At 41.7% G+C, this 102,480-nt stretch overlaps 6 protein-coding genes across 6 annotated transcripts; 2 read left to right on the top strand and 4 right to left on the bottom strand.

Moving 5' to 3' along the window:
* Positions 1-6,996: 6,996 nt before the first annotated feature.
* LOC138591721 (peptidase M20 domain-containing protein 2-like) lies at positions 6,997-10,064 on the top strand. Its single transcript, XM_069662391.1, has 7 exons — positions 6,997-7,386; positions 7,748-7,882; positions 7,970-8,126; positions 8,904-9,058; positions 9,392-9,518; positions 9,666-9,773; positions 9,919-10,064. The coding sequence occupies exons 1-7, from the start codon at positions 7,006-7,008 to the stop codon at positions 10,056-10,058; spliced, it is 1,203 nt and encodes a 400-aa protein (XP_069518492.1). The 5' UTR covers positions 6,997-7,005; the 3' UTR covers positions 10,059-10,064.
* Positions 10,065-12,111: 2,047 nt separating this feature from the next.
* On the bottom strand, positions 12,112-28,856 carry LOC138591354 (gamma-aminobutyric acid receptor subunit rho-1-like). Its single transcript, XM_069661925.1, has 10 exons — positions 28,663-28,856; positions 21,398-21,448; positions 21,184-21,290; positions 20,219-20,286; positions 19,509-19,732; positions 18,969-19,051; positions 17,559-17,699; positions 16,941-17,093; positions 15,276-15,472; positions 12,112-14,097 (listed from the first exon to the last, which is right to left on the bottom strand). The coding sequence occupies exons 1-10, from the start codon at positions 28,767-28,769 to the stop codon at positions 13,792-13,794; spliced, it is 1,437 nt and encodes a 478-aa protein (XP_069518026.1). The 5' UTR covers positions 28,770-28,856; the 3' UTR covers positions 12,112-13,791.
* A 3,740-nt stretch (positions 28,857-32,596) lies between these two features.
* Positions 32,597-46,519, top strand: tonsl (tonsoku-like, DNA repair protein). Its single transcript, XM_069662217.1, has 28 exons — positions 32,597-32,621; positions 32,736-32,831; positions 33,313-33,455; positions 33,640-33,823; positions 33,939-34,068; positions 34,243-34,414; positions 34,523-34,637; positions 34,736-34,887; positions 35,002-35,154; positions 35,330-35,455; positions 35,556-35,754; positions 35,847-35,902; positions 35,997-36,086; positions 36,426-36,498; positions 36,589-36,752; positions 38,449-38,572; positions 38,662-38,903; positions 39,034-39,520; positions 39,596-39,798; positions 41,578-41,684; positions 41,819-41,975; positions 42,058-42,136; positions 42,226-42,533; positions 43,738-43,909; positions 44,233-44,408; positions 44,538-44,611; positions 44,704-44,837; positions 46,010-46,519. Exons 1-28 carry the CDS (start codon positions 32,597-32,599, stop codon positions 46,210-46,212), a joined length of 4,344 nt encoding a protein of 1,447 aa, XP_069518318.1. The 3' UTR covers positions 46,213-46,519.
* A 9,131-nt stretch (positions 46,520-55,650) lies between these two features.
* On the bottom strand, positions 55,651-56,492 carry LOC138590747 (antimicrobial peptide NK-lysin). Its single transcript, XM_069661103.1, has 4 exons — positions 56,434-56,492; positions 56,264-56,361; positions 56,035-56,118; positions 55,651-55,915 (listed from the first exon to the last, which is right to left on the bottom strand). Exons 1-4 carry the CDS (start codon positions 56,474-56,476, stop codon positions 55,754-55,756), a joined length of 387 nt encoding a protein of 128 aa, XP_069517204.1. The 5' UTR covers positions 56,477-56,492; the 3' UTR covers positions 55,651-55,753.
* Positions 56,493-60,050: 3,558 nt separating this feature from the next.
* Positions 60,051-60,997, bottom strand: LOC138591780 (antimicrobial peptide NK-lysin-like). The gene is made up of 4 exons (XM_069662469.1): positions 60,844-60,997; positions 60,694-60,767; positions 60,488-60,580; positions 60,051-60,345 (listed from the first exon to the last, which is right to left on the bottom strand). Exons 1-4 carry the CDS (start codon positions 60,887-60,889, stop codon positions 60,154-60,156), a joined length of 405 nt encoding a protein of 134 aa, XP_069518570.1. The 5' UTR covers positions 60,890-60,997; the 3' UTR covers positions 60,051-60,153.
* A 5,111-nt stretch (positions 60,998-66,108) lies between these two features.
* Positions 66,109-101,221, bottom strand: stac (SH3 and cysteine rich domain). The gene is made up of 12 exons (XM_069662135.1): positions 101,026-101,221; positions 99,702-99,734; positions 96,891-97,224; positions 88,451-88,584; positions 82,466-82,547; positions 82,138-82,244; positions 79,482-79,563; positions 78,268-78,335; positions 75,016-75,113; positions 69,382-69,433; positions 68,671-68,808; positions 66,109-66,825 (listed from the first exon to the last, which is right to left on the bottom strand). Exons 1-12 carry the CDS (start codon positions 101,137-101,139, stop codon positions 66,727-66,729), a joined length of 1,341 nt encoding a protein of 446 aa, XP_069518236.1. The 5' UTR covers positions 101,140-101,221; the 3' UTR covers positions 66,109-66,726.
* Between the last annotated feature and the right edge of the window lie 1,259 nt (positions 101,222-102,480).

Raw genomic sequence — 102,480 nt, 5'->3', positions numbered from 1 at the left:
GGCTGTGCCCCTCCCTCATTCCTAGTGTTTCAGTTGTTTTTTCCCCTCCTCGTGTGTGTTGTTCCCCTGTGTGTTTTCTGTCTGTGTGTGTGGGGGTGTGGCTATCAATTACCCTCCTGCTGCCAATCCACCTGCACACCTGGGATCCATTCACTCATCAGCTCCTGCAGTATATATACCCCGGCTCTTCACTCCAGTCTTCGCCAGATTGTTCAGTTCGCATCAGTGGTACTGTGCTGCGGCCAGACTTAATTCTTGATCTGTGGATCTTTTTTCGTATTTTGGACTCTTGAATAGCTCTTGGTTTACCTGTGTCACAGATTCATCAGCCACCCAGGATCTCTGTCTGCCTGGCTCAATTCTCCGTGCTCTCGGCTTCAGCTGCTGCTGCCACCGCTCCCACATAACTCCAGACCAATTTCTCATCAACCTCAATTGCAAGTTGAATAAATAACTTTGAACTTTCTCCTTCTGTCTCTGCTTTTGGGTCCAACTACTACACACCTTGACACCTTTAAAATAATAGGTTAAGTTACGTGACGTTATGCTAGCTAGTTAGCCTGCTAGCTACCTGTTGCTAGGCGACAGGAGTGGCGTTTGGTGACGCACGGGTAAGGGTGGTGACTCAAACAGGAAATCCTCCGTAGACCCGACCGTCTCATTTCAGTTCAGCTTTAACGGTCTACACAGGCTATGAATGGTGCATCCTCTGTAGACTGCGTCCTATAGCCTCCAAGTCCAGAAAATGAAGCCAATCAAAAGTGCCTTGGAACTGCATCCTTTCTAATGGCCAGCAGGTGGCGACACCACTGGTTGCAAAAAAAAGGTCAAAGAGAAAATGACCCTATTTCCTATTGATTAAAAACCTCAGTAAACATTTTCCTAGTGAGTTTATTGCTTTGTCCACTTTGTAAATTATGGTCATATTTTGAGTACCATGAGTGATGAAACAGGATATGCCTGAAGGCGTGGCTACCTTGTGATTGACAAGTATGTAAATACTATTGTCTTCTTGTGTGCCTGTGCAGACTCATCTTCATGCCTGTGTCTAATCAACAGCAGCTCCTCCTGTGATTTGCTTCACACAGACTGTCAAACCTGCTGTGGGTCGGACTGCTCTGACGCAGCAGTTTCCATCCTGCTCCTCTGAAAGGTTTGAAAAAAACAGACAATTCTCGCGTGTTGTCTCAGACCTTTTCACTATTAAAGAAAACCCTGATCCCTTCTTGATCCCTCGGCTCTCCCTGCAGTCGTTTGGCCTCTCAGTAGCCTGGCATCTCCACAGTCTATGTTTTATTTAAACGCTTTCTGCTCGTGGCAATTATCGGAGCTGGGGGATCCTCTGAAGGGTGGAGAGGGAGGAGGTGTTTCTTCCCTCCTCTGGAGCAGAAAACTGAAATTAATCCTGCCCCTCTGGAACCTAGCCAGTACATTTTGAAGACTACAAATTAAGCTTACAGTGTAGCACGGCGAGTATCAACCTTTTAAATGCAATACACGTGGGTCTTACGGGAATTAGGGAAAGCTTTGGTGTGTTTTGTGCAGTGAATGTGTCGACTGTCTCTGGGATTAGCTGTGGTTTCTGAAAAGTCTCCTCTTTTTCAACTTTACTGAAGGTGTAACCTACAAGAAATTACTTTCCTAGGCATTTCAGTAGTCCTACCATTTATTATCATTTGTTGTAACTACAGTATACAGTCCATCCAGCACAACAGCTCCGTAAAATAACAGTCTGAAATCGGCACTTCAGCTCCACTTTGCACACTCCCTGCTGATTGTGGCTCCTGTGGTTGGAGGGACTACACTCGTACTCCCACTGTTCAGCACACGGCCCACAAAGGCTGATGTTATTGGGGCAGACAGCAGCCTTTTCAGTGCTGTCAAACAAAGAAAGGCCACTGCTGCCTGTAACAGCAGCAGGGTCAGCTATGTGGACAGACAAGAAAATATATAAGACCCAACCTGAAGACAGGAAAAGACTCTCCTTGTTCAAACAGCAATCTAAGTTTTATTTTGGGGAGACATTTTCACTTTGCGGGCGTTTCCGTGATGTGTGGAGGGCGCCATGAATTATCTTTTCCCCAATCTTCAGCCCTATCTGTGCTGCCTTCTTTTTCTGCACAGCAATAATGGCTTTCCCTGCGTGCAAAGACTATCATGTTCTTCTTCTATCCATTACAAACAAATCACTAACTCTCTGTTGCAACCCGAGATGAGAAATGTGTCACTATCTGGAGGATTTTTTTTTTTTTACAAGAGCGTTAGGAGCAGCAAATTTAAAATCTTTCATTAACTGAAAATGAGTTGGAGTCTATTTCAAGAGTCAAATTTTATATGAAAATGTGGATTTTGTTGAATAAAATCACATGCATAGTCCCTGTAAGTGTTAAAAATGTTGTTTATTGCCTGTAACATTAATTAGAGACCAAGCTGGAGCTACTTTCCCTCATAAACCACCACAAAAACATGACCAAATGTTGTACAGTGAAATCCCACCCCCACTCCACCCCCTGAAGAAGCAGGATGACTTGATAAACTGAGGTGTTAATGTATTCCAGCTCGGAGAACGCAGAGGCACACTGTGTGCACTGATGTGACATTAATGACAGAAACGGGACTGTCAAGTTGCACATGCACCCACACACACAGATGCACGCTCACATTTCTGAGGCCCCGCCGGGTGATATTCTCCAACCACCCGGCAGCTTGCTGTGCATTATCGAACAATTCTGGCTGGATTGCCGGGGGACACCTCGAAGGGTGCGTTCTGTCTGTTAGTGATGCTGACAGGACAGAGCAAGCACGACTGACACATTGTCACTTTCCTTCAGTCAGCTGGAACCTCATGTTTAAAATCAGGCTCATCAACAACTTGTCGGGGCTCGATTGGGAAAAAAAGGAGCTGGTAGAGTTGAGGGATGAGTATGGAAGCCTGTTTATGGCAAGAGAAGAAAAAAAGGAAAAAAAGTTTGTTATCAAAATATTCAAATAATAAAAATATGTCAAAAGTGTGAATTAGACAGTCAAAACTTTGATTCTGCAATATAAAATATACCAAATTGAATGAAAATACCACTTTGGCTGCCAACCTTGGTTTTGGGACCCCCACAAGTGGCAGCAACATAAATCTTTAAGGTGGACGCATGGTATCCAAAACACGAAGTACATTTCAAAAATGATGTCGTCCCACTGATTGGGTTGTCACATTAGAAAGTGTTTAGTATGTATCGTTCTAGATAGCATGGACAAATAACATATTTTCTCCATAGACTGTGTCATGAAGTAGAAGTAACCTCTTGGTTTCAAAAGTGAAACCAATGTGGACGTGCCTTAAAGACACCCTCCAGTGTCCAGTGTCCCCTCCAACATCTCCAAGTGGTGTTTCTCATGTGCTACAAGACATATCAGGGACAACATAAGCAGTCATCTCCACAGCTGGGCCTGTCTGCTTTTTAAACTGCAGTGTACCAAGGACAGGCTGAACAACACGTTTTCAGATTGGCAGGGTTTGTGACGTCACTAACCTAAGGAGCAGATCCCGTTAACGGACGGAGTGATGCTATGCATATCATTATGTGCAACCTATGGCAACCACTTCGGCAGTGTGCGAGCCAGCTGTAACCGTTATCATAATTTCTGCAAACTCACTACTGACTACTAACATTAACGTTACTGCTACTAATTACTACATTTCGCCACAGAGGGGGCGGTTGTACATTTGCATAGTGGGCGGGGCCTATGCAGATTCAGGAATTTGTAATGAGGGAGACGGAGGAGATGCCTTGGGAAGATTTTTACAAGGTAATTAAACGTATTTTACAGAAAAAACACACCAGACACATTTTATTATTTCAAGCAGAGCATTTTATATGTCTTAAAACGTTACTGGAGCTGGTCTTTAAACTTGCATTCTTTCTTTAATGGCCAGCAGGGGGCGCCTCCACTGGTTGGAAAAAAGAAGTCCAATTGTATGAAAACCAGATGAGAAAATGAGCCTATTTCTCTTTTGATTTTTATCAAGTTATACATTTATAGTTTCAGGTCTTCTTTAATACAGCATGATGTTAATTTTGTAAATTATCATCCAATTTATCGGAAAATAGATGATAAAGCAGCGTATGGTTTAGGGCGTGGCTACCCGTGATTGACAAGTCGCTACCATACCAGTGTGCCAACCAGGATATAGTAACGTGTTGCGTAATGCGTTTCCACCTTGTCTTTGGGTTGACGGCCAATATGCTGAACTTTAGGCTTCAAAAGGGGGGTTCATGAACCAATGGATAATGTCACAGTGGCTACATCCACTTCTTTTATACCTTCTAATTTTGTCGCTAGTCAAAATTATGAGTTAATCAAAGATGTTTGAATTAAAATACTGTATATGGACTTCAGTAAAGCAGTTACATAAGACACTTTTTCTTTTAACTGGTGGATTATGGCCTCCATAGATTGAATCTGAGGCACGAGCACATTAATATGTGGACCACAGTCTTGCTGTGACCACAAACACATAAGCACACACCCAAGCAAAGTCTGTTGTTTGTTTCAGCCCCCATTGCAGAGACATGCTGTCATCAGGAGCACATCAATTCATTGTAGCTGTCAAGCCAGCCTTCCTTTGGGGCGTCCTGCTGTTGTGATGCCTGCATACATATAACACAACTCATGCATCACTTGATGTGAAGACTGGTGGCTTAACTCTAAAAAACGACACTGCTTGAAATATTGAGCGCTTCTCAACACATGTATCATGTTAGCTGACAGAGGTTTTATTGCGAGTCTGAGTGGATGCAATCATTTTTATATTTGTTCAGTGCAGTTGTTTTATGATCATCTTAAAATGATGTATAACAAAATTCATTATTTGTTTGGGGAAGCATTATGTGAGGCAGAAAACCTGTGTTATCATGTGAAATAAAACACATGCTCGCAGGCTACATCCCTGAATAAGACAATGGAGTGACACATGGCCGCCTCCCTTCCATGTCACTTAATTGATACACAATGGAGAGTGTCAGCAGCGTCACCGACGGGGCGTAAAGTAAGCTGACAGACAGGCCGTGTCAGGAGGCAGTCCGGGTGTCAGCTCTCAGAATGTGTTCAACATATCTCCTCCTGTGACTGACAACCACCCCCAATTAACCTACATCTCCAAAACACACACACATACACACCTGCTCACACACACTCAGATACACACACAAAAAATCCAAGTACACACACACAGGATGTGTGGCAGCTGTGAAGCTTTGTCTTTATTCATTCAGTGCTAATTGACCTTGTTTTACGGTGCCAGATCCCAGTTCAAGGGAAAGCGGTGTTTGAGTGCTGTCATGTGAAAAGCTGCAGGCAATAAATAAATGAAATAAATATTAAATTATCCTCCTGATATTTCTCAAGGTTTTCCTCCAAAAGCTTTATTCCCATTTGTTCAAAATTCAACCAGCAGTTCAAGGTAAAACATAAAACTTAGCAGAATACTGATTTATTTCTGCTGCATATTTGATGAATGCAGAGCCTTTTAAGTATGTCACTCTGGGTCCCTCTAGTGTGCTGACAGGCGGATGGGTAAAGGATTTTAGTCCCAGCCTCCCTGTCATTCAATATAGAACAACACAAAGGTGTGACAGCAGACTTTTGTTTTATCTTGATACAAGTAATTCACAGTGGTAAAGCATTATTAAATATATGCATATAACTTACATGCTTGCATTAGTCTGTAGGGTTTTGTTTCTGGGACTTTGTAATGTATGAAGTGGCGCGTTCCAGTCCAAAACTATAGACATGGATCATAGCATTTAATATTAGATGCAGTTTGATGGAAGCCATGTAGTTATACTCTTAAAACACTTTAACGGTAAATAAATTAAACACTGAGTGTCATTCTAACCACCAGATGGCAATGCAGCTTAAAAGACACTCTCTCTCTCAAAGCACCAAATTTACTTTCTGTATGAAAACTCTTAATGGGGTCCTTTTTAAATATACAGGGGGCAAAGTAGCAGATCAGTACTTCCAGTAGGTTGGAAGTACAGTGGCTACTAAAAGGTCAGTGCATCTTAAATAATGACTGGTTTAGTCAGAAAGCTTTTATTCTAAAACAGAGGAAAAAAGAACAGTGGTTTCATGGTTATTTTCATTGTCTTAAAAGGAATGAGATGAAAGTGTCCAATCAAATCTAAGCCAATCTGATGGTTTACTAAAGGAATGTATGAATTACTTAGCGAAGTTAATGTTGTAGTTGAGTAATTCCCTTACAATGTGTCAATTAGATGTTTATTATTTCCCTTTAAACCATTTCACAGCTCTAAAAATGTCAAGGAACAACGTGTAAGAAGCTACAAAAAACACCTTTATACATTTTATTCAATATGATAATACAATATGTAGAAATATAGGCTCGGGTATCCAAAATGCATATTATTATTGTAGTCTTAAGGCCTTTCCGTCTGGGGCTTAACCATGCAGTCTCGCGCCCTCGCAGACGAGACGTGAAGACGGTGAAGACGTCACCTGACGTACGACCTTGCATTCACGTGCTCCTCATATACTCGGAGTTCCCACTTAAGATAGTTGCTCTTCCGACTTCAGCGTGTTCACCAGCTTTAACTTGTAATGTAGAAACAACACGGACGCTATAACAAAAAAGATGAATTATATTTAAGTGATCATAACTAAAGTAGGTCATTCAACATGGACAAAAAAAATTGCAATTAGTGAATTCATAAAATGTTATTGGCCATCAAGTCAACACTACTTTGTTCCGCTATGTTTCTATATAATATAACGTCCACTCGTTAACTTAAATGTATTTCCAGTGTCCGAATTAGGAGAGCCTTCACATGAACTTTCCCAGTCGAAAACGTATTTTTCCGATTATTCTGACATCACGTGAATGCATTGTTAGTCCGCGATTCCAAAGGGGAGGCATTGACATTTGCATTCAGTTTAAGTGAAACGCTGAACGCTGAAACTCTGTCCGTGCTCATGGAGAAACGGCAGCAGATGAAAGATGCCCTCCAGCTGTGCATAAACAGACTTAAAGACGAGCTGCACAGTTTGAGTCGGGACATTTGGAGCCGACCAGAACTCGCCGGAGAAGAGACGCATGCGCACGACAGGCTGGTCAGGTTCTTCTCTCAGGGCCAGAAATGGACGGTAGAAAGTCGCTACAAGCTACCGACTGCATTCCGGGCCAGCTGGGGCCCGGTTGGAGGGAGGGAGGGTGAACAGGGGCTTAACGTGGGGTTCCTGTGCGAGTATGACGCGTTGCCGGGTATCGGGCACGCGTGTGGGCACAACCTTATAGCAGAAGTGGGGGCTGCTGCGGCTCTGGGTCTGCAAGCAGCTTTAGAAAACCAGACTGAACTTCCTGTCCCAGTGAAGGTAACCAGGCAACTACAGGTTCACTTAAACAAACAGCCAGAAGTCTGAACATAACACTGTTTAATATATTTTAGTCAACTCCTCTGACTACTGTGACTCACCAAGACAGATGTGACTCAATTTCTTTACACAATAAAGGATGGGAAAAGCATTTCATTGCCAGATAAAGAAAATAGATTGTACTTATTCTAAGGTGTTTTCATTACATAACATATCAATTGTGTTTTTTTATTTTTTTTTATTTCAAACTTAAATTAAACTCATATAATTAAAAAAATTAATAAACCAAGAGGCACCAACTCAAAACAATAACAAAACAAACAGACCCTAAGCAACAATGCAACATCTCTTTTAAAACCAGGTAACTGTCCTGGGCACTCCTGCAGAGGAGGATATTGGAGGAAAGATCGACCTGATGAAGGCAGGAGCCTTCACTGACATGGACCTCGTCTTCATGGCTCACCCAGCTCAGCAGGATGCTTCATTCCTGCCCTGCGTCGCACTCGATGAGCAAGTTCCTGTTCACTTCACAGTATGTATGAATCCTCGTCTTGTTATTGCAGATAACCTTTAACCTGCTGAGTTTATGTTTCACAGGGTGTCAGTGAAGTACCACGGGAAGGCCTCGCATGCCTCCGCGTACCCCTGGGAGGGAGTGAACGCTCTGGATGCTGCTGTGCTGGCCTACAACAACATCTCTGCTCTGAGACAGCAGCTCAAACCAGAGTGGAGGCTTCATGGTGAGCAACAGGTAGAAACTGTGATCAGCTAAAACAATGTCACCTCAAATCTCCAGACTCATGGTGAAATGAAAGCTAAATGACTTTTAGCTTCATGTTGTTCAACTAGAGCTGCAATGATTAGTCAACAAATAGATGAAGTGATCAACACATTTATTTGCAACTGTTTTGATTGTCCAATTGTAGTTTCAGTCATGTTTCAAGTTTAAATACTTTGGTTTCAGATGCTTTGTCATATATGACATTAAATTGAAAATCACAAGGTTTTAGACCGTTGGTGTTTTAATATTTCCTGAAAAGTTTGTTGGTATATTGTGCTTTGTATTCATCATTTATGTTCGTCTTGAAAGCTTTTGTATCCACAAAGAGTAATGTCATTTTATAAGCAGCTTTTCTTAAGAAAAGAAAATACATGGTATACATGCTGATTTGTCACATGACTAATACGTGAACTGTGTAAAAGCAAATCAGAAACCTTAGACATGAAAATGAAAAATGCATGATATTAAAAAGGTGAATAAAACAACCTGGGAAATAGTTTTTCAACATGCTTTAATTTTGACGGTTCAAAATAAGTTGTGCCTCTGTGTTATGTCTTTAAATTATAGTGACAGTTAAATTTAGCAGGGATAGCAACCTCTTATTTATAGTACATCTTATTTAGCTTTATCAGTGTATGCAGGAGGATGTTTTATCTTGCCCTTAGCAAATCAGAAATAACCCACAATTTTGGCCTTGAAACCGCTTATGCATCTTCTGCAATTTCCTCCACTTCAGGCATCATCAAACATGGAGGGGAGAAACCCAACATCATCCCCGCCTACACAGAGTTACAGTTTTATCTGCGCACGCCGCTGGTGGAGGATCTTTGTGTCCTGAAGGCCAAAGCTGAGGCTTGCTTCAGAGCTGCAGCGGTTGCCACCGGCTGCCAAGTAAGTTTACCTTGTTTTCCTTTGTTTTCTTCTCTCTTGGCTGGACTTACATTATATCTCTGATATGTGTAGATGCACAGATGTAGGAACAAATGTTGTATGTTGACTGATGTTATATAACATCACCTTGTTTTCTACATATTCCAGTAAATATGGTCTGAGTGCTGCTGTTATGTAATTCACAGTTTTCTTCAGGCCACTTTTCTCCTACGTCTACACTTGCTGCAGGCGTGTTTAAATCAGTTTACAGAGCGTGCATGGAGCGCCACACACTGTTAAATATATGATAGTAATCCTTCTTTAATCTTTTTCTACCTTACATTTTTCCTTAAGGTGGAGATGACCTACCCGAGTCATGCCTACCATAACATTCTGCCTAATGTCACGCTGGCAAACCTGTATGAAAATAATGGAAAAGCTTTGGGAATTCAGTTTCCAGAGCAGCCGGCAAACTTCTCTGGTAGGTGAAAATATTAACTTCACAGAAGCAGACATTTTTATCCCAGTCATTCCCTGGTTTGTGCAGAACAATCTAGAGTTTCCTTTTTAGTTGTTCACTTAATCAACAAAGGTTTGTCTTCACACTGATTATATAATTATCTGGCAGGATCTACAGACTTTGGCAACGTATCATTCACAGTCCCTGGGATCCATCCTTTCTTCTACATCTGCACTGACGCATTTAACCACACTGAGGAATACACCGAAGCAGCAGGTGCAGCAGCATGTGTCTGTTTGGAACAAGTGTTGTTTCTTGTAATCAGACGACTTCAGCCGTCATGTCTTTCCAGGTCACTTGCATTTTCCTACATATTCCCCGATGTTTTATTTCCTGTTCTCCGCTGTCGTTCCTGTGCCAGGAGCTGAGGAGGCCCAGTTGTTCACCCTGAGGACAGCCAAAGCTCTGGCTATGACAGCTGTGGATGTAGTGTGCTGCCCTGATCTGCTGAGGCAAGTGAGGGAGGACTTCAGGCTGGCCAAGCTGAAGCAGGACAGATGACGAGAAGGCAGCGATGTAGCTTTGACAGCTCCAAAAATACAACGACTTAATAATTATTTTTCATAAAAATAGTGTTTTAATGGCTAATTTAAGATCTTTTCAAAGAGAGGGTTGAAAAATTAGCCTTTTGGCTTACAATGGCACCTTTACCGTGATGTTCATCGAAGTAAATCTACTCAGAAAAATCAAATAAAAACATTAAAATAGATAAGATAAAAAATAAAATAGATTTCTCTACTGGACATTTATAGATGATAAGTTATGAATTGTTAGTGAGGTACTATTTATGACAACAGAGCCTCTGAGTATCTGAAAGACCCACTTTATTGAGTCCCACAAACTCATCTTCAGGTCAAGATATGAATTTGTCCAGTAGTTTGCTTTATTATAAAATAGCTGCAACATTAATCTCATTTACATCATGTTCAGCGTCGGCTCACATTTAGTGTAGCGACAAATATTAGCATTAACAAGCTAGATATCTTAGCATCGAGTTTAAAGCATCGCTGTGCATAAGTTGGAAGCCGTAAATACACAATGTTTCATCCGGGATGTAGGATAATTCGGTTACCTAGGTGACCGTCACGGCAAAGCTGTTTCCCAGGACATGGCTGTGTCCCCTGTGAAACCACAAGAGACCATGATTTTAAGCATGAATCTGCTTTATTCAGAGTTTATAGTGGTTTTTATTACTTGGGTCTGTTTGTTATGGAGAGGAGGAGCAGAACTCTCAGTAAAACCTTTGAACGATGAACACTGAAGGAATCTTGGAAAAAAAACAAGCTGAACACAAACAAAATAGCTAACAGCAGCTCAGCACCGAGCCTCTGAAGAGCATAAGAGAGACACTGATTTCTAGTGAAACTGCTTTATTTAATGTTTTTTATCAGTTTAATCACCAGGTTTGTTTGTTATGATGAGCAGGAGAACATTGCGGATAATCTAATTCCCGATTAAAAGGGTCAATTAAAAGATTTGATTTGCAAAGTTTATAGCATGCCATTCTTTTTCTCCTGCATTGAAATAATAAAACGTCAGAGTCTTTGCGCATGATGATTCGAATCGATGACTTTTAGTGCACAGCCCCGGGCATTTTCACTCATTCAAATTTCTGGGAATGCTCTCCGCAGCGCGTGGATCGGCTCTAAAACCTGGACTTCCCTCGAGAGGTCACAGATGCAGTTGGAAAATCAGGTTCTGAACATCTTTTTGATGCTTTATCCTTTCATGTCTTTCTGCTTCAGTGATGCTTCTGTTTGTTTTCTTTGAAGAATGATGGTGCACAAACTTTGTCCACATGCCTTTTGGGATGCTATTCGGATATAAACAAGGCTTTAAAAACACAACCATTTTCAACATAATCCCAACTCTTGCCTTAAGACCCTTAAATCTCTTGCTGTAATATATACATACACCATTCAGCCATAACATTATGACCACCAGTATTGTGTTGGTCCCCCTTTGCCGCCAAAACAGCCCTGACCCGTCGAGGCATGGACTCCACTAGACCTCTGAAGGTGTGCTGAGGTATTTGGCACCAAGACAGTTAGCAGCAGATCCTTTAAGTCCTGTAAGTTGCGAGGTGGAGACTGATCCAGTTCTGATGCTCATGTTCCCATTGTAGGCGCTTTCGACGGTGGACAGGGGTCAGCATGGGCACCCTGAACAGTCTGCAGCTAAGCATCCCCATACGCAACACACTTGCTGCCTAACATATCCCACCCACTGACAGGTGCCATAGTAACGAGATAATCAATGTTATTAACTTCACCTGTCAGTGGTCATAATGTTAGGGCTGATCAGTGTATTTGGCCTATATATACAGTTTATATACATGAGATTTAATGTCACTTGTGAACAGTTAATGGTATTACAAAATGTGTGGTTTATATGATTTAGCACGAACGCTCATCAGCAATCAGACCTGTGCCAGAGATACAGAGAAACCCTGCTGGTATCCATCCAGTGCCTAATAACTGTGAAAGCTGCCCTGCAGCACTGTTTAAATATACTGTATAAGACAGCAGGAAATAGGATCAAAATTCAAGGCCAAGATTGTGGAGGTCTTATAAAAATTCTGCTAATTTGCTGAACTGACATGAAATTGTTTTTGCTCTTCGTTGATTAAAATCGATGCCTTAATGCATTTCTATTTGTACAAACAAGATTTATTACACGAAGGAGATTAAAGATGTACAGTTCTGTGTTTGTGTGTCTCAGCACCTGAATAAACTTTCACATTTTCAGAAAACATTTATTAAACATTCTCCAGCGTTTAATTTAATATCTCTATGCTTGGTCATAAACCACAGAGATATCTTCTTCATTTATCTTTTGCCTTACAAAGTAAAAAGTTGCTTTAAGCTGAAAAAGACGATAAAATTAGCAACTAACAGGTCACAGTGAAACTCAAAGCCCCACAACACCAAACAGGACATGAGCTTCAGTTGTATCAAAAAAAAAAGAAGAAGAAATATGGACATTTAGAAAAATTGATCACCATCATCAGAGTTTGGGAATTCCTCAACATATATTCTTACATTTTTTGTGATTTTAATAGACTGCATTATTCAGCTTTATAAAAAAATGGTCAAATCACACAAATGCAATGAAGTTAGTTTGACAGCACGATACTTGCATCGATACAAAGATCACAATAAAATTAAACATATACTGAATCATATAAACGTGCTGCAAAAGAAAAACCAATCTTGAAGAATAAAATAATCAGATCAGGTTTTTCAAAAAATAGTTCCTCATTTTGGGAAATCACTTCATATGATTTCTCAACAAGGGTTAGATTTGAAGATTGATAACACCTTCACTTTAATAACATAGGCTAAATATGAAGCTACAACCAGAGGGGGCGATTAGCCTAGCTTAGCACAAAGACTGGGAACAGGGGGAAACAGCTAGCGGGCTCTGAGCTCATTTTAGGAGGATATGTCCTGCCAGGCAAACAGTGGGAAACCCCCAAAAGGTGCTTATGTCAGCAAAGAAACGATTAATCACTTTACTTACCTGTTTATTACAGATTAAACAAGCAGGAAACAACTTATCATTATGAGTTTTATAATTCCTATTAGGCAGCTTTTTTTTTTACCTTAGGTTAGAGCCATGCTAGCTGTATCCCCCTGTTTACAGTGTTTGTGCTAAGCTAAGCTAACTGGTTGATCGCTGTAACTTTAAATCAACTGGGCCGATAACAGGCCGTTATCAATCATCTCATCTAATCTTCAAACCAAAAATAAATATGCCCACACATTCCTCAAAGGATTCTAGATTGTCAAGTCTCGTTTATATGCAAAGGAGAAGGATCTGTCCGTACGCAAGCAATGTTAGAAAAGTGTTTTCTGTTCACATTTCCCAGTTGTGAAATGTGGTCAAAGAGTCACTGCAACTAGAACTGAAATGTTGCTTAAACTGCGAAACGTCTGTGTTTGTGCATCTGTCCGTGCAGCTCTCCTCAGGCGACGACATCTAAACGTCTTTCCATCAACAGCGTGACAGTTAATCACACAGATCTGAGTGTGACAACTGAGCGACGATAGCTGTCCTGCTTGTAGCTCTTTTTTTAAACTCGTCAGTTTTAAGTGGCTGGGTCAAGAAGGCAATGGTACCCAATCTGTCAATGGTCCCCATGCATCTTACGAGCAGTCCGTCTGTCTGAAAAGCATCAGATGCAATGTTATTTTCCTGCTCTTGGAGTCTCATCGTGGACGACTCTCCTGCGTTACGAGTAGATGGACCAGTAGATGATGTTAAAGAGGATGTACGCTCCAGGAAAGACAACCCGCGAGTACTTGTCTATGGCGTGGGTGTCTATCCAAATGTTCACGTAGCCTCTGGGTGGCTTCACCTGGCCCGTGATCTGCGGGTCGTTGAGAGCCACTTGGGCCAACATTCTGGGCTCCTGGCGCCCGCCGTTCTCTGGCATCCCATAATTCCCCGTTGTGTTCATATCTATGGACCCGTAGCCAGTGATCTGGGGGTCGATCATCATCTCGTCCGGGTTGCCAATTCCACAAGTACACGGCAGCTAGAGGAAGCAAACACAAACTCGTTTTGACACTTTGAAATCAGCCTATTGTAAACACTACAAAACAAACTAAAAGGAGAATATGATTTCATTTGTTTGTTCAATGTTAAGCACTTTTTCTGCACACTCAGTGCTCCTTAATAACTTTGGCATGAAACATTTATAGAAGGATGTTTGTGCTGAAAATGTTCCTCGGGGTATGTGGGCAATTTGGCTCCATATGCTGCAGCAGTTGGCAGATGAAGAATGGCAATATAGTACACAAGCTGAAGTCCCAGAAATAATTTGCCATAGCCCCGGGTGTTTATAGGCAGCCAATTCTGAGAATATTCATCTGCTTATTGGAAAGGAACATGAATAATTAATTTATGTTTTTACCGGTTTAGAGATATTTTGATGTGTAAAATATTGTAATATAAAATCGGGTCAGCTAAGTCCGCTTTTGGAGACGTATTTATGTGTCTGTATCACTTTTCTACTTTTAATTAGAAAGTTTTCCTCATTTGCAGCAAATACAGATTCCAAAAACAACACTTTTATCCTCAACAGTGGACCATTTATCATTTAATCCGCCCGTAGGGAGGTTTAAATTGAATTAGAATTTTCTATATGCATGAATAAAATTGACAAATATAAAATTGTTTAAAATGAACAAGAATAAAAACTTGGTTAGTCTGCACCCAGGGCTGCATGTGCAGTCTATCCACTGTCTATCCAGTCAGAGAAATAATCCATTTACAATCCAGAGCAGCGTAACTATACAGGATCTGCGCAGCTCTAAATCTGTGGGGTGAGGGTTCAATTGAGGGAAAAACATCATACAGAAACAAATGCTAGCTGTTCTTCATTAATCATGTATGCAAAACAACAAAGAAACATTTGCTTCCTTATTTCAACTTGCAAAACACAAAAAAGAAAGAGAATATGAGGGTCACACATTCATCTTTTATCCCCTGTGTGAATAGAAATAGTTTTAATATCTCATCTCAGTGAGAATAATGCTTCTAAAAAGTCCAGAATCAAGCTAATTGTAACTGTGTGCTCTCACACAGGCATAGATAAATACTCTGGTTTGGTAAACTGTCCATGTGAATCATTATAAAATCACCATGTCATAGATTTAACCGTGTTTTTAACTGCTGATGATAAATAACCACACAGAATGAAGAAACACTTACTCTCTCCCTCAGTTTCCTCTCTTTCCTCTCCTGCACCGTGGAGAGGTAGTTGACCGCCGCGTACTCTATCACCGACAGGAACACAAAAACAAAACTGACCCAGAGGTAAATATCTACTGCCTTGATGTAGGAGACCCGCGGCATGGAGGCGTTGACCCCGGTAATGATGGTGGACATGGTCAGCACTGTGGTGATGCCTGCAGTAAAACACATGAACAGTTTAGTCACATCAGAGCTTCTGTTTAGTCTGCGTGGGGGAGGTTAAACCAAATTCTGAAGATTATAAAAGAGCTGCAAAAGAGACACGCATGTTTTAATTTTGTGGTGCTGTAATTAATTCCAACGTCAATCTCAGAGGCAAGACCAGAAAAAAAATGACCTAATTATTGAATGGACTCTTTACACTTCACAAGGGAAAATCCCAACTTAAATGAGGGTAAAAATCCAGAGCTTATGCTATTAGACTCCCTGCTCACTATTTCTGCCAGCAGTTACCCGTCTGTAGGCTAGGAACCCCTGAAAAGGTAAGGAAACAACAGAAAAGGATTACTTTGGGAGATTGATAACACTGTAAAATATAAAGCTACAGTCAGCTACAGAAGCGAGTTAGCATAACGACAGCCTGCCAGCACCTCGAACAGTCTTTTTAATTAGTCTTTTCAATTATCTGTACAATAAGACAAGACCCATGCTAGCTGTTTTCTCCTTATTCCACTTTTCATGCTAAGCTATGCTAACCATTTTAGCAAACAAGCTCCTACTTATGTGCCAGACAATTACTTGCAACAGACCCATGCTAGCTGTTTTCTCCTTATTCCACTTTTCATGCTAAGCTATGCTAACCATTTTAGCAAACAAGCTCCTAGTTATGTACCAGACACACCTGATTCGAATGTTTCGCTCGTTACCAATCCCCTGAGACGCTTCAGTTGGTTGATAACGAGCAGATAATTCAAATCAGGTGTGTTAGAGTGCGGAGAAACCTAAAACATGCAGGAAGGTAGCCCTCCAGGAGCAGGGTTGGCCACCCCTGTTGTAACAGAACCATGCTAGCTGTTTTCTTCTTATTCCACTTTTCATGCTAAGCTATGCTAACCATTTTTGCTAACAAGCTTCTAGTCGTGTCAGACTATTTCCTGTAGTGACAGAGCCATGCTAGCTGTTTACTCCTGCTTCCGATCTTTATGCTAAGCTAAACTAATCATCAGAAAAAATCCAACCCACAAAAAACATTGTTCCTAAACAACTATTTGCAAATTCACAAACTTTTTCAAGAACATATTTTTGCCTTGCAACAGTAACTCCCTGGAATCTCGGCTAATTACCTCGTATTGAAACAAGACGACAACACATTAAGAAGGTGTGGATTAATAAGCTTGATAGGCATATTTCTGTTGACTTTGCACAGAGGACACATGTTTCCCCCCTTTATCTTGTCATCATGCTAAGCTAAGCTAAGTGGCTGCAAGCTGTAGCTTCATAGTTATCTCACTGATGATATTGATCTCATCGTCTGACTCTCACCTAAAATATTTAGGGTCACTAATATGTTGAGAACCATTGCTCTATGCTACCTGCTTCCCCACTTTTTTCTAAGAGCACGTCTTCATTTTCACATTTCACTCATTTGTCTCAAAATAATCTTTTTGGGTTTTTTTATCCTACCTAGCGGCACCCTGGCAGGGACGGCCCTGCGGTCGATCCAGAAGGACACCCAGGACAGCATGACCATCAGAGTTGCAGGGAAGTAGGTCTGCAGCAGGAAGAAGAAGATGTGACGCCTCAGGGTGAAGTGGATGTACAATCGATTGTACCAGCCTAGAAAGTAGGAATATCAGCGTTACACATACATCGTCACGTGTTAGCTGCTGATGCAGTTTACAAACACTCACAGCGGAGGTTCCCAGCTATTGTGTGAGGGAGAGATAGGACACAAAACCCTGCTTCAGGTTGCACTCCTGAGCTGTAAAGTGACTTGCAGTTATAAGAAGGCTTTCACAGAGGCTTTTCAGCACCATACAAGTGGTTGGCAGAAGTTTGACTCCTTTCGTCTCGCTGAAAGGATTAAATATTCATACATTCTTCTTTGTGTCACTTTCAAGAGAAACATGATATCATGTAAGGAAGACTTAATACTTCAGCAGGAGTAAAAGGAGATGCATTGAAGTTGAAATTCAATTTTGATCTAGTTATTACATGCATGATGCACCAGTTGGGTCAATTTGCATAATCAGTCCAGTTTGCTGCTTGTATTAAAAGTGCTTGTGTTGTGGATTACAGTACCTGTGCTGCTGTAGAAAGCCAGCTTGGTGGTGGTGTGAAATTTCTGGATGAGGAACTGGGACAGGGATATTCTGTCGTCGGTGTTGAGGGACTCGTTGCCTTTCTTCCAGTACAACATCAGGTCGTCGTCTGTGTACGCATCTGTGGGGGAAAGAAGTAGAAAGGAGTACATCTGCTGAGGAACCAAATCAGGGCAGATTCAGAATGAAGAACGCTGATTTTTAATGTGAACTAAGAGAAGATTTTACAAGATGAGGCTACACTTTAAAGCACCACTAGCAGTCCCTTGAGACTTCAATGTCCATTACAACCTCTGATTTTGTGTTAGAGCCTCAGAAGGAGCTAAGTGGGTAATGCTTGAGGAGAAGATCTTACAACTATGGTTATATATTCTCTTTGAAGCATATACTGTATGAGACATTCATGGATTGATCTATCTGACTTTTCATGAGATATATGTGGTGAGAAAACTTGACGTTGTAATAATCTTGAAGATTTTCATTTAAATAAATGTCTGTTAAGTCACTATCTATCGCCAAATGAGGTAAGACAACGGTGATTGAACCTATGGCCCACTGAGCTTTTGCATTTGCAGTATTACAGACGTGTTTTCCATCACCAAGCAGCGGTTGGTCTGCCAGAGAGGGTAGGCGGAGCAAAGCGGCTGCTTTTCCGGTCTCTGCAAGCGTTGCGAGTAAACAGTAATCTACTACGGCTGAACAAACAAAGAAAAGATCGATGACTACAAATATAACTCCAAAAATAAGTGAAAATCCAAAGAAAAAGGAACAAATTCGACGCTCAGATGAAGGCAAACAGTCTGAAAAGGAAAGCGACCGTCAGCGAGGAAAATCAAGAGTTACAACCGGAGAAAACCGTGGACGTCACACATGCAACACTGTCTGGATATCTGGGTGCTCCCGCAGTTACCGTTTATCACCAAAGAGAACAAATCTGAGATTACAACTTTAAGAGTCCAAAATTAATGTCTGCTGTAAATGCCATTGTAATCCGCACAATTAATGTTGATATTTCTTGTATATAAGTGAAATATTTGGCACATTGATGGTGCTGGAATACAGGTTAGGTTAGATTACTTTATTTGTATCCGTAGGTAGATTGGAAAGGTCAGAGAAGTCGAGAATATGAAAGCAGTTTTCATGGAAATCCAAACATGACTCTTTCAGATACTTTTTCATGTGTCAAAATGCTCATCAAGAGGAAACTCTGACTTGATGATGTTGCAATAGATATTAATATATCATGTATAATGCTATGATGTATTTGGCTTTGGACCAAATCTTGAATGGATGAATCAGCAAAGTGATTTTTTTCTTCATTCTTAAAAGTCTGGGGTTTTTTTTAAACCAACATGGCTCAGTACAACATTTTGTTGATGAATCAACTCACAGCTCTCAATCTCCAGCGAGCAGGTCTGAGTGTCCAGAGGGAAGCGGCTGAGGTCCATGTTGCACATGGCAGTGACCGTGACTCTGCAGGTGGAAACAGCAGTGAACCAAAGAAAAACAACACACAGGAAGCTGTAACTCAACCTGCTCAAATAACAGCAAACTTAAAGGGTGATTTCACACATTTTCTTCTTTTTAAATATAAATGTTTTCATAAATGACTTGACTAATTAAAGGTTAAAAAGTGCCTGCAGTGAACTGACAAAAGACACAAACATTAGGCTTTCTCCTGTAATAAACTAATCTTTTTAGTGGTGCGATCTTTCTCTGTTTCTTCAGAATACATTACGTTTTATTTTAATGCAGGAAAATAAATTCGTCCCTTAACGCTGTATTCTATTTCAGTGATTAATGACCAACCACTTTGTCTCTTTTTCACATATTTTAGCTGCATGCAGAAACAGAAACGCTGTGTCTCCTTGTGTTACTTATTCATTCCTGACTAAACTAAGACTAAACGGGTCCCTGCGGACGGGTTTACCTGAGACTGTAGAGGACGTTGCCATCCGGGTAAACCCTCAGCATGACATTATCAGTCGTGGTGTCGTGAATGAAAGAGCGTTTGGAGTGGACGAAGAACATGTCGGGAACCCAGATCTTCTTCACCAGGCGGCTGTCAAAGGTCATGCTCTGGTTGTTCGTGCTCGGGAACGACAGACGCTCGTCCTTCCAGTAGTGACGCAGGTACAGCGTCATGGTGAAGTCCTATTGGATGAAAAAAGAGAGCATCGTCGAGGAAGTACAACAATGTGAAAATAATCCTTGCAAAACATCTTCATTCTAAATCCTACTTCAAAGTAAGTAACAAAGTAAAAGTGCTGTGTGAGCAGCATCTTGTGTTGTAGCATGTTGAGGTGGAGCTGGTTTAGCTGCTTTACATTCAGTATGTCCGCTGGTTCCAAACTGAGGGCTCATGTCCTCCACAGAGTCCCAGTAAAAATCTGAGGGGTCTTAAAACAAATTCTCCAAGACTTTTATGTAATCTTAATCCTGAAAATATAAGACATTTTGAAACCTTCTGAGAGGTTTAGAGGAAACATTTCTCTTTGTTAAGCAGAATGAAGAAGTAGCAGAAACTGAAAATACAAAAGTTCAAGCGCCACAAAATTGTACTTAAATATTCCCCATGTGTGTTTATTCTTGTAACCTGTAACATATATATACTGCAAAAATATACTTCAATATACTCACCATATCCACCTCGGAGATGGTGTCCAGGCTTTCAACCTGAACATCGACTCCAACAGGAATTGGAGGACCTAAGACAGCAGATTGAGAGGTGTTATGTTTAATCATAGACGCATGTTAAACGTGCTGCTTAGGAGGGATTTCGGCTGTGACAGTCAACATGACCTTTACAGAGATTGTTTCAACCATTCTTTTTCTGGTTTCCCAAAAGACCGAGGATTCACACAAATATGGAGCAAATGCTTGCGCCACGACTTTGTCAGTCTGGCTGGGATTCTACTTTTGACCTATTTCCGGCCTTTTTACTCAGCATCATCATCCTCCAACAGTGCACCAACACAATTGGGTCACAATAATAGCTCCAAGTTGATGCAGCGTTGGATGGAATCCATCCCGCTTCCAGCTGAGAAACATTTGATGTTGGAAATCTGATGCAGCGAGGGGATGCTGCGAGGGTCACTAGGTTTATTTTCAGCAGCAGATTGTCGTGTGATTACAAGCAGTTGTGTTCTGATAAAAACAGTGTGGGGTTTTCTCTTTAAATAAAAGCCTTTGTAGCTGTTTTTTTTTGTTAAATACAGCTCTTGTGTGTGTGGTTATTTGCCATAAAAGACATAAAAGATTAAGAATATATATCCATTACTATCTTGAAAAACAAATGCCTGTGTGCGTTTATCTCTGCGTAATCCTACAGCTAAAAAAGCCGACATTAAATCCCTGTAATATACACGGATCCAAAGACATGTATTAACACTCTTGTGATGTAAAGAACTGAGCTGCGGTTGGAAACTCCAGCACAGCTTGCATGGGTGGTGTCATTAAGATCTCCAAGAGCTTAATGCATGTAGGCCCAAAGCAATGTCCACAGCGCAGATCCAGCTGCACTCGATGACTGAGCAGAACGTCAGCCTGACTGTGATGCAATCAGCATGTCAGAGCTTTATATTTATGTAAAATACTTTTCTGACCTCCAAACGCCGGCCTCATGGTGAAGTCGTGGTCGTCTATTCTCAGGAGCTGCTCAGATTTTGTCATCGGAGATTTCGTCATGTCTGGACTTCGTTTGTAAATTGGGCTGTGAGAGAAAAAAGAAAAAGACTTCATTGTTCTTTATTTTAAACCTAATTAGTAAAGAAGCAGTATTACCTTGATAATGTTTTCATCAAAAATGTTTTCACTCACCCTCCGGGCTTGTGACCGCCACCCCCATCCATTTGAGTTTCTCGTCGCATCCTGTAAACAACAGTAATAAATAAATAAATGACAACATCTGTCACATATGGCAGCAACACAACATTGTACCATGCAGTTGAGATAGTGACGATTTATTGTTTTCTTCTGTTTTTACCTCTAATTTGACCTTTTTTAACAAGATTTTTATTTTCAGCTGTAGAGCTGCAACAAGTAGGACTTTGTTTGATTAGCTGATCCATAGAAAACTATACTGCAACTATTTTTTATTAGATTATTTTTCAGGCATTTTGCCTTTACTGCATAGGACAGCTGGAGAGAGACAGGAAATATGGGGAGATAAGAGTGGGGAATGACATGCAGCAAAGGACCGAGGGCGGTAGTCAAACCTGCAGCCGCTGCATTGATAATAATAACTGTGTTATTTTGATAATAAAATGATCTTTTTTTAAGGAACAAAGCCAAACATTTCCAGGTTCCCACTTATCAGAGGGGGAGGACTTGATGCCTTTCTTCGTCATATGTCACAGGAAACAGAAAATCTATGGGATAAGATAAGATAAGCTTTATTGATCCCCCAAAGGGGAAATTAAATCGTTACAGCAGCTCACAAAACAGGCAAATTAAATAAAGTACTCAAGTAATAAAGAAGACAAAAAGTAGTTGCAGAGTGTCTGAAGAAGTCAGCTTGGTCAACTATTTTTGGACCTTTAATAAAAAATAAAAAAACTAATCAACTAATCGTGAACGTAACTGCCATCTATCATCTATACCTCTTATCCTGTTCAGGGTCACTGGGGGCTGAAGTCTATCCCAGCTGTCATTAGGCAAGAGGTGGGGTACACCCTGGACTGATCTCCAGTCAATCCCAGAGCCGACACATAGAGACAGACAACTTTTTATTACTACGGGCATTTTAAGAGTCACCAATGAACCCAACGAGCATGTCTTTGGACTGTGGGAGGAAGCTGGAGTACGAGGGAGGGAACTCAAGCATGCACAGGGAGAACATGCAAAGTCCACATCAAAGCCAACTTCGTCTGAACCGGGGTTTGATCTAAGAACCTTCTAGCTGTAAGCTAACCACTGCTCCACTGTGCAGCCCAACTGCCAGACAGATTAACTGAAAATAAAATATATTGTAAGTTGCAGCCTTAAATACATGGTATACAATTGGTATTTTAATGACTATCTATGGTAATCAAATAGTCTGATAATTAATCGCAGCTTGTTTTTTTTTTTTATCACAGATGATGGTTAAATTAATATTTTTGGGTTTAAGACTGTGTTGGAAAAACAAGTGATAAAAATAGTCAAACTATATTAGGCATTGTTCACTATTTGATAGACTAAAAGATTAATAAATAGTGACAGAAATCTTTCGCTGAATTTGAAAGAATGATGATGTAATGTTGAAGCCTAAATCTACTGTACATGCGTTAAGATAGGAACAATAATTTGTCTTGTTTTGTTCTGTTCACTTCCTAAGGAGCACATCCCGTTACATCACACACATTTGATCCTCAAATTACACAAAGGGTAGAGGAGCATTTCCTCATCACATCCTCTTAGGAGGAAGCCAGCTCTACTATTAACTCATATTTCAAGAGGGCTGTCTCTGTATACCAAGGCAGCAATTTCAGGCCACAAGCAGAGAGAGACGGAGAGAAAAAAAAAAGAATTCCAATAGCCCTAAAATGGATTATTAGAGTCGAGCATGCTGTGACGGACAGGGCCAAATCCCTGCGACAACCACAGACATGCATTAAGAAAACACCACTGAGGAAGGGGGGGGGGGGGGGGACTAAAACACTACAACATGACAAGAGCGAAATGAAACACTAAGAGAAGTGTTTTTTGGTGTGAGCTGCAGTGTTCTGAAGGGTTCAATGTGTGCTATCGTCTGCATCCATCCAGCAGCTGGTTCCTAATCCTCTTGGCAGAAAGGCCTCTCCAATCCCCCTCTCTGCCTGCCTACACCACACACAGAGAGAGCGCCGACTGTCTGCACACTGCTCTGCTCTGTGCATGCATCGCTGCAAGGGCTGCATCAGGGTTAAAAGGACATATTTATGCAGAATGAGGCCATTATGGACTCACTGAAGCCTAAAAAGGGCAGAGAGCAACAGAAAAACTGAAAACAGGGTTTAAAGATGACAGATGGATACTGTAACAGATAGATTAGATGTGATATATTCATTTTATTCATATTTCAACTTATTTTACAACAAAAATCACTCGCATATAGATTTAAAAACGATATCTCAAACATTTAATATGTGATGTGAATATAACCTACACCCCAAACTGTGATTCCCATCAAAGTCAAAGGTTGAGATGGCAGCAGACTACTGGTAGTCTGCTAAGCTAACATTAGGCTAGTATACTCGCGGCTAGCTAAACAATCCTGCTAGAGAGTTATAAGTCTTTAGCAGGATTGTTTAGCTAGTCGTTATCATTCTCCATGACTGGGTTAGTCTCCACCTTAGGGTAAAAAACTTGATTAAAAAGAATCTAATCAAAATGAAATCTTTATTAACTAAAGGAAAAGTAAGTAGGCTAAATGTAGCCTTTTGTTTGCTAGCTGTGGCTGTCTCACCAGCTAGCTTGATCTGGCTCTCTTTCTTTAGCTGTGTATGCCGCTGTTTCCTTCAGTTTTTATAAAAATTGTGTATTTCTGTGGTAGAAAAAAACACTTCGTCCTCATACAGAAAGGGAAGATAGGTTGAATGTCACTGACTCCTGAAACATCACCACTGTTTGAGACCAGCGACAGAGGTAGGCAGTTCAGTTAAGATTAGGCAAAAAACAAAAATCAAAAACTGCTTGGTTAAGTTCAGGCACCAAAATTAGCCAACTTAGTTTGGTTTAGCAAAACATTGTTTTTTGTGTTAAGTTAAAGTACAATCTCAAACTTTGTCATTTAAATAAATGTCTTTTAAGTCACTATCTGTCGCTGATGAGTTAACACAATGGTGACTGAGCCTATGGTCCACTGATGAAAGCCTTTGCATTTGCAGTATATTATTTTTTTATGGACTGGGTGTCTGTGGCGACATTCGTGGACAAAAATCACAGGCGGCGCCAAGTCAGTGACGTGTTTTTCCATCAGCCAGCAGTGGTTGGTCTGCCAGAGAGGGTAGGCAGAGCTAAGTGGCTGCACTACTGGTTTCTGTAAGCATTACAGGGAAACGGTAATCTACTATGGCTGAACAAACAAAGAAAAGATCGATGACTACCTAACAACAAGCCATAGACGTCTGGTTAAATTGGGAAGAGTGCTTTCACAATTACTGATTATTGCCAGTGGGAGGCACTCATGAGCACTAAAATTGAAGTCTTCGAGATTGTATCTTTAAGTAACTTATGTAAATTAAGTTTCTTGACGTACGTGATGTAAATTATGTATGCTCAGTTAATGACTCAACATTGGTCTCCTGTGAAGGTACTGTGTATGTTTGACCCATAGACTGTGTAAAAAGATGGACGACGTGACAGCTCCCTAAAAGTGAAGCCAAAACATTTTGTGCGCCCCCTGCTGACTGGCTGCAGTATAGGTCATAAAGCCCGCCTCCTCCATGTTAACAGATTGGACATGAGTCAAAGTATAAAATCAAAATATGCCTGAAATACATTTTTCTCAAACATGGTTTCTGTCATTATAGTTAGTTCTTATCATGCTGATTTAAGTCAAAGTGTTCATTCCTCTGAGAAGTTTATTTTTAATTAGTTATTTGATGCTGTAAAAAGGATGATTGACAGCTCTGTTGACAAATACGGCTCCTGCAGCTGATTTGTTGTGGATTAGCAGAATAGAGGAGGAACAGTGAGAGGAAACAACTAAAACAATCGCTACAGTCATTGAAAAAGTCATTGAAATATCTGTGAACGTCAGACCAACACATGAAGCCGTTCTACTGTTAAATACGCCGATAAGTGGGATCTGTGCTGTTAAATATGAATTTTGATTAGTGGAAGGGGCGGGACATTGTTACCATGGCTCTACCTGGCAAAGTCTAATGTGCAGTCTCTGGCTCCAAATACGTCACTGGTGCAAGATGGCAGCGGCCGGGTATGTATCGTCATTGGTTTGACCCATTCATCGACCCAGACCTCCTCCCTTTTTTCCCTTTTCTGTTCTTAACTGCTCCCATCATAATTATTAGTTTGCAGCTTTCTCAGACCACCTATAGGTCAATATTTTAACGAGTTCAGTATAACAATGACATGGCAAAATTTAAATTAACAAGTCAGATTCAGGCTTTCTAAGTAGAAATGTTGCTAGCTAACAAGCTAATGCATTTTGACTGTGCAGCAGTACATGCTTATGTTCAGAGGAGTTTCTTCTAATGCTTTAGATGTGCATGTGAGTGTGAAAAATGCTGAAAGAAGAGGGGGAAAAAAGCATCATTTTTATCATCAAAATGCTTTTTTCTAACCTAAAAATCATCCAGCGTGAACAAAAATGATCCTTCAAACCTCATTAGGGTTTTCCCCTCAGATGTTTTCTTGTGTGGGACTCTGCTGTCCTACACAAATCCCCCTCTCTCTGCGCGCTTCCTCCTCAAGGCAGCGAGGGAAATAAAATCTGAGTAATGTAGGCTGGTGAAAAAACTCCCACAACCCACACCAGCTGCCTCAAGCCGCTTCTGCAATTTCACAGTGAAGAGAGGAGGAGTGGAGTGATGAGAAACGGGGAGAAGAGGAGTTTGACTCCTGCATAAGTACACTGAGATTCCCCCCCCTTGCAAAAAGAGGGACGAGAGATTTACATTTGATTTGTATTCTCGGGCTGTGTGTGTCGGCGGAGAGGAGAGCGATGTGAGCGGACTTTTAACTAGTTTGTGTAAAAGAACACTGAGGCACAGGTTTGATAACAAGGCGACGCTGGCGTTTAGAGATTACAGAGCAGCTTTGGGCCACTTGTGCTCAGTGTCTTTTGAAGATTTTCCACACATGATTACGATTGTGCTCCTCTTATACATAATGATCGTCTTAATAACCTTAGGGCTGAGAGGACTTTAGACGACTGTAATTTCATGGAGGATTGTTTAGATTCAAAAAGACAGCTTTAACCTTGTTAAACACAAATGCTCCTTCGAAAAACATCACTCTTATCTTTCCATATAAGAGCACAAATAATGTTGTGTCAAACACTGAAAGTATTTCACTTAAACGGATGAGGATCTTATTAGTGTCCAGATTGCTGTTTGACATCCGATCTATAAATAACTGTTATAACATGAACGGTGATACTGTGTCTAAAGGAAGAGGGATTATGATTTGACAGGGTTTGTTGAATATATTAAGTGGATGCAAATCATCATTCAGTGCTGATAGCGTTGGTGCAGCATCGCAGCGCTGTACTCTGCCTTCTTGAGAAAGTCTTATCGTCTTCACCAGAGATTAATGCAAAGACAGTTTCTGACTTGCGCGCCTCAGGGTATATTTGTACTCTATGCTGATATTTTCACAAGAGAATTTGCTGACATAAAAGCTGGAAAGGAGCGCAGTCTACACTTGTTGTTTACAGGAAGTGTTTGGCAGAAAATCCTTATTTGTCTCTATTTTTAAACTAGCAGATAAAAGCGGATATCTCTTTTTGTTACACTTTCGACTGTAGTGTGTCGTCCCCGCTCACAGAGCTGACGTGTAGAGTCATCTAAAGGTGTTTACTTTCTATTTGAGTTCTAAAAAATCGTCGAGTAATCAAAAAGACCTTTGATAACAAATTAATCATCGAAGTACGAAAGATTGCCAAATATTTGCTGGCTCCATCCTCCAAATTTCAGGATTTGCTGCTTTTATTGTACATTTGTGACAGTTAATTACATATCTCTCATTTGTGGACCGGTTGCATTTGGAAAAATATTCACAGACATCATATTGGGCTTGAGGAAAAAGTGATGAGCACGACGTTTTATCAGGCAAACATGAACTGATTGAGAAATGAATTGTCAGATTGATCAATGATGAGAGTCATTAGTTGCTTAGTTGCAGCTATAGTGTCTTCACAGCTCTCATGTTGCTCTCCTCAGGTCTTCAAAGCCAGTGGGAGGTGTTAAATTACTCTCAGACAAATCTGAAATAATCATGCCCTCATGTTAAAATAATTATAGTAATTTTGCCGCAGGCGTAAACAGTCGTCTATTTGAATACCTAGCAGTGTTTTAATGCTTCTAGATTTAACTGTATCAGATTAAATGATCACATTTGCTTTTCTAATGGACCTCATAGACAAGACTGCTTGATTGGGATTGTTCCTCTAAATGTAAGTCCACATACTACATACCTCACTAAACATAAAAGCTGCAATCAAACATGCTACAGTATATTCTTATTAGAGCTGAAACTATTAGTTCACTTTTTAGCCTCTTAAATGAAAATATTTGCTGGGTTTCTTTGTCATATATATTACAACAGGCTCTGGGAACTTGTGGTTTAATGTTGTATTTGTTATTGGCAACCAATTTATAAACCAAACTACTACTTTGAAAAAAATAAGCTGCATGCGATTGTGAAAGTGTTTGCCCTGCTTTGTACTCGTAAAAAAGAAATCGTTCAAGTGATCTCCTCCCTTTAAGGCTTCATGATGTGCTCAGAATTAACTGTGTAATTATAATTATAATCAGCATTTCTAATATTGTTGCTTAGTTCTGCGTTCAGTTTAAAAGTTAAACAGTATAAATGTCGTATAAAACACGTATGCTACTAAACCGACCAACATAGTCCTTTCTAGTTAATTCAGCTAAAAGTCACAGACAGTTCGATCAACATTTCGAAGAATTAAGGACGCTGCATCTCTTCCCAAATCTAGTTCACTCCCACTAAAACATTTAATCCAATGGACGCATTGACAGGGCAGCAATTAGCCTAAATAATCACCTGAAAATGACATTGACTACCACCGCTGGCTGTGGGGCAAACAGTCATTAACTGGCCTGAGGCAGTTGTGGGGCAAGAGAACACAGCTTTCACTAGTAGTACATAAATAGATGTGGGGATTTAGGTCTCCCTCTCTCTCTCTCTCTCCCTCTCTCTCTCTCCAATCTGCTGTCTGAAAAAGTCTGTTTTTTCAGAGGGGGAGGGAGTGGCACAGGTGACACAGGAAGCACTGGACCACATCGTGTAAACATTCAAAAACATCTCTTGCAGGATAATAAAATAAAGAATGCATTAAAAGCTTAATTTAAAAACATCATATTTCCTGTTTAAACAATAAAAGCATGCATTTTAGTGTTAGTGTGTGACATTACCTGCTCTGTTTGTAGGTGTCCAGCTTGTGACCCCTCGACTGGATCATCTTCCCCGCTGCACCCGCCAGCCAAACGCAGAAGAGCACAAGAACAGTATCCACCTGCATGCTTCACATTCCCCAGAGGACGCACCTCTCCTGTCAGTCAGAATCGTCTCCCCTCCAGGGTTTGGAGCACTCTGCCGTCCTGAGACATTCCCCTCTGCAGCGCCGGAGCCGATAAGAGAGAAGAAAAACAGCAGCAGCAGCTTCACTATTCTACGGCCTGAGTGGAAAACATCCTACGGTGCTTAATCTCCACAGTGGGAAAAGCAATTTTGACTAAACCCATAAATCCTTGAGCGTCAGATGGTACAGATTTGATCCCTGCAGCGGCGGATGTGCCTGCCTCTCTGTGCTCTGCTCAGATATCCTGCACTCTGATGTGCTCTACTCCACTTTGTACCGCCCAGAAACACCAATCGCACAATGATGCAGCGTGCCTCATTTGTAAGGTCAACGGTTTAGAGAGACAGACTCCCAGAGGCTGGGAGGAAGCTCTGTGCCTGTCTGATGTGAAATGAAGCTCCTCCTGACGCTTCGGTTTTTATATCTGGCACGTCAGGAATGCTTTCACACTGTGCACAAAAACTGACACATCTGCATTGTTGCAGGGTGTCAGATTTGCTGAACGTAATCTGGCTGTTGAATGTAAGATTTCATGACGGTGGAGTTATTTTCTGGCTGCCTGCTGTTTTATTTTCACTGTATTTTCTCAAGGGGTTCAGATTAAGGGGATATTGTTTGGATGCTTTAAGGTTGAATCCAGCAAAAAGAGCCAACCTGTCAATCTCCAACATGTAACATTTAAAGAATATTGAATATTAAGCAAATGAGGAAACTGGCTTTTAGTATTTACTGCATTTTTCAGCTGTGATTTGGTCCTTTTTGTCAGATGATCGATATAAAATACAGTCTACGCTCAACACCAGTCTGATCATCACACTCAGAGGATAAATTCTGGGTCTGTTTTTTTCTATTAAGCAACTCACTAGAGGCTGCACCATTATTTGTCTGTCAAGGCGTGCCGTCCATCCGAACAAGCCAGTCAGAAAACGCCTCACTGCTGACGTCACCGTCATCCAGGCCATGTGTCACCCGTGCTTTTTTTTTTTAGCAGACTGAACAGTTGGATTATAAGATCACGAATTTGGGTTAGCTCCATGAACGTCAATCTGGAAATTGGTGTAAGTAATGTCAGGCGTCATTTTGGGTTTTAGATGGGTGGATCCTTCTTTACACCAACGTGACCGAGCAGATACAACAGCTCCTGAGTGCACAGGCAACAAACTGTCACACTTCATGGTTTATACACTCATCATATTGTGCTGAAGTGAGCTCACAGTAAAGATCCATATTAGTGCCAGTAAATTAAAGAGTCATCAAATTCAGTAATAAAATATTGTAAAAGACCATTTTGAAATTCCTCCATCTTCCTACTTAATTGTAGTTTCAGGCTTTTTGGGTGAAAAAACAGACTTTGCCATCGTCTGATACTGAATTTTAACTGTTCACCAGAGCTGCAGTCAAATAGTCTTTTTTTGCTCACTGAGTGAAATGACCCAGAAGTATTTAAGTGGCAGCCGTGATGAGAGCTGGTCCAATCCTGTTAATGCTAAAGAGGGGAGCTCCGATGTTTCCTTTCTTTTCCCCTTTAGCAGAGGCTACACTGGACCAACCATTGCAAAAGGAGAGGCCGTCCAACAATACCTCGCAGCGTTTAAACATTTAAAAGATATTTGAAGTGACGCGCCATTTGGTCGTACCTGAAAGTATACAATCTAAATGTATGTAGATAAATTTAAGTAGACAGCAGGGTGCGCGTTCTCAATGTAACGGTGCGTTTCATGTCTGTGGCCTGTATTCCTTTTTATAGTTTAAGTTACAACCTTGGTGTTGAAGTACTTCTTTGTCACTGTGCAATCTATTTTCAGCCAGCGACAACCAACACGATAAGAACGCACAGGTCGAAGTATCTGAGGGTCATCCATCTTGGGAATTTCATAGCTAAACAGCAGCAGAGTCTTTAATAACATCCACCGTCGCACAATTAAGTAATCTTGTGCAGATGCATTCAGATTCTCTCTCTTAGGCCTCGTGCATTCACGTTCACGTTCTTCCTTGACCTTGTGAGCTTTTCCATCAGTGGTTGGAAGAGTTTTGTATAGAGAAAAAGAAGCATAGATGCACTGCTTTGTTTGATGGGAAATGTATAAATCTCTGGAACAGGTTTGTCCTTGTACTTGTGTTTGAAACACAACTTTCCTACTAACATTTATCATTACTTATTTAAAGCTCTTGTGAGGAACTTTTGGTCTGTGTTGATTTTGGTGCCCCCTGTGGACAAAGCCATACCTCTTATCTCTACACTGATTTTGTCCTGTACATGCTAAAGTGGTGGTTGTCATATGTGTCACTCACTTAAATTTTTTGCCCTGGAAAATGTAAACAAAGGCGTTGCAAAAGCGTGCAGTTAATCGCTTCGTCTGACACCTACCCCCCGTCAGCAGTTTCAGGCATTAAAAATAATTCTATAGAAATAATCAATCTTATTGCTGATGGTCTGGTTTGCTTTTGTAGGTCATATATAGTAATCAGAATTAATTTCAGTCTGTTTCATAACCAGTGAAAACTCCTCACAGGGGCTTTAAAACAAACTGAAACAGAAAACACCTGTGACGAGCTTAAATCAGGCAACAGGCCTATCATTGTATATGATAAAATATCAGTCGGTTTAATTGAGAAAGAACATTATCATTTGGACTTCCAACTGTGTCATTTTTATATGACAAATATTTGTTTCAAATCATTCAAATATTTTAAGGTTCAGGACATGGCTGCTGCTACTACTGCTTAAGCTTTCAGTAGCCTCATTTAAAAATATCTTTTAAAAAAACACAGAAATCATAATCAAATTATTACTTTATCCTGCTAAACATTAATTATCTTCAACTCATGTGATTATTGTCAAATTAAAACTGACTCCGGCATTAAAAGCAATCTTACCTCTTCTATCATTTTACCTGATTTGACTTGTCCCACATACAGACCTGACAACAGGAGCAACCATCTTATTGTTGCTTCTGTATGTGGTGTCTTCATTACAACCATACACTGTATAAAAATAGACAGCCAATGGTTACAGTACTCTCGTGGCTTGTAAAAGAGCCTTGTGTGTGGAATATGACAGCACAAAGAATCGCTTGCTGTCAGAAATCTACCTGAAATGAGTCTCCTGTCTCTTTTCAGTTCGTTTCTATGTAGAACTACGTCACCCTCTGGCGATAGCCAATAAACGGTCGCTTTTGTAATAGCGGGCCTCTTTGCCCTAAGTTGAGTCTGTCAGACAGAATGGCATCTGAAGCTGTAGTTTACATCTTTTACAGAAACGGTAAAAAATGAAATGAACTATGTTCAAGCGTTAGAGTATATCAGAGGATCGGGTCTGTTTGCTGCAGTAGATATTTGACCTTCAAATCCCAAAGAGTGACGCGAAATTTCTGCCTGGCAGTCTAAGATCAGGGTATATTTACTTTCTCTTCTAAAGTAAAGCTATTGGTTGACGCAGTACTGGCGGGGCTTTGTAAAGTTTGCTGTGCTCTAGTGGCTAAAGTAAAAGGATGTTTACAGAATTGTTTATTATGTAGCGCTATTTAAAGAGTCGCCGAACACGATCGGATACATATATGACAGCGGTGGCATAGGTGGAAAAGCAGAGACGTGTGTCAGTGAAAATGAAGTGAATATGTGGTTTGTTTTGGGTGGTTTATGATTCGACAGTTGGCTTCTGTTCTGCTTTCTCGCGCTAAGCTAAAGTGAAGCGCTGTTTGTCATTCACTTCCAGCTGTAAGTTAGCTCGTTGTTAGCTAGCAGCGCTCAGAGGAAGCTGAGTAAAGATGAGCTCTGCACGGGAGATAAAACGTAAGTGTTAATTAACGTTCTCTGTGATGCTAGTTGAAACACGTTGTTAACCTAGTTTGTTTCGATTGCTCACACCATTGATCAATAAAAGTGTAATTTGTGATTGATGTGCAGAGCTGCAGAAAGCAAAGAGCAAAGCGCAGAACAGCAACAACCTCAGAGAGGAAGCCAGCATCTGCAACCAGCTTGGAGAGCTGCTGTCTAGAAATGGTAAGTCTTTTTATATATAGAATAGCATCATCCTTTTAGCCCAGCTGCATTATATGTGCTCTTAAATTTACTATTGAGTGAATTTTTTAGTCATAGGAATCTGTGCAGAAAGCATATATCCCATACAATACAGGGCTAAGAAAAGATGAAGAATAGTTTGCATTAATATGTACAGATCATGCAGATTTACAGTCTCTCTGTTGCATGTTTTGTGTATGTGTCTCTTTATGTTTCTTCTCTGTAATTGTTTCATTACGGCTCAAGTTTCCATCTACTCATTTAGCCTTTTTTCTATTTCCTGCCCTAGTTCCCATCACACCAACACTATTTTGGATATAGTTAATATTCTTTCTGTTGCATAACCACAGTAATATTGCTACTATTAATTTAATGTTCCTTTTATTTTGAAAGTGTTTTAGTGACTTATACTTTATTTTGCTTTTTAAGCCACTATGTCCTGTTTGATTCTTGTGCATCTCAGGTGATTATGAGGCTGCCATCAGGGAGCACCAGCAGGAGTTGTCTCTCTCCGAGGTGCTCAACGATGTGATTGGACGAGCTGTGGCCAATCGAAAGATAGGAGAGTGCTACGCAGAGATGGGGAACATTGAGGCTGCGCTTAAAGTGAGTAGATTGGTCTGCTTTATTCAAAAGGACTTCAAAAATGCTTTTGTAACAATTAAACATGTTCTTCAAACATACATGAGAACTGCAGTAATTCAAATGTAGGGGACAACATGCAGGTTCATACTCGAGCATACAATGTTTAGAAAGCATCTAAGGCGTTGTATGTACTCTTCTTCTTCAGCACCAGCGGTGTCACCTGGACCTGGCTCGCTCTGTCAGAGATCACGCTGAGGAGCAAAGGGCGCTGGCCACCATTGGTCGAACCTACCTCTTCCGTTATGAATCTGACCAATCAAGGAACAGTTTAGAGCAGGCAGAGGACGCCTTCAGGAAGAGCCTGGCCATTGTGGGCGACTGTCTCGAAGGTCTGCACTCTTTGTTTATTTGTTCTGGGATTTTATATAGCTTATTAAATAATCTGGTGCTTTGGTTTTTATATTTCATGTTTGTTCTAATATTTAAATTTTCTTTTACACCCAGGGACTGTGTCAGGGCGAGAGATTAGCGAGATGAAGGCACGTCTCTTCCTCAACCTTGGGCTGGTCTGTGATCATCTGGGGGAGCCCAAACGCTGCAGCGAGTTTATCCGACGCAGTGTCTTTATCGCAGAGTAAGAACAACCTGAATAGTACCATGTCTTAATGTTGAGAGAGTGTAGGAAGATGAAAAACTCTTCCTTGTATTCATTAATGAAAGTGAACAAAGGACTTACCGTACCTTTATCAGGACTTTAACTGCTGTAAGGTAATCTTATTTGTGTTTTCCCCGATGTCTTCGTGTAAAGGAAAAGCCAGCTGCTGGAGGATCTGTACCGTGCAAACTTCAACCTGGGCAACATCTACTTCCGTCACGGTCAAAAGTCTAACGCCGTGCGCTGCCTCGGACAGGCCAAAGAGTGTGCGAGGAAAATCAAGGACAAGTTCAGCGAAAGCGAGTGCTTTCACTGCATCGGCAAGGCATGAGCTGGATTTTAAATAAGCTCTCACAAAAATAATTCAACCTGCTAACATATTTTCTGTTACTGTGGCTCTACATTGTGAAATCACTGCGTCTTTTATCCACAGGTGCAGCTGTCTCTGGGGGATTTCGTTGCGGCTAGACGATCTCTGAAGAAAGCTCTCCAGCTCGGTTCCCAGCAGCCAATCGACCGGCAGGCGGTGAAGAAATCTTTCAAATATGGTGAAAAAGCTTGTTTAAGCACTCATGCTTTTTGGTGTTCACTAATTTCTTCACATAAGGAAAGCTGATTGATGGCGTGACTTGTTTGGATTTTATAGCTGATCAAGGCTGTAAATTAGAGGAAGAGCTGGGTGAGGATCAGGGCAAGAGACTCAGCCCCCATCAGGCCGCGGGGCTGGCAGAGCAGCTCGGGGACCTTTACTGTAAGGTCGGTTGCTACAGCAAGGCTCTGGATGCATATCAGGCTCAGGTAAAAATAAAGCAGTATTTAAATATTTACTCAAACCTCATTTGAACTCTTCTCCAATGTTCAAAAATATTTCCATGATTAATTCTGTTAAGCTGTGTTCTCTGTGTGTTGAAGCTAAAGGGTGCTGAGGCGTCGGGAAAGCCTGCCAGGGAGCTGGCTGTCATCCACGTCTCCCTGGCTGCGACCTACGCAGACCTGCGGCAGCACAGCAAGGCCGTGGAGCACTACAGACAGGAGCTGGCTTTGAGACAGGGCAGCTCTACTGAGGTTGGTATGCACCATCTGTATCCTCACTCAAGATCAATCTCTTTTTTAATGGCCATAAAATCTATGTGGGTTTAATGGATACACATAGGAAATATGGACAGGCTAAGTCATGTTAGGATTGTGGGAAAAGACCTGATTTGACCAATATGATTAAAGGTGTTTCTGTCTGAATCAGGAGTGTAGCACCTGGCTGAACATCGCAGCAGCTCAGGAGGAGAGCAGCGGTGCCTCGGAGGATATAAACAGCAGCTATAGTACAGCATTACACTGCGCTCAGAAGTCTGGGCAGGCCAGACTACAGGTGAGGAGGAACAAGTAGCTGAAAGTTGCGATAAATATGTTGGAAAATAAACTGGATTTAAAAGAATAGTCGCTTCTAATTATTAGTTTCCGTCTTACAGAAACGCGTGCTGCGTCTCTGGCTGGCGTCCCAGAGACGATGCGGCACATCGGAGGCTGACGACACCGAGGCGAGGCTGCAGGAGCTGTGTGCTGCTGAGGGCTGGAGTCCAGATGGGAGTGATGGTGAGGAGGATGAAGAGGAGGAGATGGACAACAGTGAACCTCTGGATGACAGTGACGTGGTTCTCTCAGACTCAGGTAGGTGGTTGTCTTTACATCTCAAGACAAATCGAGTCTAAATATTCAGTTAAATTACCTTTGTCTCATACGAGTTATCATTTGGTTTCTAGATGATGATTTGGAGGGTTATGACAAGATGGTATCTGGACGGAGGAAGGCAGGAAGGGTGAGTCAAATATCAGTTTCACTTTTTATAAGAAAGGTCTTAAATCTTCAGTGTTTTACCTTCTTTCCTTTCTTTATCCCTTTTCCTTCTATAGTGGAACAAGAGGAATGAGAAGGGCGAGACGTCCCTGCACAGAGCGTGTATAGATGGAAACCTGAAGCAGGTCCAGTATCTCGTAGAACAGGTGAGAAAAACATTCAGAATCAGAACTAATAGAAAGCAAAACAAATAAATCCAGGAAATTCATATAAAATCCTCTGTTAACCGTGAAATATCTGCACTGTGTTTGGCAGAAGTCGAAAAACAAACTTCTTGGGCTTCTTGCTGTTGCTGCAGTTTTTATAAAATAAACTACACAAAAAAAACACGTCTCACGCAGCTTTGGCTTGAATTATTTATGTGAAGGGATTTCACATTCATGATGATCAAAGAGGAGAGAAAAAAGGCTGCAAACAGAAACTGTAACATCAGACAGCTTGGTCTGTGTGAGAGTTAACGATTTCTCTGCTTGTCCGTTTGTCAGGGTCACCCAGTGAACCCGAGAGACTACTGCGGCTGGACTCCTCTTCATGAGGCTAGCAACCACGGTCACTATGGTAACTGACTCAAGATTAACTCTGTTTTAAAAGCCGTTTTATGAAAACGGTAAAAACCTCACATCCTCAGTTTTTCTCTCTCTGATGCAGACGTTGTGGCCGTGCTGCTGGAGCGCGGCGCGAACATCAACGATCCTGGTGGTCCCTTATGTGAGGGAGTGACTCCTCTTCATGATGCGCTCGCTTGCGGCAACTTACGAGTTGCAAGACTCTTGGTGGAACGAGGGGCTTCTGTCACTCAGCGCAACTCAAAGGTGTGTGTGGCGTACGAGTAAATTACAGCAGTTTGTTGTTTGATAGAGCACATGATACTGCAGGTAAACCATGTGACCCTGAGCAACAGCTGGTTTAGGATTATTTAGCAGTATCTACAGACACTTAAAGCTTCTGTGAGGCATTTTTAGCTGGTTAAGAAATGGACTGCAATAATACTGATGACTCTTTATGAGCTACAAAAGCAAACAAAACCATCTGCAAGAAGATTGATTATATATTTATAGTTATTTTAAATACTATAAGGACTGTAACCATTGCTGGGAGGTGTGGTAGGCTTCAGAAGAGGCTTTAACTTCTTCTGTTTCCCACTGCAAAGTTTTACAGCGAGTAATACTTCTGAATGTTTAAAGAAAGAAGGATGAGATTGTTTTGTTAAAAACACTTCCTCCACACTTAAAGGACAAGATCAGCAAAGACATAAGCGGTGCCACTTTGTCCACAGGGGTCGCCATAATCAACACAAACCGAATGTTCTTCATAGGAGCTTTAATATCTCTTTTCTCAGTGTGAATTAGGCTGCTTTTACAGTAACAGAGGCACTGGTTTGGATACACAAAGGTAGGTTAGCTAAAACAGAATCACCAGTAACACAAGATCATAAAAGCTTCAGTCAGAAGGTTGGTGGTTCGATCCCCAGTTCCCTCAGTCTACATGTGGAAGTGTCAAGACACTGAACCCCAAATTGCTCCCCGTGGCCATCAGTGTGTGAATGTGATGACTGGTAGACAGTTGGGCACTTAACGTAGCAGCCTCTGCCATCAGTGTGTGAAAGGGTGAATGTGACATGTAGTATAAAAGCAGCTGTGAGTCGTGGCAAAGTCTAGAACAGTGCTTTATAAGTGCAGTCCATTAACAAACAAATAAAAATGATACAGACAGACAACAGCATTTAGATAAGAATGTGATGCCAAAAGTACGGTGGCCCTGAAGTGCAAATTTGGTACAATCCCTTTCCGTAAGAAATCTCGCCACTTGTAAATTTGTTTTCTAAAATGTAAATTTGCTTTGTCTTTGGTAAAAGTGTTTTGCTTATGTAATTTATTTTGAAAATTTGTCTCAAGCTTTTGTCAAAGTGTTTCAGACTTTGTAATTTTGTTTTGCACTTCAGGGCCACTGTACAAAAGTCCAATAAACACTAATTTCCTATGAAATAGACTTAATTATGATTATGATTAAGGCATGTATGCTTGTTTTTATTAATGAAAGCTTCCTCGTCTTGCATGCATGGGAAAATTACTCAAACCCGGGCGCTGGTTTAGCTCCGGCGGTAGAGCGGGCGCCCCATGTACAGAGGCTACAGTCCTCGAAGCACTGATCGCAGGCTGGACTCCCTGTCTGCTAGTCATTTGGTGCATGTCACCCCCCACTCTCTCCTCCCCACATTTCCTGTCTCTCTTCAGCTGAATTCAGAAAAATTCTTCAAACCACGATTAAGTAAAAATACCAGAAATGCTCTGATATCAAACTCATACAAAACTTTAAACGTTTTCAAAAGCTTTCTGAGAAACAGGAGGTAATGAGGGCTGTTCTCATTACTGTGGAAGCGGGTAAAACTCACAGACATATTCACCCCAGATGAAGTTAAAATCATTGATTGGTTGTAATAAAATCACACTCGCTCCCCGAGGAAATTATCCTCTTCATCTTTCTCATGCTTTCACCTTCCTCCATCAGGGTGACTCGGCCATGGACACCCTGCATCACTGGCAGAGGACGTACAGCAGAGAGCTGGACAAGGACACCAAGCAGGAGTGCATCACTACAGAGAGACTGCTGAGGAGGGCGCTCGCTGGGGGAGGTGAGGCCTTTTCATCATCACAACAGTTTAGCCTCGCTTTGCCTTTTCAAATGTCCTTTCACACGCAGCTTTATCTCCGTCTCACACAGTGCCTGCTGCTCCGGCCCCAGCCAAGCCATTCGATGCCCTGCAGGACAGCCAGCTGTTTGATGCTGAGAACTCAGAGCCGCTGTCGTCCTCTGGAGGGGGCTGTTCCCTCAGCCAAGAGTGGACCCGGACCAACAGGAACTCGGAGGTGAACGCAGCGCCTGCCAGCCCTAAGAGGCGGCAGAGCAATGGCTCAACACAGCGACACAGAGCAAGAGGAACTGAGGATGCTGTCCTGTATGGGGTAAAATCTGGAAAAATTAAATGAAATTAATTCATAATATATTATTTATCCTCACAAATTATTCTTTTGAGACTCTTTATTCTTTAGATTTAAAGTTACAGTACATGCTTTGTATTTTTGATTTCCTTAGAATAACAGCAGCTCCTCAGACGACGATGACCCCGACTTCCCTGTTAGTCCTCTCCGCCCTGTCCGCCCCAGGCAAAGTTTCCCAGCAGCCTCGAGTCAAAAGGATGTTCCCCCGAACAAGGAGGCCAACTCGATCCCAAACTCAGGGCGGGAAAGTGTCAGGGAGGCTCCTGCGCCGTCTGTCTTCGCACGAGAGGAGTACCACAGTGCCATCCGAGGGTTAGGCAGCGCCAAATCTCGTCTCCAGGGTCTGACGCAGCCTCAGTTCTCCAGCACACCAGCTGTCTCCTCCAGCAGCAAGTCAGCCCTGGTTCCTGAGGAGGAGTATGTGGCCGACGACTGGCTGGAGGACGATTTGGAGGAATTCCAGCCGAAGAAGAAGAGGAGGCTTCGGGTGGAGCAGAATGGGATGAGAGGGGAGGAGGCCGCCGTGTCTTCGACAGCAAGAAGCCAAAACAGGCACTTTAACACTGAATCGGCCTGCAGAGGTGATTATTTGACCACGTTTTCTTTCTTTTCTTTTCTCATTGTACCTTAATTATGTTATTTTTTTACTCTTCTAGGCCCTGCAGTTCCCTCCTCCTCCAGCAGGAGTCACTCTCTAAAAAAGAACTCTGTGAAGCCTCATCAGGTCAAAATGACTCAGATGCCAGGGATGGTCCGGTTGGGCAGACGAGAGGTCAGCAGGTCACACAGCCCCACCATTACAGATGATGATGACGACATGAGACCGGAGACGCCTCCTCTGCCGCAAATACACATGCAGGTGAGGGAAAATGTGTCTTACTTGCTTTGAAAGAAAGTTATATTCCTCTAAAGTTCAGGTTCAAAAGAGTCAAAGTGAAGAGAGAGATTCCACATTATTTATTCAGGACGTCTACAGGGTTATTAATGTTGCTGCATCACCAGGAGCCATAACTGGAACATCATTTGTCAGGAATCTGTCTTGTTTCTTGATTAACTTCCAACAGTGATGAATGTGGTGCTGATTGAGAGAGAGATGAGGAAGAAGGTCGTGTCACTTTCAGACCCGGCTGCAGCTCAAATATCATCAGCTTTTTCTGGAACCTCAACTTTCTTTTTGCATTTTACACAGCTTCACACCGGAGGAAATATATCTCTAAGATGTATTGCGTCAGTGTGACAAAACTCAGGCATGAACTTTACCTAACATAATTTACTCAATTAGATTTAGCTGCGTATGTTTAGTTACATTTTTAGATGCGGGTCTATTTGAATGTTTTGCTCTTTGTAAAGTAGGGATACCACAGTGAGGAACATTTCCCAGCGGTTGATAAAGCGGTTGAATATCATCACAGCTGTGATTCGGTTGTAGGCACAAGGTCGTAGATAATCACAGCAGTGCTGATATTCAGTACAACATCACAACCTCGAGTGTGGTATTGCTCTTATACAACAGTTAAAGAAGCGGCAAATAGTAGTTAACAGTAACAATCAACAACAGATTATTATCTTTTGCTCCACCAACTCAACTAGTTTCACACTTAACTGAAACTGGGCTTTTGTTGCCTAGCAACCCAAACATTCTCCTGCACTCTGTGTCTACAGGTCACCACAGATCAGCTGTTTTTTATCATGAACTTTTAATCTGTTTATTTATCATCAACCAGTGAAATAAGACGCGTAGACGGTCTGCTGTAATGTTGATTAACAGTATTCAGAACCCCTGACCTGAGGCGGAGTGATACACGGAGTGAAAAGTCCCAGTGATGTTGTTCTCTATATCAGCACTCATGGAATGCCTCTTATCCAATCGGATTACTTGGCTGGAACTAACTTTTGTATAATCAAAGATGTATAACAGCAGAAAATATTTGCTGATGAAGCTCCATGTATTTAAAAGGACTGACTTTGATCTTTTACTTTTAAATCCTCTGCCATCATCTTGATTGTCAACTGCCTCTACACGTGGCCCAAGATTTGGTAGACTTATTCTTGTCCCATGATTAGTGCAATCTGCTGCTGCTGCTGTACAGTGCAGACACTATCAGTTGGTAATTGATAACATGATAACATGCTTTAAGAAAATAGCAAAGAGGACGATGGGAGCGGGGAGAAAATAATCTAGATAGTATGATGTCAGAATAACGTGTTACACTGGAAGCAAGTACTGCGGCAAGTCCATGTCACAGACCCCTCAAATATACCTTGTTCAGGGTGTTCCATGTCCCAAAGGTGACAATTCCCTCTAACCTGTCAGTGGTCTGCAGTTTTTTTTCATGTCACCTCTCAGTATCTGTTCTGCTTTCTTTGAACCTTGCCCGAGGAGATACCAACAAATGGTACCTGTTACTTTCGACACGTTTTGCCTAAAAAATCAATTCAGCAAAGCCAGGGATATCCTCTGTTTTGGTCTACAGATTCTTGATCCTCTGTCGCCTACATGACCCATAATGCAACTCGGCAGTTCACTCCCTCAGTCCTGTAAACAAACCTAGAAGTGTAATATTGTTTCAGTTCCCCTTTAAAGAAGCTAACCTTTTGCTTTTTTATGATTGTTGTTTTATTTGTCAATTTATTTCAGCCTCCAGCTCAAACTGTGGCTGCTGCCATGACGACATCTCTGCCTCCACCAATCAGGATGAGGGTCAGAGTACAGGAAGATGTTTTCCTCATCCCAGTTCCACAAAGGTTGGTAACTTATATTATATTAATTTCAAACATTTTAAAGAAAGTAAGTAAGTAAGTTTGACCCTGATGACCTTACTGTTTTTTCTTTGCTCATTTTATCCACATACCCTGATCCTCCTCGCTCTCTGTTCCAGTGAGGCGGACTCCTGCACCGTGTCCTGGCTGTGTGACCAGGCTGCTCAGCGTTACTACCAGAAGTGTGGCCTCCTGCCTCGCCTCTCTCTGCAGAAGGAAGGGGCTCTGCTCTCCCCGCAGGACCTGCTGCTGGCTGTCCTGCACACCAATGAAGAGGTGAAGACCTTAAGATAACCTGCTCACATAAAGGTTGTTGTATGCTTTTTATCACTTATAGCTTGAGTGTGTTGTGTTGTAGGTTCTGGCTGAAGTTTGCTCCTGGGATCTTCCTCCTCTTCCTGAGCGCTACAAGAAGGCCTGTCAGAGCCTGGCAGTGGGTGAGCAACCCACACAAATACACAAAAATACAGACACTAACTTTTCAATAACCTATCATGAAGCTTTGTAACCCTCTATCTCCCTCCAGATGAGAACAAGCGCGTCACCCGGCTGTGCGAGGTGCAGGACGGCTCCTCCTCCGTGTCGGTGTGCGGCCTCAGCCTGTCCCCGTCGTCCCTCAACCCGCTCCTCCGCGCGCTCAAACTGCAGGCCAGCCTCACCGAGCTGCGCATTTCGGGCAACCGTCTCAACGACCACCTTCTCCCCGAGCTGGTCGCCACGACGATCACCATGCCTCGGCTTCGGTTGCTGGACATTTCTGCCTGTCAAGTCACGGGGGAGGGGCTGGAGAAGGCTGTGAACGCTTTGAAGGGACAGAGTCATCCTGCATTTCCGGTAATGAGCTCAGCTGGACGAGACCTAACCCTAACCCTAATTATAGTAGCTTTAAACCCCAAATCATCTTAGCTGTTCAGATAGTGTCTCGATATGTGCAGCCAATTGTTTTAGAACCCCCCTCCCCAATGTTAACCTTCAAAATATAGTCCCACTCGACCTTGTTCACGGTGATATCTGTAGATAAATCGAGACTAGTTTCAAGATACATATTTCCCGCTGCTCTGAGCACCGCAAGAACGATTCTGGTCATCTTTTTTCAGACATCTTTATCGAGTCATCTTAACCACGTTGTAAATATGATTCTGAGAAACAGAAATGGATGTCTCAACAGATACGTGACTGAACAAGAGTAGGTTTCGAAAATGTTTTTTTGGGGTTACTGAAGCCCCTACGCATGCACTCCTCTGACATTTTCCTGACAATTTCAGGACAGTCTGAACCCGAAATTTTCTCAAGTTACCCTTTCACACATGTCCCTCATTTTTTCCCTGTCGGACGAGGAGGGGGGGGGGCGAGCAAGTATATTTGGTGACTAATTCTGTCCTGTCTTTTTTTATCTGTCAAAAAGATCATCATCCACGATAGATTAACTTATACCCCTTTCCCACCAAAGTTAGCGCACTGACGCAGGTTTTTCAGACCCGGGAAGACCTGCTAATAATTGCCAATTGTCTCTTTTTCCATTGCTAGTGAAGTATACTCCTGTCGGTCTGTTGTTCGCTGCAATACGCCGCCGCCCCGCCCCCTGTTCAGGAGTGCGGTGCATGTGTCAAAGGGGCTTATTTGGGTTAAACATCTTAAAGTGTCTACTAGGGGTCAGCGTGACCATGATACAGAACTTTTTACACTCCATTAGTATCATTATTTTAATGTGAAGGCTGCAGTGTTAGTGTGATGAAGTCTTTGCCTCCTCTCCAAGTGTGACTTCAATGAAGTCTTTGCCTCCTCTCCAAGTGTGACTTCAATGAAGCCACAACTCCTCCCTCTGTTCTTTTCAAAGTGTCACAAACCACAGTGTGAAAAAAAACACCACCAAACACAATTCATCTCACACACCATCCAAATCCCCCCCCCATCGCCTCTGTGAATGACAGGTCACACATTTAAACATCAACTAATATATATATAATAAATAATAAATATAATATAATAATATTCCTTTCCATTAAAATCCTGCTTGTGCTCCTCTCCTCTCTCACAGTGCCTGGAGGAGCTCGACCTCGGCATGAACCCGCTGGGCGACGGCGTCTCCGAGTCCCTGTCCTGTCTGATGTCATGCTGTCCTCTGTTAGCCAAGCTGTCTCTGCAGGCCTGTGGCTTCACTGCTCGCTTCCTGCAGCAGCATCGCCTTCTGCTAGCAAGCGCGCTAACCGGTAAGTCCGACCCGCTGAGTAAGCGTTCAGCTTCGCTAAAATACCACAAGATGTTCAGCTAAGAGAGGAGTTAATTGGAGGAAATAAGTGGTGTGTGGTTTGGTTAAATTAGAGCTTAGGCAGAATCAATAAACAATCTAATTATTGTATTATCAATAAAGCTCTGTTAAAATGTTTAACTAACATTTAAGATTTCTAATTTGTCAGAAATAGAGGCAAAGAAGATGCAAAATCCAACATAGAGTCTGTGTCAGCTTGAAAATAAAATGTTTTCAGGGGTTTAAAAATGAGAAAAAACATTAAGGAATATCCTCTGATCTCAGGAACAGGTCACCTGAAGTCTGTGTGTCTATCCCACAATGCACTGGGCTCCACTGGCTTTGAGCTGGTATTGAAGACTCTGCCTCTCCACTGTCTCACACACCTGGACCTCTCTGCAGTCTGTAGGGGTCCTGCTGATTTCCCAGTGCTGGAACACCTCACCAAAGTCCTCTCACAGGTACACACACGAATCGTATTTTGCACACAAAAACTTAATTATAAAAACATTCATTCATGTGTGGAATGATTGACAGGTTTAACTGTACCTGTAGGATTGTACAAACAAAACATTTGTGTTTCCATGCAGGATGAGTGTTCTCTGACGCACCTGAGTTTGGCAGCAAACGGGTTGACGGACAGCAGTTTAACCACCTTGGCCAGGTTTGTGTGCGTGTGTGTAACTTTTCTACATGGTTCATAATTACCGTGCAATGATAAGTGATCACATTCTCTGTTTTGGTTTCCCCCTCCAGGTGTCTGCCTTCATGTCCGTCTCTCGTGAGTCTGAACCTGTCAGGAAACCCGTCTGTAACCTCAGCAGGACTGAACACCATCCTGAACGCTCTCAGAGAGGCTCGTCGACCTCTGACCCTTCTAAATCTTCAAGGTAAGGGTGTGTTGGCTCATAAGGGGGTTTTAAAGACAAGGTAAGGAGCACACGCGCTGTTTTAATAAAACACATCTTGTGTTTATTCTTGAGGCCTAAAGATGGCTGAATGCGTTGTCTTCCTAACAGAACATTTACATCTTTTGGTTTACATCCATGTTTGCTTGCTTGCAGTCTTTTTCTCTGACTTGAATGTTATAAAGGTGAGAGATATGATAATTAGCATCTGCCTTAAAAGTTAGAAATCATTCTTCCGAGATATCTGGTTGCTTATTTATGAACTACAACAGATATAAAATATTTTAACTGACATGTTAAATGATGTTCGGTTATGTCCACAAGAGTCAAGTCAAATTTATTTATAAAGCGCATTTAAAACAACGTAAGGTGACCAAAGTGCTTAACAGACAGTGGCAGATAAAACAGTGCAAGAGATACAACAGATTATGAATATGACACACCACAGTATACAATTTCACATGCATACACACACTTGATATACACCCATACATACAAAATACTCATGAACAATTTCAAAACTTCTTCAATCGGCTTTAAGTATTTTCAAAGGCCAAGGAAAAGAGGTGGGCTTTGAGCTGAGCTTTGAATGAATTTATCGAGTCGCGATCGCCCCGTAGTTTTCGCTTAGCCCGAGGGACGACCAGCAGGGACTGCTCAGAGGATCTGAGTGCTCGTGATGGGGTATAGGGGGTTAAAAGGTTACTCGCAAGACGAAGGACCTAAACGAAGCAATTTTCCGTCTTTGCGTAAAAGAAGAAGGAATCTTCCGCTTGTAGCCTCCATATGAACGACAGGTGGGGATAACTTAACTATGCTGTTAATGGATCAGGTGTCACAGCTACACACTTTTTGGTCTAGTTCCAAAATATGATTTGTGTTGCTTTTCAGAAACCAGCCAGTCAGACAGAAGCCACTTAAGACGGCTTATTGTTATTATTGGCCCAATTCTAACTGCCAGTTCCTTTTCACACTCGCTTTGACATGTGCTTTATAGGTTTATTATGAAGCAACTTCAATATTCAAGGAGACAGAGCATTAAATTAACAAACTTAAAACACCTAGTTTGCTAAAATAAGCTAACTTTACATGTTGATCCTTCACAGTTGTAAAACAAGTAAACACTGATTTCCTGCTTTTTGCTTCACCCACAGGCTGTCAGGTGTCCGGCCCCTGGGACAGCGCAGCTCTGGACGGTTTGTCCGAGCTGGTCCAGGATCTGCGTCTTTGCTCTCAGGGACTCAACAAGCTGGACCGGCAGGCCTTAAAACAGAGCTGGGACAACAGCCGGTCACGTGATGGACGCTTCTTTGACCGAAACAGTAAGTGTCTGCTCTCTGCGGCGGCCTCCTCGTGAAGACGGGGGAAACTGACACAAACTTCAGAGACAAAAGCAGAACCTGAAGCACTGATACTGAATGTTGAGCCATGTGAAATCAGAGGTTGAACACTTTTTTTATTATAAGGATGCTGTTAAAAGAACTAAACTTGAGGCTGCGCATTTAAATCTTCAAGTGGAGCAAACTTTGTTAAAAAAAAAGCACATTGACACGGCATCCGCAGTCTGTGTAAATACATTATAAATATATAACGTGTAGTTTTTATGTTTATATATACTGTGAAAGTTTATGTTTTCGGTGTGTTTGTGTTGTAATGCACATATTGTCTAAACCCTCTTAACTGTTGTATGATTTGATTTAGAAAACGATTAAAGTGACTAATGACGCATTTGTCTTCTAGCAGCCCATTTTTTCATTCACCACAGAACTCGTTTTACAGCTGCCCCTTCACACACTTCACTGTGACCCATTTCAGATTATGGTTGCTGCAATCTTTATAAACAGGACAGAGTGATCTGTGTGAGTCTTCGCCATCTGATAAGGGAGTTAAGTTGTGGGTAAAATGCTCATACTTGCAGAATAAGCAATGAACTTCCTATCCAACCACCGCCCAATGCACAGACAACCACTGACAAACTGCATCAGATCATACTTTTGCAAAACGTGCCTTTTTCTCTCAGGACAATAAGCTAGATCAGCCACAGATCTGTTATATTTCAAACACTGTACTTTACACTATTATAATGTAATAGTGATGCTATTCTCCAGAGCTAAAGCAATACGCCAACATTATATCATGATAGTTACAAGGAACAGACAAATGATTGAGGGAATATAAATATCTGAGCATGTGGATCGATGATAACTGACCTTCAATTTTCATATAATCCTTCTCAAGAGGAGAAAACTACTTTAAAACGTTCGTTTGTTGAACGGAGATCGGATCGATCATTTCTGATGCATTCGAGGAAGTCGGGATATCTGAACACTGAACGGCTTTCATTCTAGAACGGATTGTTAGCTGTTAGCATGCAGATGTTTGTTTATAGAGATTAATAAGAAGCTAAATCGTTGTCAGATAGCCGCTGATGGGAGCTGGGATGTCATTAAGGCGGATTACGTTCTGCCTGCTTTTGTTCTGATTTTGGTCATAGTGCGCCTGACTCCTGGAACAATCTACAACTCCTTGAAGTTAACACATTTTTACCATTGGGACATTTTAGAAATCTGACTTTAAACCTCTCAACCTCTCATTTAATCCTTTTACATAAGTGTATTTTATTTATTTTATTTTTTCCAACTTTAATTATCAACTCAGGTAATTATTTTCATACATTTTAAGGTTTAACTTACACACCTGTATTTTAGTCCTCCTTTTAATTGTCTTATCTTTGTGTCTGTTTAGTAATTCTTCAAAAAAGTGTCTATTTGCACCCGGGAAAAAATAGTCTCATGGTAACTATTCGGCTATTTACACCCGGCCCTGTGAGTGACGTGCTCATGCTACGTGCCTCCCTACACGACTAAAGGCGCCAAAGTAGGACACTAAAGCAAAGGTAGGGTAACAGTTACATTAAACACAAAATATACCGGAGAATATAGTGCTCCTTTGCCAAGTTCATGCAAACTGACTGACTTATAATAGGTAGAACTAATAGTGGTATAGTATTCTGTGTGTTTTAGTACACACACATACAGAAAGAGGCTGTAGCAATAAACTTGAAACTTCTAGATCAGTGAAGTCATTGGTTTGTTTAGCTTAAGTGCCTATTTACGCTCAGATGCAAATATACATTTCAGTTCAGGCACTTTATTATACACTTATTAAAATATACATACAGTACACACATACAGTATCTAATGTGTGCCAGGGTGCAAATAGCACTGTTAGCTACGGGTACCTGGGAGCAAATAGCATCTGCCTAATTTATATGGCCTTTTATCATCTTTATCATTTGTCAGTTGCAGCTGTCTTGTGGAAAAGCTGATTTTAAGTGTAGAAATAGTTCTCTGAGAAGCTCCACCACCAAAAATTACAAGTTTTTCAAGTGTGATTTGGTTCAGCAGGAGACGAGATATGTCAGCTGTGCAGTCACACTTGTTTTTTTCTCACTCTGACCTAGAAAAGTAGTTTGCATACTGTCCTGTTTTTTTTTAAAGCTTTATTTGTAACTTGACAAACAGACGTTATAAAGTTTTTTGTTGGTTCATTTTTATGGTTTGTGAAAATGTTTCAAAGCCCAGTTGTTGCTCTCTGAATCGTCTCAATCTTCAGAGGTGCGTTTAATCTTTCATTTTGAGATAATCACAAAAATTGGAGAGTTAATGTCTAATCTAAAGAAGAATATTCATAAGATTTGAAATGCAAATGTTTATTGATATCGCTGCACAGATACAGAAACAGAAATGAGCTCACGTAGAAGGCAAAGTGCAACACAATATGAAAGCAGTGACTAAAAGAAAGCTTTGAAGAGATCCTTTCATGCTATGCCCTACCGCAAGCACTTCTGGTTTCTCTTTCATCAGGGATATTCATCATCTTCAGTTATTGAACCGTTCTCGAGTTGATAAAGGTGCAGGTCCAACAGCATCTTCGGTCTAAAGAGAGAAAAGAAAACAAGTCAAATTAGAGAAACTGTTAAAGCTGTTTATTATTGCCTTTTGTAAAAAGCACAATAAGTATAAAGTACCATAAAGTGTTATTATGGTACTTAAGCAACCACTAAAAGAGTCTGCTGTTAATTTTCAACATGTTGAAAGACACATAATTTCTCCCCAACAAGCTGCTGCATTGTGAATAATTAAAATAGGACATATTTTAGGTGTTGTTATGTAACGGCCGGCTGGTTTGACTCACTTGCAGGCTCCAGTGTTGACACAGATGGTCATCACATCGTCACTGGTGGTGAGCTCCTCGATTAACACGTCCAGGTGTTTCTTCACGAATCTCTGGCACAGAGACTTTAAGAGGCCGATTTTATCGCAGCATGACAGCAGCTTAGATTTCAGAGCCTGTAAGAGGGAAAATGACTTAAATGCTCCTTCAAAATGCAACGACTGGATCGTTCAGAATCACTGAGCTGTCAGTCTGTGAGTCTTAATTTACCTCAACAGTGTCGTTCTGCCTAGCGGCTTTCTTCACCTTTTTTAAGGCCCACTTGCACGCCCAGCACACACCAGGAAGCTGCAGATAGAAGTGACACATTGTTTTGATACTAAGTAAAGGAGTCCTAAAAATAATGCTTTATATGATGGAAAATGTAAAAGAGGTGGCATGTAAACACCTAATGAATGGTTTATAATGCATTATAATATAGTTGGAAGCACATATTAGGACAATTAACAGTGTCTTATATACAGATTCTTGTCACTTCAGAAATCTGAACTGCTCAATCACAAATTTACTCAAATCAAGCACTGTACATAAGTATTATTTTGATCACTATTTTATTTAAGTATTAACCTTTTGTGCTACTTCACACATACAAAGGGGATTAATTTAATAACTGCCGGCTAGGGATGTGGATATTGAAAAAATCTTCCCCCAACACCTCAGATTTCTCTTCTGACCACATGAGAAACCTGACCCCAACGTTGGAAACCACCCGTCTTTATATAGCTAATGTAATTAAAATTGGCTCCAACGCTACCTGCTACAACATGCCGCTTACACATTGTTGTGTCCGTATAAATGGTCGAATAATGAAATATAAAGTAACGCGAGTCGCAGGGTCTATTTTTTCTGCAGAATCAGTGCTTTTACTTTGAAGCTCGAGGCACATGTGCGTCTGTATTTTACTTCAGGTGTATTTTAAATGCGCAACTTTCACATATAATTTACAGACACAAGGCAAACAGGCAGATGACTTTGTGTATCTAACATTTTCATATTCTTCTAATATCTAAAGATGAACAATGACTATCAAAGTGCAACCTAAGTGTAACCATGTTACCCACAGATAAGTCCACTTCCACCTGCTCCTGATCATCAGTTTGGACCTCCAAACTTGCCCCGTAGACTGTCCACACTGTGAAGAGACGAGAGACAAAACATGTTAAAGTAAACTTAAATACATAATAAAGACATTTTCATTCAACAGAAAACATCAGAATGCACCTGAACATGTCACCAGAATGCACACAAAGAGGACTGAAGAGGAATTCATTGCTGCAGTGAGCGATGATCTTGGCGTGTGTGTGTCTGCTTCCGATGATAACACAGCCTTTATACATGCACATGTGAGGGGCTGCACAGCACCACTCTTTGCAAGCCCCCTCAAAGACAAAAACCCAACCCCTGCAGGGGCTTGTTTTGGTTTGAACAAGCTGCGCATAACAGAACTGAAACTCTCAGGTGGTTTTGTGGGGTTCAAGTAATACAAGACCTTCTTTCTTCACACTACTCACCCGTTCTCAGTGTCACGTTTTCCAGTCACTACACTCACCACCTAGCATGAAAGGAAATGTTGTGCTGGAGCCACAGTCACACACACAAACTTCACTATCTGAATATTGCCAACAAGTCTGATATGAAGAACACGTGTATCAATGAAATATCTTTATTTATAATTCGAATTAAAGTTTTATGTACTGTAACATCATGAGAGGTCACTAGGGCAGGTTAGAATGAGATGGCAAACAATGCAGGTTCAAACAGAAGTTCTGGGTTTTTATTTTCCAGCTTGTGTGGGTAAAACAATAGCTGAGGTTATTTCTGCCATCCAAATCAAAATCCTCAAACAAGCTTAAAACATCCCGGAGGAGAAAAACGCATGTCTTAACTTAACTAAAGTCCCAACAGGTTCAACAAAAAGTGTCCGTTTTCCACCAACATCTTTCCTGCTTTCGAGTGCTCTTCTCCCAAGGCCTTTGTCGCTTCTTCCAATAATCATGTGCTCTTTCCTCCTCCACTATTCCTGTTCTGTCCTCCTTCAAACCTTCCAGCCCAGCTTCAATTAGTGGGCTTCAGCATCCACAGCTATCTAAGGGATGAGGCATGCTGGGAGGTGTATTGTGTGCAGCAGAGGCCATTTTGTGAAGTTGCTGCCAATCCAGTACTGGTATGTAGCGGCCCTCCACTACATGTTCCCTTGTGATGCCACAATACGTATATATTTTTTACAACATACATAAACTGATCAGTAACAGTTTGTGGTTTTGCATCTGGGTTTTGTGTCAGACTATTTGCTGACTTTCGCTTGACGTTTCTTTCACACAGGAAATAGCCTCATCAGGCTCACCGTGATGACAAGAAACCATGTTTCTGTCCTTTAACTGATATTAATTTACACTTTATTTTGTTTGTTGAATAAGAAAGGGAAATAAAAGTACATATAGTCATTGTTAATATTTTGTAGGTTTTAGGTTTGGCTACAGTTTGAGTAGGAAGTTAAATAGACCCAGTCTTCAAACACTGGAGACCATCACCAGAGTAGTGATGCTTTTCTTTATGTCAGTAGTTTAACTTAACAATATGTCCATTTGCACTTTAACCCAAACAAGTTACAATGAGGCTTATGACAGTCTCACCATCCCGTAACAAAATGACAAGAATTGCTCCACTGCATTTGAAAATGCACCAGTTTCGGAAAAGCTTTATTGCAGAATCAAAAACAAGACAATATGCACACAGGACGAGCAGGAACATTGCTGCTACTCTTCAGTGTGAATCAGAGACAGGTGGATTATTAGCAGAGTCTCGCCCGAGAACAGACTGATCTTGGAGACCCGCCGTTAACAATGGCATTAATTAGTTTGTTTTTGACCCGTCTGAGGATCCACCTGCAGGCAGATCTGAGGAAACTTCCCACTTTGTTGCAGGCCTTGTTCAGCAGCCGCTCAACCTTTGCCTACAAGTAATCACAAATGAAACATTTGACAAGTAGCACACACAATGGACACATTTTTGTCTAATTCAGTGACCAAACATCTTTACATATTTATACATATATTTATTTTGTATTCATACCCTTGAATTGTCCCCGCCCAGCTCCTTCCTCACTTTTTTCACGACGTACCGACAGGCTTGACAAGCCAAAGGAAACGGTCCACGCTGCATAGGTAAAAGACATTAAGAGTGTTAGAATGAAAACATCAGCTCTGATGAGTCGATCAGGTAGAAGTATACTGACACAGCATGTAAAGATACAAAAAGAGGACTGAAGTTTAACTTAGCTACGTGTGTCACAGCTTCTCACCTCCTCCATGCGGTGGTCTGCATTCTCTTTTACTTGAGGTGTGAAATCATCCTCCTCTTCGGTTTGGAACTCCAGAGGCGGACATGACTTCACAGCAGCTGAAATAAAAATATGTCTCAGAAAAAACTTAACGTTTAAGTAAAAATGGGGAGAAAGATGTTGCTTCTTACCTGTGGAGAGCAGGAGGAGAGTGATGCTGATGATGATGTTCATGGTGGTTCTTGGATGCTCTTTCATCAAAGCTCATCTCACTTCTCTGTCTGAGGCTTTTTATGCTTTTTTATGACTTCTGCTTTTTTTTTTCTCAAACGCACATCTGTACTCTAACTTGCAAAAGTGAAGTGGCACTTGTTTAACCGTTCACTGAATAAGCAGTAGATTTATAATCTATTCTTTTAAGGCAACTTTCTTCGGTCGTTTTCATTTTAACCTTTTAAAAGTAGCGGAAAAAAAGAGCTAAAAACGTTAATTTACTCGTTTGTTTGTTATTTAATCTCCATATTTGTTTCTTTTGGGTCCACAAACTTGATTTCTTCAGAGAGAAGCTTTGTTGTTGCCAACTTCTTCCAGTGATATCTAGTTTGTAAATCTCTATATATTATTGGTATCAGAATAACTTCATCATTTGGTTATTATCATTAAACACAAACTACAGCAGAGGCTGATTCAGGTCTCATTATATCTACTCCATCTGAACGCCGGCAGCTGGTAGTGGAGGAGGTGCGCCACCAGGAAGAAGCAGCCAGATGCGCCACAGCTGTGTCCCAAGCCAAGCAAGGTCGCTGGATGAAGTGGGATGGTGTGGAGAGAAGGAAGATCACATGGAGCGAGCTTTGGAACATGGAGTCCAACATGCTGAGCTTTACCATCAGAGCCACATATGATGTCCTGCCCTCTCCAACCAACCTACATCTCTGGTTTGGAGAGGATCCAGCTTGTCTCCAGTGTGCTGCACCAGCAACCCTCAAACACATCCTGGTGGGTTGTAAGAACAGTCTAACTCAAGGAAGATACACCTGGCGCCACAATCAAGTGCTGAAGTGCTTGGCTGCTGAACTTGAGAGCAAGAGGGTAACCACCAATGCCATGCCTCCAAAAGCCCAGACTAACTTCCCACGGTTAACATCCATAATGCGGGATGGGGAGAAACGGCAGTCCAATCCATCACCATCAGACTCATGCCTACTGGATGCAGCCCAGGATTGGGAAATGCAAGTAGATCTAAGCCAGAGGCTCACCTTCCCATCCGAAATTGCAACAACCAACCTGCGCCCAGATCTGCTTTTCTGGTCCAAATCCTGCCGCCGTGTCTTCATCGTCGAGCTGACAGTCCCTTGGGAGAAAGCCATCGATGAAGCATTCGAGAGGAAAAAGCTGTGGTATGCCAACCTGGCAGCTGAAGCAGAGGACCGAGGCTGGAACGTAAAGGTGTGGCCAGTGGAGGTGGGCAGCAGGGGCTTTGTAGCCAGTTCCACCACAAGGTTACTGAGGAGGTGGGAATCAGAGGGCAGGCCCAATGGAGGACCATCAAAGAGCTCGCCAGTGTCGCCGAAAAAAGCAGCCACTGGCTGTGGCTAAAGAGGAAGGAGACAGTATGGGCTGCCAAATGACCACATGGAGCCTCCAGTGCGGCACACACCCAGGTCTGATCAGCCTGTCGTGGGCCAGCCTCGGGCGAGGGTGTATTGTGATAAAAGGCAGAAACACCTAATGAGAACGGGGTGCACAACTGATGATGTGTCGTATTGGTGGCGCCATGTGGTCATCACCCAACTCAACCCCACCCAAGATGACATCTTCAACCATTTCAACTGATGTGCTGATATTCCAGGGATTTTAACAACCAGTCCTACTAAGTATTCTAGTATTTAATCTGAAACAAAAGTCCATCCATCCATGATCTATACTGGTTATCCTGTGTGGGGTTGCAGGGGGTCTGGAGCCTATCCCAGCTGTCATTGGGCAAGAGGCGTGGTACACCCTGGACTGATCGCCAGTCAATGACAGGGCTGACACATCATTCACGCTCACACTCACACCAGCGGGGCAATAGAGTCACCAATTAACCAAACATCTTTGAACTGTGGGAGGAAGCCGAAGCACCCGGAGACAACCCATGCATGCACGGGGAGAACATGCAAACTCCACCCAGAAAGGCCCACTTCATCCAAACCAGGAACCTTCTAGCTCATCACGGAATTGAAACTCTCAGGTGGTTGTGTGGGGTTCAAGTAATACAAGACCTTCTTTCTTCACACTACTCACCTGTTCTCAGTGTCATGTTTTCCAGTCACTACACTCACCACCTAGCATGAAGGGACATGTTTTGCTGGAGCCACAGTCACACACAAAACTTCACTATCTGAATATTGGCAACAAGTCTGATATGAACAACACGTGCATCGATAAAATATCTTTATTTATAATTCACATTAAAACAAATATCACTTGGCAGTTCATTTGTGTAGCCCTCAAATAGGGAAGAGCTTGCTTAGCTTCTTTTAGCTGAAAGCTAATTTGGATTTGAAAGGAGCAAAAAGCTAAAATCGTTTGATATTAAAAGCTTTATGTAGCCTTAAGATAGAATTTTGTTAGCTTCAAAGATTATCACACAGGAAACAGCAAGTGAACGATGTGAGAAAGATTTGAGAAGATTAGTCTCATGTCTGTGGTGTACTAGCTACAGCTAGCAGCCCGTTAGCTTAAGAAAGAGAGGAAGAGCTAGCATGACTCCAGCCAAATGTACTACAATTAAGCCCCTCGTTAGCTTATATACGTATATTTTTTTTTACAACGTACATAAACTGATCAGTAAATACAACAGTTTGTGGTTTTGCAATCTGGGTTTTGTGTCAGACTATTTGCCGCCTTGTAGAAGTTTCTTTCACACAGGAAATAGCCTCATTAGGCTCACCGTGATGACAAGAAACCATGTTTCTGTCCTTTAACTGATATTAATTTACACTTTATTTTGTTTGTTGAATAAGAAAGGGAAATAAAAGTACATATAGTCATTGTTAATATTTTGTAGGTTTGAGGTTAGGCTACAGTTTGAGTAGGAAGTTAAATAGACCCAGTCTTCAAACACTGGAGACCATCACCAGAGTAGTGATGCTTTTCTTTATGTCAGTAGTTTAACTTAACAATATGTCCATTTGCACTTTAACCCAAACAAGTTACAATGAGGCTTATGACAGTCTCACCATCCCGTAACAAAATGACAAGAATTGCACCACTGCATTTGAAAATGCACCCATTTCGGAAAAGCTTTATTGCAGAATCAAAAACAAGACAATATGCACACAGGACAAGCAGGAACATTGCTGCTACTCTTCAGTGTGAATCAGAGACAGGTGGATTATTAGCAGAGTCTCGCCTGAGAACAGACTGATCTTGGAGACCCGCCGTTAATGATGGCATCAACCAGTTGGTTTTTGAACCGTCTGAGGATCGACTTGCAGGCAGATCTGAGGAGTCTTCCCACTTTTCTGCAGGCCTTGTCCAGCACCCGCTCAACATTTCGCTACAAGTAATCACAAATGAAACATTTGACAAGAAGCACACACAATGGACACATTTCTGTCTAATTCAGTGACCAAACATCTTTACATATTTATACATATATTTATTTTGTATTCATACCCTTGAACTGTCCCGGCCCAGCTCCTTCCTCACTTTTTCCACGACGCTCCGACAGGCTTGACAAGCAAAAGGAAATGGTCCACGCTGCGTAGGTAAAAGACATTAAGAGTGTTAGAATGAAAACATCAGCTCTGATGAGTCGATCAGGTAGAAGTATACTGACACAGCATGTAAAGATATAAAAAGAGGACTGAAGTTTAACTTAGCTACGTGTGTCACAGCTTCTCACCTCCTCCATGCGGTCGTCTGCATTCTCTTTTACTTGAGGTGTGAAATCATCCTCCTCTTCGGTTTGGAACTCCAGAGGCGCACATGACTTCACAGCAGCTGAAATAAAAATATGTCTCAGAAAAAACGTAAAGTTTAAGTAGAAATGGGGAGAAAGATGTTGCTTCTTACCTGTGGAGAGCAGGAGGAGAGTGATGCTGATGATGATGTTCATGGTGGTTCTTGGATGCTCTTTCACCTAAGCTGATCTCACTTCTCCGTCTGTGGCTTTTTATGCTTTTTTATGACTTCTGCTTTTTTTTCCTAAATTGCAAAAGTGAAGTGGCGCTTGCATAACTGTTCACTAAATATGCAGTATATTTATAATCTATTCTTTTAAGGCAACTTTCTTTGGTCGTGTTTATTTGAACCTTCAACTTGTTTGTTTGTTATTTAATCTCCATGTACTTATTTGTTTCTTTTGGGTCCACAAACTTGATTTCTTCAGAGTGAAGCTTTGTTGTTGCCAACTTCTTCCAGTGATATGTAGTTTGTAAATCTCTGCTTTTAAAAGAGCTTGATATCACTAGGTATTGGTATCAGAATAACTTCATCACTTGGTTATTATCATTAAACACAAACTACAGCAGAGGCTGATTCAGGTCTCAATATTTTTCTAGTATTTAGTCTGTAAAAAAAAAATCTGAAACAAAAGTCCATCCATCCATTATCTATACTGCTTATCCTGTGCGGGGTCGCAGGGGGGCTGGAGCCTATCCCAGCTGTCATTGGGCGAGAGGCGGGGTACACCCTGGACTGATCGCCAATCAATCACAGGGCTGACGCATCATTCATGCTCACACTCACACCAGCGGGGCAACAGAATCACCAATTAACCAAACATCTTTCAACTGTGGGAGGAACCCGGAGAGAACCCATGCATGCACGGGGAGAACCTGCAAACTCCACCCAGAAAGGCCCACTTCATCCAAACATGGAACCTTCTAGCTGTGAGGTGACAGCACTAACCACTGCACCACCATGCAGCCCGTCTTAAACGAAAGTAGTTGACATAACTACATTTTAGCACTAGGTTAAAATTCAAGAGGTCACCAAAGATGTGAAAGTTCAACCTGAGTGGACTACACAGTGTGTCTGCACTTGTTCTCTCTCCATCCAATGGTTATTGAGATCTTTCAGTTTTGACCTAAGCAGGAGGGGTAAGGGGAAGTGGTTAATGGTGGGGGAGGAGGGGGTAGGGGTTTCAGGAGGAAGGATGTTAGGTGTACCCATCCTCTGATCTTATTCTTCTCTTTTTCTTCGTGGGGGTTTTCTCTTTTGCGTCAGTCAGTTCTCCACGCCCCAGAGATGTCCTCAACAGATATTTACAACCTTAATCCATAGTCTACCAAAACAAGACATTTCCACAATATTAATGATGACAACTGTTTGCCATATGCTTCAATCTTATTATAAAATTACCAATGACTTTCTGCAACATATATTTCTGTTGCATGTAACTTTTTGGGCTTTACTCCCTCACTTAGAAATAACAGCAAAAAGTAGCCTGACCTGGTGAAGTCTGTCTGGGTCACGTTGTGAACAGACTTTGGCTAAGGGAAGTATGTTAGAGACAGATAGATGACACTATTGAATATGTTACTACTTACACACCTAGTACCCTCATTGATAAAAACAGTACCAGTTACTGAAGAAAGATCTAAAGGGTTTATCAGAGAGGCGTATTAAGATCTTTGCTCTGACACACACACTTCACACTTTCTGTTTGATGTTTTGCTTTTGTTTCATTGTAAGTCACCACAAACACAAACTGTCCCACATGTCAGGCTGAAGGTGAATTCAGGGAAACTAGTCTGCAAACTGCAAAGGCCTGTACAAAGATTAAGTCCAATCCATCCCGTATATGTTGGGATATTTCCTTGGGAGGGGGAGTGGTAACTCTAAAAGGTGAACCAGCATTTAGCTTCAGCAAAATGTACTACTGAAATGAACTTCTAATAGGACTTCCTTAGATTATTACCAGGCACGTGCAACCTATTTGAAAATTAACCACAAGAGAACTTACAAAAACCAAAAGAAAAATCCCCAATTAGTCAACTTCTTTAAGCTCTGTGCTGTTTGCCAATGTCAATAAAATAACTTCTGTTTTTCTTTGTTCAACTGAAAGATTATTGATTCATCCTGAGGTTTATTTCGACAGTGCATTTTCAGCATAACGATGAAGCAAGGTTGTTGTTTAAAGGATATGGCCTGCATGGTGGAAGCCTGTACAGGTTGAAAATAAACTGGCAGATAATTGAACCTTGAGGGACACCAGAGGTCAAAGGCATGACTTTTAAATTGTCATTGCCCAAGTAAAAGTGTACTTTAACCGCAAGATGCAAAGGCACTACAACTGATGTCTTGCCTAGATTACTATAAACACAAATATCATCTAAAATCAAAGTGTGGTTTTGAGCTTTTCTCTAACTTGTGCTTTGATACTTTTTTATAAACAAAAATAAAAGGTAGGGTGTAAGTGTTTTGGAACAAAAGTCCCACTCGCTACAGCATTGCCCCTAGATTTGGGAACCACCAGTTTATTGACTAATATACCCTAGACTACATATCTGTGATATCTGCAGTTGGCACATTTTCACAGATGCCATGATCCCAAATTGATTTGGCTTATTATTGTGTTTGCTAATAAGACAACATTTATCCAGCTTTAAAGTAAGAATCTCTGAGATTTTAATTTAAATAAATGTCTGTTGAGTCACTATCTATCACCGAATGAGGTTACACAATGGTGATTGAGCCTATGGCCCACTGATGAAAGCTTTTGCATTTGCAGTATATAGTATTATTACAGACTGGGGGCCTCGGGCGACATTCGCAGAAAAAATCACAAGTGACGGCCAGTTAGTGACACGTTCTCCATCAACCAGCATTGGTCGGTCTGACAGAGAGGGTAGGCAGAGCTAAGCGGCTGCTTTTCTGGTCTCTGCAAGTGTTGCGAGTAAACAGTAATCTACTATGGCCGAACAAACAAAAAAAAGATCGATGACTACAGATACAAAAAAAAAGAAACAAATTCGACGCTCAGATGAAGGCAAACGGAAAGGAAAGCGACCGTCAGCGAGGAAAATCAAGGGCTACAACCGGAGCCAACCGTGGACGTCACACATGCGACACTGTCTAGATATCTGGGAAGTGTGCTCCCGCAAACACTGTTTATCGCCAAAGAGAACAAAACTGAGATCTTCGAGATTACACCTTTACGGCGACTGAACTACTAGCTTGTGTCAACATGTCTACTTTTCATGGACTGGAAAAAGTGTCTGCTTCATATTATGATATAATATGGTTTAAGAAGACCCATGTGAAACACTGCTGTGGGTCCTGCATGCACTAAATGCAGTGTGAACTTTCCCACTAGTCTACTTATAGTAGATAGATTAAATCTTTGGCTCTTATTTACTTTATGGTGGATTAAACAATGCATAAACACATTTTGTCCAGAGAGATTGTCTTAACATTTCTAATAAAAAAACACATTTCAAATTGAATGTAACGTTCAAAGTGGTCATACAGTGCTGTACAATAAAATAAAATTCATGCAGACAGGAGGGACCACCCTGACCTCAGCCCCAGATGGACTGGACTTATTCCCAAACCTTGATAGCTCATAGAAATGTCCCAGCATTAGCATTAGCATTAGCCTAAAGTAAAACAGACTTTAATTGACTTTGAAGAAACATGTTGTCATGGAAGGAGGTGAGATAATAAGGAGTCTGTGGACATTTAAATAAAAGCCAAAAAAACCATCTTTATTGTAAAGTGAACTTACAAAAGTTCTGATCATCATGAATCATTTCACCGTCAGATAAAACATCACATGCAGGCTGCAGTCTACAGACGTGGAGGTGGTTTCTTCTTCTTGCAGAGTTTCACTTGTTTGCACACAGCTTTGGGGTCGTCACCGTTGGCCACCGCCTCGCACAGCTTGTCTTTGACCTCTCCTGTGATCTTCTTGCAGGCGGCCTCCAGCAGTTCATCCTTCTGTTTGCTGCACACTTTGTCCAACAGCTTTGCAACTTTAGCCTTCAAAGTAAAAGATAGGTGGAGCTTGTTTTTACATTCAATTTGACATTATAAAAAATTAAATACTAGTATGTCTTTGTTTGCTTATGCATCCGTGAAGGGTCTCTTAACTTGATACTGCCTTATATGTTGTGTTTGTTACCTTTGAGGCCTTATCGCCCATCTTCTTCTTTAGTTTGGTGACGAGTGACTTACAGCCGCCACACAGATCTTGCAAACCTTCATCTTGCAACATCTAATGAAGAAAAGTTTTGTTATAAAGATTTTTCTTTCTTCAGATAAAATAACTCAAACGTTTATGAATGAAAGCATCATCGGGGTGTTTGTGTGGGCTTCATATTGTCTCACCTTTTCTGCATGACGGTCTTCTGCTTCCTGTTTCAACTCTAAATCCTCCTCATATTCCAGAGACTTAACAACAGCTGAAAAAATATATACGCGTTACAAAAATACTTTTGTTTTACTGGGAACAAGAGGGGAATAATGTTACTTTCTTACCTGCAGAGAGCAGGAGCAGAGCGATGTTGAAAGCAGGACTCATCATCCTTCTTTATGTTTTCGCTGCCTTCAGCTGCTCCGTCTCGGTTTCTTCATGCCGTTTTAAAGCGTCTGCAATTTTTTTTCCTCCACCAACACTTCATTTACCACAAGTTTGGCACTTCACACCCCTTAGTATACGTGATCTAATACATGTACATATCACACAAATCCTGATCAATGTAGAGTTAGCTGACAATGATACTCCTATGAAAAGATGTTTGCACGAGTGAATTAAAAAAATAGTCTCTAATCTTTGTCTTCTGTTGGAAAGAGAATCATGTTTTAGTAAGGCAGAATGAGGTGCACATGAGGTTGTTTTTGTACATGCATTGGGCCAGATTCTGGGCCTCACGAGAGCAGCCGTGCTTGCAATGTTTTTTTTTAATGCATTTATCTCAAGAACGCAACTTGCAAGCAAACAAAAGGTTGGTTCTTCTTATTTCCTGTGTTAATCTGAGATCAAAAGGGCCATAATAATCACTCAGATCTCTTTATCTGGTCCCCTTGCAGAACTCTTGTATCTTAATGTCACTTTTTGTGTTCAATGTGGACACAAAGGGAAGTGTGATGCAGAAAAAACACTTCTGGCTCCAGAAAATAAGATAGGGACAGAGAAAATAACAAAAAAGAGCCTTATACAAACTAATAGATTACTTCTCGTTGGCTTCGTCCTCTCTTACATACAGTCCACGGCTATTTTAAAGTACCAACACCTCGACAAAAGCACAAATTCAGCATCACTCCACCTAAAGAAGTGCTTCATCTGCAAAAAACCCCCGACTGTAGCCACACCTCACTTTTGGAGCACAGTTTTAATTGTTACAACGCCCGGATGTGCTTGAATGGAAAATGCACTTTGAACAATTCTGGTTGCACTAAACAGTTGCACTTTAGTTAACTATGAATTAGTATCTATCAGGAATCATCTTGTTTTCTCACGTGGAGTTTTACAAGAATATGAACCCCTGTATTTTCAGGTTTTTTTCACACGTTAAACTGTGTAGAGTTGAGCAGACACCACCAACAACAGGGCAGCTGCCTCCTTCCTGTTTCACACTAGCTCAAACCACATTTAACACTCACAGTTCATGTGTAAACTCTCTCACACACGAACTTGCTGCCAGATGCTTTTTTTTTTTTTTTTACTCTTCCAGTAGTAATAGTAGTACGAATATGAGGCCTTCAGACAATCCTAAGTTTTACCAGTGATGAACTTGTAAAAATTCATCCAACCTGTCATATTACATTGTGAAACAACGGATAGAGACAGCATCTTTATTAAATATATTCTATATTGATAATCCTGCTGTAACGTCCTGCATATTAACAGTGTAAACCACAAAACAACATTGTGAACATTTAAAATGTACTGTATTGTTTAAAGACATGTTAAAAACTGGAGATGTTGCCACTTGGGGACCAGGCAACTGTCATGAGTCATTCTAGTTTAGTTATGTTTTTGTCTTGTATTTCGGTGTTCAGTTATTATTTCTTGATTTACCTTGTCACTTTGTCCCTTGTCATGAGTTTTCATCGTTTAGTTTTGTATTTAGTTTATTCTGTGTTCTTGTCAGTGTTTAGTCTTGTTTAGTTAAGTATTTCACTTGTGTCTCTTTGATTAGATCATTTCCTGTTTTACTTTGTCACCTTGTCTCTCGTGTTGGTCCACTTCCTGCCTTTGTGTGTTTTCCCGCCTGTTTGATTCTGTGCCCTGCCCTGATTGTTTTCACCTGCCCCTTGATTGTCTCACCTGTGTCTGATTAGCCTCACCTCCTAAGTTTATTTAGTCTTTGTGCTCCCCTGTCTTGTTGCCTGTTCATTGTCATCCATCGTGTGTTAGTCTTTGTCCATGACCTTACTCTGGATTGTCTTCGTGCCGTGATTTCCTCGTGTCTCTTGGATTACCTGTTCTTGGTTTTGTTTGAGTTTATTGCTGTGCCTTTTGATTTTCCTTTTTGTCTTTTGTTGGAGTTAGATTTTGTTTGATTTTTGCCTTTTGTTTATTAAATCCATTATTTCAGTCTGCATCTGGGTCCTCACCATTTTGTTTAACTCGTAACCGTGACAGAATGAACAGGCCCAACATGGATCCAGCAGACTTTGAGGATTTGGATTGTTTTGCAAAAATTACTTATTTTCAGAACATTTTTAGAGCAATGAGAGGGGAATATGATTTTGAACAGTCTCCTTGGAATGGGACTCGCTTGGCCAGTTTTCCTGGCTCCCGCGGAGGCACCAGGAAAAGACGTGGCCATTGTGGCTCTCGTTTTCCTCGCCCCTCTCCCCAGCCCAGAGCCCCAGAGCCTCCACTGCCTAGCTCCCCAGAAACTCCTGCCCCTGTGTTCCTGTCGGAGGTCCTGCCGGCTCCTGTGTTTTGGTCGGAGGTCCTGCCGAGTCCTGTCCCTGTGTTCCAGTCGGAGGTCCTGCCGACTCCTGCCCCTGTGTTCCGATCGGAGGTCCTGCCGACTCCTGCCCCTGTGTTCCGGTCGGAGGCTCTGCCGACTCATGCACCTGTGTTCCGGTCGGAGGCTCTGCCGACTCCTGCTCCTGTGTCCTGGTCGGAGTCTCTGCCGACTCCTGCTCCTGTGTTCTGGTCGGCTCCGAGGCCGACTCCTGCTCCCCGGGTCCAGTCGGCTCCCCTGCCGACCCCTGCACCCCGGGTCCAGTCGGCTCCCCGGCCGACCCCTGCTCCCCGGGTCCAGTCGGCTCCCCGGCCGACCCCTGCTCCCCGGGTCCAGTCGGCTCCCCGGCTGACTCCTGCTCCCCGGATCAAGATGGCTCCTCTGGTCCAGCAGGAGGACTCCCCTCCTGGCTCTCCGTCGGTGTCTCGACCGACACCCCCTCTGGCCCAGCAGGAGCAGCATTATAGTGCCTCTAGACTTTTCTGTAAAAAAAACAGAAACGTCAGTAGATTAAATGTTCAAACACAGACCTCTGTAGTTTCTTGTCTGGAAACAAACATCTATGCATTGAAGACTTCACACAAGTTAGTCCAGTGCTAAAGAACCACCACAGTATTAGCTATGCTGTGAGGGGAGGTTGCATTAACTGTAACAAACCAACAGGTGGTGGTAGAGTCAAATATGTGAGCCCAGCTGGTGCTTGGCATTACACAAACACAGAGCAGGGTAAAGTGCAGACACTGAGACAGCAAAGTTATCGTCTTAGCTTCTTAACCTGCGACTCCAGTAACATTTAAACATGTGAGCAGATGTTTAACCGATTCTGCAGTGAAGGCACGTCTCTCATGGTGGACTGAAACGTGTGCAGGTGGTCAGGATGGCTCGCTGAACTGTGAGATGGAAGGAGCATTTCCTTGCAGTGAAACTTGATTTGATTCTTTACACTTAAATTACAGAGACGCAATCCAGTTGTTTTCACTGATAACTAATTAAAAATACGTGTTATAGCATGATGCATAATTTTTAGGGGGGGTCCACTTGAGCGAATGAAGGGATGATGGTTAATTCATGAAAATGAGAGGAAATATAACCTTGTTGGAATCAGACAGAGAATCAGCTACATTTATGAGAAAATCACCATAAAACACTTGAGTTGTTGTGATAAAGAAGAAACTTTAATCTTGTATGTACATTATGTACAATATAGGATTCTTGGACATTCAACAAAGCCAAGTTTCAGTGCAGAGCAACCTGTAAGAGATATACTATATCTACTAAGATGCGACACCTTTCCTTTAATGCTCTCACCTACAATCTGAGCATGAAGTGACGTTCAGACCGGTCTGCGCTGAGACAGAGGAAACCACAAAAGAGTGATTGCATTTAAAGTTAACACGCCGACCATAAATGCATAATTTTCTTACATGTTTCATCGTCCTATACGATGTGCTCACAGGTCGTCCCCATCAGACCACGTTAGCTCTGATCTTAATGTAGCTCTATCTTCTCATTTCACAGTAATGAAACTACTTGAAGAAAATAACCAAAGAGAGAAAATCAAACAATAAATCAACAAAAAACAAACCTTGTAAGCCTTTAAAGATACATCTACTAGAAGTTTTTCGTCCACTGAAACAAAGAGTCTAATAGTTTCTCTTTCTAATGATGATAACACGAATATTACCGTCATCCTAAAGTGTAATCCCAGATTGCATTAAGACATTTTAACGTTTAGGTGTATGAGGAGAATATTTCTGGAAGACCGCTGAGAGTTTCAACCTCCAGAAAATACCCCCACGTCTCTCTGGTGCAGCTGATGAGCTTTGTTGTTTCTCACCTGCTTTTTGGTTTTGTCAAAGGACTGTAACACAAGAGCCGATACTGGAAGTTTTATTTATTTGAGGCATCAAAGATTGCAAATGTTATTGTCTGTGCTGTTAAAGGGGGGGCATTATGCTAATTTCAAGCTTTATATTTCACTCTGTGATACCTGTGGAGTAGCTTAGCATCATTTACAGTTTTTTCTCTCACTGGTGCTCTGTGCGGGCTCTCATACAGCCTCTGCCTGAAACGACCCTGCCAGCTCTGTCCCTTTAAGAAACCCCGCCCCTACAAGCCCACTTTCTTCTGATTGGCCAGCTCTCCGAAGCCTGCACTGATGTCACAAAGTGTAGGTGATGGCTGAGAAGCCCTTGGGATTACTCCAACATACTTTTACCTACAGATTTGAAACTTCACCTACATTTAGTCTGGACATCCAACATTGGAACATTATATACCGTAAAATTCAGTGTAGAAGGCACACTTTTAATACTTTTTTTTTTCATCTAAAAAGTGGGCTGCGTCCCATAAACCAGTGCAACCAATATACCAGTATAAAATGCAGAGGGGTATTGTGTTACGGTATTTTACCCAGACGATGGCGCTATCCAGTTGTTAAGTGGTGACGTCACATCTCCACATTAAACTGTTTCTGTGTCCAAGCCGCTATAACGTCTCCGTTTTACAATATGCCGCGGCGCTGTTTTCCTTTAAAGCGAGGAAAACTAACTTGGTTGTTGCTAACGCTTCGTCACAGACATGCACTGTCATGATCACCATGGCAGCCGCCACCCTCACGACAATCAGCGTTACCGTAGGATGCCAGCTACCATTAGCTACAGCACTGATAGCTAGCAGGATTGCAAACTCCACGTCCGCAAAAACAGATGGTAGGCTGTAATTTGTGTGTGTTTTGAAATAAAATGAAATAGTGTTGAAATAACTTGTATACACATTTTTATTAATAAATAGCTACAGAAAGCCTTTGTTACCCCCAAAAACAGACTGTCTTATAATCTGGATTTTACGGTCTTCTAATGTGAAACAGCATAATACCCCCTCTTCAATATTAATCCAATTTTGCTTACTTCATTGCTGACATCTTGCATTAAAAGCTCCCTGTTTGCTAAGAAAATAATGTGAAAGCATGAGAAACTGAAGTGTTTGTAGGAGTAATGCATGAATATATGTACTGACACTTTAAAAAACAGTCATTGCAGTAAGTGTTTGTTTCCTTTTCCTCGGCTTAGACAGCCTGTAAGCAGCTCAAGTTTCAAACAACAAACAGCTCGTAGAAGAATCAAACTAAAGGGGAAACATACACACATGATCAGCTATATAAATAAAAAGAAATCCAGTGAAACAGAGATCTCCTGTTGACCCGGCATCTGTCTCTGCTTAGAGGAAGCGAGGAAGGTACAGAGACTCTGACCTGCAGCGAAGTCCTCAGTGACAAAACCAGCATCACATTTATGTCCATGCTCCAACGAGGCGCCTCCCTCACCGTCCTCTCGTAGCCATTTTGTAGGTTCAGTTTTAGTCCTCGTCTGACCTCCAGGTGGCTGATCCTCCCTCTCCTCCCTCTCCATCTCTCTCTTCGTTTCTCTGAGTGTTTGTCTCAGATGATTTCCAGAACGTCGCAGGGCACGAAGCCTCTCTTCTTTCCGCTCTCCACTTGGATGAAGCCGCCGTGTTCGCCCTCGCTGCCCACACAGATCTAAGGAGAAATATAAAATGTCACTTTATTGTAAAAAACAGAATAGATAGTTGATACAACTTTGTTTCTCTCCACTTCCTTATTTCACTCATTGACCCTCATTATGGGCCGGAACACGTTGCATCCGCATGTTTGCTCTAAGCGCTCTGCAACGTCTCCCCCCTGGGTTTTAATGTGACTGGAAAAGAAAGGCAGCGGGTCACGGACTCCTCTTGTGTTCAGTGGTTTCATCTCCACTGGGGGTTGCTTGCTTTTGGGCTCCTCTGAGTCCCAACGTGGCCTGGAAAGCATTGTGGGAAAAAACAAGGGTCTCATCTAAGTACAGCCATTACGCCGAGATGCTAATTTAATGCTAACTCCTGAGAGGGACCCTCTGTCAGCCGGCTTCAGTCGAGCTGTTTGGTGAATAAGTGTGAGCGAGGATGAGAGAGGCGATGTGGGAGCTTTCAGAGGGTAATAAGACGGCAGCAGAGCTGCTGGGTAATGTGAATCTGATGTGCTCTGATGGCTGGGGTGCGATCATGAATTACACACAGGTGGAATGTAGACATTTTAATTTCCCTGATAAAGGTCATTGCTTCCCCTTCCCATGATAACAATATTTAGGGGATCAAGCTGCTAATGCTTGGTCTAAATCAGGCGGGCATGTGTTTTGTCTTTGTGACTCAAAGGAAAAGAGATGAACCACAACAATCACATCGCTGCTGTCTGATGACTGTTTTACCCTAAAATGTACTGTATCACAAGCTAAGAAAACTAGCTTTGTTATCAGATCCATATCAGATTGTTTATCTTACAGGTTCTGAAAGCCTTTAATTCGCATTAGGGTTGCAGAGTTATCTACAAGGCATTTCTTAAAAGCTACAGTTAAAGAATACTGACTTTGGTGCTCTTCAGTGGGAATCTCCAAACTCAAGCACACATAAAAGCACTACATGTATTTAAGGATCCAAAGTTTCTGACTCATTTAAAACTGAGCCTGTGAAAACGAATATACAAGATGTAAATAGACCTAATTGAATTTGAAAAAAATAGACACATCCTGAAAGATCTCAGAAATGTTAGAGACTAGCTTAATACAGCTTCGGAAAAAATTTAGAGACCACTCCAAGTGTTCCTTAAATCAGCATCTCTCTCTACATGTCATGGCCGGCCCAATCTCCAGATGTGAACCCCATTGAGAACCTCCTGAGTGTGATCAAGAGGACACTAGATGTTTACAAGCCATCAGACAAAGTCGAGCTGCTTGAATTTGTGTGCAAAAAGTGGCCTTAAGTCCCCCAACAGCAATATGAAAGCTGTAATTGAAAACCAGGTTATTCCACCAAGAAAAAGTTCATTTAACAGAAACACAAAACTATAAATATAAAAAGGGTTTTTTTTTTGCAGTGGTCTCTTAATTTTTTCCAGAGAAGTAGATATCGAGATTATAGGACAGAATCCAACATGTGGATAACTCAGACAGGTAGTTAACTGTGGCAGCCGCCTGCGTGTTCATGAAATACATTACATTTACATTACTTATAGGTATATGTGCGATGACGTTGACTCACTACAAGAGGCGATTTGTCTTAATGCAGTTTCGGCCCATGACTGAGGTCCCAGACCTCTTGGTCTTGGTTACTAGAATCGGGTGAACCTCTACAACGCTGTATGAATAGGCTTTGATCCTATTTTAAGTAGGGTTTTAATACAAACCTTTTACAGTTATTTGAAAGATACAAGTGTCCATACAACACTGTATAATAAAAGATTTACAACCATAAATGTCCTGAACAACACAACACTATATCACTATTAACACTAGCACAAGGCTGAGCTGTGAGTTACGTGTTTGTACAGTACCTGTCCCTCCTTCAGGGTGATCTGGCCTTGCTCCTTACAGCCGATGAACGTCCTGTTACACCTGAACACTTGATCCCCGACCTGAATCTGATGAGCAAAGGCTGCTGGGAAGAATCCCATCCTGTCCTCAATTACCCCCTGAAAGAAAAAGAAACATCACACATGAAACAGCCACATGGAAGGAATGCACAATATATAAGAGGACTACAAACCCATGAATGAGGAGAGAAATCCTTGACAAAACAACAATTGTTCTGTTTAAAGTTTTATTTTAGATCATGCTAAATACTGTTCACATCCTCACTAACAGTACTTATACTTTGCATGCAGGTTTTTCAACAGGTGCCAAAGACCAAACAGGCCAGCTGTCTTTGTTTATATGCAGCCTGAAGAGAACAACAACAGTGTTAGGATGATTAGTCTCTTCATGGTCTGGTTGCAGCTGGCTGCCTCTGTACTGCCACGTTTTGGCCTTTTTGTCTCCCTAATTTATCTGTCATGCATCCGCGTCCTGAGGCAGCCTGTAGCCTCGCTTCTATAATTTACAGCCTGACTTCCTCTACTACATCAATCCATTTCTTACATGGACATGTCTGCTGTCTGGAAAACCAACAACAACAAACTTGCAAACATTATCCTTGAATTGAGTACCTTGGAAGTTTAATAACACCTACTTGGGTGGAATAGGCCCTCTGTTGGTTTTGTACGTACCTTCCACCAGTCATCGTTGGAGTCGTCTGCCAATAAGATTCTGTCTCCTGCGCTGCAATACGAACAAAACAAAGGAGAAGTTACACAAAAGGAAAATACTCTCTTCTTATATGCATTATTGGATAAATCCAGAAGGGGGGCGAGTGGAAAAAATGAGGCACAGGCCTCGATTGACCTGCTTGTGGTGGTGTTGCATTAGCAGTTATGTCTGTTTTCATGTACTGTAGTAGAATTGTAGAGTTTATCAATGCTGCTCCATATGGATATCTTTAGATGTAAATCATTAATCATTAACTGGTTAGGATGCTGACTGTTTTTCGTGGGAGCTTATTTTTTAGCTAATTGGCTCAATATCATGTATGGGGACTCCCTGAAAACAAGGTAACTCGCCTGGGCGCCTGTAATGCCTTACGTCCTGTGTCACTCACACTGTTGTGAGCCTGATGCATGTTCTTGTTGGCTCACATCGGGTCATCTCATCCCATTTGGATGAGCTAGCAAACTTTAAAAAACAAGACAGCTAAACAAAGTTGTTTATCAACATAATCTTTGACCTGTTAGTTTATCCCAAACCATGTTTTTTTCCCTGAACTTCATCTTGTAGTTTTGGTGCCTTATTTTAACCACTGCTACCATTTTGGTTTGTTTTGAGAAACAGTCGCAGCTTTGTTCAGTTTCGGAACCAAAACTACGTGGTTAGGTTCAGACAAACACCATAGTTGGGCTGAAGTAATACATCAGTGTTGTAGTTTGGTTTCACAGGAGGCTCGGAGAAACAGCCTGGTGGTGACAGTCTTTGAGCTAGCAGGGCTGTGAACTGCTTTGTCCTGCTAAACCCCGCTGGGCAGAATACCATGAGTCTTAATGTGAAGGGATAAATCATGCGCTCATGTATAAAACCCTCTAAACATGGTTCTCATTTAAAAAGGAGTCAGATGGAGACGTAGTTTTCAACCAACTAACAAAGTTAGCAGCTGTTAGCTAGCTACAGCAGCTAAAATGTACTAGCAACAGTCTTCTCTGCTGACTAATCAACGTGCAATGGTTAGATAATGAGGCACCTGCTAATCTTTAATTTTGTGGGGAATCTTTGGACCATTGTTATTTGAATTTTGAGGTTTATTTACCACTTTTAACTTGTATGACGTCAGGATCAACAGAGCTCAGCATGGGGTTAGTAAAGGGTAAATTTAGCATTGCATAAAGGTTCCTCTAAGCTCTCTGACATATCTCTATCTCTATAACAGTCCTGCTAGTATACAAATGCCGTATATGGTGGTTTTTCTCTGATTTAAATGAGACTGGATGCACTAAATGCTGTTTTCTGTAAGTATCCTTCTTTATCCAGGAAACACATGAATCATTTAATCGCTAGCATCTGTTCAAACCCGTCGGCTAAATTTGACCAATAAAAATCAAAAGGACAGGCACAGTTAGGCAAAGTGTTAGCTTACGTAACTTCCCCTTTTTCTTCCTCCTGTGGTTAAGTTACAACACCGGTCGTCCTTTGCTTCATGACACTCACCATGACTCAGAAATCACGGTTTATTGTGGGTGACAAAGAGCTCAGCATGCGGTGTTGTAAAATCTTCCAAGGTGATGAAAACAAAGATACATGTTGTTCCACAGACAGTCCATTATAAAGCAGAAAAAAAATCACCAGGTTTTGTGACTGAACTCCTCATCATTACAATCACCTCGTGCTCGAAGGTAATCATGTAATCAGAGCGTGTGGCGGAAACTGAAACTAATCACAAACCTGATTTTCTCTTAAAACAAAAATGGAAATTGAACCTTTTGATTAAATATTCCATTTCAACCCACATTTGTGCGTTAGTGTTTGATGTATTGATTTCTATCTGCAGCAACACCCTGAAGAGAAAAACATTGATGTAGGCTTTCAGAAGAGAATACATTCGAGACAAAGCTCGGTGAACTTTGTTCTGTACAGCAAGTATCAGTGGACGGGGAGTCGTAGAGGAGAAGTCAATGAATTTTAAATCAGGCCTGAGGATTGAAGTTTTTCTCGACCAAAGAGAGTGGAAGGACCCTTGAGTGTGTGTGTGTGTGTGTGTGTGTGTGTGTGTGTGTGTGTGTGTGTGTACAGGGAAGGAACAAGTGCACTCTCATATCCTTAAATCCTGTGAGGATTTCTGTGAGAACCAGGAGTAAATGGGTACTTAGAGTGAAGGACTGCTCGTGATGAATGCTCTCTTTCCTGAGGGTCTATTTCAAAGCATGTTGCAGATGATGAGCTATCAATCACGGCTAATGCCCAGGATAAGATCTGGAGCCTGAGTTTCAGATTGCACGGAAAATATTGAAGCAGGCTAACATACATCTGTGTCTACTTTAAACCTGCATTACCTGTTTTTGGCCACTTGGAACACTTGAAGACATTTTTAAGTGAATTTGTTAGCAAGCAGTTATTTATGCATCAGTAATAAAGCAACATTATCATGTATTTGGGGTCATGTTTCTGGCTCTCTTTTTTTAGCTCTGTTTTTGTCCCTGCTAAATGAGGGAAAACAAAACTCTTTATTGCTGCTGGTGGGTGGGATCAGGAAATGTACATTGAGTTTTAAGAGCATTTTCACTGAGAACAGCAGTCTGTTACAGCTGAAAATGCTCTGATAAAGTTGAGCCAGACGGGCCTGGCAGCTAAACAAAGAGACCAAACTTGATAAAAAGCAACGTAAAAGCACCTTTAATAACTTGATTACAAATTGGGATTTTATTAACATGAACCTGCCAGTGATGGTGGATTTGCAGCCATTTAGTGATGTGAAAAGAGGACCTACTTAGCATTAGAGCTGATTTATCCTGCCACCCTGTGTCCAGTGCACTGTATTTAAAAATGTGCTATAGGGAGCATAAAAATGGCGACCACCAGGGCTGAGCTCTGGTTACATATAACCATCTCCAGACATATAAAATGCTCTGCTTGAAATAGTAAATTGTGTCTGATATGTTTTTTCTGCAAAATACGTTCAACTACCTTGTAAAAATCCTCCAAAGGCATCTCCTCCGTCTCCCTCATGAAAAATCTGTCTAGGCCCCGCCCACTCTGCACATTTCCAACCGCCCCCTCCGTCGCAAAAACAAAACCGTCTCTGCCATCGTTTAGTGTTGAAACATAGCTAGCTTGAAATGTAGTAATTAGTAGTAGTGACGTAAGTAGTCAGTAGTGAGTTTGCAAAAGTTACGATGGCGGTTACAGCTGGTTTGCACATCGCAAAAGTGGTTGCCATAGGTTACACATAATGATATGCATAGCGTCATCCCGTCCATTAAAGGGATTGGCTCCTTAGGCTCCTGTCCTTGGTACACTGCAGTTTAAAAGCAGACAGGCCCATGGAGATGACTGCTCATGTTGTCCCTGATATGTCTGTTAGCACATGAAGAACACCACATGGAGATGTTTACAAGGTTAAACACTTGTTTTTCACTGGAGGGGGTCTTTAAGCCCCTCTCAACTCCTGCTCACTTTTCTAGCTCGTCTTTTTTCCAACAGCTTCTGTCACTTGATCTGTTGACTTCTTTTCACAAGTACTTCTGGCTGTTTTCTGTCCATATTGTAAGTTGAAAAGGTGTTTACCTTTTGGTCGGTAAAAATCAAACATGTAATCAGTTTAACCAAAAAAAAAAAAAAAGAAAAAATTCAAAAATGACATATCCCATCTTAGCCACTGGCACACTGTCTACCCCTCATGGGAGCTCTAAACGTACTCAAAAAAGACTTTGCAAATAGGTTCTCTCAGGATAAATCTGAGAAGTCGAGAGATAGACTGATATTATTCATCACGCCACATTGGTACTGCACAGGCCACCCCAGAGACCAATCATCTAAAAGAGGCCAGTGATTAGTTTCTTTTGAAGATCTATTCTGGTATACTTTGACTTCCAGTCCTCTAAATACAGAGATCATGAAAGATAAAAGAAACAGACACACAAGTTAACAGACAAGTGAATTTCCCGGCACGAAAAAATATGACTGTATCTAATTATTAACTACAGTGTAAGTGCGTTTAACTTTCTTTCTTTCTGTCTGTTTTTGCAGACTCGTTTATGTGAGCTGCAGAGCAAACAAGGCACGTGTAGAGCACATGCAGTCAGAAGCTGCAACACACACGATGTATATTATTGTTAATACTCCGAAAGTGAACAAGAAAAGCAACAAGACTCGATAAATGAAACTCATAAATTAGTCACATGAAAAATAGGCTCTTGTTTTTGCTGCTGTGTGTGCACGGCATATATCATGATTATAGTGTTAATGAAAAAATAATACAACCTCTCTGTCTGCATAATTAAAGGGGCTATATGTAAGACTTTACATGTATTCATCAATCAAATATCAATTTTTAGTGCCAATGTGGGAAGGGATAGTAGAGGAACTGATAAATTGAGACCTTCCCCAACTTCCTCCGTCGGCCCTAACAACCTGTGGGCTGATTTAAGCACTCGGGACGTTTTTTACGCAAAACAAGAGGATGTGACGTGAGCTCATTCTCCACCACTGCAACTCGAGACAACGCAATCTGTGAAATAGAGACGGATAATGCCAACAAACGGCCGGCACCCACAACAACACCCACACAAAGTACACACAAGAATGAAAAACAAAAATAAGTTTTATCTAGTGAAGCCCGTCTGACCAAACAGGAATGTGACTGACGTCAGGGGGAAAACTAGAGTCATCATCAGCAGGGCATGCGAATCATGGAGACCTTCGAGTGCTTTTGATGATCAAAACAGACCCACAGCTGGCTTTCTTGCTACACATTGTAAGCTTGTTGTTAGCTCTGTAGTGAGAAAAACTAATTGTTGTCATAGAAACAAAACCCGAGTGCAGCGTTTTTTCTCTCACAGCACAAGTGCTTCACCCCAGCTCTCTCCAGCTGCCCTGCCCTGCCTGGCTAATGTTAGCTAATGCTTGTAATGATTTCACCGGCGTAAGTTGCCATTTGGTTACGAAGCACAATCCATGCAGTGTAGTTATGTTAGAGTTGGTTGGCTAACCTTGGCATGCCCGCTAATGTTATGACAACCAAAATACCATCCGAGTGTGTATGTCAGTGTTGTCAGTCTAGCTTGACAAATAACTTTGCCACCTAACATGATATTAACTTAGGTATTATGACAAACAGTGTTGATTTTGAACAACATGATACCGGTTAATAAAAAGTAAACAGCCGATGAGTTCCGAGATTGTGCATGCTCAGTTTTGTGTGTTTTCGGCAAAAACCGTGCATGCTCGTTCATGCGTGGGAGCGTCCGCACGAGCGAGTACAAGAAGGTTGACTGCAGTTCTCTCAATGGCTGACCGTGTCGCGAGGACAGGGATTTTCTGAAAGTTACATATATCACTTAAGTGCAATTCCAACAGGGGCAGCACAACCTCTCTGTATTTTATATACAAGTCGGCAGGTGACGTTTGAGGAAATAACTATATGTATGAATTAATCAGTACTGGGTTTAATCTATCTTGTTGAGAAGGGTTCAATCAAAATCCACAATAAAAGTTGAATCATCTTGTAAGCATGTCACAGCCTGTCAGGTATATTCTATTTGCAGTGCGTGTGCGTGTGCGTGTGCGTGTGTGTGTGTGTGTGTGTGTGTGTGAGAACCAACCTCATCTCCAGGTCGTTGCTGTCTTGGGGTGTGTAGCTGTGCAAGGCCACATAGGTGTTGAGCTTAAGGACGTCTTTCTGTATCTCGCTCTCCTCCGACTAGACAACAAACACACACACGAACACACACATTTGGTTTCAAGAAGTCACACCAAAAACAATACAACACCACGTTCTGTACTTTTCACAGTCCTGTCTTAAAATAGTCTCTTGGCATCCACGTAGGCAGGAGAAAGCCTTGTTTACAGTGCAGTGATACACTGAGGAGCTACTTAAGTTGTTCTACAATCTGTTCCTTTGAATCCACCGTCAACATGAGTGGGAGGAGGAGGATCAGGGTTTTTCGTGAACGCTCAGGAAGTAAAACAGGAATGGTTTGTGGGCGGAGAGGAAGTTGTCGGGGAAGTGTTAGCACAATTAGCAGGACGCTATTCGGTTGCTCTTTACACCTGCTCAGAAAACTGGTGGGTGTTTTCTTTCTATATCTTTCCATATTATCAATCCTCCTCGCTGCATCCCTGTAACAAAAAAAAAACATGCCCTCTTCCTGCATAAAGCCTGCAGGGGAACTTTGCTAAAAGAGATAACAATGGGTTTTTAAGACACTCTCGAGGCCGTTTTTGCAGGACAGCAGGAGTTTTTTCCATCTTTTTGTCGCTGTATAGTAATGAAGAGAAGTGTGTCTGCTCTGTCGTGGCTCCCTGAGCGTCAACCACGTGGAACGGGCAATGTGGCTGATGGATGAGTTGAGTTAACTGAAGCCACAAGGCAAACTCCCTGTGTGGCCTGAGGGTGAAAACAACAACATCAAGCAGCGGCAATCCATTACGGCAAACTAAGAGCCGCTCTCTGGCCTTGAGAGGAGCTTGGTGCTGTGGGAACCACGAACACTAAACGGGAGGTCAGGCAAGCCAAGATAACAGCCTCCTTTGTAACTGGTTGTCAATAAATAAGATAGTATTTAAAGTGAGGGATAATTTGAGGAGGGGCAAATAGAAAAAAGTAAATGCAAGAGCATTACCATCTTATAAACATAAGGTACAAATCTTAAAGGGACAGTTCTTTTTTTTTTTAAAGTGGGGTTGTATACGTACTATGTCGTCATTTCCATAATATTGTATTTGTTGTGTCTTCTAACAAACGCTGAACCCGACCAGCAGGTGCTGCATGCGTAAGACTTATAGTGCTGAGGGAAAGGGCTGTCTGACGCCATGTGGAAGCAGTGACATAAATAAAATATACAGCGTACACTTAAACTTAAATGTTTTTTTATTATATTAAGGACTCTTTTAAGTGGCTAAAGTACGTGATACTCCTGACCCCGTCTGCAGTGGTGCTTAGCTTAGCTTCCGTGTAGGACCTCTGGCTGGCTTCTCCTAACAGGGACCATGCTGATTGTTATCTACTGTACGTTGTACACTTACTATTGATAAGTGCCTCATACAAGGCTACTTAAAAAATATATATATCCCTTTGATCACAGCTACTAATTATTAAAGAGATTATGGAGTCGTGTTTCTGGTCCCCTGGTATTCTTAAGTCCACTGATGGCAAAGGCCTAAGTGCCAATCGCCAATCAGATCTATGCCCATTCATACCCGTTGGCTATAAGACGACCACTGAGCCACAGCAAGTATAACCGTTGGCAGAAACATAAAGCCGGTACAGACTTATCAGACATACATAACGTTATTGTTGTATGTGATTTCTGATATCTGTTGATATGATTTACAGAACATTTAATGCAGAAAATATGCAGTCTGACTCCATATTTTACACTTATACTTTCTGCACGGTCTGCAGCACATGTAGCAAAGCATTACAGCTGAGCAGGCTAGAACTCCACACTCCTGCTCCACACAGAAAAGTCTATTTCCTTTCCAGATGAAAAATCTACTGTATTGACAGTAAAGTTGTGGACTAAAACACTAATTCTATTCACTGTGAACGACACTTTCGAATTATACATGTTACTTTATTTATTGTTTGTAGATTTTAAGTGCCAGCAACATAAAACAGTCGATTGGACAAAGGGACAAAGTCAAACTTCCTCAACAGAAAACCCAACCAAACAGAAATCACAGCATGAGCCAGACTGTTTCATTGTCAATTGATCTCGAATAGTTTAACACTAAACCTGGAAAGTGTGAACAGATGGGGACCCCGTGTGTGATTTTGTGTGTTCCCATTTGCGCGAACGATCCTCTCATCTCAAATCGGAGGCTCTGACTCTGGCGAAGAAGCAGTTTTTTTGAGCGTTTTTCTCTGCTCATTACCCCGCTGAGCCTCCATCTGTCCGTCCGCCAGCCTGAGCTAATGGACCTGTCTGCTGACAGACAAACAGCCCGCTGCCAGCTGTGCTCGGTCCAGCCTGATAACACGGCACAATGCACTTCACGTCTCTTCCCTGAAATGGACGGCTGCATTGCTAGATTGTATTGCAGAGGTTGGGCGTGTGTGTGTGTTTCTTTTGCCTTGTATGGTTATTTGTTCATTTTGTGTTTGTCCAAGTATCTGTGGTCTTTTTCCACTGTTGACAATGAGATAAACATGTTAAGCTATAAAAGTAAACAGCATAGACAGCGGCACATAGAAAATATGTACAAAGCAAATTGATACTGAAGCACCTCTCCCCCAAATCCCACCATGGAAGAAAAGATAGAAAGAGAAAGAAGAGATTTGAAACCTGGCCATGAAATATTCATCGCTACTCTGCAGGAGAGATTTAACCTTTTTCTTTCACCTACATGAATTCTGCACCATCAGCAGTGCATCTATAGAGCATAAACGCAGCCGCGCAGACCGCAGAGCTGCAGATCCAAACATTACTGTGAGGTCAAGGCTTCCCTCTATCAGCGCAGGCCGAGCTCGTGTCAGCTCGGGTTTGATTTGTTACAGCAGGAAGAGAAGTTTTCCCTCAGTGTCCTGGGAAATTCAGCAGTGACGATGGAGGCGGGGAGGGCAGAGTGAACCATGTTAAATGATCGCAGGACAGACTGGCCGGGTATCAGCTCTCAGAGTCACCACACAGTTCAGACACTGGTCAGTGAACAAAGTCTGCTCTCAGCGATTTAAGACTGCACCAATAATACACATTACTTTACGACTATGAGCTGCAGAATCACAAAACTGAGGAGAGAAGTAAAATACAGTACTTGTTGGCTCATTAAATACCTAGCCTAGAGGATATAGTGTGAACATACACTCACATTAGAGATGTAGCATTAAGAAAACAATCTGATTCATTTCTTACCGGCAGATCGTCCGGTTTTCTCTCTGGCTGGTTGTAGTGCTCCGTCCCGTTCTCAATGACTGTGAAAACTGAGAAAAAACAATAAAACTACTTCAATGAAACCACCAACTATTACAATAACTAAGAATAAAGTTTTAAGCCCTCCTCCCTATCTTCTTAGATAACATGGAAACATACAAAACATTGTTATATCTCTGAAACTTTTTGAAACTTTTTTAGGAAAGTGGCAAAAATGTATCCCATGAGTGGAAGCAGTGGAAAGATGATAGTGTCGTTAAACATGAAGACGGTCTCTTTAAAGAGGGGGTATTATGCTGTTTCGCATTTTAAGACACATATATATAATGTTACAATGTTGGATGTCCAGACTAAACGTGGGTGAAGTTTCAAATCTGTAGGTAAAAGGATGTTGGAGTAATCCCCAGGCTTTTCGGCTCAGTCTGCAGGCTGCTGTGAACGCCAGGTTTCACTTTGTGACGTCACAAAATGTAGCCTCAGCAGACTTCAGAGAACTGGCCAATCAGAAGAAAGCAGGCTTGTAGGGGCGGGGTTTCTTGAAGGGACAGAGCTGATGTTTCAGGCAGAGGTTGTACGAGGGCCTGCACCAGTGTGAGAAAAGTTTGGGTTTTTTTAACTGTAAATTATGCTAAGCTACTCCACAGTTATCATAGAGGGAAATATGAAGCTTGGAGTGAATTAAGAGCATGATTATTTTCAGCTAATGTCAATTGATTGGTTTGATTATGTACAATCTAAAGTTATCACCAAAACCACAATGAATAGTTTTTCATGGCCAACCCTTTGCACGGGGTCAGGTATGCTTCAAAAAGCATTTTCCATTCTCCTTGTAGTTCTGCCTTCTCTACTCAAACTGCAGGCTACAGGTTTTAAAGGGTCAGTGCCTCTCAGAGCCCCTCACTACAGAGATTATTGTGCAGCTGATTAAACCCAGCCTCTACAAAATCAAACGCTACACACAGTACAGAAAAATGAGGTCTGTCTACAGGATACACTAATACAGAGTCAACAGCTGCAGCAGCAGTTCAGTGGAAACAGTAAAGATCTTTATTTGATGCTTCACAGGAGGAGAATTCGATGTTGCAACCTTCAACCAGACCCTCTTGTGGGAAGAGTAACAGTAGTGTGTGTTTTTTCCCTGTGTAACCACATGGCTTTGATTCAGACGCACACGGTGTACCGCAACGGACACTCACCATCATCGCTGTGTTTTCTCGACAGCTCCTGCCTACTGCTGTGAGCCACCACCTCCTCAGGAACCTTATCCAAGTCACTCGTCTGCAGAGATAACACAGACAGAGGGTTAGATGGATAGATACAAATAGAGAAAGAGATAAAGATGGAGAGATAGAGATAGAGAAATATGGAGAGCGAGATAGATATAGACAGAGATAGGAAGAGATTTAGATAGAGAGAAAGATAGAAAGATGAAGGGATCAGCAGTCAGACAGAACGAGAGAGAGAGAAAGAAAGAGAAGGAAAGATAGAGAGATGAGAAAAGAGAGAGAGAGAGAAAAATAGATAAATAGAGAGAGAAAGAGGTAAAGATCGAGAGATAGGTAGAGAGAGCAAGACAGAGATAGATAGAGATAGTAAGAGATTTGGATAGAGAGAAAGATGAAAGGATCAACAGTAAGATAGAAAGAGAGAGAGAGAAAGAAAGAGACGGAAAGATAGAGAGATGAGAAAAGAGATAGAGAAAGAGAGAGAGAGAGAGAAAAATAGATAAATAGAGAGAGAAAGAGGTAAAGCTCGAGAGATAGGTAGAGAGATATAGAGAGAGCGAGACAGATAGATAGAGATAGTAAGAGATTTGGATAGAGAGAAAGATGAAGGGATCAACAGTAAGATAGAAAGAGAGTGAGAGAAAGAGAAATGAAGAGAGAAGGAAAGAGAGAGATCGACAAAGAGATAGAGATGGAAAGATAGAGATAGATAGAAATAGAAAGAGAAAGATAGATAGATAGATAGATAGATAGATAGATATAACGCATTCCCTTTTTTACAAGTTAACCAGCTATTTTGGAGAAACTCTAACAAAGCAAACGTGCTGTTTCTATGTCTACATTTGGAAACTATTATCATAACCCCTGTTGAGATCACATTGTCTCTGTAAGCCACACACACCCATTCACTAACAGCTGCTCAGGACAGGACAGGACAGGATGGCGCTCAACAGCTTTCAGATGTCCTCCTGTCCAGCCTGCACATACATTTGAAGAGTTTATATTAGAGGTGATAAGCTATGACAGACACTCCTCCTCACGTATTACACACAGAGGTGGAAATGAGGGCCAGAGAGTGTAGCTCTACAATCAGTCTAGTCCATCTTCAGAGCTGTAACATGAGCATTTCACAGACATCTCCCTTTATCTCTGCCTGGACCAGACTGCCTTTATTGGTAGTGTTTACAGCCTTGCAGTGGTGGTATCTATTTAGATCATCAGCCACAGTGTGCTGGTTTCAGTGGGACAAAATACAATAATACATGAACTGAACTGTGATGATCTTCGTGTAGTGAAAATGTATTTTCATAAAGAGAAGACCAGAGAAGAGAAGAATAAAACTGTAACAAATTGTATCCGTGTTTGGATTTCACAAATAGACCATTTACCCCTGATGTCAGGTTGGAGTGGGGAGTTCAAGTGCTGTTATAATTAAGTACTGCTGTGTTCCAGGTTGCAAGTCATACAAACATTTGGAATTTGACAAATTGCTGTCATTTCACAGCTCTCTGATTAATTAGCAACTGAAAATCCAATGGGGCAAATTTCAAGAAAATACATTTGTGATAACTCACAGCTACTGTTAGACAAGAGCTAATATCCAACCACATCCTAGCTGACACTACTCTTTAGTATTGCTACATGATATGATAGGAAAGGTGAAAATTCCTAGCTTACTGTCATGATAACTAGCTAACAGTAGTTAACTAGCTAACTGTTATGTTAACTAGTTCACAGTATATTAACCAGCTAACAATTATGTTTACAACTTAACAGTAATGTTAACTAGCTAACAGTCATTTTAGCTTGCTAACAGTAATGCAAACGAGCTAACTGTTATGTTAACAAGCTTACATTTATGTTAACCAACTAACCATTATTTTAACAAGCTAACAGTACTGTTAGCTAGCTAACAGTCATTTTAGCTTGCTTACAGTAATGCAAAGTAGCTGTTATGTTAACGAGCTTACATTTATGTTAACCAGCTAACCATTATTTTAACAAGCTAACAGTAATATTAACTAGCTAACAGTCATTTTGGCTTGCTTACAGTAATGCAAAGTAGCTAACTGTTATGTTAACGAGCTTACATGCAGCTAACCATTATTTTAACAAGCTAACAGTAATGTAAACTAGCTAACAGTCATTTTTACTGGCTAACAGTATGTAAACTAGCTAACTTTAATATTAACTCATCTTAATGTTAACTAGCTTAGAGTATGTTAATTAGAAAACATGACTAGCTAGTAATAATGTAGCTAACAGTAAAGTGAACTAGCTATCAGTAATGTTAAGTAGCTAACAGTAATGCTAACTAGCTAACAGTACTGAACTGACCGAAAACTAATGTTAGCTGTTGTGACCATGAAATATGGCCTGATACACTATACATTTTCTTTTCAATTGCTGATCAATCAAGAAGCAGTGAAATTATGACATTATGTCAGCTTTCCCATGTTTATTTGTTTCGTAAATCTCAAATATGGTAGTAGATACTACATTATACAACATTTCAGCTTCTCACCCTGAGCATGTAGTCAGAAGAAAATGGCTCTCAAGTGAATATGGTGAAGTGGCAGGTATTTAAAGTAAACAAACTCACCCAGGATACATTTTCTTTTCTTACCGAGTTTCTGTGTGGCGACTCAGAGCCGCTTGCCCTCTTTGCCTTCTGTGCCAGGGACGTCCCAAACCTCAACGCCTCATACACAGGGTCAACCTTATTGCCACAAGCTTTAGAAAATAATAAAGACTTGATTAAACTTGATGTCAAACAAAAGTTAAGCTTTCAGAACAGCCATGTGGTGATTAACGATACCATAAAACAAGGCAGGTATATCTTATAAAACTTCTCAAGTGGAAAAGTAGTTCTGGCAGAATGGAGTAACATTTTCCTTCTCGAGCATGCTCTCCCACACAGAACTGAGATTATTATGGAGATTTAAGCTGCTCACCGATGGGCATGACTTCTTTAATGCAGCCGTATTGTTCCTGGATCAGTAATGGAGAGCTGTAGTACCGCCGAAAGCCTTTTGGCTGAGGAGAGAAAGAGCGAAAAGAATGGGGGGACAGACATTATAAACAAATGCAGCTCAAAATGTGCAACCTGAAACTAAAAAACTGTACATTACTCTGTTCAGTCGGATGTTTGTGAAAACAAGCATACAAACTATGCTGTATTAAATCAAAAGATGTGAAGTGCTAAACCTTTTATTTTATAAGGTAAATTATGTTTATCCGTACCTCCAGAATATGTGAATGGGAAGTGCTAGGACCTGTCTGTATAACGACACTTACACTCTGTTTCCTTCTTGTGTATGTCTGAACAATTAGAGCTAAATATAACTAAGAGGTCATGAATGAAACAACAAAGCTAAAGCACTGATCCACTTGTAATGTATAGAAAAATACAGGTATGATGTATGAAGCAATGAAAAACATTTGCATGAGCGGTATGAAATCTCAAGGAGACGACATGTGGAGTGGAGTGTGTGTCAATTCTTCACTACCCTGCAGCAGAGGCAAAACATTAGTTCTACTCAATTCAATTACTTACAGTGCATTATTATTTGAATGAAAATGATAACTCATTAAATTGTGCATGACCGTCTTACACTCAAACACTCATTTGAGCAGAAAATTCAACCTGCAGCTGCAGGAACTGTGGCCATAGTTGAGGCGGTCCATCACAACGCACCTGACTAGAAAACTTGCTCTAAAAACATAATTTATCTTCCTGTCATGACTTCTTCTGAACTCCAGCTGCTCTCAAACATTTATCATTTATATTTCCATTATCTACTGCCATCCTATCCAATCAATACTTCCCCATCAGTTCTGAATTATTGTGAAGTGAAGAAGACAGAAAGTTGAAATTTTCCTCAAACTCTGCAGCCATTAATAATGATTTAAAACTTCAGCAACTTTTTCTATATTTATTATATTTCTTATATACGACGGAGCATTAGGAACACATTGAGGGGAAAAAAACGTAATATTTCGAGAATAAAGTCATAATATTGGGAGAATTAAGTCGTAATATTTTGAGAATAAATTCAGCACATTATGAGAATAAAGTCTTTTAGGCTATGGTTAGCCTGTATTTAAATTTGAAGGGTAATATCAGAAGAGCAGCCAGCTGCCTGCGCTAAAATGACTAAAATCACGAGTCATTTTCAAATAAAATCACTTTTCAAAGTCCTGATAGTTGTGGTGGCTGATGTTCCGAAAGATTAAGTATTTCGTATTTGTGAAACCTATACTAATGTATTGATATATAGCTGTTTAGTGTGCTTGCGCATTACTAGGCAGGAGATTTCGCATGTTCTCGCGAGGTACATGTATGCTATGCTTCCATGCTACCGGGTGTGTTCAATAAATACAGCTCCGCAATCTAAAGTAACATTACGACTTTCTTCTCTTATGACTTTATATTGTAATATTAGGTCTTTTTCTCGTAATCTCTCTTTTTTTTTTCTTTAATGTGGCCTTAATACTCCGTCGTACTTATAGTATACGTCCCTGATATAATTCCCACATTTAGTCATAAGATACTGTGTTGTTTTTTTTTAAAGACTCATGTTTCTTGATTAGTCCTTCATATCTGCGACCAGCATCTCCAAGGACTTTCTTTTTCCTGTGTTTACATTCCTTGTATTCAAGTGGCAGGCATCACTAATCACAGTGCTGATTAATTCTTCGTTTGACGCCTCTCACAATGAGACGGCTAAAATAAGAAAACCTTTTCAGGCCCATTTAGAAACCTGAGATGTCAGACTTTCAGGAGGCGAGCTCATTAAGGAAAAGGTTAAAAGGTCATGTTTCGAGCACAAACAAAGACACCATTCACTTCACTATGCTACACTGATGCTGAGACGGCAGGGATTACACACCAGGCAATCCGGTATAAAGTCAGAGTAGTAAATGTTCAATTTCTTACCTATATTAATTGGGAATAGTTGAGGGTGCATTATTTCTCTTCGAAAAAAATATCTGAATACAAATTGTTTTGGAACGGTTTAAGTGGCCCAGTCCCTGTCGTCGTCTTCTTCTTCTACTAAATCAATAATGAATTTCCTTGAATCACACATTGTATTGAGTCCCGTCTGACAGACGGTAGTGCTCAAGGCTGCATGATTTTTTTTTTTTTCGTTCACAGGAACAAGAAATCACAAAAGAGCGAGAGAATATAAATCTTTAAGAAGTAAACATGAACCCGGTGACCTGTTGGAGCTGTGGTTTGTCGGCCTTATGCAGGGCACTTGCTATCCATTGATCACTTTCTCTACTGCACTTTTATTTCCTTTGTTGCATTTAGGGAAACTTACTATGTCTAGTCCTTCCTTTCTCTGTGTTACCAACTCTTTCCTCTTGTTTTTGAAGCTGCATTTTCTGCCATTGGGTGTTTTTTGCCAGCTATCTAATTGTATGCCACGCCCTAATTGTTCTCACCTGTGCCCGATTAGCAGCTCTTCCTTGTGTATTTACTCTTTGTGTTCCCCTGTTTCTGCGCCAGTCCGTTCATGCACCACGTGCCAAGCAGTCAAACATCTCCAGGCATTTTGTTTTCCAGGACCTTGCCTTGTTGTTGTAGCCTTTCAAATGTTCTTCCTGATTCGTTTGGCTGCCTTGAACTGATTTCCTGGCTTCGACCAATGCCTTCCTCATTTACCGTAAGTCTTGTGTTTTCGCCTTTTTGTTCATTAATCAATTATCCTTCACCAGCTTTGTCCTTTGCAGTCCGCTTTTGGTACCACCTCTTTGTTTCTCATCATACGTGATACTTACAACTTTATTTCTGCAATGTAACTGTATTTAGCATATTTAATTTGATTTCATGTCATGGTTTATTATAATGATTTTATTTGCTTAAAGCACTAATTGCAAAGTTCTCAGTTTCCTTCTATTGTGGACGTCCACGGTTGGCTCCGGTTGTAACTCTTGATTTTCCTCGCTGACGGTCGCTTTCCTTTTAAGACTGTTTGCCTTCATCTGAGCGTCGAATTTATGTCTTTCTCTTTTGATTTTCACTTATTTTTAAAATTGTATCTGTAGTCATCAATCTTTTCTTTGTGTGTTCAGCCATAGTAGATTACTGTTTACTCGCTATGCTTGCAGAGACCGGAAAAGCAGCCGCTTAGCTCCGCCTACCCTCTCTGGCAGACCAACCACTGCTGGCTGATGGAAAACGCGTCACTAACTGGGCGCTGCTTGTGATTTTTTTTACCCTGCGAAAGTCGCCACAAACAGCTATAATACTGATGCAAATGCAAAGGCTTTCATCAGTGGGCCATGGGCTCAATCACCACTTCATTCAGCGATAGATAGTGACTTAACAGACATTTATTTACATGAAAATCTTCAAGATTATAACTTTAAGGTAGTCACTTTGAATTTTAAATAAATATAATATAAATTTAAATATGGCCGCCTGGCTTTGCTAACTGTTTGCGTGCATGTGATCAGCAATTCTTCTGTTTGAAAAAATCTGCATCTGAATGATTAAACATCCTTTTTTAATGTGTCATTGAAGCAGATCTTGTGCAATATAAAGCATGTGCAGTGGAGTGCGATTGAGCTCAATGACTGAGCGTGTCAGCTGAGTTTTAAGCATGGACTCGCACATGAACTGACACATATTGATTACTCATGTTTCAGTTCTCAGGACTCAGTCGGCACAAAAGCTGTGTGGGTTAAGAGAGGCCAGATCAACTTTTTTAGTGAGTGGTCAGATTTTTTTTTTAGCAAAGTGATCAACATACTGTTTGAGACACTGATGGCAAAACTCTGGTATGGTTTCTAAAGACTCTGAACATGAGGTAATTTGATTCCTTTAGTAAAGCGTTGTCGAGCCAAGAGAAACAAGCATGGCTGCAGAAGCGTCCAAGTTTAGAGCAAGTTGAATTTAGAGCTGTACTCCGCTGGGGAAACTTCCCTTTTTATGCCTGACCTCTCACCTCATTTTCCACTCCTGAGAGCCGATCGTATCTGCAGGCCTCATCCCGCAGGCCTCTCGTGGAAAGATGTTACAACAAGGCTGCCTCGGTATTACTTTCATATCATTTCCATATGATATCTACTCACTAGTTGTTGCTAATTAATCCAACTCGACTGATTCCAGCCAAAATTTCTCAGTCAAATTCACTGGAAGAACAAGGTAGGAAATCACACATAATATGACCTGACGGTGCTTCAGTGTGGGATGTGTGTGTGTGACTACAGAGTCTCTGTTCACTTCCTCACTGCCAGTTTCTAAGACTGAAAGCGATGAACGCTTCTTGGCGTTAGTGTGACCGAACACTCCCCTCAATAAAACTCCTCAGCCCACCCGGACTCCTCAACCATATGGTCTCGTTATAATGCAGAGCAACAGATCATGAGGGGCGATGATGATTGTGAATCCCTTTATAGTCCCAGATCTAATCACAGGCCGCTTGTTACTGGTGGATGCTGGGAAATGATGGACAGTGACTGCAACGGAGCGTGATCTCTCTGTCCATGATCTTTTAGTTGAAGGGTGTGTTACAGTGCAGGGTCGTTACCTCTGACCTGTGAGGTAATAACACTGAACTCAACCAACAATCAGCTCCAGTTTGAGCTCCCTCCAAAAGAGGAAGTAAATGAAAATGAGAAAGGAGCAATTCGCCCCTGGAAAAAGCCACTGTCAGTAAAAGCTGGTGTTCTCTGGAGAAACGCCCATTCTACATTCCTACAACACCCAGCGTGCATTGCACCCCTCCCTCTGAAAGGAACGGCCCAGCGAGAGACACTGGAGTGAAATATTACCATTTTCCGGTCAAGGATATTGATCGCTGCAGGAAATGGCTCAGAGCGGTACAGATGAGAATATACCGGTGGATCGTCTAAAAAATTTTCGGGTCTCCAGCCTACATTTCAAACCTGACGATTTTGAACGAGACATGACAGGTCTTCACGGGTCTACCAGAACCCGAGGACCCGGGACCCGGGACCCGACCCGGGAACCCGGTGTCTGGCTTCTAAACGAGCCGCGCGTTTGTCATCCGTCTGCATGACAGCAAGTGGACTTTTAATCTGAGATAACTAGTGGATTAGCATCTCTGTTTTTATCAGCAAGACACGGATACCAGGAAACCTGGATGTGTTTTATGAACTTTCTTGGTGGAGGAAGGACAGGCACAGGGGAGAGGGCTGCATCACACAGCAACGGCAACTTGTTAATATTAATCAGCTGTGAAGTCGGAGCTGATCGGGTCTGTTTCATCCGGCCGGGGTCGGGTCTGACATAACTCCGTTCGGGCCCCAGCTTTCAAATAAAAGACGGGACCGGGTCCGGCATTCCTCGGTTCTTCATGGGTCTCTCATCAATATTGCCAACTCTGCTGTTTTCTATAACAATGAAAAAGTTTTCACTATCTCACTTCCTCTGTTAGGTATTAAAGCTCAAATATATTGATCAATGATGTGGTAATTATTCTAAACATTATTTTACACCTCCTAATTTCACAGGCAACAAGGCCTGACTGATGTATTAGAAAAGCAACATCAGCTGTCTGTGAAATTCCAAACCCATCATAAAACTGTTACATGTTCAATGGCGTTCATGGAGCAGCTTCAGGGTGAGCATATTGATCCTGATTAAAGGGTTTGTGCTGACGGTGAGAGGGTTATTTTGCACTCCTGTTACATAACACACACACACAGACAGAGTGATGATATAACGATGATGAGGACGATGACGAGGATGGACGCTGATCACAGATGTACCAGCACGCTAACACATAGAGTGTGATTTCTGAATAAGCACATTCTGCTGGGAGCTGGTCAGACTGCCAAATCTGATCTGTCTGTTTTGGTTGCTAGTGACATCAGTAATTATATTCATGAATTTCCCAAACTGTTGACAGCAAAGACACAAATGTACCGTCTCATTTCTGTCTGTATACTTCTGTGTATCTCACCAGTTTGCCCATGCAGCGCTGCTGTCCCACTCCGTTCTCACACTTGTGGTGCAGGCTCATCTTGCAGGCTTTGCAGCGGAGGCCGTGCTTCGCCGTGTTTCCCGCCAGGAACACCACATGCTTGGCTGTCGTACCTGATACACACACAGAAAAGAGGCAACAGGTTCAGATCTTCATGTCGGGACCTGCACTCGAGTGATGTTTCTCACCGAACGGCGAATTACAACAAAAAGGCAGAGGAGACGGTGATCTTTTTCGGAGACTCATCTCATTGATTTATTCATTGCTTTAACACACTTATTCCTAGCCAGAGCTTCTGGAGTCTTTCCCAGCATGCACTGAGAGAAACCTGTGAAGTGACATGTGGAAGATTTTAACAGGGACAAAATTAAGCAAATGTGACACATGATGTTCACTTCTGCAAAAGCAAGCTGACTTTAAATGAGCCGGTGCTGTCTCCATCATTTCAAACCATTTAAGCCTCTGAAGCCGCAGCTCACCTTGCTGAAACAGATGAAGATGAACCTGACTTATTTGTGAATGAGAGTTACACAACCTTGCGAAGGCACAAGCGTAGGGGAATATGAAATGAATATGGACTGAGAGATAGATAAGGAAGCAAAATGAGAGAGATAGTCTTGTTCAGGGTGAAGATGTGCGAGAATAAAGCAGCAACAACAGATACTATCATGCTGTTCAGTCTTTAATAAAGATCACTGAGCTGGAGCTCTGTCACTGTGTGTGTTTGTAAAGCAGAAAGAAATACAACAAAACATGAAGAAAAGAACAGGCCCGTATGCATACACGTGTTCAGCTTTCAGTGGCAATCTACCAGATTAATTTCATTCATATTGTATAATCAAGAAAGTCAGACATCCTGAGGGGAACCAGAGCAGAGTCGCTGCTCCTTTAACATTGAAATGAGCCAGTTGACGAGGCCCGGGCATCTGATTAGGACGCCTCCTGGCCGCCTGCCTTTGGAGGATTTCTGGGCACGTCCAACTGTGTAGAGAACCAGAGGTAGACCCAGAATCACTGCAGGGATTATGTATCTCATTTGGCTTGTGAACACTTTTGGATCCGAGAGAAGGAGCTGGAGAAAGCTGCTGGGGAGAGAGACGTCTGGACTTACTGGGTTCCCCTGCTGCCACCATGACCATGCCAGGATAAGCAGAAAAAAACGGATGATCAGGAAGATTGTCACGTTTTATAGGTAAATAGCTCAAGCTCATATATTTGACATGACGTTTCTTTCCTTTGAAAGATTAAAAAGACATGGATATTGCTTCCTAAACCCCGCAGCATCACAGAGCGGAGAAAAATTCTGAATATTGGGTTTGGATCTAAAAAAGAAGTTCGTACAGCCCCAGGATCTACCTGTAGGGTTTGCTCCCAAGGGAAAGGCAATCGTCACCTCCCAATCTCGGCTTGTGACTGCTGAGACTGTGTGTGCTTGGAGGGATGCAGCCAGCAGTGGCGTATCAGTTGTCAGCTCTTCCACATTAACAAGAGAGCACAGTGTAACACAGTCCCACTGCTGTTATTAGTCGTAGTCTGGCAGCGGTTCACTTCTGCCTCATTATCGATTAATCAATAAGCACGTGCCCCGGTCTGGCCCTCACTCTGCGTCTGTGCGTGTGAAAGTGCGGACATACAAAGAATTCATCGATCGGCTTCAGCGAAAGAGAGAGAAAGTTTCATCACTGAGAGATTGGGAAGTTTGTTCACGGTTGTTGAGTTGTGTCTAGGTCTTGTGCAGCAGCATTTCAGGTCAGATTATCCTCATAGATGCAGCATATGCAGTTTAATGGGAGAGTAAAGAGGGTCACTGAGCAGAGGTAACACTACACTGCGAATGTGAAACCAAGCAGAACACCTTATCCCCCGAACAAGACGGGTAGTTTGTAGGAAAAGAAAATCTGTGTCTGCTCTTCACGTGCTGTAATACGAGCTTGTGTCACGGTTTCCTGGAGCCGTGCAGCAGTGACAGACACCCTCAGCTCAGTAATGGCTGGAAGAGCTGGATGTGTTTTCCCCATTTAAAGCTCAAGTGATGCTCCGCTGGGCCTCGCTGACACAGAGCCGGCACACTTAGTTAACCTGAGACGGAAACGGAGAGGAATGTGATCCAGGCCTCATCAGTCAGACACAGATCAGCACAACAACAACAACAACAACAACAGCAGCGACAGCAGAGGAAATGAGCCGAACCTGGACCAAGTTTTAGGTCACTTTAAATCAGGTCGATGCTGTTTAACGAGCACTTTGGGCTTATTCTCCTTCAGGTCGGCAAACTATTCTTCTACATCGTCTTTAGGACACTGTTGTCAGTCTCTCTGAATACACAGAGGACGAATAATGAGATGCATCTATGTTTACTTGTCAATGCTAATAAGGGAACAATTTCTAAATTGTTGTCTTTCTTTAGTAACAGCTGTTTCTCCACCTGAACCTGAATTCTCTCTCTTTTGAATATGCTTAACTCTGCCGTTAAAGGCCATTTTACATACCATACGTAACACCGATTATGCATATGTTTACCATTTACTTTCTTTGACGCCATTGGAACTATTTGTATTGTACATTTTTACTCTGTACCAAGCATAACTTCACACATTTGAACCGCCGCTAGAAGTACGAGCTCTTGAGCTCACTACAATTGCGTGTGGCTTCTTAGCTTTAGCAATCCGCTGAGCTACCAAATAAGAAGCCTTCTGTGCTTTCTGTGAAGTTCACCAGGTTCACCATCTGTGTTTTCCGGTCGGTGTATTCCTCGCTCTTTTGAATTTTGTCCTTATATTCCAGGTGCCATGTAATCAGATGTCGCTTTAGCTTGGCTGGCTTCATAGCTTTGTTTGCTAGCACCTGAAGACACATGACGCATTTTGGTCTCCCGTCACTGCTCTCAATAACACCAAACTCGACATACCAGTCGTCATATTTTCTCAATTTAGCTAGTTTGGGTTTAGCATCACTTGACAATGTGGACTGATTCAAATATTTCTCCATGCTCGCCAGCTAGCTGGCTGGCTAATAAGCCATGCTAAGAAGCTGCAGGAACAGTTAGTTGCGACATAAGTGCGTTGAGTGATTAATGACAGATTGATTGATGTGTCACAATCATACCATTTTCTATTGGTCCAAATCTAATGTGGGTGGGAGGAATGGACACAATATGCTTGTTTCATTGGCGCAAATGGTCCTCATCTGTAGACATGCAGATTTTAATGATGCAGCACAATTTTATAATCTAATATCTTATAATTATTTCACGGACCCCAGGCTACCTGTGATTGACAATTAGCTTCCACAGCAGCTTGCCACTCAGTATAGAGACGTAATGCCTATCAACCCTGTCGTCCAAATATGGTCACTTCTGGTTCCAAAAAACCAAGATGGCATCCGCCAAAATGCAGAGCTGTGGGCTTCAAAAGAGGATTTTTCAGTGGCTACGTCAACTTCTTTTATACTCCGCTTCATTCACACTACAGTAAAAGACCAGACTCCCTACCTTCTTTATCTTGCCTCTTATTTTTTTCCCACACAATACTTCTCCTCCCTACTGTGTCTCTCTCTCACGCTGCACTGTTCCTTACAATAGCCGCACATTGATCCATTAAGCCGCCATTCTTAACTTCACGCCTCCTGATTTCCTGTGCAAATAACCTTCATCTTGACAATAACTCCTCCACCTCCTCTTCTCCTTAAGCGCCTCCAAAACATTGACCTGAGTAGCATTCTTTGGTTTATTTGCAGACTTTAATTAGCTTCTCCCACAGCCATTAGACTTCTTTTTTTTAACCACTAAAAAGCCCATTTCCCCATCTGGAGATTTAAGGGAGAAAGGCCTTGAATGCTAAATCCATTGCTATAAGTGGAGAACAACCATTTTATATGTATCCATCTGTGATCAGAGGTCTTCTGAAACAAACTCTATAGGGTACAGACGTAGCAGTAACTGTTTTTAGAAACGTAACTCACTTGGGGCAATTAGGATTATTATGCAGCCTGCAGAGACGTCCGTTCTGATTTGAAGATCTCTGCACAGACGTGGGAGTTTAGAGATTCTACTTTTTCCATGTTATCTGTTAAATGCTATCATATGTGCGTGATTCCAGCAGTCTAGTCGTGAAATCAAATTTCCCCTAAAACAGAACAACACTAAGTCTACAGCCATGCTAGTGCCACTGTGAGGCAGTGAGCTAACATTAGCAGGCTAAAAGACAACAAGCTAATGTTTTGCGCGTACTTGTGCCTTGTTCACCATCTTATTTTAGCATTAAAGCATGCTAACTTGTGCTAATTAGCCCTAAACACAAAGAAGAGCTCGGGCTGATGCGACTAGTTTTCTAAGTATTTGGTTGAGAGTCTGACCAAAACAACCTAAGGGGGCACAGAAGTGTATGCTAACATTTATGCTAATCCATTCCAGTTTTTAAATCACGTTCCTCATGGTGGCACTTCTTTCTATCTGTGAGAGCAATGAACGTAAAGTTTTATGGCAATTCATCTCATCATTACAGAGGTTTTTTAGTCTTGGAGGACAAACAGGCAGGCTAACTTCACCTCACTAAATGTGGCTATCATGGCTGATAGCTTGAGTCACGGTTTGAATGTGAAAACGTCATCACATCTCCAAATATGTCTCTTTCTTTGAACTTCTCACAAACTGACTTTGTTCTGATGACATTTCTCCAGTCAGCAACCATGAAGGTTGACATTTTATAATAGATTTTTTTATAGAGCACTGGTGTAAGACTCATTTTCCGAGACATGGCAGATGATGTCAGATCACATAACACTTAAATGGGTAAATGCAGTATCAGTAGAAGTGCAAGGTTGTCACATGAGGCTGAGAGAGAAACCACTTCTTACTTCAGCTAGTATGCACTTCCTACATAGTGAGAGTGTACAGTAAAGCCTCAGTAACCCCTCTAGCAATATCCATCTTCTACCCAACCTTGACCTCTGACCCACCATGTTCATTTCTCTCTGGGGGCCAACCAGACTTTTCATGTCTGTCTCAGGGATTTCACAGCACAGATTAGCACATGTTAATCAGATGAATATCATCTTGTCTTCATCCAGGAATTTGGCTGCCTTGATTTGAGGCATTTAAGGGATCTTGAGAGTGAATTACTGTCTTAACGTCTACAAGTTTTTGCAGGATTTCAGTGATGATTGACTGACAGTGAGCTCTTGTCGCTCAAGTTTGAGGATCTGAGAGCCTCAAACTCTGCTGACATTTTCAAAAGAAACTGTAAGACACATCTTTTAGCCTGGCTTTTACAGCGCGGGCTACATCATTAAGGCCATGTCCACACGGCGATGGAGCTGACTTTGTTTTGAAAAAGTTTTCCGTAAACACAGCGCCGTCTCAGGAAATGTTTGCGTCCCCACGAAACCGCTGAAACGCTGTAATATATACAACCGGCCTGTGGGCGGCGCAGTAACGCCAGTCCAGTAACGCCACACAAATACAACAAACCGGAGAAGAAGAAATAGAGCATGCGTATAAGTGTAACAACAAAGAAGAAACACAAGCAGAAGACGGTGGTGGTGGTGGAGTTAGCGCATGCGCCACGTACGGAGGCGGCGCGATTCAAGAAAGATCCATATAGGCTCTATACATGGAAACGCCAGGGTGGCGTTTCGGGATTTATCCACTCTGGTAGGCAGTTTCAAAAATTAGCGCATACGGGCTCCTGAAACGCCGGTTCCGTGTGGACGAAACGACCATACGACAAAACACTTTGGCGTTTACTCCTAAACCCATCTCCGTGTGGACATGGCCTAATTGGCTTGTGTTTAAGTCTGTGTTTAAATCAAGGTGCTATATGAATTAGCCATCTGCAAAATCCTTAAGAAAAACAGCCTGGTGTAAATGTCCAGTGAGTTCCCATTTGCCTCTGTATTATTCATAGAGACTGAGATAAATTGTTGCGTACCACGATTGTAACTTACAGACAAATGGGAGAGAGAGTTGTGTTAAGACATCTAAGTGAATGTATAAATAAGAATTAAAGAAAGAAAAGAAAAACGCCCTGTATGTGGTCAAAAGTTTGCAAAAGTTTAATCCAGGTGTCTCTTTGTGTCATATTTGTTACATAAAGTTCACAACCAACAAGCTGTGAATATTTTATTCGTCCAAGCCCGCGCTGTAAATTACATTTCACCCTCTGTCAGCCACAAATAATCCTCCCATTCGCTCATGTAGACGTTTATTTAATAAGCTATTTGTGCCAGGACCTGCAATCAATATCTCAGCATCAGCCTGGTTTCGATCAGGACATTTTTATACCAGTGAAACTAACTCTCTGTGAGCCTCTCAACAAGGACGTTTACTTTAACGGGCAAAGGCTGCACACTGAGCATTACATTACACCCATGAATTAGAAGAAAACAGCAGGATGAAGATTAACCTTTGAATAAACAGTTACTTTTATCATTCCTTATGTTAAACCACAGTTATTCTACTGAACACATGAGTTACTCTCTTATATTCGGGGGTTTAGAACGCCTACAGAAAAGTGTTTATTGGTCTATTAAATACTTACTAATCCAGTTTGCTCTTCCGTCATGAAGTTAACATAATGAGTGAGTCAGCGAGCGCTATAATATAATTCAGCCTCTTCTATTATTAATGACACATTTCATTTTTAGACGCTCTTATATCATAAAGGATCCTCCTGTAGGACGACGGTGGGTGTTTAATGTTTTCAGGCTGCATTTCTGCACATTTAGCACATTGGTTTAAATATATATATAAATGTAGTGTGGGTTCTAAATATATGTTGATTTAAACACTGTTTGACAATGGTGACATTGATTATGAGAGGGGTAAAATTAGTGGATATTTCATCTTGTACTTGACAGAAGCGCATGGTTTTATTTATGAAATGTACATGGATGTAGAACCTAATCCGCTTTTATCACTTGTAAGTAATAACTGCACTATTTTAAGCCCATAAAGGCAATTTATAACGGCCTAATACGGCCTATAGGACTTAATAATAATGGTATGTTTGTACTATCAATTTGAGGCCCCTCCACAACTCTTGTCTCCTTCTCTGCTGTGTGCTGCTTTTTGACTCTAAGACACTGAGTCAGACTTTAACAGCTCCATTACTGCTTATTACACACACACACACACACACACACACACACACACACACACACACACACACACACACACACACACAAAGAAAACTGTCCTCCTTCTCCTCCTCCTCCAGCTGCTGACCGCTGTGCTCTCATTAAAGCAGGACAAATGAAGAAGAGGGCAGCATATTTTTTTCATGAGTGGACCACAGAGGCTCTCTGCACCTATCACGGGGGCCACGCAGGTCTGACATCACACTGTCATTATCAACACACCACCAGAGGGCCCTGGATGTGCCCCGCTGGCCACGACACATAAAATAGAGCGGCGTAAACAAAATGTTTTACAGTGGAATGAAGTTTAGTTTAAGTATTCATGCACCCAGAACGGATGTTTTCCAAGTAATGTCAACATGTTTGTTTGGCTTTATTTATGTTTCATTAGAGTCTAAATTTCACTCTTCTTTAAGCTCTGCTTTGTTCTCCACCACCTCCTGAGCAGAATACCTGCCTCTTTAGCTGCTAAATGCTTCATTGTGTTCACCAGCAAGTCCCTAACTTTATCTGACAGCAGTGGGAGCTTGAGGGCTTAAAGCAGCAGCCTGCTATGGCTAGAAAAAACACTGATGGGAGCAGTAAGAGTGAAGTTGCCAGCCAGAGAACCAAAACAACGAGCTGAACTTTAAAGCCCCGTTAGGCCGAGAGGAACTGCGGAGTCCGTTAAAAATTACAGCCACTTAAATAAATGCATTAGTATTCTTATTGGTAGCAACCCGAGCTCTGTTCTTTCAATTGACGATACAAGACGCCACAACAGTCTTTCAAGAACATGAAAGACTGTTGTGGCGTCTTGTATCTGCTACGAAACGTAATATAAGGGGCTTGTTGAGCAGATGGTACGGGCAGCCCTTGTCATTAGGAGGGGCTGCAGAGGCCCTGAGATATAAAGACTTATGGGTTAACGAGGAGGGGTGCGGCCAAAGAACCGGGAACAGGTAGAGGGGCTGGCATGGCTTTTGTTGGCTGTCTGACATCCAGTCAGAAAAGTGGAGGAACAAGGTTCAAGGTGCGAATAAGGAGGATGGGGATAGTTTGGTCACAGGTCAATTTGGTGCAACTTCATGAGTTTGTTTCTATAGATACGGCTTGTTTAGTTTCTATTCTCACTGGATAAACAAGGTGTTGAGCATATGGAGAGAAAGGGAGGAAGTTAAGGAGAATATATAACCCCTCACACTTTGTTGTCTGTGTACCATATGTGCATGTTACTGCATGTTTATTAGTCTCATTTTAATTCTGATGAGAGTTTTACTGCAGGAGGGAGGCACCGTAACCATACCTACGATCATGTGGTTGCAGACGTCACAGAACGTGGGCTTCTTGAAAATGTGCTCCATGAAGCAGTGTCCCGCTGAGTCCACCTGCAGCGGGTTGCGAGACTGCGAGCGCGACGTGGGAGGAGGAGCGCTGGGGATGGCCGGAGGGACCGGAGGGATGGGGAGGTTGGTGTTGTGCGGCGGGGCCATCCCGATGTTGCAGAGATGGCCCGTGCTGCTGCTCACATCCGAGAGAAGCTCCGTCTTGTTGTCGTTGCTCGTCCGGAAGAAGTTGTCGGCGCTCTTGCTGCGGATGCTCTTGGTCTTGAAGGAGAGGGAGCGCTTGAGTCTCTGCAGCTGGAAGGAGAGAGAGAACGAGTTAAAGAAAATGCATCAGAGGATGAATAAAGAATGACAGAGGAGAGATAAAAATTGATGTGCAGTAAAATCAATGACATTGAACCTAAATAATTTACAAGCTTAGCGTCTAAAACCTTCAGGCAGATGTCTCAGTGTCCCCTGAATGATATAAAAGACCGCTGTTAGGGGCTAAATATCACCACTCAGAGGAAAACCTTCGAGGTTCCCTACCTGGAAAGTAATGTGGTTTCCTAGTAAGGGCAATGTATCACATCAACACCATTTCTCCCACGCTGTGCTGCCATTTCTGGACGCCGCCCCTATCAATCTCATTCGGCTCATCTCTTACAGTAACGCTATTCATAACACTTCACACTGACAACTCCTCATTTAACCTCTCAGTGCGTACTTCCTCCTGTGTGAGACCCACTTAATCCTGGGGCTCAAACACACACAATAAAGACGCTATATAGAGCTGCTATAATGTGATTGTATGGCTCTGGTTTCTGGTTTTGTGTGGCTGCAGGTCTCTGATTGGAGAAATAGATTATGTTTTAAGTGATTGATGGGAAGGAAAGGACTCCTAATGATGCGTTACATCATCGCAAAGAATTATAGCTGTAAACAGTTAAACAAGTTTAGGGAGTTTTTTCCGCTTGATTTTGGAGGTTGATGCGTCCTCTGCTAAGTTTGTTACAAAGTATCGGCTTCACACACAAAGACAGACTTTAAATCATCTGATTGTGAGTCCAAGTTATTCCCAAACTTAAAGAGGGGGTATTATTCTGTTTTACATTTTAATACATATATAATGTTACAATGTTGGATGTCCAGACTAAACGTGGGTGAAGTTTAAAATCTGTAGGTTAAAGTATGTTAGAGTAATACCCAGGCTTCTCAGCTGCAGGCTGCTGTGAACGCCAGGTTTCACACTGTTTATTCTACACGCTGCACTTTGTGACATCACAAAGTGCAGCCTCAGCAGGCTTCGGAGAGCTGGCCAATCAGAAGAAAGTGGGCTTGTAGGGGCGGGGTTTCTTAAATGGACAGAGCTGACTGCAGCCCCTTTCCCACTGGTCAAAAAACCTGCTAACACCCAGCTATTTTGCTTAGTGGGAAAGGTTACAATCGGCATTAAGACCCGGGTCCAATGACTCTGCAGTAGACCCGAGTACTTATCACCTCTGCTCCGAGGGGACACAAAACCCGGGTCGTCACACAAATCCCACTCCCCCCTTTCCGGCACGATGCTATGCTCCATCGGTATAACTTCTCCGTCTCCTTCCGAGCAGCGCTCGAACATCGTTCTAAATTTGTCGGCGCTGAGTTTGATAAACAGACTGAATGAGTAATAGATACAATAAAGACTGGACCACCGTAACATCTTCACTGTTCACCCTGTTTTGGACGTGTTTGCGACGTCAGGCGGCGACGCAGCAAAAAAGAGACCGAAAGCAGGATACTTCACCGGCAATGGGAAAAGAGACAATCAGCATATATATATAAGCGGGTCTTCCCGGGTCTGAAAAACCTGCGTCAATGCTTTTATTTTGGTGGGAAAAGGGTGTAAGTCATTTCAGGCAGTGGCTGTATGAGGGCCTGCACGGAGCACCAGTGTGAGAAAAATGATGAGTTTTTTTAACTGTAAATGATGCTAAGCTACTCCACAAATCCCAGAGTGAAATAAGAAGCTTAAAAATGAACATAATACCCCCCCTTTAAACGACAATTCAATAACGTGATCAAACTGGCAAAGATGCATCGTTATCTGTTGATGTTTTTTGGCTAACACGCCTGAGCAAAGTGCAGAGAGCTTATCAGAGCAGCTTTAGTGTGATCAATCAATTATACAGGTCACTCTGGGAACGATCAATTTGGACCCTTTCTCTGCCATTACCAACCACATGCACACGCACACACAAACAGACACGAACATACAGCACGCAAATATTCTCATGCATGGCTTTGACACAACCTGGAAAGAAAAATGGGGATAAAACAGGACGATGACGTTAATGCGGTAACAATTGTCTTTAAATCCAGACTATGTTTATGATGGTCTTGATACTATACGTCTTTCCTGTAAGGTGCTTTTATATGTTTAAAATAAAAACAATCTATAGAAATAAATATATCGCTAAATAACTAGAGTGAGGAGATGTGTGCATGCATCAGGTAGCCCATGCTGTGTTTGATGGAAATCTAGACGAGCTGCATCCTAAGAGGTTGATGGGGGCTGGACCGCGTAATGCAGAGCAAACTGAAAAAGCATGAGATTATATCATAAATCATTGTAAGTAAAAAACATTCCCAGTACAAAGAGTGCCCGTTGAAATATGAGTGATGATGAGTCAAACCTTCACTAAGTGATCGATCTTAAAAAGTTCGTTCATGCAGGTTTGTTATCATGTTATGATGGACTTAAATCAGCAGTATATATATAAGCTATATTTTGCACAAGAGTGGAGGCTCACCTTGCGCTTTTGATGTTCAGGCCTCACAGTATTCTTAAAGGAGGAATAAAAACACAAACACAGCTTTACTTAACGGTAGTAGATTCGATCAGCCTACTAAATGTGACGTATCCTGTCTGTTGGAGTTATTAAACACTTTGTTAAATCACTTTATTGTCTCTCTGAAGTGTTCCACGACTAATCGCCAGAGGGAACTGGAAGTGAGTGTGGCCGATTGGCAAGAAGCTTCAACGTTACGTGAGAAGTCAGCCAGGAGTCACTTTAAAAAACCAAAAGTGACCAAACGTGCCAGAATAAGAGCTCTCATGCTGGAGCCTTTAAACGCAATGCAACAGAGGAGATCATCTGTCATTCCGGCTGTGACTGAGGAAATTATGCCAATGCCAGAAACTACGCACCGTGCAATTTCATAATAAAAAACTGTGAGTGTCATCTGTCCTGTATGGGTGTTTTTAGGGGAGAGGAGTGCTGCTGCAGCGATCCACCACCATGATGACTAGTCCAATATTTTACTGCTAATTGTAGTAGTCTGGGCGACATGTGGCCCACATAGATGGCAATACGCCCGAGGCAGCTGTGGATCTCTATCACACAGCCTACTTTTCCTGCATCAGCAACAAGCAGAGAGTACAAACCCTTATGCCACTTTTTATTTATATACACATAATATAAACTACGTATAATCAAACCATGAGGCTGTTTAAGGTCATCGAGCACTTTAGATATCCTGTCCATCTTTATTGATCTATGAACAACAAATATACAACAACCTCTATTAGTTGAATCTCGACAATGTACCTTAATAACACTATAAAACACTCGAAACAGATACAAAGGGCATGTGTGTGGCTACAAAGTGAGTTTAAAGTTATCTTGTCGCTATTCTAAGGTTGTTTTCTTTTAAGGCTTAACATCATAATGTTATTTCTATGATATTCTAACACACTAAGGTGATAGATTTGACCAATTATAAGTATGGAGCGACTCTTTATGGCACTTTAAATATATTATGTTAGTGTTTTCTATCTTACGTGTAGTGCTGATCATATTTTTGAAGTCAATATAGATGTGTAACAGGTATCTTATAGCCTCGCGCTTAAAATCTAGTCCGGATCAGGCAGTTTAAGGAGTTTTGAAAGGTTTATCAGGGTGTGAGACAGTGATAAATACAGTTTAAATACTTGTTCTTTTGGGGAGCTGATCCATGTATTTATTACCATTTAATAAGTTTGTTTTCTTTGCTGTTTTATAAAGTTGGACTAATGCTGTTTGAATATATATCCATGGTGATGGTAAATAACTAATAATAAGAGGACAGTCTTACCTTGGTTTCCTGCTGGCTGGCGTTCGCCGTCGGGGATTTTGGCGTCTCATTCCGGTCCTGTTCGTCCTCTTTGCCCCCACTTTCGTCCTGAATCGCGTTGGCCGGCGGGATCATCCTCTCTTTTTTGGGATCTCAAAAAAAGAAAAAAAACTGTTGCTCTGTAGAGTTCGTTCCCTCCCGGAGCTGTTTACATCCTTTCAATTCCTCTATAGCCACCGCGACCCGAGGACAAGAGGAGGAGAAGTCATCCAGACCCTCTAACGCTGCTGCTGCTGCTTCGACAGGGAAGTCTGAATCTCCTCTGCCGACAGGATACGATAAGATGTCTTAAGAAGGCAAGGGAAGACGCGCTTTCGAAATTAAAAGTTGAAAGCAGTCCAGTTCAGATTAGTAGTATCCTGTCCTTCTAAAGGAGGCTTTCGCGTCTCTCGTCTCGTCGTGCGTAATGCTGCCAAGACATCTCCAAGTCCACGCTGTGCGCGCCGCGCGCCAAACACTGCCAATACTCCGAGGGGCGGAGAGCTGCAAGAGAGCGAGGGAGGGAAGGAAGGATGGAGAAGGAGGAGAAATATGACACAAATGACTCCGTCCTGCCTAATTCAGATGGAGGATACACACAGGAGAATACACCCACATGGTAAAACTGACAGTAAGTAAAAAGATGTTTGATAGGATGGTCACGTGATTTCAAATGTTCTTCTTTCCTGGACAAATCCACTTATTTAATTGGATTTTTCCTGATTGTTTTTTTTCCCTTTGTACTCTTAATTGATTTGATTAATTAGGCTTAAACAAGAACCGTCACTTAATAGTCTACACTTTAGTAAGGTTTGACTCTAAGCATGAATTAATTCCATATAATACAAACACGTTTTGACATGAGTTAGTTAGAAGATTAGAAGGAACAGCATGTACCTCGTTAATATAGGCTAGCTTAGTTTAGGTGAATTTAGGCTAGTTCGTTTAGCTAACCTGGGGAAACCTAACCTAACCTAAGCTAACCTGGGGAAACAGCAACAAAACTTTTGTTGATTGGGGTTATGTGATTCGTCTGACTTTGTCTTGAGGGATCAGTTGCTAGGGAACCGGCTGAGACTCCAGGAAGTAGGCTAACAACCAGCTAAGAAACAATGTAAATCACCCCCCAAAATTGCAAATTTCCATTTCAATTTTTTGCAAACAAGGTATAGCGCATTAATTTACTTTTAAATGTGAAACTAGTCTGACTTACCTTAGGACAAAAGCCAGGTCCCATGTTCCCAGTCCTTGTGTTAAGCTAAGCTAACCGGCTGCAGGTTGTAGCTTCATATTTACAAAAAAAAGCAAGTGTCCCTAATTTTCAAACAACTCAGTTCTTTTTACTTTTCATCGGTTTTCCCCTTCATTTTGCTTTCTCCTTTCAACAGTATGTACGCTAAGCTAATCGGCTGTCAGGAGGTAGCTAACACCCATGAG

The sequence above is a fragment of the Semicossyphus pulcher genome, unplaced genomic scaffold, assembly GCF_022749685.1.
Source record: "Semicossyphus pulcher isolate SPU_LCO1_2020_fin unplaced genomic scaffold, fSemPul1.0.p SCAF_14, whole genome shotgun sequence".
Lineage (NCBI taxonomy): Eukaryota > Metazoa > Chordata > Actinopteri > Labriformes > Labridae > Semicossyphus > Semicossyphus pulcher.
This window is presented reverse-complemented; position numbering and strand designations above follow the sequence as displayed.

Excerpts from the sequence above, each read along its gene's own strand:
- LOC138591721 (XM_069662391.1), top strand. The coding sequence starts at position 7,006 with ATGAAAGATGCCCTCCAGCTGTGCATAAACAGACTTAAAGACGAGCTG. Across the intron at positions 7,387-7,747 it reads AACTTCCTGTCCCAGTGAAG|GTAACTGTCCTGGGCACTCC; the intron begins GTAACCAGGCAA and ends TTTTAAAACCAG. Across the intron at positions 9,774-9,918 it reads GGAATACACCGAAGCAGCAG|GAGCTGAGGAGGCCCAGTTG; the intron begins GTGCAGCAGCAT and ends TTCCTGTGCCAG.
- LOC138591354 (XM_069661925.1), bottom strand. The coding sequence starts at position 28,769 with ATGCAGGTGGATACTGTTCTTGTGCTCTTCTGCGTTTGGCTGGCGGGT. Across the intron at positions 21,291-21,397 it reads GGCGGTCACAAGCCCGGAGG|CCCAATTTACAAACGAAGTC; the intron begins GTGAGTGAAAAC and ends TTTCTCTCACAG. Across the intron at positions 17,700-18,968 it reads CTCGCTGGAGATTGAGAGCT|ATGCGTACACAGACGACGAC; the intron begins GTGAGTTGATTC and ends TTTCCCCCACAG.
- tonsl (XM_069662217.1), top strand. The coding sequence starts at position 32,597 with ATGAGCTCTGCACGGGAGATAAAAC. Across the intron at positions 35,155-35,329 it reads GACAGGGCAGCTCTACTGAG|GAGTGTAGCACCTGGCTGAA; the intron begins GTTGGTATGCAC and ends TGTCTGAATCAG. Across the intron at positions 39,799-41,577 it reads TGCCGCAAATACACATGCAG|CCTCCAGCTCAAACTGTGGC; the intron begins GTGAGGGAAAAT and ends AATTTATTTCAG.
- LOC138590747 (XM_069661103.1), bottom strand. The coding sequence starts at position 56,476 with ATGAACATCATCATCAGCATCACTCTCCTCCTGCTCTCCACAG. Across the intron at positions 56,362-56,433 it reads TCTCCTCCTGCTCTCCACAG|CTGCTGTGAAGTCATGTGCG; the intron begins GTAAGAAGCAAC and ends TTTTTATTTCAG. Across the intron at positions 56,119-56,263 it reads CAGACGACCGCATGGAGGAG|CGTGGACCATTTCCTTTTGC; the intron begins GTGAGAAGCTGT and ends TTACCTACGCAG.
- LOC138591780 (XM_069662469.1), bottom strand. The coding sequence starts at position 60,889 with ATGATGAGTCCTGCTTTCAACATCGCTCTGCTCCTGCTCTCTGCAG. Across the intron at positions 60,768-60,843 it reads TCTGCTCCTGCTCTCTGCAG|CTGTTGTTAAGTCTCTGGAA; the intron begins GTAAGAAAGTAA and ends ATATTTTTTCAG. Across the intron at positions 60,346-60,487 it reads TGGGCGATAAGGCCTCAAAG|GCTAAAGTTGCAAAGCTGTT; the intron begins GTAACAAACACA and ends TTTACTTTGAAG.
- stac (XM_069662135.1), bottom strand. The coding sequence starts at position 101,139 with ATGATCCCGCCGGCCAACGCGATTCAGGACGAAAGTGGGGGCAAAGAG. Across the intron at positions 99,735-101,025 it reads CCAGCCAGCAGGAAACCAAG|AATACTGTGAGGCCTGAACA; the intron begins GTAAGACTGTCC and ends TCCTCCTTTAAG. Across the intron at positions 97,225-99,701 it reads CTGAACATCAAAAGCGCAAG|CTGCAGAGACTCAAGCGCTC; the intron begins GTGAGCCTCCAC and ends CTCTCCTTCCAG.